Here is a 144,179-nt window from a genome sequence, read left to right on the forward strand (position 1 = left end):
GCAGGACCGTATAATAAAATCTATCAATGAACTAAACATGTATAAGAGCATCAGAAGCACTAGAGAAGCTTATAAGACTATGGTGGAAGATCTGAAAAAAAAGGTCAACCAAAAGTCAACATCTTGGATCAGAAGAAAGGATGCTACTCAGAAGCTGATCAGAATCTCATCAAACTCAGAAGACCCTTTTAGAATTGGAAGACCTCCAGACTCAAAAGATCTTATGGGACCCAGACACCATGTTTGATTTGTCGTCTTCTACAACTGTCTCTATCAAGGATCTGATAGTACAATTTTGTCTTTTTCTAGCCACATGTAGAAATGGACAAAGGACTTCAAAAACAAAGAGAATGAACGGATAATTCCAGTTTTAGCAAAGGAATTTCAAATGATTATTCAACGGAATTATCCATATTAGGCAATGGTCTAACATATATGATTTGAAGCTTCTCAACGACTCTTAATGTGCTGGCACTCTTCTCCAACGTCTCTCAAATCTTTGCCTATATAAGAAGTTGAAGACCTGAAGAAGATTAACAAGACTATTGATGGTCGGATTAGGCAAGTCTACCAAATCGTTTACTAAGTAATAAAGTGATAAGTGAGTATCGTATCCACAGGGATTGTCGTTTCGTCCAAACAACTCACGTTACTTATTTTGACGATAAAATAAAGAGATAAGGTTTAAGAGATTTGCAATTTTTATCTGTTTGCAACAGAGCAAGTTATCTGTTTTTGGTTGCAGAAAAGCAACAACGGTTAGAGGATTCTTAGAATCCCCCCTAATTTTTTATTGGATATTAAATTAGCATACATGTCACATCTAATTAGTCTAAGCGAACTATCTAAGTGATGAGGCCGTGAAACTTTCTAACCTAGTCGGTCGTTAAGTTACACCTGCTGATTGCACGGTAATCCTTACGTACGGGGTCTTACTCTCCTAGTTGATTATAGGTCTATCCCTCCGATGGCTAACTGCACCTGTTGTTCACATGGTGACCATTACGTGTGGGGTCTTGTTAATTCAAAGGTAATTGAAGCATGAACTTAAATTGGCTTTCCAAGATTTCCAAAGGCAATGAAAGTCACACTAAGGTTATACACGAGCTGCGGTATAGGGTTATTGATCCTATATGATTCCACCACCTTCGTAAGGATTATTAGTGTGAGGCCTGGTCAATGTTCTTGTAGGTTAGCTATCCATGAATCTTAGGTATCTCAACGCACACTATCCCTCTTAATAGTTCTACAAATGGTTAGGCCTATCAGTGTCTACCTAAGGAAGGGTTGAGGAGAATGGTTCTATTAGGTTCAACTTATTTCCTTCAAGCAACCACATGTTTCCTTAATCTCTAACTGGTTACCTCCTAGGTTCAGCAGATTTTACTCAATATTAGTAATGTCATCACCTAAGTACTTACTACAAAGGTCAACTCGCTTTCGGTATCTTTCGCTAGTTAATAACTAATTACTTCCTAGACATAAAGTTATTAGTATAAGGACATAAATATCAAGATATAAGCATCCAGATAGTAATAACAGTGTTAGGCCATGTCACAACCTAAATATCTAATCTAGGGTTGTGCCTACTATAAAGATAAACCTGGACTAACAAAACTAAATAGCGAACAGAAAATAACTAAATAAATGACATATATTAAATAATTATCCAGCAAAATAAATAGGAGTTCATCTTTGAACTCTAACCTATAACTACTTAGTTACACATGGTTCTATATTATTAAATATAGAAAACACTACAAAAGTCTCGAAATCATAGGCAATCGTTCTAATACTCCTCCTTTTTGCTGCTAAAACTTACTGAAATTGACTGAAAAACATGCTAAGAATAACGTAAGATGATCTGTCATCAACTATGCTATTTTTACTATGCCATTACTTTGTAAAAAGTATATTTTGGATTATATTGTTTACACCTCTGATTGTATATCAAATGTAAGATCATTTGTTTCTTTGTAAACAAAAGAAGTCTTTTGCCTGCGTGCTTGAACATTAGAAGTCTCTTTCAGTTGTGATTGAGCATTAGAGGTCTCTTTGTGTGCTTGAGCAGTGGAAGTCTCTTTCAATAGTGATAGAACGAAATCTCTGTGGAGACGATAACTTACTACTTAATTACTTTATTACAATTTGGTAAATTTGTTGATTCTTACCGTCACTCTCATATTGATAATATTTTACATTGATTCTTTGATCATGTTCTTGGATTTTCTTGATTTTTTTCTCTCTTTATAAGAACATAGTGCATTCTTCTATTTAAGTGTGGTATTTTGAAAAACTACATTGGTCTTTCTTCAGAATCCTTATTGAAGATTCATCTCAATGGTCACATTTTAATTTTTACGTAGTTTATTTTTTATACTTGTGAGAAAACTATCATTGCACAAAAAGATATTAGATAATAAGGAAAAACAAAGTACAAAGAGTCGTTGGATATATTTTACGACTTATAATTTTTTAATGCCGTCTTCATTTTTTTTAACATGATCTCTTTTAGATGAATGGCATTTTAAAGAAACACTTCATTGTGCTTCATAAGATCTTTAAGTTAATATCATGTATAGATTTCACTTGAGCATCAGTTTAATCCATGCAGGATCATTGCATCTAGATAGTTAAATTTTATTTTCTTTCATTGTAAATCATCATCAAAAGGATTGTTGAGTTCAAATTGTTGATTTTGACTTTATTGAGATTATCTCGTTCAGAGGATTTTTGTATCAGATGATTGATATCTGACTTTCTTGTTTATTCTATCCAGATGATTGCTCTTGTACATAAGATGCTTTAATTGTTAATTTTGCATTGACCAAAGAACATGATTCGCTTTTGATTTAATCAATTTGTATTGTTCTTGAAAGTTATTTGCCTAGACTATGCATTTTGATGTGATTCTTGTGTTCAACTATCTCCACTTGATGATTTCTTGAGACACTTGAATCCTTCACACTTACACACAGTTAGTATATCAATTGTTCCTTTGCTATCTAAACATTAGAACACCATGTGATGATGTTTCTTTGCTTTCTTTTATTTTGTTATCATAAAACCATAAGGTGTGAGTCATTGTGACTAAACCAAATGGATTCTTACAATATTCCCTTTTGTTATCTAGACTTTATCTTTGATGTACATGATGAATGTTTGAGGTTTCAACTGATAATATGTATTGTTGAATTTGATGTCTAAATCATCTATGTTGCTTAAGGATACTCAGAAGATCACATTTGAAAAATGTCAATATGATGGTAACTAAGATTTCATGAAGCTTATGTTTTTCTGTTCAGATGATTAAGGTTTCTCTACACAAGGAAACAAACACATTAGAGTATCAATTGTTCTCAAATATATATTTACATCAAAACCTAAAACTAGAGGCAATGTTCTTCAAAACCATTTTGGTTCAACACGATTTTCCTTTCAACATCATTTTAGAATATGTTAAGGTCTAAGTAGATTACCCTTGTTCTTCAAGTATGTTAAGCCTTTTAGAACAAAGGTGAATGCCATACTCTATATAAATCATATGATATAGACTCATGCAGATGAATGCAAAAAACAAAATGAATGTAGATGATATAAATGAATGCAAATGATGATGTAGATGAACGCAAATAAGTAAACATTTTCTATTCTAAACCAAATCTTAGCTAAATGTATCTACTTTCCTAAACTTACTAGATCTCCCCCTAAATTTACTATCTCTCCCCCTATCTATCTTAACCTATTTTATCTCCCCTGTCTACCCTTCACTAATCTAATCTTATCTTATATACTAATCCTGGACTATTTCTCCCCCTAAATCTCATACTATTTCTCCCTCATTTTCATTATAAAATAGGAAGAATAAAGAATATGAGTCAGATACCAAATTAGAAGCGTATGGTTTCTGTCTGAGTAGAAACAAGACATAGTATATGGAATGTAACTTCAGCGAAAGGAGAAGTAGGTCTACCTTGTAGGTAAAAGTTGGAGATCATATCATACCCCAAGTCAGGGGCGGAGCTACCCTATAACCAGGGTATGCTACTGCACACCCTCAGATTTTTATATTTGCACCAGTAATCATTGTTTTACTAATTTTGCACACCCTCAACTTTTTAATTTGCACCAATTGCATTCTCATTTCTATAGTTGCTGCAACTCTTAAACTGATTGCACACACTATTGTCAAATATGTCAGTTTATATTGGTCTAGTCAAAGTACATGCACCGCAAGCTATTTTGAATTATTAATTTATAAATGAAATTAAAAGCAAAACATTCTACAAAATAACTACTGATAGACGTTTGGCAAGTGCACCAAATACTATCGAAGTAGTAAAAATATCGATCCCACGAGGACTGTTTTTAATTTCAATAATTCAATTGCGTTATAGAAATAGGATGTGTAAAGTTTATTTTGGTTTGCCACTAGGCAGTAGATTTGGTTTGATTTTATGAAATCAAATAAAAGAAAATAGATTTGATTAAGAAAATATGGAGAGAGATGAGATCAGGTCTGTCGAATCCTCTATGTTTCCCCTAATTGGTTACTGCACCTATTATTACTAATGATTCTCTAGTTTCACGATAGTTAACAAATTAGCCCTAATCAATCCCTTGAGTTAGGACCCTCTTCTTAAACTACAGCCCCTAATTCCTTAGGTGGTCTAATAATCCTTGAAGGTTTTATGAACGTTAACCTAATATCACTAACAAACGATTATCCATTCCTAGACTAACCATGTTTATTAGAACAATTCAATTAGGTCTAATTCGAAAGCTATGGTCAGTAGTCATTCGTTCTCACAAAATCATGTTTATATTTGATCAGGATATAAAAAGCATTAAGAACAATTGAATTGAATAAAGACTAGAAATTCATTAATAACTAATAGAGTTTCACAGCAACATATGATCAATTAGGGTTACATAGATTCATCTCTGACCTAATCTCTAAGAGATTTAACTACTCATAATTGAGTTTACAAATAGCATAATCAATGAAAGAATTAAAACATACATAAACTGGGTTAGAGATGATGAAATCCTCTCCGCTGCAGCCTTCTGGGTGTTAAAATCGCACTTTAGCTCTCCAAAATTGTAATCCCCTTTGTTTGAGACTGACTTCAACTTAAATAGGCAAATCTGGATCGCCCAAAATCGTACCACAATGGCACAATCGTACCACGATGGCTTCATTAAACCCTAATTTACTTCAAAGCCCTTCTTGAAATCGTATCACGATTGGATGGATCGTATTGCGATCCAGCTCCTTCAAAAACATGCTCTCTGACTTCAAGAAATCGTATTGCGATGGTGAAAATCTCAATACGATTGGCAGCTTCCAGTTCTTCAAATTTTGTTGCTTTTAACATCTCCTGGATACTTTATATTGCTTAGAACTCTATCAAAATGTCAACATAAGTCCTAAAAATTACGTAATGACAACATGTCATCAACTACCGTGAGAATTAAACATGGTATATAAAACCACAAACATTGATCCTTAGCCACTAAACCAGAGAGTTAGACGTGAAAATAAATGGTACCAAATAACATATATTCCTAATTAGTGAAATATACAAGATATTTTATCATGTTTTCTCTCTATCTTTAAAGACTATGTCTATGATCAATATGTATCTATTATTGATAATATCACTCATTCAAATTTTAAGTGGTAAATATGAATAACTGAAATAATTTGTACCAAAAAAAGAATAAGTTTAATTGGTAGTATTGGCATAAATAAATCATTTATGTAGACGAATGATGACAAAAACGTGTAAACTTTTTTATGAGAATAACAAATCAAAATTTTATAAGACGAAAATGTTTGTACTCCCTGGTCCAGGGTCCTAGATCCGCCACTGCCCCAAGTTACACGGTTTAAATATTTTGAGTCCATGGTACAAAATGACGGAGAAATAGAAGCAGATGTACATCATCATATTCAAGTTGGGTGGTCGAAATGGAGAAGAGTCTCAGGTGTTTTGTGTGATTAGAATGTACCACTTAAGTTGAAAGGAAAGTTATATCGGACATCAGTCAAACCAGCGATGTTGTACGGTACGGAGTGTTGGGTGGTTAAGAATGACACCATTAGGGAGAGAGTGGCGGTAGCACCTATAATAAAAAAGTTGATAGAAAATAGGCTTTGATAGTTTGAACATGTAGAGAGAAGACCCATGGATGAATTGTTATCTTCTCAGTAATTGATAAATAGTTAATGTAAAATTTTTTATGACAAAAAGTTAGTTAATATAATTATTATAGAGATATTTATCCACGATAACATTAAGATATAATTAAATAGTACTTCATTGAGTAATTGACGTACCTTGTCTATAATATAGACCAAATACATCATTTATGCAATGAATCAAAAAAGTCAAATGTTTCTTATAAATAGGACAAGAGGGAATAGATGATTTAACAAAATGAGCATCTCTTGATTATTTTAACAAAATGAGCATCTCTTAATTTCTTCTATCAACCGAAAATAAATATTGTTAACAAATTAAATAAGGGGTGTTGGTGTCTGTGTTTTTTAAAATAGAAAGATGTGCATGTTATTTAAAGAAACCTTGACGGAGATGTGAATTTTTTAGCATAAGACTTGCTCTACCCTGCATTGCTACACCTTCTTCAGCATTTAAATAATATTCAAACTTATATATAGAAACTGCATTGATAGACCTTCTTCAACATTTAAACATTTAAATAATATTCAAACTTATATATCTACTATATAGAAATCATGAAAACGGCACAAATTCGTGTAACATGTTAGCCACTCCAAAGTGGTTAGTGCCTCGCACGTAAAACCGCGTTACGCTCTACCAAACTTCAACTCTTCCTACAAAACTCACATACACACAAATATATAAATACTTTGATCACAAAACTATTAGTGTTACAAAAACATCATTAATTACCTCAAAAACCTTTTTCACAAACACAAATATCATTATCAAAAAAATTCTTAACCATGTCTTCCTTTAAGGCCTATGGTAAAGTCGACGAATCAGCCCAAGCCATGTTCGAAGTTCGAAGGAAATCACGAAAGCGAATAACTATCATAAGCTTGTCCACAATTGTCCTCATTGGTATCGTTTTTGCAGCGGTGTTTGGAACCGTTGCTCACAACAATGCTCGTAATGATGATGACAACAACAACAACAACAACAATAATGATAACGATGATCAATCTCTTTCAAGTTCAATTAAGGCTGTTTGTGATGTTACATTGTACAAGGATTCATGTGAAAGCAGCCTTAGTCCTCTTGTTCAACCGGGTCAGCAAATACGACCCGAGGAGTTGTTCAAATTGTCGATTCAAGTGGCATTAACTGCAGTTTCGAAAGGTGTTCAGTATTTATCTGACCATGGAACTTTTAAGGACTTGAACTTGAATTTGGATAATAGAACAAAGGAAGCTTTGATCAATTGTAAGGATCTTTTGGGTCTTGCTGTTGATCATTTGAATAGCTCTTTGTCTTATGGAGGGAAGTCTTCTTTTCTTGATGTTTTGGAGGACCTTGAAACTTGGTTGAGTGCTTCAGGTTAACTTTATAATTAAGCATTTATATACTTTTTTGTATGCAATATATTCGTCCTCGGCATAAGTTAATTTATACTTCATAACAAGCATTGTTTATTCATCTAACAGGTACTTACCAGCAAACATGCATTGATGGTTTAGAACAAGCAGAAGAAGCATTAAAGTCTAGTATTACAACCAATCTCAAAAACTCTACAGAATTTACGAGCAACAGTCTTGCCATCATCACATGGCTTAACAAGGCTGCATCTTCGGTGAACTTTAGACGCTTATTGAGTTTATCGCATCAAAATGAAGAACCAAACTGGCTTCATCATAAAGACAGAAAGTTACTTCAAAAAGACACCGATTTGAAGAAGAAAGCCGACATTGTTGTCGCGAAAGACGGGAGTGGGAAATACAAAACAATTTCAGCTGCATTGAAACATGTCTCTAATAAAAGTGACAATAGGACCGTGATCTATGTGAAGAAAGGGATTTATTATGAGAATGTTAGGGTGGAAAAGACTAAATGGAATGTTATGATTATTGGTGATGGAATGAATGTTACTATTGTTTCTGGAAGTCTTAATTTTATAGATGGCACACCAACATTTTCAACAGCAACATTTGGTATATCAAACTTTCCTTTAAATTGAAATTAAGTAATTATATACAACATTTTTTCGATTCAGATTTCAATGCTGATTTTTTATAGTTTTTTTGAGAATTAAAACACCGAGCTTAAAATCTAGACCGTGTGGTCGGTCCTGATATGTCAGTCTGCATGTAGTCACAAGGTTGTGAATGCACACAACCCAGATGCACAAAATTTATAGCTATTCTATTTCTTTTTGCGTATCAATTTGAAAACTTCTTATTCTCCAACAAAGAAATAATCATAAAAAATCTTTTAACATGATTTATAAAACTGTCTAACCATATTAATTTATTGTTTCTTTTCTATGGTTTAATATTCAGCTGTGTTTGGGAGAAATTTCATTGCAAGAGACATAGGCTTTAAGAACACAGCTGGTCCACAAAAACACCAAGCAGTAGCACTAATGACAAGTGCAGATCAAGCAGTTTTCTACAAATGTTCGATGGATGCATATCAAGACACACTCTACGCTCACTCAAATCGTCAATTCTACCGTGAATGCAACATCTACGGAACAGTTGATTTCATTTTCGGAAACTCAGCCGTCGTATTACAAAACTGCAACATTTTACCAAGACAACCTATGCCAGGACAGCAGAACACAATAACAGCACAAGGCAAAAATGACCCTAACATGAACACAGGAATTTCAATTCAAAATTGCAATGTTTCGCCTTTTGGAAACTTGAGTTCTGTTGAAACATATTTAGGTAGACCTTGGAAGAATTACTCAACAACAGTGTTTATGCAATCCAACTTGGGAAATTTTATTAGTCCAAATGGATGGTTACCTTGGGTTGGAGATTCTGCACCAGATACTATATTCTATGCTGAATTTCAGAATGTTGGAGGTGGTGCTTCCATGAAGAATAGGGTCAAGTGGAAGGGTTTGAAAACTATTACAAGTAAACAAGCTCATAAGTTTACCGTTAAGGCTTTTCTTAATGGAGATAGATGGATCCCTGCTTCTGGTGCAACATTTAAATCTTCTCTGTAACAACTTTGATACAAATATATAATACTATGCAAACTTTTGTTTGTAATATTTTTAGTTTCTTCTAATACATGATCGCATTAAACTTTTGTTACTGAAATGACATATATATGGATTACTTGAGTTTGAGGCTTCTGTTGAAACTCTATGTTGGAACATTACGCCAAATCTTGAGACTTAGAACTAGGGCCGTGTGAATTGAAAAAAATGTCATAGTCCCACATTGCATAGATAGGGCAAACTAGTAGTGTATATAAAGGTCGAAGTGATCCATTTGCACATTATATATATGATTCCAAAAGGAAAAGATAGAGGAATTTTTATTTTTTTTTTGCAAAAATCCACGTGAGGGTTTTAATTTTTTTTTCTTTTGCAAAAATCCAAAAGGAAAAGATAGATTTATACCAAAAAAAAAAAGGAAAAGATTGATTTTTAATTCATGGGTGTCTTTCTCTTAATGTTAGACCGTGCCCTCCAACCCGTCTCACAATTCTCCCTCACTCCTCTAGGAGGATTTGCAGGTTAGTTTCACTCCCTCAAATTTCACAAATTAGTTTTTTTCTTGTGAGCTTATTCATTTTCTTTAACTTGTCAAAAAAAGCTCATGTGATTTTGTGCTCGAGTACATTGCAAATTTCGTCTATGAATTGAGTGAGGACTACGCTCAATTCACAATATGCACCAAAAAGCTCTAAGTTTTCGAGTTTCTTCTCCCTTTCTTGCCAATGAAATTTTCGACTTTAAATAAATATATATGTCTTTTGTTTTTTACTATAAATTAAATAAATGTATTTGCCTTATGTATTTTGCTTTTTCAAAACTATTTGTCAAAAGTAATTTTTCAGTCGCGGATGATATTACTCGGTTGAGTCGTCTAAATAATTTTTAACTTTAAATGAATATATTTGCCATATGTATGTTTTAATTTAAAATAGCTGAGTATCTCTCGGACACAATTGCAGAGAATAATCTCTCAATTTTCATGGGACTCAAATATGTGACAAGCTTTCTAATTTTTTTTTTTAACGATGTATGTTGCATGTTCAAATTCAAATTCTAACTTGAGACTTTATTTAAAATTTAGGAGATTCGTGACATCATCCAAAGACTCTTAAGTTTTTTCTTGTTTACTTGTACCTTCAGTAAAAAAAAAATGTATTTACTTTTACTAAAATAATTCAGGGATATTTTTTTAAGGGGTTGCACATTGAAGAATTTCAAGAGACTTGGATCGTTGAAAGAAATCAATTGCTCCATATTAGAACTTTTTTTGTATATTGTAATTAGTGTATGAGTCACGTGAATAAGAGGCATGAGATTTGACGAGGTGTGCACTGTTTATAGTAAGGCGTGTTTGTATATTTTTGGGGAGTATACCATTTATTGTAAGGAGTTTTCCGACTTTAAGTATAGATATGACTTTGTTAGGGATGTACTTTTTAGTATATTCAGACGGGCGTGAGTATTAGCGAAGAAGGAGACGTCTGTGAACTTCCTGACTTACACACTAGATAGAATATCAACACTCAAGCCTGCGGATGTTATGGTGTACGGATGATAGGTAGGAGGAAAACATGCATATGTGGACTTGACTAGGGTTTCACCACTTGTGGATTAGGTGTCAGGCCATTTACGTTAGGACAGACAACCCTAAAAGTTGCATCAAGTAAAGTGGCCAAACATGAGAAAGCGTGTTCTGACAATCAACATGCTTTTATACCATTTGTCTTTGACACTTTCGGTTTCCTAGCACCAGAGGCTGTTGACCTTCTACGCAGAGTTCAAAAGGTCATGCATAACAATGTCATGTTTCCTAGGTCTATGAATGTTGTGTTTACGAGGATTGTTTTTGCCATCCAAAAAGGTCTAGCGGCGCAACTTGTTGTCCGCTTGCCTTCTATTCAAGTGTAAACAATGGTTTATATATTTTCATTTCATAATTTGTGTAAAGTTGAAAAGGAAAGTGTTTACCTATTTTAAAATATCTTCGGGGAGATTAGTGTCTACACTAGGGAGGTGTTTTTGTTGTTAAGACCTTCCCTTTTTCTATTATTTTGTTGAAAAAAACATATAAAGAAAAACATTATAAAAATAACTTTTACATTATTAAAAAAAAGAATATTACATGACCCTTGGATCCATGATAACTTTATTTTTTTAATTCAATCAAAACATATTACATGACACTTAAAAATGAAACAGTTATGCCTACCTGTCCCAAAAAAAAAATATTTAAACACTTACATTACATCTAGCAAATAATGAATCAAATTTATTACTTCAATTATCTGAATGTAGTCCTTCAGTGTAAGGTACATCTGTATCAGGAAGCCAAGTATTCCCCAATGTAAAATTAAGCACAGTGTATGAGTCAAAGAAGTTAAGACAGGGCCGTATGAATATATATATATGGATTACTTGAGTTTGAGGCTTTTGTTGAAACTCTATGTTGGAACATTACGCCAAATCTTGAGACTTAGAACTAGGGCCGTGTGAATTGAAAAAAAAGTCAAAGTCCCACATTGCATAGATAGGGCAAACTAGTAGTGTATATAAAGGTGGAAGCGATCCATTTGCACATGATCACATTGTTAGATGGCTTGTACTCCTTTCCATTAGAACTTGAAAGGATTATTCAATTCATCAATCATCCATCCGTGTGGTGCTTTTGTACCGGAAAATGAATTTTTATTTAATGCCTCCAACCGGTTTCTTAATGCCTCCAACCGGTTTCACACTCCTCTAGGATTTGCAGGTTAGTTTCACTCCCTCAAATTTTGCAAATTAGTTTTTTCTTGTGAGCTTATTCATTTTCTTTAACTTGTCAAAAACACTCAAGTGATTTTGTGCTATCAAGTACGTTGCAAATTTCGTCTATGAATTGAAGAGTACGCTAAATTCACAATATGCACCAAAAAGCTGAGTTTTCGAGTTTCTTCTCCCTTTCTTGCCAATGAAATTTTCGACTTTAAATAAATATATCTGTCTTATGTTTTTAACTATAAATAAATGTATTTGCCTTATGTATTTTGCTTTCTGAAAACTATTTGTCAAAAGTAATTTTTCAGTCGCCGATGATATTACTCGGTTGAGTCGGCTAAATAATTTTTAACTTTAAATGAATATATTTGCCATATGTATTTTTTTATTTAAAAAAGTCGAGTATCTTCAAGACATAATTGCAATGAATAATCTCTGAATTTTTAAGGAACTCAAATATGCGACAAACTCTCTAATTTTTTTTTAACGATGTTGCATGATCAAATTCAGATTCCAACTTGAGACTTTATTTAAAATTTAGGAGATTCGTGACATATCATCCAAAGGCTCTTGCGTTTTTTTCTTGTTTACTTGTAACCTTCAGTTAAAAAAATATGTATTTACTTTTACTAAAAAAATTAAGGGATATATTTTTTTAGAGGTGTGATATTTGTACAACCAATTTTATACAACTCTTGGGACAACCATTTTTCTCTTCTTTTTATTGAACAAAAACAATGGAGAGAGAAAGAAGAAGGGAGAGAATAAAAACAAATGTGAGTATAAGAGAGATAATTGCTTCAAAAGTTATCAAAAAGTAGATGTAGAAATATCATTTCTATTTTTTTAAGGGGTGCACATTGAAGAATTTCAAGTGACTTGGATAGTTGAGAAAGAAATCAATGCTCCATTAGAATTTTTTTGTATATTGTAATTAGTGTATGAGTCACATGTGAATAAGAGGTATGAGATTTTGTATGGACCATATTCTTCGATGAAATTAGTCTCAAATATGTTAGTAGATATATGAACTAAAGGAAAACAAAAAACAAAAAGATTTGAAAAGCTTACAATAAAAAAGCAATGGCTTTTAATTTTAACAGATTAATAATTTGTGCAAAGTTGAGAAGGAAGGTGTTTACCAATTTTAAAATATCTTCGGGGAGATTAGTGTCTACACTAGGGAGGTGTTTTTGTTGTTTAAGACCTTCCCTTTTTCTATTATTTTGTTGAAAAAAACATATAAAGGAAAACATTATAAAAATAACTTTTACATTATCAAAAAAAGAATATTACATGACCCTTGGATCCATGATGACTTTATTTTTTTTAATTCAATCAAAACATATTACATGACACTTAAAAATGAAACAGTCATGCCTACCTGTCCCAAAAAAAATTATTCAAACACTTACATTACATCTAGCAAATAATGAATCAAATTTATTGCTTCAATTATCTAAATGTAGTCCTTCAGTGTAAGGTACATCAGTATCAGGAAGCCAAGTATTTCCTAATGTAAAATTAAGCACAGTGAAGTTCCAAGCTTGATTAGGAGTCATTAAATTGTAACCGTGCCATTGTACCCTATTATGAGTTATAGCACCAGGTCCATAATTATCAAACTCACCATAAAAAAGTGTATCTAACCCAACTGTTCCATTCCATTCTAACCATCCAGAAGGTTGAATTAAATCACCAATATATGATTGCAAATAAACAGTCCTTGAATACACTTTCCATGGTCTTCCTAAGTAATTCTTAGTTGAATTCAAATCTTCAGCCAAATCATCTGCAGCTTCAATCCTACAATTTTGTATTGAAATTCCTGTGTTCTGATTTGGATCAGTTCTACCTTGCGCTGTTATAGCATTTTTTTGATTTGCCATTGGTTTTCTTGCAAAAATGTTGCAAGATTGAAGTACTGCGGCCGCGTTGCCGAAAATGAAATCAACTGTGCCATAGATGTCACATTCTCTGTAGAATTGTCTGAGAGAATGGACATAGAGTGTGTCTTGGTATCCTTCGAAACTGCAACGGTAGAATATGGAAAGATCTGCATTGTTTCTTACTGCTACTGCTTGGTGCTTTTGAGGACCTGCTGTGTTTCTGAATGTTATGTCCACTGCTATAAATCTCTCTCCAGAAACAGCTGCATTAAGCAAATAAAGTAAGGTCGGAGACGGATTATTAAAAGAAAAATAACGGATGGTTAGACTACTGACCATGTTATGTAGTACCGACATTTCAGAATAAAGTTTTGTCCGGTGTTCAACATAAGTGTTGGTGTCTAATACTGAGATGGCGAGATGTGAGATGTTATATTTAATATCTTTAATTTTTTTAAATTGTTACGGATGTGTACGTGTTACGTGTCATATGTCTAGTGTTCGTGTATATGCTTCATTAGGTTAAAGTTAACTTTTTATTGAAAAATTTCTAGTATAGTTGAAAAAATTTGACTTACCAAAGGTTGAAGAATTAAAAGTGGTCCAACCATCTACCACACTATGATTTCCTGTGATGCAAGTCTTATTAATACCATCACCAATAAGCAAGATATTCTTCTTATGTTTTGTAATAGTAACATATTCCTCATATACTCCTTCATTGACATAGATAAGAAAATAGCCATCTTCTGCCTTCAAATTGTCAGGTGCAGCATCAATAGCTTCCCCAATAGAAGTGAAGTTTTCTGTTCCATCAAGACTCACAATAACATATTCTTTCAGTAAAATTCCTCTATTTTCGCTTTCTTTAAGAATCCTTTCGTGTCTGACACAGTTTGATGAGTTATTACAACTGTGTTTTGTGTGAAGAAGCTGCAATAGAGTAATGTTACAATTTTAGACTTTCAAATTTCAGAGAAATTCTAACATGGTCACATCACCAAATAAAAAGTATTTGGTCACACACACATAAAGAAATATTTTTTTAATAGTAAAGAGGAAATTGATAAAATAATGATTGAATATTTTAAGGATCATCTTTTTATGTGTATGTCCAAACACTATTTATATAGTTTTGTGACCATGGAAGAATACCTCCAAATTTCAATTAACAATTTTGCCTTTATAATGTACATAATTATCATTACTTTTCTATGATGAGCACCAAATGTCATTACACATAAATTAAATGCATTTAAGGACAAAGTAATTGTTTTTTAATTTTTTGGAACATATTATATACAAGATGACAAGTGGCATATAAGAAGAAGTTGATATAACTGGGGTAGGGTGGTACTTGTGAGTTGCACGTGTTCTTTCCATTATGGCACAAACAAACAAACAAACGATTAACGAACATGAAACCACGTGACTGAGATACTACTCAGAAGTTAGCTAAAACCTAGGTTGGCCAGAATTTAACCTCCTTGGATCTAGCCAGTTAACATATTTTACGTTATTAATCCCACTAAACATTTTTGCTCAAAAAAAAAAAATCCCACTAAACATTTAATTTGCGTATGACTAAGTGCTGATTAGATTTCGATAACACAACAATATTTCTTTTTATGGTAGTGTTAACTTATGCCCTAGGGCACATGTTAAGAAATGCAAAAGAAAAAATATTCTTTACAATTTTATGCATTTAATAGATTAAAAAGTTAAAGATTAAATGCAATGCACACATTCCAATGAATTATTTCCATATTTAAATTATTAACTTGTGCCTTGAGTGCAGGATACAAGTTAATATTTCCCTTCTTTTTATTTGTTTTAGTTACCATCATATTCATATGCATTTTTGATCGCCGTTTAATATTTATTCTTTATAAAAAAATTATCTATTTTAATCCTCACATTTTTTTTTGTGGTGTTACATTGTAACAAAACAAAAGTAACGGAAGAAAAAAAAAACTAAATAACTAGTTTGTGTTAAGAGTCCCACATCAGACAGGAGAAGGCCTGACAATGTGTTTATAAGTGGGGGCAATCCTCACCTCACAAGCCGATTTTGTGGGGTTGAGTTAGGCCCAACCACGATTTCTAAGAGTTTGCCTTTTAGAAGCAGAGACTCTAAACTAGCGGGGGATGATTCCAGTGAGATGAGTGAGCAGGATGGACACCCTCCTTACCCATAAAATGAACACATATATTTTGCTCCTTCATAATGTAACTAAATTAATAATCCCATGATGTAAGACTTTCGAGATTTCAAGGAACACAGGGGCATACACATGCAAACTTTGCATTTGTCACATTGTGAATAAGGTCTACTGCTTCCAAACAACACTCTTGCTGTTAAAGTTTGTAGAGCCAAGCTCATTTTAATCCTCACATTTATAAAGTAATGCTCTTGGGTTATTGATTAAAAATGGATAAAATACTTATAGAAATCAAACACAAAAATATTTGTAAGGGCTAAAAAAACATATTTAATGAAACAAAATAAGGTAGTCAAATATAGATAAAGAAAATAGTTACCTTAATAAGCTTTTTAAGTGGCTGTCTGACCTTGTAAGCCTTAGTAGGAAGACCTTGTTTGCGAGTCTTACGCTTCTTAATATTTCTACTCAAAGCTTGAGTGGCCAACCCAAGTGAAATACTATATAATTGTGTAACATTACTCAATGGCACAGCAAGTGCATTAGCAATGTTACTTTTAGTCACAACCAACCCATCAAAACAAGTATAATGATTAGTAGCCACAGCACTAAGATAAGTTTCAACCTTTTCCACCAACACATCGGTGTTGTTAAAAGATGATGAATCAGCTGATTTGAGTTCATCTCGGACTAACTCTAAGTAATCTACATTGAGCTGGTTTAGTTCACTACAATCATCTAGTGCCGCGATCTCGGCGTGGTTAAGAGAAGTAGAGTGGTGATGTTTTTTGAGAAAGTCTTTGAATACTTTGGATAGTTTCTTGGCTTGTTTTAGGCTTTGTTTTATTGAGAATTTTCCTAAGTGGTAGGGGTCCGTAGGAGAGGAACGGATTGAGGAGAGAATGGAACGACATAGTTTTGGATATAATGTTGATTTGCATGCTTTGGAAGAAGAAGTAGGAGTAGAAGGAGAAGGAGGAGGAGGAGGAGAAGGAATAGGAGAAGGAGAAGGAGTAGGAGAAGAAGAATGAGAAGGAGAAGGAGAAGGAGAAGGAGAAGAAGAATGAGAATGAGAAGGAGAAGGAGAAGAAGAATGAGAAGGAGAAGGAGAAGAAGGAGAAGAAGAAGAAGAAGAAGAAGAAGAAGAGGTTTGTGCTTGGAGGAGGAAGGGTAAAATGAGGAAGAGGGAGAGAGGAAGGAGAAGAATGAAGGAAGTTGATGAGGTTGACATTGTAATTAGGGGAATAAGTTGATTAAAATTAGGGTTGATTTGAGGTTATGGTTTTGAATATGATTTTGTTGGAATGAGAGGGATTTATAGGAAGGAAGAAAGATGAACAAGTTAAGAGAGGAAACGTAAATGGGTTTAGAACGTGACTTGTAGGATAGAGCTGTGGAATTATTTTTAAGGAATAAGAGCACGTATATGAAGCAAGGCTGTCGGTTTATGCATGCAGAAAATGGCGATAAATAATGCATTGTAGACGGTGTGAGAACGTGACTTTGATTGAAGTAATTATTATAGTTATGGAATATTGCTTATACACGTACGGTAAAATTCGAACTTGATCTCATGCACAATCAAATAATGTTTAAAATTATGAAAAACATATTGTAGGAAGGATCCATTTCCTTTCATGTAGAGGAATCTTGAATAGGAACTTTGCATTCAATTCTCCTACAACATTTGTACTATCATCTAAGGAATTACTATATTTTCCTCACCTAACGTTAGATTTTTATTTTGTCTTTTATTGAGATTTATACTGAATGTAGGCACCTATACCTCAAGTAAAGATGGGTTTTTGAATTGCAAAGGAAGTTTATGGATTATTTTTCTATAAAAGGATTAAAGGTTGACTTTTCTCATTTTTTAAGAAGTGCCCTTAACACCATCCCAATCTTTTATCTATCATTTAATCTTTGAGATGTATATCAATGTATAAAACTTAAAGTAGCACATTCTTTTTGAAGGATAAAGTAGCACATTCTTAATTTTTCCCATACATAAATACCACGACCTGAATTAGTCAATATGTAAAGTTGGTCATAGTAAGATGATAATGCCGTTCCAAGCATACTGTGGAGTGTGGACTAAAGAGACAGCCATATTTATCAGTGGTCCCTACAATTTTTTTTAGCATGTAAGCTTCATATATGCAAAACAATGCACGTTTCACATAGGTTTTTGCACGGTCATGGAAGACAATACTCTCAACTTGCTAAAACAACATAGTACAAGTTGGATTTAAAATTTACAGTCAAATAATAGCTGTTTTCTCCCAAGTCAACGTAATTGTAATAGTAATTTGCTTGTTGTGAAGATCTGTTCCCAATGTCAAACCCTTAATTAAAATCATAGTAGTACTAAATGTATGTTATTACATTTTTTTTTCTTCGTATAGATGTAAATGATTTAAATTTAAATATTCATTGACACTTGGATTGAGTTATTACGTGTACAACTCAGATTTCGAATGCCAAATATGGTTGTGGACGGTTCATTATTAGGGAAGCGTTTGAATAAGTCCATTCATGTGAGCTAGCGTGCACCATATGCTTCATTATTAGGAACCCTACGAAAAAACACTTATTTTGGGCTATAATGTTTATTTTTTCATTTAAAAATATAATTAAAACACTTAAAAATATAAAAATCATTCAATAGATGAATAGAGGACTTAGAAAATTGCCATTTTTTTAAAATAAAATATTTTACTGCTATTGTTTTTTAATCAATGAAGTCAAAATTATTAAAATCTTACTCCTCTGTCCCTTATTATAAGCCCCTTTAACAAATTTAACACATATTAAATAAAGTTTGTAGTGTAGTTAATGTGTCTAGTTTGTGTATGAATTTTACTAAATTATCATTTGTTAGTATGTGTATTTAATTTGACTTTTTATATTTGAATGTAAGTTAGTAGTATTAATTAAAGATATGTTTAAAAATAAATAAATATTAAATACACCTATAATTTGTATAAGGGCTTATATTTAGGGACTAGACTTTTTTCAAAATGGGATTATAATTAGGGACGGAGGGTGTTTACCACCGATAATTCCTCATTTTATTTCTTCATATTATAAAAAATTATATCTCTATATTTGTTTCATTACAAATATGGAATAGGATGTGTTTTTTTAGAGAGAGAAATAAACAATGTGCTAAAAGAGAAAAATTTTAATTTTTTTATATACATAATGATTTATAAAATAATTATGTCAAACATTTAATCTTTTGTAATATATTTTATGGTATAATTTAAGGAATAATATATTTTTTATAGATATATGAATATATTCTCATGTAAAATATTTAGTGGTTAGAGTTTGGCTTTGTAACCTTTAAGACACATAATTCAAATCCCACATGTGGCAATTGTAATACGGTCATTAGTGTCATTCTTATTAATTAAATTTTCCTTCCCCAATTTTTATTTAAAATATTCTATTTTGATCTTCAATACTATATTTTTTGGTGGTTAGGGGTCGAAGCTAGACCATTGGTGTATACTACATATAATCAAATGAGGAGTATTAAATGAAATGATAATACATATACTCAAGTATAACAATTTATTTTTAAATTGAGGAGTGTTAGTAACATTTACTCTTTTATTGAGTGAAAAAAATCATATGGATGTCATCATGTCAAAATTGATGACACATAAAATGAGGAGAATCACATGAATTTCATATAATAAGATGGTGGATATTGGGAAGAAAAAAAAAGTGACGGTGAGTGTTGCTAACTAACATGAGCATCTCTTATAAAAGTGAGATGCATATTAATGTGTATTTGGGTCATAAAGTCCTAAATTCATATCATTTAAAGGCATGAGTATATGATCAGACTCTTGTCCAGTTGTCAACTCTTTAAAGTATAAAGTGATTATTATCAACAACTTATTGACAAATCAAAGGTAAATTTTACATGTGCATCATAACAAATCACGAGTGTGTTGAAATTGTTGTGTCACGAGGAGAGCTCAAGGGATCAATCACATTGACGAATAGCAACGACACGAGTTAGACATTAGATCTTAATCAAAAACCTTAAGATATTGAGTTTATGATTCCTCTTACTTATATATTACTCAACACTCAACTTTCCAACTAATGTGAGACTTTTAACACACCTCACACTTGCTACATCAATATCCCTTTCAAGCGCGAGTCATCAATTCATTATGTTCACCCTCAAGTAGAAACTTTTTCATCAACATATACGTGTACCTGAACCTCCATTGCCAAGGAAACTTTTGATAACAAATGGCTAACTTATTCATTATGAGTAGTTTACTGTTATTCTACTTTTCTTACTTTAAAGTTCCGAGGAAGCTGATAAATGAATTGGTGAAAATGCAAAGAAGGCTCATTTGGGAAGGTGGTTTGGATAATATGAAAATTAATATATGGTGAGTTAGGAGAAGGTTTGTCTAGCTAAGGAGGGCTTGGAGTAAAAAATTTGCAATTGTTCAATTGTTCAGATGGCTGCCAGATTATGATGATGATTTTGCAGCTGCAGATAAATGTGTTTGGATCGCAGACGTACCATAAAAAATTAGCGCATTTGGATGTAGTTTATTGCAAGATAGACTTCCAAAAAGAGTAGGATTGTGCATCAACAATGCCATTTCAATAATGTTGAACTCTCTAGCCACTTGTTTGCATCGTGTCCTAAGCCTTCGGAAGTTTGGAACATGATTTTCAAATGGATGGGAGTCATGATTAGAGGGTGGAGTTCTGAAGTGGTGAAGTACTTTCTTATTTATCAACCTGTGCAAAGGAAAGATAGAAAAAGGTGTCTCGTCTCGTGTGGTTCACAATGGATTGGTATATTTGGTTTGAGTAGAATGATGTTCTCTTTAACCGTAAAGTGACTAACTCTGTGGGGGTGGTAGATCAAATTAAGCGTCTTTCTTGGTCTCATGGTTCATATGCAAGGAGGGTAGAAACAAAAATTTAGCTTTTTCGGAATGTTGGTCGAATACACTTGTTTCTCTTCAAAGTATTTCATTGTTGACTCTTTGTAATTGATTTCGAATATCCCTTGTACTCACTTTAAAAAATATTTGCTTATAAAAAATAGAAACTGTGAAAGCTCAAAACTGTAAGAAATTTTACCCAATACTACTCAACTAGTCCGTAGACATCGAGATCTCCCAAAGGAAACTTGCCCACCAAGGTGGATTTAACAGCGAGATTTTGACAAGACCAAAACGCACGACGGAATATGCAGTGTTCTTAAAATTCTCCCTCTTTGACAAAACTAAAATTTCAGCAAAAATAAAGCAGATCCTGATTCGTTTGTTGAACCACTTCCTCGTGTGGCACTTTTCTTAGGCATGCTACTGCTGTTGTTTTTAGGAACTTAGAGATTTTAATTCCCTTTCCTAACTATCAACATAACACATGGGATAAACCCATTCACAAACACAGACATACATACATACTTTTTTTTTTTCTTCTAACTCGGTGGGACTCCCATTGATGAGGGATCCACCCAACAGATTTGAAATCATTTTATACATCCTTGGAAATTTTTCCTGCATGATTAAAATCCAAAACAGACAGCAACACAACATCCAGAAAAAACGAGCAAACCAGAAACCCAGCAAAACAGAAATGGAGTAGCAAAATGAATAGACATGTACACTTTTTATACATCAACAAGTTTTAAAACAATGAACACTGATTTAAAACAATAAGTTTTAAGTTCTCATCAAACTAACTAGTCTGAACCATCCTTCATTTTCAAACACTTCTTCTACACATGTACAACTTGCGGGGCTGAATCAACAAACAGAACAAATCGATTATGAGAATGAATCAATGACACTCCTCCCAACCACCATACATTGAGGTAAATGTTCCACCACCATTAGCATGTGCATAATCAAGGACTGCTTCTCGAGCACAATGTTCCCATGCTCTAGCTACATCCTTAATCAACCATGGTTGCTTCGTGCTTTGCAGTTTAAGTCTCAGCTTTGCTTTTGCTCTCTCAAAGAGAGCTCTCAGATCATCACTGCATGTAATCAAATTATTAAACACAAATTATGGTCAAGGACTATACATTGCAAATATAATCCATCATCAATCAAGTATATCTATATATTTGATAGCTAAAATAAATTCATGTATTAGATGCACACAATTTACCAAATACTATGTCAATTAAATAAAAGAAAATCAATCTAAGCACAACTTCGATGGGAATTGCATAGAAGTTTCTTATCAATAAAAGATTATTTAGCATGTCACATGAGATTTTGGGTTTTATAGATTTAATCAAAGTTCCATGTTTAAGAAACTTTGAAAATGATGCTTCTTAACAATCAAAGCTAGTATTTCAATATATCAACTATTGTAATATCAACTAATGTATGTATAGACCGAAGATCCTAAGCATCTAGATTCTCTCTGCTTCATCTATATTAACAAAAAAAAAAATTGAAACCATACAATTAAAAACAAACTTCCTCATTTATATTATGTATCACTTTCAATGTGCTGCACTAACATGTAACATATCAACCTCTCTTGAAAATTCATTTAGTTGATACAAAATGAATGTTAGTCTTTTTCATTATTATCTATAGTAGGACACAATGGTAGTAAGTGAAAACTTTATAATCATGTTTATAGAGTTTTATGGTTGTCATGTGTCAAGTAGGAAGTAAATAGTCTCAAAGTATACAAGCATAACTTGATAACTAGTCAGAACTAGATGCATAATTGCTTATATCTTGATATCTTGATAATACAATCGTAGTCTCTAACCTGACTTTCAACGGCAATTCGTCCAGAATAACAAGAGAGGAAGACGGATAACTTTCAGGAATAAGCAACCGCAGTGGTTTGATCAATGACTGCAAAACCAATATACATAGTCAATGAGATGAAAATCAAAATGTTCAATAATTCAAAACAGAATATAAAATCATTTACCTTTTTATCAGAAGTGAAGTGAGATACAAGGTTTTGATTGATAGTCACTGCAATGTACATAATTTTCACAAGTAATCCCTCACTTTGTTCGGAAGCTACTCCAACTACACTTTCAACAATTTCCTTTTCAGCGATAACCACCTCACTGTCGAACAATCGATTGTTAATGTCTTTTATTTCTGCTAAAATATTCTGATTTTCCTGCTACAATTAACAATGTGACAGTAAAAATTCTTGTAAGAATTGAGAAAAAAATAATGGTATACTCTTCAATGGTAGAAAAAAAGGAGGAGGAAGATTACCACAGCTGGAGGGCATTTTCCTTTCATTGTGAATGAATCCAGTTCAGGTGCCGCACCGTCAGTGAACTGATTGAAACCTTCACCTATGCTAGCACAAACTCCAGGAGTATCAAAGGTGGTTGCAACAAAGCTGCGAGGCATTTTCCATCCTGTGGGAACAAATCATTGCAAGTCATAATCTTGCTGATTCAAATGCAGTAATATCAAATGTAATTAAAACACTTCAGTGGTGAGACCCCACCTTCCGGACTAATAAAGGTTGGTATTTCATGATTCAAACGGACAACCTTTTCAATGTCACCAACTGCTGCACTTAGTGCTTCAGGCGACATAGATGTTATCTGAAAAAAACATCAGATTCATTGAATTTACTATGTATCAGCACTCAACTTTTATGAGTCAATGAAAAATTAAATAAGGCGCAAGCACAAGTTTATAGGCCTACCACTTTAATCAATCTTTGCATTTCAGGACATAGCTCTTCAGAACCAAGAGTAGGTTTCTGAGAATCTTGATTTTGATTATTGCTTTCTTCTTTCAAGGGTGAAATCCTCTGAGTGTTGGCATGTTTATCAAATGCTTCAGTTTCTGAGATCCTTGGAGCATTGTTGCTTACACCAAATCCTTGGAATGAAATGTTTGTCTGCTGTTCTACAGCATTGCCGGGACCTAAGATTGAAATATATAGCAAATAAATGTTTTCCAGCAACCTCATATAGGTCATTTAAGAATCTACAAAGAAGTGTCAACTAATGGTTACCTTTTACGATCGATGGTGGGTTTATAATACCACGCTGTGAACTGCCAATTGGCATTGCAACTTGGTGATCTTGAAGAAACGTATTGTTCTGCCAAGAAATTTGTTGTTAAATGATGTAACTTGTTATTAAATGATTTTTTTTTTCAAATACTTGCGGTAAATGGCGCTATTTTTGTTTCAAATATTACGGATTGAGAAAATCAAGAATTAAACGGGTCAAAAACCTGTTGCTTGGATTGCACATCAGGTGACTCTTGCTTGTTAGGTTTCATGAAAATCTTTAAAAGTAATTGTACGTAATCATCTGCTTTGCTCGCTTGATCCTTCATATCAGTAGTGATCTGGCTTTTACTCAGTTTAAAGAGTGAAAAAAGGTCTTCTATTGCACTTCTATGATATCTAACATTTTTCAAATCTCCTTTGTTTAAAACTTGAGTTGAAGATTCAGCCTGAAGAAATTTAATATAAACAGGACGATAAGAAAATGTAGCAAAATTAAGAAGGACGATATGAAAATGAGAGTTTTCTAGAATCATAATTTGATTGAAAAATTCACAAACCTGAAGTCCTTTGCAAAGCTTTTGGTGAATTGCATGGACCAGAGGGTAGTATTTTTCCTTCAGAAGTTGAAGCTGCAATAAGAAAGTAACACAACATATTGTTAATTATTGGAGAATCAATGAACATAAACAATCCACACACAAACAAAATAACTAGTATGTTAGTGGTTTACTTTTTTTCTTGGTTAGACAAATGTTAAGTTAGTTGTTATGTTAATTTCCAAGGTTTGAACCTTGGCCCTCCTTAAAACTTGTTTTCTCTTTTCTCAGCAACAGACCAGAGCTTAGTGTGATATGCTTTCAGTCTAGTTCATCGATTCAAAAGCATAATTGAACCAATATACACAGTATGTATGTATCCTTTGTGCCTCACTTTAGTAGAATTTCATTAATCATGTAAACAATATGAAAGCGACTTTAAGAGATTGCATAAAGATAAAATGTGGAGAGAAGGAGGAGTTTATGAAATTTTTGGAACACTTTTAGTAATTACCCTTTTATAAACTTGCTCCTGCCAGTCAATGTTTGCATCAGTTCCTGCTTCAAGAAATTGAGTGATCAAAATAATAGCACATCCTCAAGGATAAAATCAAATGTTGGTCTACCAAGCATTAAAATTATTGAACTATATAGTCTTGTTGTGGAAATTAGAAGCTTCTAAAATTATTAGTAGAAATTAGACATTGCAAATATGTATCTCTGGCACTATTGTAGAATCCTTGTTTAGACTAAAGAGTATCTTATCATTACTAGTGAAACATATCAGGATCAACCGATTAATCTAAACTCATTCTAAACTAAAGCTTGTTATGCTTTCAGTTTGTTAAAAATGAATTATCTGAAAAGGAAAATATGATATTGACTCCATAAAACATGGCTGAAACTGGTAAAGTATCTTAGCAGATATGAAAATTGGCTGCAATGATCATCAGCCTAAAGAGATAGTCAGAATGTTGCATGATCAGAAAAGAACGGACATCATTGCAATAATCAATAGCAGAAATTTGTGGCAAGAACTAAAAAAAAAATCATACTGCAAATAAGGCAGGTAGGCATTAAGAGGCAGGAAAGTCTAAATTCTTGTCTACAAGAGTAACAAGGCTTAGTTTTGAAGGCTACAAAAGTTTCCAGTACCATGGAAGCGTTATAGAAAACATACTTTAACCATTTGAATATGCAGAGAAGAGAATAATTCACCTGTGGCAGAAGTTTTAGTGAACAACTTTTTCGCTTTAGCAACCTCCTCTGCCATCAAACTATGGTACTCAGCCTGTAAACAGATTTAGTATGTTTATAGATTTCATATAAAGCAGAAGCGTGTAACTACAAAAAAAACACTTTAATTTGTATTGACAAAGGTAGTTATTGCGTCAATTTTGTTTTAAAAACTACTCAAAGTAGCTTCTCAATATAATCAGAAATCTAATTCTTTTCAAAAGCTTAAACTAGACACACTTTGAATTCTTTAGAAAGAGATTTTTTGTAAAATAAAAGTCGATTCTTTGAATATGTACTTGCAGGAACAAGCAAAGTCCATGAACTGAAAATCCACATGAAGGATAAAGTATATTTGCAATAAGAAAATATTGCACACATAAAGCTTAAAAGTGATACCTCAGTTTTCGCAGAAGCATTCACTTTCTCCTCAAGTGTTTCTGCTAATCGAGCAAGCTCATATAAACTTGATACATTATTAAGAGCACCGTGCTTGATTAAATTTTCCTTGCTGCATCGATTATATTTTAAAGATAATGTCAGAATATTGAAGAGCTTCCTAAAAGCTATAAACATAAAGAATTAAAAGTTTTTAACAGTAAAAAGAAGTTAGTTATCAGATACTCATTGTCAAGCCAAATCTGTCAGTGCAATCAAAGATAACTTGATACCTAAACAACATGATACTAAGGTTTATGATAAATCAAAAGAAAATGCGTAATTTCGAATCATATTTTATGTTTTCTTACACTTTCTCCACAACGCTTTTTCGGTACTCTATCCTCTTCCTTCTCTCAGTCACATTGTTGGCTACGTTCTTACCAGGTTCCATTTTGTTTGAGAAGTACTCAAAATTTCCCTGAAAAGTCACAAATTTTGTGAGAAAATAAAAATTGGAAGAGCACTTATACAATGAACTCAAGTAACTTCTTCAACAGTTTCAATGCAATGTAGCAATATACCCTCAGCCAACAAAATGTCGCGCACTTTGCATGTTGAATTGAAGAGAAAACAACATTGTAGAGCAAAACAAGGGACTCATACATTCATCAAACATAACAATCAGATACAAAACGAAGTAGTTTAGGTTAGATTAATGAAATGTCAAAAAAAATTAAGAAAGATTAGAAGATGAATTAATGAATGATTGAATTTCATAGCTAGAAAAATAAATTAGTTATTGTAACCGCATGAAAATTTTGATTTTACATGATTACAAAATTGACAAAAACATGCAATGCAAGAAGAACAAGAACATGTATCAAGAATCCATAAAACAGACTTGTTAAGAACGAAGTATACCTTTTGTCACACGTAAAACAGAAGAGAGAGAGAGAGAGAGAGAGAGAGAGAGAGAGAGAGAGAGAGAGAGAGATGAGTGAGGTGAGTGTGTTATTAGAAGTAAAACAGAAGAGAGAGAGAGAGAGAGAGAGAGAGAGAGAGATAGAGAGAGAGAGAGAGAGAGATGAGTGAGGTGAGTGTGTTATTAGAAGTAAAACAGAAGAGAGAGAGAGAGAGAGAGAGAGAGAGAGAGAGAGAGAGAGAGAGAGAGAGAGAGAGAGAGAGAGAGAGAGAGAGAGAGATGAGTGAGGTGAGTGTGTTATTAGAAGAGTGAAGAATGTTTTTCATATATGAGCGCGCCACTGAATTGGAAGTTCAAATATACGCTTACTTGGAAATGTTATGAAAAGGTGATGACTTTTCTTATTACACTTTGCATTTGCGTTTAACTTCTCATTTCATTGCAATTAGGTTAGTTATGACAGGTGTAGTTAGTTATCACTTTTCACAGCTGTCACTGTTAGTTAGTTAGTTTGTTAATTCAAACTAACTTAGCTTATTCTTTTCTTTTCATTTATTTTCTTTCAATACTTTTCCATAGTATGAGAAACTGAACTGAACAGTCCTGTATTCGAACCCAAACAAAGAAGAAAAAACTAACTTAATAATTAATTATTAACATTTGTACATTTAAAAAATATATATAAAGTGAGAAAATGAATATTATGACATCATTATAAGTTTTACAGGGTTTGGGTACCTTTCAATAAAATTAGTCATGTGTATTATATCGAAGGGCTTGGGTAGAGTAATGTTTTTACTTTTGAGCAACATATTCACACATCCATTTTTATTTTATTTTTTACGTTTGTGACACCTTGTTAATCATGTTAGAAATTTGGTTAATTTAATTGATTAAATGATTAATTCAATTTACAGTTAAAATTGTGTTAACTCAACTACATGACTAACAATAACTTTAAACCTAATTTAAATTGCCATGTAACGACACACTTCTACCATATGTTCTAACTGAATATACCTAAGAATTCTTTAACACATTTTTTAACACACTTTTCTTTTTTTGTCAAAAAAAAAAACACACTTTTTTTTTTTTTTTGTTAATTAAAACTCATGAGTCCCACTAAATTTATGAGTTTCACATAAATTTTGTATCATGTACTAGGGAAGAAGATATTTTACAAATGTATGCCTGTAGCCCACCGTTTGTAGCTATAGCCTATAAGTTCATAGCTTTTTTCTCTCAAAATAAAAGCTCATAGCTTTTTACTTACCTACACTTCAATCAAAATAATTTTTTTTAAAGATTGAATCAAAATACATGTATCCATTTCGTGAGTTTAGCTTAATTGGTAGGGACAATGCATAATATATGCAAGATTCGGAGTTCGAATCCCAAACACCACAAAAAAAAAAAAATCATGTCATGCAGATATTTATGCATATATTTTAGGAATTAATTTATAAAAGTGAAATTTATTGTGATTTGATTGAAAACGTGTATAAAATAAATTACACCGCGAGTGCATAAAAATTAATCTTATAAATTATTAAAATAAATTCCTGACATAATCATCATACATCAATAGTGTAAAAGTTTTTACACCTTAGCAAATTACAACCAATCATGTTTGTAATTTTCAAAATAGATATGAATCAAACATAATCAATGATCTATCGATTACGATCAATTACACTGACAATTATAAATTAAATTCATTAAAAGTTTTCGTTTCATTGAAAAAATGAGATTAACTTCTATGCTATAATCTTTTTACACGTGTATTTAATCAAATTGACGCCTCTTGGTCAAGTTAATTTTTAATAGCTCTACGAAAATTGATTTAATATGATATGATTTGGTTTGATACATGTATAAAAATATTTTATTTTGTGGGTATATATAAATTAAATTCAAAATTAATTATTGATTTTTCAATTTAAAAAATTTACCAACTAGAGAATTGCAAAATTATCTAAAGGTTAAAGTAATATACCAGGGTGTAACAAAAGCCAAATAAAAATACTATACTGAGAGTAGATAGTAGTATACTTTTTTGACAGAGTAGAGTACTACAGTAGTTTGGGTAAAGAGATGAATCTAACGGTAAAAAAAGAGAAAGATGAATGTAGTTGGTAAAAGTAAAACTATTCATCTACTTTATCTCAACCGACAACTGCGGCGGAGCCACCGAACAAGAGTGAAATAATGGACGGAGGAGAAGAATGCGATGATCCTTCGATCCCGATTGCAAAGGGTGGACCCATTTACATCTCCAATATGGTTTCCTCCTCCATAACCAGCGTTCCTCTTTTTCAACATCATCTTCTTTATCAAGTCAAGATTCTACAAGCTGAACTATCTCAACATTCTTCTTCTTCTTCTTCTTCTCATCATGATGATGATGATATCTCGTATGTATACTATGGACATTCTTTCTCTTTTCTTTATTTTCAAAACTAGTATATCTAATTTTGCTCATTCCTTTTACAGTGTCGATGACCTTAAACTATTTACACACGATGAGTTAACGGACATGGCTTTCAAACAAGCCTTTCAGGTATGTATCTCTATGTACGCTCTTCTCAATATTTTATTCCGAGTCAATACTCATTTTGTTGTTTAAACGTATTCGCAAGTTTATGTTTTATTATTCATTTTCATCTTTGAACTTGATATGATTACTAACAAAAGGTGACATTTTGAGGATGTGTTTGCAATTTCAATACATTTAAGATTTTTTATATTTACACCCCCAAAATTTTGATAATACTAAAATTGCCCTTGTGTATCTAATTTTTCAAAACCAACATTCATGTATGTGTGACCAATCTGAATGAAATCACTCTTCTTCAATGACGATTCTACGAGTTTTCATGTTTTTTCTTCATTTTCTTTTTGATGCTTTGTATTTGGAAACTATTCTTTGGTTCTCTTCGATATCATTTTTTTCTTCCGGTTTTAGAAGAGTATAGTGTAAACTCAGTGTACATACACTACCATAAACTCAGTTTGCATGACTTATTTCATTTTTAGGGTATTTTAGTCATTTTGGAGTGTAATCAGGTTTATTTGGGATGTCACTAGAAAAATTATACATTTAAAGACTCAGAACAAAATGATTGTTTGTTTTTTTTTTTTTTTTAATTACTTAATTTTTAATTTGGTTTGTATCTTTAATCAAAATGTTATTACATACAGGGTAGAGGGAACAACAAAAACCGTCCACCTAATGCAAGGTTAGTCACTTCCACTCCCTTTAATTCATTTGTATAAATGATTAAAGTAGTGATTGTATGTATGCTTGAACTTTTATTATAAAGTGTTAGACAATTATATAGTATTGTACTTGTTTGAATTCATTAGCTTAAATGCATATACATTAGGCCTAAGTATGTTGTTAATCCTAGATAGTGGCGCATAGAACCAAACCGCAAAAATGCTATAGCGGTATAGTGGATAGCAAGATGACCGCTATTGTGAAGACTAAAGAACAATGTACAGAGTAAAGTAAACATAGATTCCAACAAGATACATCATTAATATTCAAAATAGAAAAATACACAAAATTAAAGGGACGATCATACTTAATAATTATAATCAACTTTGTCATTTCACATAAAATTAGTTCTAACTGTAATCAAAATGACATCACTTCAAAACAACAAAATCAAGTTCTAAAAGTAAACAAAATGACAAGCAATTAAAATCAAGTTCTAAAACTACTCAAGATCATGTTTCCGCATCGGTGTACCTCATCTTCACTTCTAAATTCCACCACGTCAATATTATCTTGTTTATCGCTTGATTCAATTCAAACTCTTGTTCTTCCACTTCCAACTCCTCAACTCCATTAGCCACAACTGAAGTGACACTAGATTACTATAGCAGTAATAGCGGGGTTGCCACATTTCTGGCTGCTATAACCACCCGCTGCTGAAGGCAGCTCATGGGGAGATCACGTCGCGCCGAACCCTATCACTGCTACGCTATTCCACTATAGTGCCGCTATAAGGAACTATTGGCAAGATACTGATAATAATAAAGATACTGTATCCCGTTCACTTTCAACTTCTCTTAAGAAAATATTGTTTCATTTGGCAGCAGGTGTCAGGAGAAGAATCCCAGGAAAAGGAGAAATGGACCAAATAATCCCATTCTTGATGTATGTTAACTCTCTACTCTCTGGAAGCATTTATGGTTCCCTGTAAATATTTGATGCTTATATTTTTTTTCGTCTTGGAATAAGTTAGTTAAACATTATTTACATTTCCACCTGTTAACCATTACTTTAATTGCTGTTGCATATTATTTGACCAAGTTTGCTTTTAAAATAAATTAGTCAGATAATGCTAACTGTTAGAAGCTGCTTCACGCTGGACTTTGAGATGAATGTGTGTCCTGATCTGTTTATTCAGATGCTAACTGTTTCTTATATTTGATTGATTGCCAGAGTAATTGTACAGAAAAGGTGGAGAAGGTTGTGAGAATCAAACAGAAGCAGGAAGAAGACAAGGCAGAAATCAAACTTCATTCACTTGAGTCAGTATTGTGAATATTTATGTGATTATTCCATTTTATGTGCTAAATCTAATTCAGGTGTCTTGTCCTTTTGTCTAGTCTTGTTTGCAGGATCAATGAATCTTCCAACAGACCAGTAAGAACAGAAAGGATGATGTCTCTCCGGTCCACAAGTTCTTCCATGAAGGTTTCCAAAATGTCTTATCTGATTATTGCTTCATATTATTAACGATAATTTCATATTTTCAAACCAGTATCAAAGTTGTATGCATTTCCCCTCTTTTTTCATGTTCATATTGCCTATCATTGTTCTAGTTTAATGTTTGTCAGGTCAACACAGGAGGCCTTCAGGAGTACATACCTTTGCATGATCCAGAAGTTGTTCTTTCTGTGGAGATTTACCATAATGTTCAAAAAGGTGTCAAGGTATTAAATGCCCTGATGATGCAGTGAGAATAAATTCAAGATCTAAATTTGAATATGAATCTTGTATAACTACCACCAAAATTAACATGTAGGGCCTCCCTCCCTGTTCTTTTTTTTTTTCGATAGACCCAAGAGTTGCTAGTTCTTGGTGAGCAGACGTTAACTGGATTGAGAGACAAGATATGTTGCTCAACAGACCAGGTTATGCAGAAAGCTGGACAGCATGATCCTTCTGGTTATTTTCTCATTGAGGTATCTACCTAAGCTACCTCTTGTAATGAGACAATTATTCCTTCATCAAATCTGACTAAAAGCTAGTTCTTTGCAGGATGTATTTTACACTGATTTGAGGGATCCATCTGCTATTGATTTGACCAGACCTATATTTGATTGGCTCCGAAACTCCAAGGAGGAGGCACAGAAGAAATGGGATTATATTATAAATGGGGAACTACAGAAGAAACAAAAGGCAGTCCTTGGGGAAGCATCTGTATCACACTTGCCCCGTTTCACATCTGTTGAGATGCACAAGATACGTTTTTGTGACATAAGCTTTCGACTTGGTGCTGCATACCTTTATTGTCATCAGGTACTTTCTTTTTTCTGTCACTGGCCTTTTGTTTGATTGTTGCCTTATTTCCATTTTTCATTGTTCTTTTACTTTAAATATGACACGGCTCCTGAAACTTGTCTAATGGTTAGGGGTGTGCATAATTCATAAATAAACCAAACTTATGGTTCGGTTATCGATAACTGTTTCACTAAAAACCAGTTGTTTTTTAAATTTGGCTTCAATTCGGTTTGGAACTGGTTCAGAACCTTTATATAATGAGAACCAGTTTAATTTGCTTAAACCGTTTCAAAATTGAATTTTTAGTTTAAACCCATCAATATATGTTTTGTTTTCCTTTTCTCTGCACTGTGGTGCTAAATAATTTGAGAGTCATCAAGAATTAAGGTAACGAAGACACTTGCACAGTATGCATGATCTTGGCCTAGTGTCTTCCAGTAAAATATTTTCTTTTGAACATAAACATTGTTTAGAAAAGATTTAGAAGCATTGGAACTTTAAACTGACATAGTGCTTATTCAATTATCTTGGCCTATGACTTGGAATCCTTTGATGCTTATTCAATTTATTTCTTGGCCTATGACTTGGAATCCTTTGATGCTTATTCAATTTATTTCTTGGCCTATGACTTGGATTGGAATCCTTTAATGCTTATTCAATTTTTTTCACTAAAATTGAAGCTAAAATAGCGGACCTAAATTGCAGCAACAATCTTTAATTCTTTATTAAAAAAATTCATTAAAAGTGAAGCTAAAATCATGGCAGAAATAGATGGCTCAAACATAATTTTGGTACTCTTATGCACGAGATTCCCCAGTACAGATCCAAAACAAGATGATGACGACGTTACCACCGACTTTTGGTTATCCATAAACTGAATTGTTTTCTAACTGGTTTCTTGTATTCCAAACAAAGCGGCTCAGGTTTTTTCCATATGGTTTGGGCTTTTAGAGAACATATCAGTGCAGTTCAAATTGTTTTCTAACTGGTTGTCCATAAACTGAGTTGTTTTCTAACTGGTTTGTTGTATTCCAAACAAAGCGGCTCAGGTTTTTACAACATTATAATATCAAGACCGGTTTTTTTGAACACCCCTACATAGGGTAATTGAAAGGGGAGTTTGGCTGAGTTTTGTTATTTTACAATAGTACAATGTCTCTCAAGTGTAGAGGCAAAACTTCAGCGATGTTTGATGCAAGGATATAATGGAATGAAACAACCTGTTCTGTACTGTTCCTACTTTTATGTTGTTTGGTTCCATCATTTTTTCTGTAACTTAAATGTTCCGCATTTTTTACTTCATGCCATGTTCTATTTAGTTTTTTAATATCCATCAAACATAGTAAAGAATCCATAAGTTTTGTTTTGTGTTGTTTTAACGTATGCTAAACACTACCTTTAAAGAATCCAGATTTCATGCTAGAATGATGTAAGTTCTCTTTAGAATAACATGTTCTTTACGATTTTGTTTCGGAGGGGTTAGGAGAGAAAGCGAGGGAAGGAATTTGAGGATAAGGGGGAAGAAAGGAAAGGAGAAGGGTTGATAGCCCTCCATCTTGCATAGGGCTTTATTTTTCTTCATAGGATTAAAACCCCCTAATTTGGAGGGTTTTGAAGAAGTCTCTAACACCTCTCCATACTTTTATAATACTCCCAAAACAAAGAGAATGCTTGTCATAAGCCTTCTTTTCTCCTCCCCACTAAACACTCCCAATCAATGCGAGGGATTCCCCTCCCAAACAATGCATTCGCTGAGTCCCAACTAAGATGGTCTTTCATGTGGCCAAATTGATCATTGTTTTCTTGGATATTAGAAAGACGTTTAATGCGGTGCGTTCTGTCCACATGCAGGGTGACTGTACACATACCTTTGTGATACGAGATATGAGGTCAATTCATGCTGATGATGTACATAATCGGGCTGTTTATCCAATAGTCACTTTTCAACTGAAGATGCATTTCAAGAAATGTTATGTTTGCAATATATTCAGAGCTACAAAGGTCACAGTGGGTGACAAATGGACACCAAAAAACCCTTGTTATTTTTGTGATGAATGTTTTTCCCTACTTCACCTAGCAGAGGATAGCTCTCCATTGTATACTGACTTCATAGAATATGATTATAACCATGATTAGTTGCTAGCAACCTCAAATAGAGAAAGTTAGGGCATATGTTCTTTAGTAGGCAGTGATGAAGAATCTTGTGCAAAGGGCAGAGGATGAACTCTCTGCTTTATTTATTAGTGGTAACAGATGTATATTGAAAATGATTCTCAAAAGGGACAGTAATTTGCCTGCTAATTTATGTATAATTGTATTTATGGCTATTTCATTATTTGTCATGCTTCATATTTGGTGTGTAGGTTGAGGCTAGTGAAGTAATAATAGTTTTTATTGTTATTTAAAAAAAAATTAAAAGAACAACATGCTACTTTAATTTTTTTTTAAAAATCAATTTGGTTTTATATGAATTTCATAAAAATATAGTATAAAAATCAAACTAATGAAATTAGTCATTTTTAACTGATACAAAAAAAAAAAAAAAATCTCCAAAAATGAAATCAAACCAATTTGTTTACCTTCAATTGATTTTGATACGGAGATGCTCATATATATATGTTCAAATATATTAAAATTAAACTTCAACAACATATCATGCATAAATACTCATCCATCCACATGAGGATTATCTCCACAAGCATGACTATGAACACTGATTTCAAAGTCTCATCAAACTCAATAGTATGAACCATTCTTAACTTTTCACACTCTTCTATTGTACATAATTATACAATCTTCCGGCTGAAACAAACAAGGCAAATGGGAATGAATCAACAGAATTCCCAACCACCGTACAATGAGGTAAATGTTCCACCACCATTAACATGTGCATATTCAAGGATTGCTTCTCTAGCACAACGTTCCCATGCTCTAGCTACATCCTTAATCAACCATGGTTGGCTCATGCTTTCGAGATTAACTCTCAGCTTTCCTTTTGCTCTCTCAAACAAAGCTCTAAAGTCCTCACTGCATGTAATTCAAATTATTAAACACATACTATGGTCAACAACTATATATTGCAAATATCATCTATCAAGTATGTGTACACACACACTGGTAATAAAGTGATTAGTGTTAGATCCACACTATGTATATAATACTATGCCCATCAAATAAAAGAAAATTTATATTTTTTTTGTGTTAACCCTCCGGTTTGCAAAGAAAAGAGACCCTGATAGTCCGGAGTTCGGTCGGAAAGTAAGTAAAGTTTGGTCAAGAATTGTTCCATCCAGGAATCTAAATCCTGTTCTCCTGAACAACTCGTCATTGATGAAACTCATTAATCACTTGAGCCAAATTGCTTCAGTGATCTTAACAATAGAATATTATTTTAGTGTGCTTCATAAGATTCTATGTTCTATAGTCAACTCAAAATTGCATATTTAAGAAATTAGTTTTTTTTTTTTACTAAAAGATATTAGTTTTCTATGCATCTACATTCTCTCTGCATATTCTATATCAACAAAGAATAAATAAAAAATTAAAACCACAAGACCAACCAGAAACTTCCTCATCTGTCATGTTCCACTCTAAATGTGTAGCACTAACATGTATCATCTATTTAATATATACTTCAATAGTCTCAAAGTATACAAACATAACTTGATAACTACTCAAACCTATATGCATAGGAGCTCAAAAGCATAAATGAAAGAGAATACAGTTATAGTCACTAACCTGTCTTGCAACGGTAATTCGTCCAGAAAGATAAGAGAGGAAGACGGATAACTTGCAGGAATAAATAACCGCAGCGGATTGATCAATGACTGCAGAAATAATATTCATAATCAATGAGATAAAAATCAAAATGATCAATGCAAATAATTCAAGGCAGAATATAAAATCATTTACCTTTTTATCAGAAGTGAAGTGAGATACAAGGTCTTGATCGATCGTCACTGCATTGTACATAATTTTAACAAGTAATCCTCCACCTTGTTCTGAAGCTAATCCTACTACACTTCCAACATTTTCCTTCTCAGCGATAACCACCTCACAGTCAAACAATTGATTATTTATGTCTTTTATTTCTGCTAAAACATTCTGAATTTCCTGCTAGAGTTAACAATGTGACAGTAAAATTCGTGCAAGAAGTGAGATAAAAAAAAATAACGGCATACTCTTCTAGTAGATTTCAATGGATGAAAGAAAAAAAAATGAAGATTACCACAGTTTGAGAACATTTTCTTCTCTTAGTCAATAAATTCATGTCTGATGCCGCAGCGTCAGTGAATTGATTGAAACCGTTACACATGCTAGCAGAAACACTAGGAGTATCAAAGGGGGTTGCATCAAAGACGCGACGCATTTTCCATCCTGTGGGAACAAATCATTGCAAGTCAAAATCTTAGCTGATGAAAATGCATCAATATCAAATGTAGTTCAAACACTTTAGTGGCGAGACTCCACCTTCTGAGACTCCACCAACGGGACTAAGAAAGGGTTGTATTTCATCATTCAAACGAACAACCTCTTCTATATTGCCGAATGCTGCACGCAGTGCTTCAGGTGAATTCAAGTCCGATTCCACAGCGTCATTGAATTGATTGAAACCGTTAAACATGCTAGCAGAAACACTAGGAGTATCAAAGGCAGTTGGATCAAAGACGCGACGCGTATTCCATCCTGTGGGAACAAATCATTGCAAGTCATAATCTTAGTTGATGAAAATGCATCAATATCAAATGTAGTTCAAACACTTTAGCGATGAGACTCCACCTTCCGAGACTCCACCAACGGGACTAAAAAAGGGTTGTATTTCATCATTTAAACGAACAACCTCTCCTATATCGCCGAATGCTGCACGCAGTGCTTCAGGTGAATTCAAGTCTGATTCCACAGCGGCATTGAATTGATTGAAACCGTTAAACATGCTAGCAGAAACACTAGGAGTACCAGAGGTGTTTGGATCAAAGACGCGATGCATATTCCATCCTGTGGGAACAAATCATTGCAAGTCATAATCTAGCTGATGAAAATGCATCAATATCAAATGTAGTTCAAACACTTAAGTAGCGAGACTCCACCTTCCGAGACCCCACCAACGGGACTAATAAAGGGTTGTATTTCATCATTCAAACGAACAACCTCTTCTATATCGCGGAATGCTGCACGCAGTGCTTCAGGTGAATTCAAGTCTGATTCCACAGCGTCATTGAATTGATTGAAACCGTTAGACATGCTAGCAGAAACACTAGGAGTATCAAAGGTGGTTGGATCAAAGACGGGACGCATTTTCCATCCTGTGGGAACAAATCATTGCAAGTCATAATCTAGCTGAGGAAAATGCATCAATATCAAATGTAGTTCAAACACTTTAGTGGCGAAACTCCACCTTCGGGACTAATAAAGGTTGGTATTTCATCGTTCATACGAACAACCTTTTCCATATCTCCGACTGCTGCACGCAGTGCCTGAGGTGAAATAGATGTCATCTGAAAAAAAAAAAATATCAGATTCATTGAATTTACTATGTATCAGCACTCAACTTTTACGAGTCAATGACAAAATAAATAAGGGGAAGGCATAAAAGTTTATAGGCCTACCGCTTTAATCAATCTTTGCATTTCAGGACATAGCTCTTCAGAATCAAGAGTAGGTTTCTGAGAATCTTGATTTTGATTATTGCTTTCTTCTTTCAAGGGTGAAATCCTCTGAGTGTTGGCATGTTTACCAAATGCTTCAGTTTCTGAGATCCTTGGAGCGTTGTTGCTTACACCAAATCCTTGGAGTGATATGTTTGTCTGCTGTTCTACAGCATTGCCGGGACCTAAGATTGAAATATATATAGTAAATAAATGTTTTTCAGCAACCTCATATAGGTCATTTAAGAATCTACAAAGACGTGTTAACTAATGGTTACCTTTTACGACCGACAGTTGGTTTATAATACCGTGCTGTGAACTGCCAGTTGGCATTGCAACTCGATGATCTTGAATAAACGTATTGTTCTGCCAAGAAATTTGTTGTTAATTGTTGCAATTATTTATTTAATTATTTTTTATCTAATACTTGTGGTAAATGGCAATATTTTTGTTTCGAATATTACCGATCGAGAAAATCTAGAATTGAACGGGCCAAATACCTGTTGCTTGGATTGCACATCAGGTGACTGTTGCTTGTTGGATTGCATGAAAATCTTCACAAGGTATTGTATGTATTGATCTGCTTTGATCACTCGATCCTTCATATCATTAGTGAACTGGCTTTTACTCAGTTGAAAGAGTGGAAAAAGGTCTTCTATTGCCCTTTTATGAATTCTAAATTTTTCCAATTCTCTTGAGTTTAAAACTCGAGTTGGAGATTCACCCTGAAGAAATTTAACATAAATCGGAAAAATTTGTAGTAAAATTAAGAAGGACGATATGCAAATGAGAGTTTTCTAGAATCATAATTTGATTAAAAATTCACAAACCTGAAGTCCTCTGGAAATCCGTCGATGAATCGCATGGATTAGAGGGTAGTATTTATTTTTCAGAAATTGAAGCTGCAATAAGAAAGTAACACAGACATTATTTCTAACAAATTAGCAATTGTTAATTACTGGAGAACCAATTAACATAACAATCCAGACAAAAAAAAAAAAAGAAATTACTAGGAAGTTAGTGGTCATTTAATTTCATCTAATTCCTAGATAAATAATGTTTTGTAAGTAAGTTGTTATGTTAGTTTCCAAGGTTTTGAACCTAGGGCATCCTTCTTAAACTCATAGTCGTTTAGCTTAGAAAATGAGCTACGGTTACTTACTAAGACCAAAGATACCTAAAATATGCTTAATCCTAGATACTAGATTAACATGGAGCTTAGTCTAATCTGCTTTTAATCTAGTTCTTGGATTCACAAGCTAAATTGAACAAGATACTCGGTATGTGTGTGGTCTTTTATGGTATACTTTGCTAAAATTCCACAAATCATGTAAACAATATGAAAGCGGCTTTAACAAATATAAAATTAAAATAAAGGAGGGAGTGGTAGGAGTTGATGAAATTTTCAGAAGAATTTTAGTAATTACCCTTTGATAAACTTGCTCCCGCACATCTACATTTGCATCTGTTCCTGCTTCAAGAAATAGCAAAGGAAAACATTAACATTCAATGAACTGAAGGCCTGTTAGTCTTCGAGGTCGAGGGGAGTAATTGATGAAGTTTTGGAACAGTTATAAATAAAGTCTTGCATAAAGAGAAAAACAGTTTTTCTTCCCAAAATTCCATTTAGATTGAAAGTAACTAATGTCCACCTAAAAAGTTGAAAATGCGTAGTATAGAGATTGATATTCAACTGTAAAACCAATAAAAAGTAGTTAAATAGATTTGGTATTCAGTCAGAATAATAACATATCCTCCTGGATAAAATCAGATATTGAATTAAGGTCTTGTTTTGCAAATTAGAAGCATCTAAAACTAATAGTGGAATTTTAATCATTTCAAAAATATATCTCCAGCACTATTATAGCAATCCTTGTTTAGATTAAAGAGTATCGCACTATTATAGCAATCCTTGTTTAGATTAAAGAGTATCTTAGCATTACTAGTGAAACATATATCAGTATCAACCGATTAGAAAATCATTTATAATACCGAAAATACTCAATCACTTCCCTTCAAACTAAAGCTTACTAAGCTTTAAATTTGTTACGAATGAATCATTTGAAAAAGGAAAAGAAACTATCGAGGATGTTGACGAGATTGCAGATATTGGAATCTAGTAAATACACGGGGCATAATATTAAAGGTTAGAAAAGTTTCTGTGACCATGGAAGCATTATAGGAAACATGCTTAAACTATTTCAATATGAAGAGAAGAGAATAATTTACCTGAGGCAGAAGGATAAGTGAGCAGACTTTTGGCTTCAGCCAAAGGACTAGTAGAAGGATTTTTGGTTTCAGCAGAAGGACTAGTGAGTAAATTTTTGGCTTCAGCAGAATGATTAGCGACCAGATTTTTTGCTTCAGCAGAAGGATTAGTCAACAGTTTTTTGGCTTCAGCAGCTTTTCGAGCATTTGCACGAATCGAGTTTAGCTTTCCAGTCACCACACTAATGTACTCAGCCTGTAAACATATTTAGTAGAGAAGTTACTATTGTTTTTAAAGGTCATGTTTAGAGATTTTATATAAAGCAGAAGCTAGTATAATTATGAATAACACTTCGTATTGATAAAGGTAGTTATAGCGTCAATTTTGTTTTAAAAACTGCTCAAAGTACCTTCTCAATATAATCAGAAATCTAATTCTTTTCAAAAGCTTAAACAAGACACACTTTGGAATTTTTAGAAAGTGATTTTTTTGCAAGATAAAAGTTGATTCTTTGAACATATGCTTCCACAAACAATCAAAGTCCATGAACTGAAAAATCTACAAGAACGATAAAAAAATTTGCAATACGAAAGTCATAACATTGCACACACAAGCGTAAAAGTAATACCTCAGTTTTGGAAGAAACATTCACTTTCTCCTCAAATGTTTGTACTAATTGAGCAAGCTTAGGGAAACTTGATTTGTCATTAAGATGACCATGCCTGATTAATTCTTCCATGCTGCGTCGATTATATTACATTTAAACAGATGGTAGATCATGTCAGAATATTGAAGAGCTTCACAAAATGTTATAATTCATAAACATAAAAGTCTTCATAAGTAAAAGGAAAGATTTTAACATTTGAACTTATGCTTAACACAATCTGTTACACAACTGGATATTATAAACAACATGATACATAGTTCTTTGATAAGTTAAAAGAGAATGTGCAATTTAAATCATATTTTTGTGTAGGCATGTTTCTTACATTTTCTTCACAATCCTTTTCCGGTTCTCTTGGATTTTCCATCTCTCGGTTGGAACGTTGGCTTCTTGCTTATCGCGTTGCATTTTGTTTGAGAAGTACTCAAAATTGACCTGAAAAAGTCCATAAAATATTGTCATAAAATAATAAAAAAGAAAAAGAAAAAAGGAGAGCATGTTATACTATGAACTCTAGAAACCTATATAACAGTTTCAATGCAATGCAGCAATACCCTCAGCCAAAAAGGAGAGCATGTTATGATATTGAAGAGAAACAACAACATTGATAATTGCTCAAGTAAAACAAGGGACTCATGGCATTCATCAAACATAACAATCACATAATATATTAGAAACAAAAAACAGTTTAGGTTAGATTCATGAATGTACCCTAAGCTATGAAGCACAGACACTCCTCGGATTAGGCATGTCCCGGTGTCAGACACGTACACCGACACGACACCGACACATACAACTACACTGAATTATGTGTATTTCTCAAATTTTTAGCTGTGTCGGCGTGTCAGTGTCCGTGTCGTGTCCGGTGTCCGTGTTCGTATCTGTATCTGTATCTGTATCCGTGCTTCATAAAACCTAAGCCAATTAAACTAATACAAAAGGAAGTGGGTTAGGTTACATCCAGGAAATATCAAACTAGTTTAATATAGCTCCCAGCATCAATTAATCAACGATTCAATTCCAAACCCTAATTTTTTTTTTTATAAATTTTTGTAAGCGCGTCAAAATTTGATTTCATATATCTTTTTTAATGGCAAATGTTACTAGTTAATTGTTGGATTAGTTTTTTCTCACCTCCAACTCCTTATCTTTAACCTCAAACTAGTTGAGTTACGCAAAAATTATTGATTTTATATGAACACAAAATTTCACAAGTCATGCAATGCATCAATTCACATCCTCGATGATAAAAACAGCAGGAACAAGTATCGTAATCAATTCACGTACTCAATGATTTATTTATTTTTGAATAAGCTAAATTAACCTACCTAAATTGGCCTCGGGAGAATCGAATCGAACCCGACACAATCGTATTACTTGCAACGATACAATCGATTAAGAGGAAAAGCATAGAAAAAACGAACGCAACGAAAAACCTACCTAAATTGGCGTCGGGAGAATCGAATCGAACCCGACACAATCGTATTACTTGCAATGATACAATCGATGAAGAGGAAAAGCATAGAAAAAACGAACGCAACGAAAAACCTACCTAAATTGGCGTCGGGAGAATCGAACCCGACACAATCGTATTATTTGCTACGATACAATCGATTAAGAGGAAAAGCATAGAAAAAACGAACGCAACGGAAGAAAATGATAGACTACTATAAACATGCATACAACATAGACAAAAAAGACAAGAGAAGTATACCTACGCGTTTGAAGAAGAAAACCAAAGAGCCAAGATTGAGTGAGGTGCTGTTTTGAGTTATCAGAGGTAGGGTTAGGAGTGTTTTTTTTTTTTTTTGAGAGTTAGGGTTCAGAGTTTTATTTTGATGATAAAGTTAGGGCTAGGAGTTAACACTTAACACTCTCCTATTCAATGAACCATTCCGCGCCATCGTCACTATTTTTACGTCACATGCTTTTGTCTTTTAGGTTACACGTGTCACTATTTTATTAGTTTAAGGAATTTGTATTGTTTTTGTCCTATGAATCGGGTTTCGGGGTGGATTCGGGCCAGAAACTCTCTCCGTCTTAAATTATAAACAAAAAAATCTCATTTTCTTTGTCCTAAACTAAAAGTTAGAAAGATCAACTTTTATCCTTTTATTATGTTTTTTTTCAAACAAATCATCTTTTCAAAAGTAAAATAAAATGCAGATTACATTTAAGTTGTTTTTCTTTTTAATCTCATTTTCTTTGTCCTAAAATATAAATAAGAAAGACCAACTTTTATGCTATTACTATTTTTTTCTTCAAAAAATCATCTTTTCAAAAGTAAAATTAAATGCAAATTGCATTCAAGTTATTTTCCTTTTTATTTTCTCCATAATCATTAACCAATGAGAAATGTTTTTACATCTTTCCATTAAACTTATTCCAAGAAGAATACAAAAAATTATACCCCAAATTACTACTTCATACGTCCCTATATCTAAGCACTCTTTTGACCAAAAATTTGTCTCTAAATATAAACCCTCATTCAAATTATTAGATGCATTTATTATATTTTTCCTAAACATACCCCTAATTAATACTACTAACTTGTCTTGAAATATGAAAAGTCAAATTTAATACACATACAAACAAAGGACAATTTAGTAATATTAACACACAAAATAGACACATTAATTACACTAACAAATTTTCTTAAGAGATGTGAAGGAGTATATTTTAGTCTTCCTAATAAGTGCGAATTGATGTTTTTTTTCTCGTAAATTTGGACGGAGGGAGTAAGAGATTATTTACTCTCATCAATGTGCTCTTATGCTGACGAATTTGTATTGTTGATTCAATATATGAAATATTTATGGATTAAAAAAAATGTGATTTATAGCTTCAACTTCTCCAACCAGCCGACGATGTCCTTAGTTTTCTCTCCATATGTTGTTTCTTCCATTTTCTTCATTGAATCAGTGGTTTTGAGTTAAATTTTTACCGAAAATCACTCTAGTTTCATCTTTTTTTCTTTCTTTCTATATTTCAATCTAAATAAGCTATTTTCACATAGTTCTAGTTTTTTTCTTCATAATTTTGTCGTCTCAATGCAGCGATATTTTATTCATCGTCTTGTGCAGCGTTGTTTGATTTTTTTGTCTTGTTGCGGTGTTCATTTAGTTCATATTGAAATATTGGATATTCGGATCACCTTAATTTTATCATATTTTTAAAGGCATTTTGGCGTTGTATGTTTTTAACTTGGATGATGTGAGTTTGTTCACAAATTCATCCTTTATGTTTTTAGTGATGTTGAATGATGTACTCTATCAATTTGAAATGAATTAATATCATTTTGTTTTGTTAAAAAGAATGTCATACGTATTTACCGATTTTTGTTCTCATAAAAAAATTGATACTTTATCGTCTCTACGAATAAATTTCATGTTGTTTTGGAGTTGGCTTGAGTCCTTGAAGTGTGCTACTCTCAAGTCTAAGGTTTAATTTTCTTCAATGCCAATTTAGAAATAGTGCTAGTTTGACTTCTTAAACAAAAATTTTAAAATTTCCTCCGTATAGATTGAACTCAAAATTTAATTTTTAGTTCAGATTCTCATATTTAATTCATCTAGTATTAAAAATTTATAAATTTTTGTTAATGAACTTTTATAATATTTTAAAGACATTCCGGAATAATCATTTAAAAATTTAAAACTTTAAAGATTGTAGAATTTTTTTGATTCTATGAGGGGCTATATCTGCAACTTCATGCAGTAAAAATGTCAATTGTGAAGTAATGTCTCTTGCGTGCCAAAAAAAAAATTAAGATGGATTGGGGTGGATTTTATTACTCTAAAATATATATATCAGGATCCGTGGTGTCGGTTAAAAAACTTACATCAAATTTCAACCATTCAATCTAATTAATTCAATGGTTTGTAATGTTCTAAAAATTAAAAAGAGATTGACGAACACAGTGAGTTATTTTCTTTTTCCTTTTTACCCTCATCGTCTTTTACCAATCATTTCTGCATATTATCTTGAACATGTCCTATTATTGGAAATTAAACAAAAAGTAATAATATATTTATGAAAATATAACAAAATCTATTAAATTATTAAATAAAATATATGTATAAAAATATGTTAGCACACTCCTCCATGTTTGAACCATTGTTTGTCCTCAACCAATTGCTTAGGTAGAAAGTATTAGGAAAAGCTTACACACACAAAAAAAAAAAAAATCAAAAGACATAGGGACAATATGATTTAGAGTATTACTTTTACCACCCTATATCATTCTCGCGCGCCCTGCATTTTTGATCAAAATGGCCTTGAAGTTTCTGGATTTCATAATCCGAACTGGTGTTTTCCTTTGTTATAGGGTTAAAAAATGAGTTACGGATTTTTCTGGATTTTGTAATCCGGAAACTTCAAAAAATAGGGCGCGTTACATGATTTTTTTGGATTAGATAATCCGAACACCCCCTAAACACCCTTTTTCATGGGAAAAACAGTTCGGATTATATAATCTGAAATGTATCAGCACAAATTCTAAACATGTTTGTAACATGGATAGTCATTTTAGGGACAATATTAATCTTCCTAACTCTCATCCTTGTGTTTTGGGTCATTGATACATGTTCTTAGTTAAAAATTGGATCATTAATCTTTCTATAAGGGACTTCTTACGGGACTCCGCCCCTCAAAATCCAAAATTCCATCGTTTAGACCCATTTTTCATTTTTTTTAAATTTTTCATATTCTTAGAAAAATCCGAAAAAATTTGCATTAGTTTTATTTGATTTGTAGAATTTTTTGGTGGCATTTTTATATTTTTATGATTTTATTTGACAGGTTTTTAGCATTTTTTTTTACTTAGTTTTTTTGTTGTTTTTAAAAGCGAAACTCAAAACTGCTGAAATGTAAGAGGTGCATTCCTTGACACTTCAATACCTTCATCTAATCCAGCCTAACAGGAATTTAATATTTTGAATGAAACAATTGAACTGCTGGGTGAATATTTGAGTCATGGCGTTTAGCCGGCCAATTTGAATCTCCATTTCAGGGTAAGACAATTGACGTAGTTGGAAGGTGCATTCCAACTACAACAATTATCTTACCTTTGAATGAGGTAAATTCAAACTTGCCAAACAACATCTCTCAAGCATTCACCCGGAACTTTTATTGTTTCATTCAAAAGATTAAATTCTTGTTAGGCTTGGTTTAAATGATGGTATTCAAGTGTCAAAAGAATGAGGTACATTCCTTGACACTTTAATAACTTCATTTAAACCAGCCTAACAAGAATTTAATCTTTTGAAATGAACAATAAAACTTTTGGGTGAATGATTGGGAACTGTTGTTTGGCAAGTTTAAATTACCTCATTCAAAGGAAGACAATTGTCATAGTTGGAAGGTGCATTTCCCTACCTAATCACGAATTTCTGGCGGAATCAAACTTATGATGATATCTTCAGTTGATCTCAGCAACGTTACTCGTATATCGATCCACTGGAACATGATGTGCTCCCAAAACATGCTCGTCACGTTTTCGTCGTTCGTTAATTCCACCCAACTGAATGATACTCTCCCCTCGTCGAGCGTTGGACGTTTATACCGAACGTATTCCACCCTTCTTGTGTCTCTGGGGTTGACTCCTTGGTTGAATTCATTCAGTTCATCCTTGAGACTTCTTAACGTTACACCAAGGCACCGAACCTTCAATCTCTGAGGTTCTCCATCGTTGAATTCTGCATGAACGTCGATCCACCCGGCCATTGCTTCAAATCTACACAATGAGAAATTAAAAACAATCAATGAAAAACTCAATCAAACATCTCATCAAACACTTGGAGTGCAAATTATACATAAACCTTAAAACTCATAACTACAACATTAACATGCAAACATCCAAACACCATTAAGTAATATAAGTCATTTACATGTAACGTTGTATCATTTCTTGCAAAAAAATCAAAATTTAAACAAACCCTAAATTCTAAAAAAAAATCTCTGAAACTCAAAACTACAACATAAACATGCAAACATCTAAACATTTAAGCAACACAAGTCATTTACATGTAAACATTGTATGATTTCTTGCCAAAAAAAACCAAAATTTATACAAACTCTACATCTAAAAAAATTCTAATTTAAGAGAAAAAATCTAACATATAAACAGAAAAGTTTAATGGTGTTTGATTATGAAAACTTAATTGTTAATAGAGTGTTGTTTGATTTGGAGTTGAAGGAATTTTGGATTTTGCTGATTTGAGAGAGATTTGAGAAATTTTAGATGGGAATGAGGAAATGAGCTACTGTCTGTGTTTAAAACAACATGCAGCATGAGTTAAGTCACGCTGCACTACTTAACTCACGCAGAGTGAGTTAAATAACGCAGAGTTTAACACTTGCGTTACTTAACTAACGTATGGCATTTTCGGCAAGGCTGCAGGGCGCGAGTGTTTTGTGCTGGGTGAAGAGCAGATTTCATATATATATATATATATATATATATATATATATATATATATATATATATATATATATATATATATATATATATATAGTACATCTCTTATGAATTGGAGATCAACTAACTTTTGGAAATAATGACTTTGTGAGGATCACCCTATTTACTTTGATTAGTTGTATTTTATTTAACGAGCTTTTCATTTTTTCTCATCTTTTATTTTTCTTTCTTTTAACTCAAGATGAAGTTTCCTTTTTCTATGCTTGATTGCCCAATTCATACTCTAAAGACACCCAAATTGATAGATTTCATGTAAAGTATGGGACCAAATAGGTATTTTCTTTTTATGAGTCAAATGGGGTAACTGATTAACTAAAAAAACAAAAAAATCCTAGCGTGCTGCAATTTCATAAAAACATGTTTCACAAGAAAAATTAGTTTCAAAAAGGTTATGATGACAAAATACTAGCAATGATAATATGGTGTCGACAAGTAGTAATATTTATAAAAGTTGGTCTTTCGAGGATTGTGAAATTTCTACTCAATAATATTGATTGTTAATGGGATGTGTAATGGGGGTTGTTTGCACTAGGCACGTGTTTAGTTTGTAGAAAAGAAATAAAAGAATAAGATCAAGGCAAGGGGCATGATTATATTGTTCAATTCACTTTGAATTATTTGGCACCTACAAACTATATATGAATACAATGCTATTAATTTCTTAATTTTAATACCTTTGAACAAAATACTTGGGTAAATGTCTTGCTCACTAATTTTCTTCAACTGTTACTACTCTTTAATATGTCTTAAGTGAGTCATAACCTTTGAAGGTTTAAGTAACAATTATTATTAGTTTACGTCTTAAATTTAAGCAATAATTGAATGGTTAAAATAGGTGAAGCCAACAAAATTATGGTTAATAATCATTGTGACCTAAAATTGATTTATGGAACAAAGTTAGGGTTACATTGCCAACATAAAAAGCATTGAGAACAAGACTAACCAAATAATAATATTGCAATGTAATCCACTGAATATTCATAAGATAATTTAAAATTACATAATCGAACAATTACAGAGAGGATCCTCAACTAAACCTAATCAATGAAAAATTAATGTTGGTCGATATGACAAGGTAATACGTGCTAGAAGGGGGTGAATAGCGTTTAAAAACTTTATAGAGTTTGTAGCGAAAGCGTTTTTAGTAAATGTGAATTACGACTTGTCAGATTATGCAAGGTTCAATGAATATGACAAATATAATAAGACTATGCACAAAGATGAGATTATCTTGAATTGAGAGATTTGAAGTAATCCTAACACAATCTAATATTAATGAATTTCACACAAGTTACAAAACAAGTACAATCTCAAACCAACACTAAGAGCAATTATCAATTATGCCAACAAACACATGTTGTGTATTGACAATGAATTGAAACTAAGTGTGGTGATGACAGTGCATCAACATTAGTTATTTAGTCATATTTAGGTCTTTATTATAGCATTTAGAGAGTCAACTGCAATGAATTCATGGTGAAATCAAGCCAAAACAGGAACAAGAGCTCAAGAGAAGAAACTTCAAGAAACCAAGGAAAAATTGCCAAAGAACTAAGCATCGTGCCACATTTGGTGACTTTCGTGGCACGTTGAATGAAGCGTGGGACAAAGGATTCAGCTCTGAAAATTTCGTGGCACGAAGCAATATGCAACGTGCCACGATGGGTGATTTTGTCTGCTGCCACGTAGGATTAATGAAGCATCGTGCCATGACCAGACCATAACGTGACACGATGATGGGCTTTTTTTGAAACCCTAATTTCTTTCTATAAATATCCAGATGCTAGCAAGGGTTATGGTACTGATTATTATTGCGATTTTGAGCACTAAGGACGGCAGGAGACCAAGGAACAAGCCCTGAATCTCATCCCAACACCCTGTTGGTTAGATTTATGTATGTTTTCTCTTGTTATTTCTTATGATTGTTTAGCTATGAGTAGCTAAACCTTTAGTTTGGTTAAGCCATGATGAAACTATTGTAATATATGATTTTGTAGTTGAACTCTCTCTATGATCAATGCTATTCAGTTTTTATTCAGAATTACTTGTGTTTATTGCTTTTCATGTTATTGTTTTGTATGACTACTAGCCCTAGCTTCTTGCAATCACATGAATTGATATTAGGAATTGAATGACTACTAGCCCTAGCTTTTAATCCTGAAATAGTAATTTTGTTTAACTCAACACTAGAAGCCAAGAGATAGGAAATTGAGGGTTATGATACATGAATTAACCAGAGAGTTATAACTTAGGAAAGGGTTTTGAGTCAAGAGATTGATCAAAACCACTTAGTTAATTTATCGTAAAAACTGAGTAGTAATTGAGAATAAAGAGAGGTAGACTTTTCATATAGAGCAATAGCGGATTCACCGGCTTAACCATTCATCTCAATATAATTTTATTTCGAACTTTCTCTACTTTAATCAAATCTGATTAAAACAAACTTTTATTGCCCAAGGGCACCCAAATACAAACTTTACACATCCTAACGTATAACGTTCTTGCTAGAATTGAAATTAACACTTTCCTTGTGGATCGATATTTTTTACTACTTCGATAGTTTTTGGTACACTTGCCAGATATCTATCAAGTTTTTGGCGCCGTTGCCGGGGACTGTTGATTTATTTCAACAAGGCAATTACGTTATAATTTAGGATTTCTGCAATTTAATTTTCTGTTTTTATTTTAAATTTTCTGTTTCAGTATTCATTTGATTACTTTGTATTGTGCAGTGCTACTAAGGTATTTTGCTGTTTATGCGAGGTAAAGTGAGCTCCGACGATCTCGAATTCAATCCAGAAATAGAAAGGACTGCTAGAGCACTCCGGAAAGCTGTCCGGTTGCAAAGGTTGTCTCATTCCGTTCCACCGGGTATTCGAGAACAAATACTGGAGCAAATCTCTCCTGAATCTGAAACATCAGCTTCTCCTAAATCTGCTATCATGGGAGAACAAGTACCACCGAGACCTAAGTTAGGAGACTATGGGTTAGCCACTCATCGCGGTCAACTGACCCACACTTTTCAACCAGCTAACCCAGTTGCTTTCGACATCAAGACCACCGTTCTCAATGGGTTGAGAGACAAGCAATTCGATGGGACTGAAGCCATGAGTCCACATGAACACTTGAGCCGCTTTGCTGAAACTTATGAGTTTTGTGTGCAACCAGCCACCGTGTCTGATGCACAAAAGAAACTCAGGCTATTTCCTTTCACCTTAACGGGAAGAGCAAATGATTGGTTGCTAACAATACCGAACGGCACTGTCCAAACATGGGAAGAGTTAGAGCTGAAGTTCCTAGAGAAGTATTTCCCGATGTCTAAGTATTGGGATAAGAAGATGGAGATTTCAAACTTCAAACAAGGGGATAATGAGTCACTATATGATGCTTGGGAAAGATTTAATTTGCTTTTGAAGAGATGTCCTAATCATGAGTTCACTGAAAAGCAGTACCTCCAAATCTTTACTGAGGAGGTGACACCTAACACTAGGATGTTCTTAGATGCTTCCGCGGGAGGTAGTCTCAAGAGTAAAACTGATCATGAAACTTTAATTGAAAACATGGCTAGCAATGAGTATCGTGCTGAAGCGAAAAAGAAAGAAAGAAAGAGGAGTGTTTGGGGTGAGTGATCAAACTGCAATCTTAGCCAACCAAGCCGCCATGAACAAACAAATAGAGACTCTAACTAAGGAGTTTCAGAATTTCACCTTGGCACACAAGTCACAACAAGTGGCTGCAATCAGGTGTGATTTATGTGGTGAAGGACATGCTAACGGAGAATGTGTACCTGAAGGAACTAGTGAGGACGCCAACTACATGGGAAGCTATCAAAGGCAGAATCAATATTACACTCCACAGCAACAATAGAGAAAGCCTTCAGCTCTTGAAGAGACTATGATTAACTTTATGAAGATGACTCAAGGCAACTTTGAAGAGATGAAGAAGAGTCAAGAGGCTGAAAGAAAGAACAATGAAGCCTCTAGAAAGATGCTTGAAACTCAGCTGGGGCAATTAGCTAAGCAGTTGGCTAAACAAAACAAAGGGGGATTTTCAGGTAACACGCACGAGAACCCTAAAAATGATTCTTGCAAGGCTATTGAATTGAGAAGCAAAAAGGTTCTTGAACCTTTAGTTCCCAAGGCTCCCAAGAGAATGGTAGAGGAGGATGGTGAAATGGAAAAAGAAATTGAACATGGTGTAGTTGAAAAAGAGAATGATCAAGGAGTAGTTGAAAATGAAAGGAAAAAAACAGAGGGAGAAAAAAGTGAGAGATTGATAGATGAAGACTCAATATTAAGGAAGTCTAAGAGCCAATTATTGAAGGATGGAGATCAGCCACAAGTTGTTCCATCATATGTAAAGTTTCCCTACCCTCACTTGGCCAAGAAGAAGAAGAAGGAGGAAGGTCAATTCAAGAAGTTCATGCAACTTTTCTCACAACTTCAGGTGAACATTCCTTTCGGTGAAGCTCTTGATCAAATCCCTATGTATGCTAAATTCATGAAAGACTTGTTGACTAAAAGAAGAAAGCCAAAGGATGATGAGAACATTGCGCTTTCAGAAAATTGTAGTGCAATTCTTCAAAAGAAACTTCCACCCAAGCTAAAAGATCTTGGTGCTTTCACTATTCCTTGTTCTATTGGACCGGTAGACATTGGTCGAGCCTTGTGTGATTTAGGGGCAAGTATCAACTTGATGCCCCTTTCTATGATGAAAAAGCTGGGATGTGGTGAGCCTAAACCAACAAGAATGACCCTCACTCTAGCTGACAGGTCGATATCTTACCCTTTTGGTGTGCTTGAAGATGTGCTAGTTAAAATCAATGAGCTAGTATTTCCTACTGATTTTGTAATTTTAGATATGGCTGAAGATGAAGACATGCCACTCATTTTGGGAAGACCCTTCCTAGCAACATGTCGTGCTTTGATTGATGTTGAGATGGGCCAGCTCGTGTTGAGATTCCACAACGAGCATGTGGTATTTAACATTTTTGAAGCCATGAAACACCAAGCTGAAAATCCTAAGTGTTACCGGATCGATGTTATTGATGAAATAGTTGAAGATGCTTCTCGAAAACCTCAACCAACACAACCTATGGAAAAGACACTTGTTAATTCTATAGAAAATGATGAAGATGTTGAAGAGGTTGAGGTGAAAGATTGTGTTAAGCAACTTGAGGCAAGCAAAGAACAAATTCAGCAACCACCACTTGAAGACATTCTTGGTGAAAAATATGGGGGTTCGGAAACTTTGAACAATGAAAAAGAAAAAAATCCTGAATTAAAAGAACTCCTTTCCCATTTGAAATATGTTTTCCTTAGCGAGGATTTTTCCAAACCAGCAATCATCAGTAATACACTGACACCTCTAGAGGAAGAGAAGCTAATGAGAGTGTTAAGAAGTAATCAAGGAGCACTAGGGTGGAGCATCTCTGATCTTAAGGGTATTAGTCCAGCGTATTGCATGCATAAAATACACATGGAGGCTGAATACAAACCTGTTGTTCAACCTCAAAGAATACTAAATCCGACAATGAAGGAAGTAGTCAAGAATGAAGTACTGAAGTTGCTCGATGCAGGTATGATTTACCCTATTTCCGATAGCTCTTGGGTGAGTCCTGTTCATGTGGTACCTAAAAAGGGAGGAATGACGGTGGTGACTAATGAAAAAAATGAGTTGATACCTACACGCACCGTCACCGGTTGGAAAATGTGCATAGACTATCGGAGATTGAATTCTGCAACAAGGTAAGACCATTTTCCCTTACCATTCATGGATCAAATGTTAGAAAGGTTGGCTGGCCAAGCCTTTTACTGTTTCTTGGATGGGTATTCGGGGTATAATCAGATTGCGGTGGCTCCGGAAGATCAAGAAAAGACAGCATTCACTTGTCCTTTTGGTATATTTGCTTATAGGAGAATGCCCTTATGGGTTGTGTAATGCGCCGGCGACCTTTCAAAGGTGTATGCTCTCCATCTTCTCTGACATAATAGAGAAGAACATTGAGGTATTTATGGACGATTTTTCAGTGTTTGGTGAGTCTTTTGATCAATGCTTGTTTCACTTAAATGTTGTACTTAAAAGATGCACCGAAACTAACCTTGTTTTGAATTGGGAAAAATGTCATTTTATGGTTACCGAAGGTATAGTTTTGGGGCATAAAATAAGTGCTAACGGCATAGAGGTGGATCAAGCCAAGATAGAGGTTATAGAGAAACTTCCTCCTCCTCTCAATGTTAAAGGAGTTAGGAGTTTCTTGGGGCATGCCGGTTTCTATCGGCGTTTTATAAAAGATTTTTCAAAAATTTCCAAACCCCTTTGTAACCTCTTGGTCAAAGAAAATGATTTTGATTTTGATTCTGAATGTTTAAATGCTTTTTCTTTGATTAAAAACAAGTTGGTGACTGCACCAATAATCATTGCACCCGATTGGGAATTACCTTTTGAACTTATGTGTGATGCAAGTGATTATGTTGTTGGTGCAGTCCTAGGCCAACGAAAGAACAAATTTTTCCACGCAATTTACTATGCAAGCAAGGTTTTAAACGAAAATCAAGTGAAATATTCCACTACTGAAAAGGAATTGCTTGCAGTAATCTTTGCATTGGAAAAATTTCGTTCTTATCTAATAGGCTCCAAAGTTATTGTTTTTACAGATCATGCAGCTTTAAAATATCTCTTAACAAAAGGGGATTCGAAGCCTCGGCTGTTGAGGTGGATCCTTTTGTTGCAAGAATTTGACCTGGAGATTCGTGACAAGAAAGGAGTGGAGAATGTGGTAGCTGATCACCTCTCAAGGTTGGAAAATGAAGAAGTCACAAAGAAAGAGAGGGCCATCACGGTCGAATTCCTAGATGAAAAGATGATGGCTATTGAAGAAAGGCCTTGGTTTGCCGACATGGCGAATTTTAAGGCTGGTAACATAATTCCAGATGACATGGATCAGAACTAAAGGAAAAAGTTTTTCAAGGATTCAAACCACTATTTGTGGGATGATCCTTATTTGTTTAAGGTAAGTGCTGATGGTTTGATCAGACGTTGTGTTGCAGGTACGGAAGCCAATAGTATCATGTGGCACTGCCATAGCTCAGCTTATGGGGGCCACCATAGTGGAGAAAAAACAGCTGCAAAAATCTTGCAAAGTGGCTTCTGGTGGCCCACTCTCTTTAAGGATTGCCAAGAGTTTGTAAAGCGCTGTGTTGTTACCAAAGATATCCAAGTAGTATGAGCTTAACTTCATTGTTTTATAACTCTACTTCCCAAATTATATCCACCTTTCACCTTAGCCCCGTTATAACCCTAAAAGACCTTAAAAGTGTATACTTAACTCTGGCTTTGATTGACAGTTTAGAAATTTTTCAAGCTTATGGTAATACAGCAGACCTGCATGATGATTGTGTGACCCTATTCAAACAATTGCGTGGAGTTGTGGATTTGGAGGTAAGAGCTAGGCATCCGGTACATCATTACACCGGAAAGGAGTGAACTTTTTAAGCATATCATTGGTTGGTAAGTTGTTATCTCACTGCGATTTTTCCATTTGCAAATTGGATTCCTTGAGGACAAGGAATGGTTTAAGTTTGGGGTTGTGATGTCAGTGCATCAACATTAGTTATTTAGTCATATTTAGGTCTTTATTATAGCATTTAGAGAGTCAACTGTAATGAATTCATGGTGAAATCAAGCCAAAACAAGAACAAGAGCTCAAGAGAAGAAACTTCAAGAAACCAAGGAAAAATTGCCTAAGAACTAAGCATCGTGCCACGTTTGGTGACTTTCGTGGCACGTTGAATGAAGCGTGGGACAAGGGATTCAGCTCGGGAAATTTCGTGGCACGAAGCAATATGCAACGTGCCACAATGGGTGATTTTGTCTGCTGCCACGTAGGATTAATGAAGCATCGTGCCACGACCTGACCGTAACGTGGCACGATGATGGGCTTTTTCTGACACCCTAATTTCTTTCTATAAATATCCAGATGCTAGCAAGGGTTATGGTACTGATTATTATTGCGATTTTGAGCACTAAGGACGGCAGGAGACCAAGGAACAAGCCCTGAATCTCATACCAACACCCTGTTGGTTAGATTTATGTATGTTTTCTCTTGTTATTTCTTATGATTGTTTAGCTATGAGTAGCTAAACCTTTAGTTTGGTTAAGCCATGGTGAAACTATTGTAATATATGATTTGTAGTTGAACTCTCTCTATGATCAATGCTATTCAGTTTTTATTCAGAATTACTTGTGTTTATTGTTTTTCATGTTATTGTTTTGTATGACTACTAGCCCTAGCTTCTTGCAATCACATGAATTGATATTAGGAATTGAATGACTACTAGCCCTAGCTTTTAATCCTGAAATAGTAATTTTGTTCAACTCAACACTAGGAGCCTAGAGATAGGAAATTGAGGGTTATGATACATGAATTAACGTTCCAATATTACTTCCGCGGTTATTCAATCAAGTTAAGAGATTAATAGGGTTATAACTTAGGAAAGGGTTTTGAGTCAAGAGATTGATCAAAACCACTTAGTTAATTTATCGTAAAAACTGAGTAGTAATTGAGAATAAAGAGAGGTAGACTTTTCATATAGAGCAATAGCGGATTCACCGGCTTAACCATTCATCTCAATATAATTTTCTTTCGAACTTTCTCTATTTTAATCAAATCTGATTAAAACAAACTTTTATTGCCCAAGGGCACCCAAATACAAACTTTACACATTCTAACGTATAACGCTCTTGCTAGAATTGAAATTAACACAGTCCTTGTGGATCGATATTTTTTACTACTTCGATAGTTTTTGGTACACTTGCCAGATACTATCATGTGGTCTTATAGTAATGTGAGACAAATCAAATCAACGAACAATATCAAGTTTAAAGGTTTAAACCTAGATCACACCTAATTTCTACACTAGCAATTTATCAACATTCAAATACACAATTAATCAAAATTAAAAGGATAGAGAAGAGAGAAGACACTGAGATTTATAGTAGTTCGCTCTTTCGTCCTCGCTTCGAGCTACCTCCACTCTTCTTGATGGAAAATGTCTCCACCAAGGACTTCCAATAGAATATTGAATGTTTGATTACAATGTGATTACAAGAATTCCTTGAAACTACCCTTGTTCTTCCATTCCTATGCAATCATTTCCCCAATCTTCAAATAACCTTTGAAATTGGTGCTTCTTGATGTCTTTGAATCTTCAATCATCCGTGCAACCCTTGAAGTTCTTCACTCGACCTTTTCAATGTTTCGTATGGAAATTAAATCCCCTTGAACACCAGAACTTAAGAAAGAACCCCCAAGACCTTTGGAGGTGGAATGAGACTATTCACTTCACTTTAGAACCTTCATTTACCCAATCAATTTCCTTGAATGAACCAACTTACAATCCTTATAGAACTTTAGCAATATATGACTCAAAGAACAAAGTGATTATAAGAAATAATGTTTAATCTTGAAGAATGTATGAACAATGAGGTTTGGAGACTCTAGAAAGAATAAATGCAAATGATTCAAGCGTTTGAGTGTTATGAGGAAGTGACTATATATAGAAAAGGGTGGCAAGTGCAAAATTTTGGCCAAAAACAACATGGTGAATCGATTCACTAAATGTATGAATTAATTCAGACAGCTAAAAGACAAGCCTGAAGGCTATGAAGATGCTATGAAGATTGATACGCATCAGACCAAAAATGAATCGATTCAAGAGGCCCAGGATGAAGATTGAAAATTAATTTGAATCGATTTCACTCACAACTCAGAGAGTTTCCTTGATACGATTCAAACAAATTTGAATCGATTCAGAGGTGAAAAGATTCAAAAATTCATGAAACGATTCACCCCAAGTCAAAGACTTCTGGTGATATGATTCAAGTTTGTGAGAATAGATTCAATGGCTTTGAAAGAAGGTTTTTCATGCAAAAGTGGTATGCAAGACATAAGGAACACATGAGACACAATGAGAAATAAATTGTTGAGTGCTTTAACATGACTTTATGCTATATTGCTAAGAACAAAACAACCATCAAATAAAATTACTAATAAACAACATCAAGGAACTATAAACTAACATCATCAAAACATGAACCTAAAGCAATGCAAGTTTCAATTATAATTAGCTAACCATATAGAGAAGAATAATTTACATAACCATGATAGTGTTTCTTTGATTCTTCCTCCTTTCCTTGTCGCATCTGCCTCCTCTTGGGGTTTCTCCAAAACCCTAATTTTTGTTTCTTCTATTCTTTTCTCATTGATGCATTCTTGTGTTGCTTGCCTCTTGTATTTATAGGCATGTCTTGACTTAATTTCAAAGCAATCTAATATTCTATTTGGGTTATTTGGGTAAGCCAAATAAGGGCCAATAACCCAAATAAGTGAAAACATTTCTATTTGCACTCCCTTCAATAACAGACTATCGTGATGCATGTCTTTTGGCATGCGACACAAGTTGGGGCGAGACTAAACACTTCTGAATTTTTCTATATATCGTGACGCAAACCTTGCAGCCCTTGACACGATTTGACACAAGAATGAACTTGAAAATTTCTCTTTAAACTTACGGCACGCATCTCATAGCACGCGTCACAAGTGATGACGAGGCAGATCCTTTTGCTTTTCTTTATTCCTTATCACATTTCTTATCACCGAAACGTATGTAATGACTATACCCTAATAATTAACATGATAAAAATTGTAATAAGTATAGTATGATCACGAGGTTGTCTGGTTTGGGTGACTTTGGCATGTTCCAAAGTCTTTTTTTTCGTTGTTGCTCTTTCATGACGTTTTGAATTATTACTTTACAAAATCCCGACTATAACATATATAAACTAACTACTTTTACTCTAAAATGATGACAAGACGACACTAAAAACCTTATATAATTTCTTGTCATCAAGTTAAAAGTCAAGTTTTATAGGAATTTTTTTTTTCGAGATTTTGTCACTTAAAGGGCAAAAAGAAATTATGTTTTGTGCAAGCCATTGTATTGGCCTAAAATCTATTACTTTAGAAAGGTTAAATTCAATGAGAACAAATGACTAGAATTATGCTAACTTCTTAACCTTATGATTGGTTCACCACAAATAAATTTTATTGGCCACTATTCACACATGCACAACAATTAAAGTTCTAAACTCTTAGTTGTCAAAATAAAATTGTTCAAGCAGGAGTAATTAATTTGATTGTTTTATTCAAAGCAAGAAAAAAACATAGATCAAAGAAGAACAATATGATGTACCCAGCCCCTAAAAAAAATATCATGTACCAAAATACATAATTGATGTAAAAAAATTATATTGTCAATGAATTATAACTGAGTATCATGAAAGATATTTAACTTTAATTAATATTATATTTAAAATCACACATATTAATATTAATGATCGTAATTTGTAGATAGATTGAACTTTTTTACATCGACAATATTTTTTTTATTTTTTAAGAAATACATCGACAATATGTTAAAAATATACTTTTTTTTTTCAAATGTTAACAATATACTTGAATAATATATATCCTGCATATTGAATTACACCCACCCATGTGTTCTATTCGACAACTGTTAGAAACTTAGAAGCGTAGTGTTATTTGAACATTAATTTATGTGACAACCAAATGGACAACCACATTTTTACAAAGAAAAGTGTGTATTGGCACAGAAATCAAAGTAATAGAGAGAGAAAGTAAAATTATAATGTAAGTATGAGAGAGAAAGTTGTCACAAAAGTTGTTAAAAAGTGGTTGTACAAATATTATTTCTCAACTTAGAATCGATAACAAAGTAGTATACTATTTTCATATCACACCAAATCACTAGCCACTATATATTTTAATTTTTGATCGCAGTCTTTTTAAACCAAAGTCATTTGCATTACATTGGTTTGATCAACAATGATCAGTTGAAAGCAATTGTAAATCTCTGAAATAGTAGCATCCAAAGCTCCAACCAACCGACTGTAAATAAATCACGTTCCACATCACGTGATGCCCACAGAAAAAATAAAATCAATGTAAACCTAATCATGTGCTGATTTCGCTTTGGGACTTGTAAGCTGAATTAGTCAAAGATTTGGCACATGATCATACCTGCAATGCATCCTCAGTTGAATTTTCACATTTTTAGTCCAAACTATAGGACAAAACCCTAGTATATTTTTATCGAGGGTCATGTTAACCAGTGCCCCGGAGCACTATTTAAGAAAACCATAAAGAGAAAGTTTTAAATTATAAAAGACACTTTATTGACTTTTAAGGGATTGACAACACAATTTTCAATGCAATATATACTATATTTGGTTATTAACGAGTGCCCCAGGACATTGGTTAACATTACCCTTTTATTAATAACATGTAATAAAAGTATATAACTCATTCATGAGATTCTAACTAATCTCCACAACTTTAATCTATAATTCGACTATAAAATTAAGAGATTGGTTTCTCTTCTTTTTTAAAAAGTATAACGGCAAAGTTCATACACACTTTTTTTTATAGAAGTTCATACACACTTGAAAATTGAAAATTTGAGGGTTTTAATTCACACTAACATATTCATATGTAGTTTTTTACAATTTGAGTTGTATTTATGAGACGAGTGATTGATTTTTATGCATGCAATTTTCTTTTACATATATAGTCAATCAAATCATGCTATAATGTCATTTTGCTAACTATATATGTTTGTTTCTAAAAAAATTAAAATATCTATATAGTGATATGCAATTAGATAGTGGAAGTCTTGACGAAATAGTAAAAGTTGTTGTCACGTGACTGAAAGATCACAAGTTCAATTTTAGAAAACAACCTTTTATGTAAAAAAAAAAAAAAAAAAAAAAAAAAAAAAAAACGGGTTAAGACTTTGTACAATATACCAATTGGTGAGACTTTCGTATGAAGGAGTTTTAATGCACCATATTATTTTATTTTTTTAATTGATAGTATAACACAGTTAATTTAATCGTTCTGTTGACAACACAAAAGCTCAGCTTGTTTTACATATGAATAAAAGATGATCAACTAGATACTTATATATTTTATACATTCATATAAAAAAACAATACACACACATTCCGTCTAAAAAAACATGACACACACATATGAAAGAGTTAATAATATATATGCCCATAACTCATCATTACAAACATAGATCAAGCAAGTGAAAAAACATCCCTCTCCAAGTCAACAAAACCGCAACATGAAACCCTTGTATACCTTAATCATTGTTGTGATCTTTGCCCTAACATTGATCCTTTCCCTTGAGGTAAATGTTGCAAAAGCTAGAACTTACCCATCTTCATCCAATGTTTCAAAAATGCTTTCATCTTTCCAATCTCTCTCACATAAAAAAGGGTCATCAAAATCAAATCAAGAAGTATCTGCAAGCCTTAAAAGAATACCACCTAGCAGACCAAATCCTACTCAAAACAAGTAATTAACATGTTCCTCTTTCTTCATGCGTCTCTAATCATTGTTCTTTCCATTATATCTACAAGTTAATAACAAAGGGTGTGTCATGTGTGTGTACCAGGTTAAAGCCTAGGATAAAGGATTGAGCTGAGAAAATGGTGGTGGTGGTACATGGAGCTATGTAGATTCAGACTTGTAGCATCAACTATGTTTTGATCTAGCTTTGTTTTTTATTTTTTTTTATTTTACTGTTTCTTACCTTTATATTCTTAGATTTTGTTAGTCATAGTGATATATAGTTGAGTTTAGATTTCAATGTATGTTCTTTTATTAATACCTTGTTTTAGATTTATAGATAGTATAGGAGCTAATGAATGTAAAGGAGAAAAATAGTAGCTATCATAATATCAAACTCAAAATTGTTGAGTTTTTGCAAGAGATTGAAATTTATTTGTTTTATTTCTTTCTTGATTGAGTGCATTAACAATTCCATGCAGTTTCTCTCACACAGGTTCTTTTGCAAAAATAAAATTGGCAAAATTACTTCTGTAACCATTTAAATTTGATACTTTTCGGTTTGGTTCTTAAGTTTTTAGTTTTTATCTCAATTTTTTTGTTTTTTGTTTTCATTATATATTATGTTTGCAATGATAATCTTTTTAACAAGTTGCCTTAAAAATCAAAAACTAATGGGAATTTTTAGTATTTGAAATCACTCGTATAGACATGTCACATGCATCCCTTTCGTTTCTCTCCAATTGTTCTTCTTTAAATTTATTTATATTCCCAACTCCAAAAATCTTAGAATATATTATAGTACTTATTTTACTTTTTACTTATAAAAAAACAGTACATAATTATTTGCGTAAATGTCTTCATTCATGAACCAAAACAATGAGGAGTTCCTTTTTCATTTAGTGTGATCGAGTTGTTAAACAAAACCCATATCCCCGGTTATCCGCCTGAACCAAACCCAATTTGACGGATTTTCCCCGTTTTGACTGAGTTTGGTTATGGGTGTGGGTTTTCCCCAATTTCAAAATACGGGTTTGGGACAGATAATGGGTATATAGGTACCCACCCCAAACCCATACCCAAACTCGTCCCAAATGTAAAAAATTATTTTATCTTGATATGTCATGTTATTTTGTTTGATGATTGTCATGTTAATAAAAACTACCATTGATATTTAAAGGATCAACTAAATCATTCTGTCTAACAAATGTTAAAGTGAGCGTATTGTTGGATAATGTATTACAACGTTGCTCTTAGGGATGCAAAAAAACTTCTATTTTTTATTAATAAAAATTATTCAATGCGGGGACGGGGATGGGGCGGGGATACCCGAACCCGTCGGGGACAGGGATGACATTCAATTTCTCATACCCGTTGGATATGGGTAGGGTAACGGGTAAGTACGTATATGAGAATCGGGTATGGGGACGGTAAAACTCGTCCCCACCCCGCCCCATTGCCATTTCTATTCATATAGTTATAAAATTGTAACATAGACTACCCTTGCAAAGAGTGGGGTGGTTACAAGCAAAAACACTATAACACAACACTTAAGTTAGTGAGGTTTCAATGAACTTTAAGGGTTTTTATCTTAATCAGTGTGTATCTTTTTATTTTATTTTTTTGGAGTGGGTGGCTCCTTTTATAGGTTATTTAGAGTGAATTTTGAAAATAATCTAACATTTGAGGTAGGGTCCCCCGGCCCCCTTTTAGAAAATAGTGTGTCCAATTTATCGGATCTGAACAAGGTATGCCTTTTCAATGGCGGATATAGACATTTGTTATCCAGGTGAAATTTTAGCTAGAAAGAGGATGAAATGTCAATTTGATTCCATCTATGAGGTTCCTAGGAGTTGTGTCTAATGATTGTTGTTGTTAGTTGCAACCATTAAGTTACTACTATGTGTGGTACGTGGGACTGGGAGCAATTGTTTGGGTGCATTAAATATCGAGGAAGCGTTTGAATGACTTGCCCATGTTGTTTTGAAGTAAAAGTGGGCTGTTGGATGCAATTTTGGATTATAAACCATTGGATGAGGGAAAATGATTTTCGTAGTTTGTGTCTTTCCCTTTTTGTGTGTAGGTTCTCACTCCCCTTATCAGCTTTTTCTTTCTTCTTCTTCTTCAAAAGTTTTAAGCATTCCCTTGTTCATGAGTTTATGTCTACTTATTTTAATTTTCCTTAGCTACATTATGTCCCTCTTGTGGAATCTTATTAGAGTGTGTTAGGTTCCTTTGATCATCGTCGTTCAAAGCTTTGTCTCTTCTTATCACTAATGCACATTTCTTTTCTTTTCTTTCATCTTTCTCTATAAAAAGTGAGGAATCTTTTATATACAATAAAGAGATTGTTTATATCCTTGTTGATTTTAATTTGGCCTCCTTATAGTTTAGGAGGTGGGCCTTTTGACCCTTATTCCCCCCCAACATTGGTTATACGAACTGCTCTTTTATGAGTCGGGTTCGCCTTTCCTTTCCTAGAATTTGAGCTGGGTTTGACGAATCTCTTGTGTTTGGAACTATCTTACCACCCACCTAATGGGGTTTAATTCTTTAATATCAAGTATTGTCAAACTTTTTGGGTAAATATCTAGTCATTCCCTTGCTTTGTCATCTTTTTCATCCGCAAACTAAGCATAGTGCGTGAAAGAAATTGGTTTATTTCTCCCATCACTACACGAAAGTGTTTGATCCTTATGTAGACTCATTAATATAGGCATCATTAAGTTAGAGGCATTGGTTCTTTGTCTAAGAGGGAAGTTTGCATTCTCAAGGGTAAAGTGAATGATTTCAAGGAAGTGTTGCTTGGACTTAATGGGTATCCTATTGAATCTTTGATGGAAAAGTTCCCTATTTACAGAATGAACAAACATTTTACGACCAACGGATGAATCCTATTGAATCCTATTGAATCTTTGATGAAATTGAGAAGACTGTCGAGCGTGCGAACTTAAAGACTACTTGAAAAGAGGAAGTCCTCTTCACCGAAAATGAAATGGTGAACTCCTTAATAGCCATTATAAAGGATGCCATTTCCAAGCATGAGTTGGAGACAGTGGAAGCTATCGCTCGACATGAGGCTAAGATGAAGGATGTTGCTGCCCAACTTGAGGCGAAGGTGAAATAGATGAACGAGTATAGATTTAATGATATTTTATTTTAATTGCTATTAATTTTAATTAAAATTAGTTTAGATTTTGTTTTATTTTATTTTATTTTATTTGAGGATTACATTATATTTGATTTAAATTTTAAATTAGGATTAGTTCAAAATTAAAATTAAATTAAATTATTTAATTTGACAAAACAAATAAAATTCTAAATAAAAAATATTTTCTCTAATAAAAATACACTATGTCCCTGATCTCTCACTCTCTCTTCTATTTCTTCCTTTGTTCCACTGTCCCTTTTGTTTTCCTAGTCATTTCTTCCTCACCCTCTCATTTTTTTGATGTAGATGTTATAACTATTCTGTAATGCACACATAAATTTGGAAGGAAAAAAAATAGAAGTAGTTGTAAAAAAAGCAAAAAAAAACTACTTACCTTTTTTAAAATAAGCCAAATGTATCCTTCTCGTGCAATTGCAAATAATTATCTTTCAAGATAACTCATATTTATCGAAGAGGTCGACTTCTTCCAACAATTTTTTTTCCACATACATCTACCATGAGTCAAACCTTATACCAAATTGTTAAGGTATCCAAGTTTCTACCATTTAAAAAAAAAAAAAAAAACCACTTACATATACAATGAATTGATATTAGAAAATATAAAATGTGTTTTAAAAAATAAATATCATACTTTGGGTAGTTTGAGTATTATTGTGAAATATTTTATATCTGTGGAGTATAAGCCGGAAAACAGGGGTGTATTTAGAAACAAAAAACCCGTAACATAAATCGTTAGCGAAACAGTAGAACCTTGCGTTGTGTCCCGAAATCTGTTTCTGGCGAATCAGTAAGCAAAGTTGTGGTATTGAAAGGACAAGGTTCCGAGGTACTTTTTCTTTTCTATCATTTCATTTCATTGATTTTGAATTGGGTAATCTATATGCATGAATTTCTGTTCTTGTTTTGATATTTATTTGTTTATAAGTGAAATCAGAAGCTTATATATGCTAATTATCCTAAGTAAGCATTGTTAATTAAATGATTTTGGAGAAATTGATCAAGACATGTTTGTATACATTAATGAAATAAATAATCTAATTTGTAATTAGTAAAGATGAGGAAGTCAGTAAATATGCTCAGAGTCAGAGACCTCTGTAACACGGACACTTCTGGTGAAAGACGTGTCTGGTGTCAGACACGCGTGATTACATTATGTCAATTCGTTGATTTAAATTATTATTGGTGTTGACGTGTCATTGTCGTGTTTGATGTTTGTGTCGGTGCTTCATAGACTTAGTAGAGGTGTTAGATAGATGACCTTGTAATTGTGTACTGGTCTTAGAGGAAGTCATTTGAGTAGTTTGTGCAATGTTGGTTGTTTGAGGAGAGAAACTGTATTGAGGGAAACATATACTGATGGTGTTATCACTAGTTTGTGGCAAGAATCACAGATAGGAAGGGACTGCTAGATCAACCCTGTGTTGTCAAAAAGCTGCTATAGCAGCGTTATAGAACTATAACGTATCATAAATTGAATAAACCGCTCTTGTTCTGCAATACGCTATTTTGTATGACGTGTTGTTTAATAGTAGCTATAACGCCACTGGAACTTGGTGGAGTTTGAACAAATCTCTTTGTCGTGATCCTCAATTGACAACACTAGGTCCACCACGGTCACCACTATGAAAATAGAGCATAATGTTCAACAGGCGGAGAGGGTTGTCAATATAGTGATAACAGTCATGTTTATTTTGTAGAGTTGATAGCAAAGCTACTGAAGGCCAGGGGAAACAAGCTTAGAGAACAGGTTCTAGAGCCTTGTTGACACATCCATTTTTCCTCTGTCTTATTAACTTGAGCCCGCTTCCCTCATTTATTTTTTCACTGCCTACAGTTTTTCACGGTTATCAACTTGTCACCACTTAACCCATGTCATTCCACTGCAACCTATTCACCCATATATATTCTTAGTTTGGAATTATTTTGAACTTCAATAACATGGTCATTATATTTTAGGACATTTTATTTTATCATATAAATAAATATATCATGTATCTTCGTATCCAATACTCATGTCGAATCTGTGCTGTGCTTTGTAGATGTTTGTTGGTTGAGTCTTAGAAGAGATAGGCATAAAATCAGTCGAGCCCGCATTGGCTTTCTCAAATATTATGTCGATATTGTTTCTATGGTGGAAACCCGCGTCAAAATGGAAGCTAGGAAATGTAGCTTCTTAAAAATAGGGTCAAATGTGCATTGGAAAGCAATTTTGGTCTTGCAAAAGATAAATCAAACATAGGCTATGTAACAGTTTATTTCTGTTTGTTAAAAGTAGGGTTTTCTGCAATATGCATTGTAGCATGGTTGTATTATTATAGAAGTGGTGGTTGCTTGAAGGAGACGTGTGGGTCCTGAAAGGGAAAAGTGATCCATTTAGTGTCAACTATTGGTTGTTAATGCCCTATATTCTGTCTTCAAGGTTGGGTGAGATAGTGTTTTGTTTCTTAGATTGCCATGAAACTACAGATGGGGTGGGACAAGAAAAATGCAAAATTCAGGGATGGATTGGCAGCCATCCTAAATATAGTCTCTGAATGCTTTAGCTGGAACTCATAGCTTTGCTCGTAAACTATTATGTTTGATTTTTCAACTTGTTTGATTTGAGTTGATGGAATACTTACTCAATAGTTCAACAAATTGTGGTTAGTTCTCTTTGGCTAAACTTGTTGTTAGGATATAGAATATGAATGAAGGATTATTAGTGTTTAAGAGGTGTCAGGGAAGTTAGTTAGGGGGTTGTTAAGTTCTGTAGTTATTATGGTTATTCTAAGAAATTTTTTAAATAGCCCTCAATTGGTAGAGGAGAAGGGATAGCTTTGAATAATTGAGGTTTATGACTGATTAATCCAATGTGAAAGGAGAGTTCTCCTTTGAGAATATTCTTTTTTTTCCTATTGCTGTAAAATAAAGAATTCTAGTCTCTCTTTTGCAGTCTTCATTCTTCTGATTACTCAATATTAAAGAATTACTTGATATTGTTATGTTCTGAGAATTCTTTCTTACTCAAATAAAGGATCCTAACACTTGTTGTATATAAACTTTCACATCTTACCGTTCATTTCAGATTAAAGTTGCTGGCCTTTACTGCATGCCATGGGAACCAGAGGAGTAATTACGGACAAGTGGTCTATGAGAGTTCTTTGGGCTTGTGCTATTGGAAGTGCTGTTAGTAAGCATTCTAGACCCTTTATTAATGGAACCTTCTTTCCTGAAGCCTTGTTAACAAACTTAAATGTAACTTTGTTATGTTATGTCTCTTCACTTTTTGTATAAAACATTGTTCATATGATCATATTTTTCTCATTATGAATCACTACTATACCGATGTTGTTAGATAGCTGTTATAGCGTAGTGGAACTCAAACAAATTGCTGTTGTTTTACGATACGTTATTTAGGGTAAACTATTTTCAAATAGCGGCTATAACAATACTATAGCACTTTTTCGTAGTGGAATTTCAACAACTGATATTTTCTGACGACACTGTACTATACCTGTCTAGGTCTGTATATGGTTGCTGTAGAAAGACAAAAGCAGAATAGGCAGAGGATGTTGGCCGAAGGCTTGAAAGGAATGGATTTGGAGGAAGGCAATGGTGAAAATGTTTGAGCTGCGTCACACTCTTATGAATACTTCGTAGTATCATTTAGCAGATTTTCATATGAAAATAACAGATACAAATGCATAGCATTTGTTTATGCCATTAAAACATCAAATCTGTTGACATAAGAGTCTTTCTAAAAGGGTTTACTGAAAGGTTTCTGTGTTCATGCCATTTGTAAGATCCTTGCCGAGGGATTTCCCAATTTAATTTCTTCTTCTCAACTTTATTTTGATAATTCTCAGTGATTGCTACCTCCTTTGTAGGAGTTGAATGAGTAGCTTCTTTAACATGTTAAAATTGTATACTTTCAGGTCTTTGTTTTTTCTCCTCTTTTTGAAACGGTTATGCTAACATTGTTATTTTTTTAGGGTCATGTTAACTTGTGCCCTTAAGGCACAATTTCTTAACTTGTGCCCTCAAGGGCACAAGTTAACATCTATTTTTTTTATTACTATTTTTTAATGCTGGGAGTGTGGGGATCAAGTCCTTAACCTTCTTATCACTTCTCTTCTTAACTCAAACACCAAGTCATCTTGATATCCCCTAATACTTAAAGGTTTCTTATGAAAACAATTTCATTCTTGTATTTATAGACCAATTTAATTTTGATAAATTGCCAATGTAAATTTTGTTACACAATTAACAAACTACAACCATTGATAGTTGTGCCTCTAAATATATTTATGATTAAAGTCAAACAATTTTAATGATCAAACAATTACTCTCTATGTCCCTTACTCCCTCCCTCCCTACATGTAAGCACCCTTTTATTAGAGGCAAAGGGTGCTTACATATAGGGACGGAGGGAGTAATATAGAGGTAGTTTACAAAATTCACATGTTTTAAGAAAAGATGTCGGAGTAATAAATTTGTCGATAAGTATTTAACTATTATTAAATTGACCTTTATGCATAAATGTATTTAGTGTTGATCTTTTATATTCCAAGATGATTGATAGTATTAATAAGGGGTATAATTGAAAGAAAAAAAAAAGAGTAATGAATGCATTTAAAAATTTGTAGATGATCTTATATTTTTAGGAAAATGTTTATTTTTAAATGGTCTTATAGTTAGAGATGGAGGGTGTATGATGAATTTGTGAAAGCTTATTTATGTTCTGTAAATATCTTCGTTGTCAAAACACATTTAAATTACACGAAATTTGAAGTTTTAGTTTTCTGGAACTATTTTATTTCGACAAAGTTAAATTTAACTTTGTTGTGACCTGTTTTCATTCCAACAAAGTCAAATGTTGAGTTTGCTAAAAGTAATCCAAAATGATTGCTCAAAATGACTTTTTATTTACAAGGGTGAAGGATAATTTAGGTATTATTATTTGTGGAGGTAGGAAGTAAAGTGTTTGAAGTTCCAACACAGTGCATAAATGTTGTAACAACTAACATATCAACAATACTAAGAGTTAAATTCTATGAATTCAAACTTCAAAGAAAAAGGTCATGTCATCATCTCTAAATTCAATATCACCTTTATCATTTCAGGTGATGTGTTTGGAATTTTAAAAAAATTGTATAGGTCAAAAAAATACTTGCATCACTAGGAAGATGATTCCTCATCTCTCACTGTTCAAATATGTCAAAATTCATTGTGGGAAGCTAACTTCCAATAAACTGCCACATATTAAGGGGTTTGAGTGAGCAATCACCCGCTAAAAAAAGGACAATCAAAATTGTTTCCTTCACCTCAATGACTCCAACTTGTGTAGGTCCTCAACCTCTTCAATAAGTCGAACTAAAGTTACACTCTGATCCAAAAAATAATGATCAAGATGTAACCTTCAATATATTTTGTATGATTGAGAATTATAATATGATAAATACAAGGGGTGTTTTAGAAATGTGAGCGGCCTACAAATAAAACTTCATTTTTTTTTCATGGTTTGAGGTCTAAGCTTGAGAATAAGGATGACAAAATGGACAATTTTTTGGGTCAGTGATATCATTTGATTTTATGTTTCGTTTGTATTGTCATTAAATCACAAATGAAATCCTTTACATAAATAAGTAAACAAAAAGGTTTGAAATAGCTTACTCACCTCAAAAAGGTTTGAATTGAAATAAAATTGTTTAACATAGTCACACACATCAAGAAAGTTGAAATTGGTTAAAAAGTACAAACAAGATAAAGATAACAACACATCCTCAAACTAAAAATCACAATGTTCTTCAATTATTTTATTCCACCTTCGTTTATTTTGTTTGAAAATCCATCCATCATCTCTCCTTCGCTTACAATCTTTGGCTAAGGCCCATTAGTTGGGCTTGTTCACAGAATCTAAGCTCGACTCGGGTTCTGCAATGTCTTCACAACCACAACTATAAGTATCATCCTCAGTAATGCATTCACTAGGGTAGGGATCGTCCTCAATAATGCTTTCATTGCAGGAATTGATAAGCTAACACAACATCAAATGACCAACATTAATTAAAGGAAAGTGGATAACCATATAAAAGTTACTCAAATGAAAAACATCTAAATATTTTATACCAAAATCAAAATAGAATTAAAACATGAAATCTTTGATATGCATAATAAAACAAATAATCCAATTAGCAATCCCCAGTCCAAGGTTCAAGTAGTCATTTATTTAACATGTTGCAAGACTATTTTATTAATCACACACATTCCCATATATTTGGGTGAAAATAACATAATCACATTAATTACCACTAGTATTGTAACTTTTACCTTATTTCTAATACTGAGAAATATAATAATAATGATTTTTTTCTTCTTTCAAAGAGTCTAGCGGCGAAAATCTTACACACTAGGTGAAGAAAAGAGGGTATTCTGGATTCAAGCCCATGTCCCAACACGTCAAATATTCCCACACCTTTTTACTATAAAATATGCACTTACGAGACAATTATAGACTTTTTTGAGATTACATTCATGAACATCAGTTTACATGAATGATAAATGCCATGTAAGAAGGAAGGAAGTGTAACTTATTTCTTCAACTAACTAAAACAAGGCTTGGAGGTTTTCAATTGACAGGTAGGGGAAAAATGTAAGAAAGAAAATAGTAAGAAATTCATTAGATAAAATATTAGATTGAGAGAAAAAAAAGTCTAATCTTACTAATTTTGTTTTTATGCAAAATGTACAGTGGACATACAAAAACAATGACATCATGAAAGAGCATGAAACAAGAAAAATGATATGAGAGAGGTGATAGGAAGAGAGAAATAAAGTGTTGAATGTGTTAATTGTAGTTTGAGATTTCCAAATATAAGAGGTCTTTTTTAATGCATGATAAGAAATGTGTGCGCTTGTGTGAGTGTGTGTGATATATATATATATATATATATATATATATATATATATATATAACTTAATGAAACAATATTTCTAGAGCATGAAAGAATGAAATGAACCTGGATTACTTGCAATCCCTAAAATCTTATATTCACATAGTCAATACATCAACAACCATTGAATTTTGATAAGACGATGTTATTTCTGGGTTGCAATTTTAGTTTTTTTTTTTAAAAAATAAAAATATGTTTAAAAGTTACACCGTCTAATCTCAATCCAACAGGGCATAAATGTGGTGAATGTTGGATTTTGGTGAGTGCATTGAATCCTATTTACTAACAACAATAATGTATGACAGAAATGAGTAAACTCTCTTTCAATCAAACCCAATGCGGAATATTATCGTGAATATATCATTATTGCACACAGTTATGAAATAGAATATAACAAAATCATGCATCACATCAATTAATAACTCAATGTTGTTTCCATCTTAAAATGCCCATCATGTAGAAATTGAAAGAACTAAATCAACCATACATACAACCTCATAAATTTTATAATTCAAAAATAATTATAATCAGTTAAGCCGCATTCCAAATGTATTGTTCATTAATTTACCTCTTCCATAGAAGGATAAAAGTTTGGATTACGATTGGCTTCCCTGGGAAGCTCGATAGTCATAAAATTACCATTTAAGCAATCTTCATGTGTAAGCATTAATTCAACAGCAATCTACACAATGTACAGAAAAATGTAAGAGCTAGTGAACAATATGGGTTTTTCTTACAGGGAGTCAGGGCAGTAAGTGTGGAAAAATCCCCCGACCATCCCCGTTGTCATACCTACATATATGTATTTAAAACTATCCACTAGTCACCTAATATACAAAGCACAAATTATAGTATACTAATTCTTAAATTCTTATTAGAAAAGACATTGGAAACAAGATTTTAAAAAATATTTGCGATCACAATTTGGACCACGTTTGACATCAATGCAACCACAACATTTGCGATTTCAAGTCGTCTAAAATTAATATTGCATTAAATGCATTTAATCATGATTCTCTGCAATGCAAATATGATTACTCAATATTCACTTTAATTCTTGATTATAAGAGTTCATGATCCAGAATTGCGACTATAATTTATGTTGCATCTGATGCACTTTATCATGATTCTCTGAAATGTCAAAAACCTGATTCAATATTTATTTAAATCCTCTATTAGAAGATATGATGAAAAAATAATTACAAAAGCAATAAATCAAGGCCACAAATAAAGGTTTGAAATGAAAACGACATACATGTTCATCGCTGCCATCTCTAATCAGAAGATTGAAATCAACTAACAACCTTTCATTGATGAACCCTTTCAAGTCATCAATATGCAATGGATCTGTGAAGGGACAATGAATACGATAAGAATAACATAAATTTCAAGTTCAAACGGAATCAAGTGATTTTTACCATTGGATTGAGTGAACCAAGAACGGACATCATCGATGAGTTGTTTAGCTTTGATGTGAGAGTTATCGCCACCCCGACGGTAATAAACAGAGTTTTGAAGAGCATCCCAATGATTGAAAACATAATCAATCCCTTCATTGAATGCTTTCAATGATTCTCCTTGCAAAACTCTACGATTCACCATCTCTGCAACAAACTTAGTAGAGCTAAGGGTGATTGAGAGAGGGTGAGAATTTAGGGCTTATCCTAGCTTGTATTTAGTTCATTTATATGCCTTTGTAGGAAGCCTACAATAAGACCCCTCTCTTTGAGTCTCAAATATAATTAACACCTTTTGCCCTTATAATATCATGCGCTTAGCACATGCGACCCCCACAATTCTATTTTACATTCGAACTCCCAAACATTATAATATTTTTCAAATATTATTTATTTTAAATAGAAAAAAAAAAATCATATGATTTTACTAAAGGTAGATGAAGTCCTAGAAAAACTATATGATCTAAAGATTGATGAGTTGAATCCCAATATGATTTAACTTAGAACATGATAACACGATTTGATCTATCTAGCTAGTCAATCCCATTTAGTGAAATAAAGCTTAGTCGTTGTTGCCATGGATGAAAAAAAAATCAAAATTGAGCTAATTAATTCACTCCCCAACCTCGTCAGTCTCAGGTTACATATTGACGTGCACATTATTCACATAATCTACTTGACCATATTTTTTTATTGATATATGAAGACAAATGTTTGCATATAAGATGCTGTTCAATTTGTCTTAATGAATATTTTCAAATTATCAACTTTTTGTAATTTTTGGTGATATATAATTAAAATATATTAATTGTGAAAATTGTGCATTGACATGTCTGAAAAGTCCAATAACGCCACTTAAAAAGGAACGAAGAGATGATTAATCATGTTGAATCGTTAAGGTGATAATGAAAATTAGATGTTATGAGTGTCCTATGTTATACAATGTACTTCCTATGTTTCAAAATGATTTTCATCATGCCAACCAATATATATATATATATATATTAAAATAAAAAAGGGAAAAAACAATATGGGGGGGGGGGGGGGGGGGGGGGGATAGGACGTTACCCCAAAAATTAAAAGCAAAAGATAAAAAATAGCAAAAACCGAAATTCGGAAGATTACAACGATCCTTGTAAAAGTCCTCAAAAGATCTTGTGGGAGGGTATCCCACCAAGTAAAATTAGAATAGTCATGGCCCAAGCCCGAATTTTTTAGGTAACTTAACTGTTAGAGTTGCTAATACCTGATTGTTCTAAAAAAGAAACTACAATGGGAACTTGATGAAATAGGACTCCTAGAACAGGTGTTATGTGTCCAAGATGCACGAGCTAATTTTACTTACGTTTTCTTACCTTTATTTGTTGTAAAGGAATAAACTCGTCCTCATTATCATTAGAAGTTGAATTATCCCCTGCCGCCCAAGCCTTTTTAATTTTCTCAATATCATCTTTCATAACCTTCTTCAAAATAGGGCACGAAGAATGCATTGGAGGAACTTATGTTGATGACACCATTTTTGAATCTGTGCTATTTGAAGAATCATGATCATCTTGGTGATCGTGAGCCTTCAAATATTCAAAATCATCACTTGCATCAGGGACCATGGCATTAAACAAAATTCTTGATTTCAAATTATTATCTTTCATAACCTTCGTCTTGGCTATTTTTTTACACTAGTGTTATTATTATTATCATTACTAGTTCTCTAACGGGCACTCCATGCCTGTCTGTTCACTCTTTCTATAACACTAATACGTGTAAATTATGAATAATATTTTTTTTTGTAAAATTAGTTAGATTTTGATTAAAATTATACATATAGATGTTTGTGATTTCAAATTGTAATAACATGCTTAGCTTTTTAAACTACACTGACAATATAATAAATATAATATAAAATTTATCTCTTTCAATAACATCAACGATATAACATTATTATAGAAAAATTTACTTAAAGGTATAATTGGAATAATAAATAATCTAACCCAAAATCTCATATTTTCTTTCTATATTGTTAAAGATGATATTTTTCCTATTGCAGTGAGGTTGTTACTATCGGGAGTGAGTAATCAACATTTGAATTTTATCATTCACAAGATAAATGGTTTGTGGATATAGAAGGTAAATTTTTGGAAGTTCCAATAATGACCAAACGAACACAATGCATCATCAAACATTCAACAATTCAATGCATGCAATAAGTTATAACTAAAAAAAACAATGAAATTAACACAGTTAAAATCTAGACTATTACTTTTCCCACCCTATTCCATTCTCATGCGCCCTGCGTTTTTTTTTTCTTTCAATTTTACCCTTGGTTCGGATTTTATAATCCGAACTTGTTTTAGATTATAAAATCCGAAAACATCCAAAACCTGAAGGCCATCATGTTTTGGATGACAAAAGGAGGGTGTATGATCTTCCGGAATATATAATCTGAAATATTTTAACGTGTTTCGGAATATATATTCCGAAAAACCTGCATCTAAAGAAAAGCGGGAAAGTTGCGGAAGTTTTTAAATTGTATCATCCAAAAAACTTTGATTATATATAGGAAACCCATAACCTAGTTGAAGTTCACCACCTTTATCACCAAACACTCCTTACACCTCTAGACACACATCATTTTGGGCGAAAATATGATTTGGAGTAGCAATCTGGTCATTAAGATGAGTTAACTTCATCATTTTTGTCTGAATGCAAAGGTAATGTGTACATAAACCCTCCCTCATTCGATTTCTATGTTCTTTTCTTTTGATAACATCAACAAATCTGTACTGGAGCATTTCAGATTATAAAATCTGAAATTCAACAACGTGGTTCGGATTGTATAATCCGAACAGCACCAATACAGAAACTGGTTGCATTTTCTAACCCTCCTTTCGTATTGTTTCAGTAACGAAGGTTCTTGTTGATGTCCCCAATGAATTGCCACCTGATATTGAACCTTCTACTGTGTTGTTGGTTCTTTCACTCGACGTTGTAAATGATCTCGAAAATGCCAAAGCCAAGGATCCCCCCCCCCCAACACACACACACACACCCCACCGAAACTTGATATTTCCTTAGGCGATGCAAAATTAGAGGATGCTCCTCCTCATATTCCTCCTGCAGTACATCCAAATGTTGTTGTTTGTATTGATCATGGAGAACATTTTTCCACCAAATAAAGGTTTGCTACACTGAACGATTTGTTGGGGTGGGTTCGAGAGGAAGCAAGGAAACTTGGATTTGAAACCGTTATTAGGAAATCCGACAAAGGTGGAAATTGATGAAGTGCATTTGTTACTGTGACATTTGATAGAGGGGGGGGGGGGGGGGGTTCATACACTGAGTACAAGAAGTTGACTCGACGCAAAATTTCTAGTTCGGCTAAAAGTGAGTGTCCATTTCGGCTGAGAGGTTATTTGTTGATTGCTAGTGATTGGAGCCTCGAAGTTGATGATGGTAGACACAACCATGACATGACAAATGTGTTGAAAGGTCATAAAACCTTCAGACGTCTAAACCCAAAAGAACGTATACACCTTCAATAGATGGCAGAGTCAAACGTTCCTCCGAGACAAATTCTTACCAACTTAAGGAAGAGGAACAATAACACTTCAACTATTATCAATCATGTTTATAATGCTTGTCACGTGTATAGGCATTCCATTAGGGGTACGAGAACGGACATGCAACATCTCTTGAAATCGTTGGTTGAAAATGAGTACGTGTATCATTGTAGGAATTATCATGTTCTGATGATGTCAGTGATATATTATGGGCGTATCCAAATGGTGTCAAGTTGTTAACACGTTCTATACGGTGCTTGTGTTGGATTCCACTTATAAGACCAACAAGTACCGTCTTCTGTTGCTTGAGTTTGTTGGTAACACTTCTACCTAGCTAACGTTCTCTATTCGATTTTCTTACATGATGTATGAGAAAGGATATAACGTTAGTTGGACACTTGAGAGGTGTCGTGAACTGTTGCATTCCAAAGATATTTACCCTAATGCTTTGATGAATGTTATGGATACCTTTTTCCCTTAGGCTACTGCTCTGTTGTGTGAGTATCACATTGAAAGAAATGTAAGAGCAAAGTGTAAGACAAATTGCAAAGTTAAGGATCTCAAAGGCAAGGATGGGAAAGAGACAAAGCCAAGTTCAATGGTGAAGATGGTCATGCTTGCATGGGAGGATATCGTGAACTTCGATACGGAAGAAGCATATGTTGATAATTGCAACTGGTTCAAAGTTGTGTGCGAAAAATTTCCCAAGTTTTCGGAATATGTTGAAAGTACAATTTTGGGTCCGCTGAAGGAGAAGGTTGTGCAGTTTTGGGTCAATAAAATCATGCATATGGGGAATATTACAACAAACAGAGCTGAATCTGCACACATCCGGTTGAAAAATTATTTGACTAGTAGTACAGGTGATTTAAGTACAAACTAGAAATTCATTCACAACATGCTAGAGTCACAACATACTCAGATACATGCTTTCTTCCATACGAGCATTATCATGCTTGAACATAGATTCAAAGGAAAGTTGTTATGGTTTAGGTTGATTCGAAACATATCAAGGAACAATTTTCATTATCTTGCAGATGAGGTTGATCGAACATTTGGTGTCGGTATGGATAAATCCAGAGGTGGTTGTTTGAGTTTGATCACTTTTGGATTGCCATGTGCGTGTGCGATTGCACTGAAGATTAAGAACAACACCCACATCTGTTTGGATGAAATCCACACTCACTGAAAGAGGTTGAGGTTTGAGTGTGAGGGTGATATGAAGGATCGAAAGACAGATATCACTCTGTTACCAGAATGGGATTTGCTTCAGGTATTTTCTATAAAAATTGTGTTAGGTTCTGCGCAAAGTTTTACTCTCTGCATCTGTACTGAGTAGATTCAGATTATATAATCCGAACCAATATTAAATGGGTTTCAGATTATATAATCCGAAAAGTTAGCATTTACGCCCCATAAACGCAAACTAGTACATGTCGATGGGGTGTATCAGAATGTTTCAGATTATATAATCCGAAAGGTCGCAGGACAGATCAGAATGCATTTTTATTCACTAGTTTTTCAACAACATTCCGCCTGGCAGATTTTTTAACACATTGTAGGCACGGTTCAAGGTCGCTGATTATAACATGAATGTGCATATTAAAGAACAATTTTGATAGTTTGTTTTCCTGGAGACTACCTCTATGCGTCCATCGCCAAAAAAGGTCACCACTAAAGGAGCTCCAAAGAAAAATAAACATTTCATTCGGTCGACAAAGCGATCGCCTTCGCTCTGGGAGATTGTTGATTCGCAAGAACAACAGACACATGCTTTATAGACAAATTCAGCATGAACAAGTAGAAAGAGTGCACAGAAAAGCAACATGTCTCCTAATCTTCCTAAGCCAATTTCGAAAAATCCTAAGCTAATTCCAGTTAAAGTCCACATACCACACAAAGACCAAATCCCACATTAGATGCATCAATTTATTGAAAAGGTGGTGGATGTAACTGGTGATGGTCATTGTGGGCTCCGTGCACGGGTCTACGTAACTTGAGTGTTGATGATCACCTGATGATCCGTTATCAGCTTAACAATGAGCCTATTGGTGAAGAAAATGTGTGTTATAGACGGATGATTGGAGAGGGTAGGCGATATAAAGAGGTCTCAGGCGCTCTAACATTTTGTGGTATTGGTCATGCACCACCAGATAAATGGATGATCATGTCGGATATGGGTTTACTCATTGCACAGAGATACAAACACGTCGTTGTTCTACTGTCCATTGAGAAAGGGCGATCGGAAACCTTTTTCCTTATATGCGGTGAACCATTACATACAGAGCGATTGATGTGTATGGCACATGTGAATGACAATCATTTTATGATAATATATTTGAGGAATGGTTGTCATATTCCTCCCACTTGCCCACTATGGAGACAACACTGTCGAGATGATGCAAAAAGCTGTCCTGGTAGATATATTAGTCGAATAGCTAACTATAATGAACTATGTCGGGCGGCGGGTTATAATGTGATAGGAGATGACGAAGATTTGTACATTATTGAAAATCTTGATCTAGAAGAAAAGGTTGTTGCTGAGAAGAAGGTTGAAGATGATGTGAAGATTGAAAAGGAAGATAGCTTTAATCTTGACGATGTTGACATAAATCTTGGGGTGAATTAGATTAAATGTATATCTTTAGTTGAAATGTATATCATTAGGTAAAATGTGCAATGATATAAATTCAATTTTTTTGGTATATATATATATATATATATACATAATGAATTTTTGGTATAATTTTATCCTAGTTGTCCTTTACATAATTTTATATCTTCAAAAAACTGATGAATCAACAAAGACATGCAGTTTTGTCCAGTCATGTTGTCTGCAATGAGTGTTTTAGGATTTTATAATCCAAACTAGGTTTCGGATTATAAAATTTGAATGGCATTTTAGGAATAAAATAGGGCGCGTGAGAAACACATAAGGTGAAAAAAGTAATAGTCTAAAATCTATGAATACAAAGAAAAGGGCCCAATGATCATATCTACAAATCCCATGTCACCCTTATCATTTCAAGGGTTGTGTTTGGAATGAAAAAAACTGCAAAGGCCAAAAAGAACTTGCATCATTGGGAAGATGATTGCCCATCTCTCTCCTTATATGTTTATATTTGTCAAAATTCACTATGAGAAGATAGCTTATGATAAAATGCCACATTTTAAGAAGATTAGATGAGGAATTACCCACTAGAAAAGGATAATCAAAACAATTTCCTTCACCTGAATGACTCCAACTTATTAATGGTTTCAGGCCTAAGTTTGAGAGTACGGATGGCAAAATGGAAAACCCGCCCATTTTTCGAGTCCGTGATATCATTTGATTATCTTGTTTCTTCTAAATAGACCTCGATGAATTAATTTCTTTAAATAAATAAGTAAACAGGAAGATTTGAAATAGTTTACTCACCACAAGAAAGTTTGAAATAAAGTTGAGTAACATAGTCATACACCTCAAGAAAATTGAAATAACTTAAAAAATACATGATAAAGGGAACACAACATATCCTCAAAGTAAAAGTATATATGTTTTTATTTATTTTCTTCTACCCTTATTTTTCCCTGTTTGAAAACCCATTCATCATTTGCTTCATCTGCAACTTCTAGATGAGCCCCGTTAGCCGGAGTTGTTCCTAGAATCTGGGTTTGACTCAGAATCCGAGTTAGAAAACTCATCCATGTTTGCAGAACTATCATCCTCATCAGTGCTTTCATAATCGACAATGTCTTCAGGACCGTAATCGACAATCTAACACAAAATAAAATGTCCAACATTAATTAAATGAAAGTGGATGACCATATAGTTGTCATTAACCAAATATTCTAACATAAAATATTAATAAATTCACAATTACCATCATTTACTGTTGAGAAATTAACATAAAAAATGTTGAATTGAAAAGCCTCTAAATGTTAGCAATGAATCAGTCTCTATAGACCTAAGTACCCTATATAATGCTAAATAATCTAATAAAATTACACAACACAATAAAATCCATAAAATGAATTAAATAAATAAAACCTAATAAAACAAATATTGTGATCAACGACCTTCGATCCAAGGATCACAAGTAGTACCTAGTGATTTACTTTTAATTCGGTGATAAGAGAATCACATTAATTACCAATCACACGAATTTTTGTGATTCATTGAGGACCACCTTTTCTTGGAGGTCTATGATAGCAAACTTGAAATCCTCATTAGAGAACTTGAAGATGAAGTGTTATATATCTCAAGTTATGTTTGTGGTATTCATGGAGATGTGTAGTGTGCAATACTTCGTAGTACAATAGGCATCGAGAGAAAAGTGGAGGAGTCACGTGAAGAGGAAGAAGATAGGAGTGGAAACTATGGGAATAGCATGGGAAACACAGAAGACAAAGAGGCGGCTGAGACAAACATTGTGTGAGACAAGTGCGTTAATTGTGCAACAGTCATCAAGCTAGATGGATTTACATATATGGAGAGCTGATGGAGAAGAGTAGTCATGTGGCCTTTGTTTTAGTCTATGGGCCAAATGATAGAGAGGGTCCTAGAGCACTCTAGACATATTTGCATGGAGTGAGGGGAGAATTTTTGTGGAGCCTAGGGTTTGAACCCTGAACCTTGCATATATTATGCATTGTTCATATCAACTGAGTTAAGTTCACGAGGACAGTGAGGGGAGAATATGACTGCCCATTAAAGGTGTTAAAGGATTTTTAATGGGATTTAAAACCGGAGTAACGAAAAGGGAACAAAAACAGGCGTGACTCTAATAGCTAAAGTGGAATGAGCAGATGATCTAAATGATTTTCAACCAATTGGAAATGCAAAAAGAAGATTGTGTTGCTCAAACTAAGACTTTCATAAAGCTTATGATACTATTGACTGGGGTTTTCGAGACCACGTGTTAGATGTCATGGGATTTAGATTTTAATGGTTAAGGTGAGCTAAGGCATGCCTTTCGACTGCATCGATCTCAGTCTTACTAAACAATACACCGACTATGACTTTCAGGATGGAGCTAAGGTTAGGACAAGAAGATCCCATGTCCCCATTGCTCTTTGTCTTGGCGGTTGAATTATTGAATATACTATTGAGATGAGCAATTGAAGTACTTCTCCGGGATGAAATATAAGCAAAATGGGTGGTTGAAAAGTTGATGTATATGGATTAAATATTTAACTACATACATCAACTTTTCAACTATCCTTTTTGTTTATATTTCAATTTGGATGAAGAAGAGGATTTGAAAGGTTTGCAAGTTGGTAATGATGCAATCAATGTTATACAATTAGAGAAATTTTTTTTTTTCAATACAAGATTAGAAGTTTGTGTGTGAGACAAAGAGAGAGGAATAAATAAAAGAGCATAGGACATACATGTACAGAAAAGTCATCAAATCTACTGGCTTTCCTGAGATGCTCAATATTTCTGAAATCACCATCTAAGCAATCTTCATGAATAACCATCAATTCTACAGCAATCTACATAATGTACAAGAAAAAAAAGGTAAGAACTAGTGAACAATGCGGATTTTGTATGAGGGTCCAGGGTGGGGTAAACAAAATATGCCCCGACCTGCCCCATTGCCATACCTAAATACATTTATTTTCAACAAGTCAATAGCCACATAATATACAAAGCACAAATTATATTTTACTAATTCTCAAATGCTTATTAGAAAAGACATTGGGACTTGCACAAAAAAAAAGACATTGGGAGCAAGATTAAAAAAAACGCTTGCGATCACAAATTTGACCACGTTTGATATCAAAGCAACCATAACAATAGTGAATATATTAATGTTGCATCACATGCATTTAATTGTGATTCTATGCAATATCAAATATTGCGACTCGATATCGATTTAAATCTTTGATTATAAGAGTTAACGAACATATAATTAATAAATCAATAATGTGAGGCCACAAATAAGTGTTTAAAATGAAAACAACATACATCTCCATCGCTTTCATCACAAATCTTTAGATCGAAAGCAGCAAGCATGCCTTCATAGATTAGTTTTTTCAAGTCATCAATATGAAGTGACTCTGCGAAGGAACGATGAATAGAATCAGAATAAAACAAAATTCGAGTTATAAACGAGAATTAAGTGATTTTTACCATTGGATTGAGTGAACCATGAACAGACGTCATCAATGAGTTTTTCAGCTTTGAGGTGAGAGTTTTCGCCACCTTGTTGGTAATCAACAGCGCTTCGAAGAGCTGGCCAACGATTCAAAATATAACCAACCCCTTCATTGAATGCTTCCAATGATTCTCCTTGCAAAACTCTAGAACCCACCATCTCTAAAATGAACTTAGCAGACCAAAGGTCGATAGAGAAAGGACGAGACTTTAGGGTTAATCCTAATGTGTATTCAATTCATTTATATGCCTTTGTAGGAAGCCTGCAAGAGCTCTCTTTTGGAACCTCGAATTTAGTTAACACTTTTTGCCCACATAATATCATGTGCTTAGCACATGCATCACTCGCAATTCTTTTTTTTTTTTTACATTCAAAGTCCCAAACATAATATCTTTTCAAAGATTTTGAAAATATTTTTTTGGAATTATTTTTTTACATTCAAAGTCCCAAACATAATATCTTTTCAAAGATTTTGAAAATATTTTTTTGGAATTATTTGACTAAAATAAAATTTTGTGAAAAAATTGTATTTCAAAAAGGGAAAAAAAAAGTATTTTGATATCCGAGGGTTGAAAAAATCAATTGAGAAGATGAATTAAAATTGGCTAGTTATTTTTTTTCTGGTTATAAATCTAGAGCGGGAGAACATGAAGAAAAAAAATAAGAGAAAAACTAAACTATACAGAACCGAGTTCCTATAGAATGTGCGAAGAGGGGATCTGAGATGCTGGTTGGAGGGTAGAGATGGACCATGAGATCAGTGCTGGAAGAAGCTCATAACTTAGTTAGAGAGTCTGCACAACTATTTCCTTCTCATAAGGATGTGTGATGCAAACATGTTGTCGGCTAGTTCTTACAACTTCAAAATTGTTTCACCAAATTAATTGAGTAGTAAATATTTATGTAAGCACTCTTTGAGCTTAGAAGTTTACTTGGTCAATCAAACTCGCCTAAATGTATATAATTCTAATCTACCTTTTATAATAAAATCATACTCGTAGATGGAATAAGTAAAGACACTTATCTCTAACTAATTGAATGAGATCTATACAAAGACTGAAAAGAGAACCTTCGGAAATTAAAAAATCATACAAAAAAGTTTTTTTTTATAAAAGGGGCCCTAACCCTCGAATATCAAAAATTAAAAAAAGACAAGTTAGAGCCCCTTTTACGTTCAAAATGTATATAATTCTAATCTACCTTTTATAATTTTTTGAAATGAAGTTGTTAAATTTTTTTGTTAAATTTGTCGCACATTTATAATTACTCCCTCCGTTTCAAAATACATGTCCATTTTTTGCAATGTGCACTATTCACTTGACTTACTTTGACCATATTTTTTAACTAATCTATAAATACAAATATTAGCATGTAAGATGTTGTTTGATTTGTCTCGACAAATATTTTCAAAATATTAAATTTTTATAATTTTTTACTTTAGATAATTAAAGATATTAACAGTCAAAATTGTGCATTGGCATGTGTGAAGTGGTTGACTTGGACATGTATTTTGAAACGGAGGGAGTAACATTTTGAAGAAAGTTTCATAGAAAATGTGTGTAGTTTAGGATGTTGGTCCAAGCAAAAATCAGAATCAATTTTTAGGTGATCGAGAGTTAAAATTGATATACTTTGCAGAATGAGTGGAAGTATGTTATTGGAATGAGTGAAAAGTATGCATTGTTAGTTGGATTTGGATTTTCCTGCTCGTACAACATAAATATAACATATTTACACCGTCCAATCTTAAACGTGTGGCTGAGATTGTTTAGAATGATTTTGTAACTGCATTAATCTATACCGTTCGATCTTCAATTAATGGTCGAGATCCTGTACAGCGTGAAAACTGTGAGCTTAATTACAGCACGGACTCCCGATCCATTGTGAGTTAGAGGTTTTCTATGTTATACAATGCAATCTAATAAGGAAAAAGTGATGTAACATTTTCAGAAATCATTTGCTCGGGTTATTCGTTTCAGTATAGACCTTATAGGATGGATGTATCCTTTAAATAAATAAACAAAAAGTCCGCATATAACCCAATTACACAACTCAAGGTTTGAAATAGTTTAAACAACAAAACAGGGGACTACACATCCTTAAAAATTAATAATATAATGATTTCATCTAATTCTTTCTGCCCTTATTTTTCCTCCTTGAGACAACAGACCATCCATCATCTCCTTCACATGGATTATCCTCACCTGGATTATCCTGCTGAGACCCATTAACTGCCTTGTTCATGTTGTTCATGGAATTTGGAATGTCCACATCCATGTTTGCTGAATTATCGTCCTCGGTGTTATCATCAGAATCATCATCTTCGTCTTCATTGCCATTCACAATCTAGCACAACATAAAATGTTGAAAAATTATACAACGAAAGTATCTAATTGCACTCATGACATGTGTAATCAAGGAAAAATGTGTATCCATAAACCAAACATGCTAAATTAACATAAATAACAAATTTACAATTACTGTCATTTAGTCCCATGTCAGGAAATTAACTATAATAAGTGTTCACAAGAAAATCAACAATCAAGTCTTTTCCTACAAGTTGGGCTTGGCTACATAGAACAATCAAAGTTACAATTACACAATGTTATTGTATTAGGTTCACAAAAAGAACATTTTGATCTAATTTTGATCTAAGCTGGTTTTATGGAGGGGAGGAAGGGGGTGATGGCCAGGAATTAAAAAGAAATAATGGCCTAAAAACTGGGGAGAATGTAGGAAGGAGAGCTACAATATGCAGGCAAGGAAGCCTGAGTATGGGAGCACGAATTCTGAGTGCTTCTCTTGACAGGATATTCTCCTAACCCGGCCTAATAAAACCTGATATATTCCTTTAAGCAAGGGTGCACCGGAAACTCAAACTCAAATACTTCGTGAGTCATCAAAAGCCTCTAAATTTTTGATGTCAAGATGTCTCTCTATATAGACCTAAATATCCAAAAAGCCAAACAACATAATAAAATCATACTCGTAGATGGAATAAGTAATTCAATCAACAGCGTTCAATCCCGGTATCAGGCAGTCCCTGAAGTTGATCATTTCTTTTTAACACGGGGCAAGAGCAGTTTATATCATATCACAGATATCATGAAGAAAAGATTATAACTTTCATCAGATTCTTCAATACCACTTTCAATAACCACAGTGGAACAAATTCCGCCAAAAATAAAAAGTAAAACCATAATGGAGCAAGTATCAACAGCTAATGTAGATATTTGGCCTAAGCCTGAGTTTGGGAAAGTGTACGTGAGAGATGCTAGAGGTGTTTGGCCAAAGGGTGGGAGAGAAACATGGGGGGATTTAGAAGCATGTCAGTTAGACGCATAAGATAGGAGAGGTGATTGAGGTGAGAAGGAATATCAGAGGGAAAGCTGGTAGGAAATGGTACAGAGAAAAAAATTGTTTAAAATTAAGTTGACAAAGGAGTGCCTCTCTGAAAGTTAGGCTTGCGTCTTCCAAACAATTTCTCATCTTTAGAGGATTTACCGTACTATCAAACTCAAATAATAATACACACGTTCACATCTCTTCACTGTTTTTGTCAGTGAAAGCAAGGAAGCATATTAATTACTACTCACAAAAAGCATGGTAACTTTTACCTAATTTCTAATGCAGAGAAATATAATAACTCTCAACTTATTTATGAATACATTTCAGCGCTCCAATAAATTTGTGTGTGTGTGTGTGTGTGTGTGTGTGTGTGTGTGTGTGTGAGAGAGAGAGAGAGAGAGTAGGACATATCTAGCGTTCTCCAACAAAGGATGCCAATAAGACTAGAGTTTGTGTCTATCTACATATAGCATAAAAGCAATATCTCTAGAGCACTAAAAGATGCTAATGAGACTAATGTATCATAGAGAACTAATTAAAGAGTGCGCTTTCTGTGCACTATTTTAATCAAACTCAATATCACATAATAATGTGAGGCAGCATCCCATTATTTCATAGTCGTGTAGCATGCAAAGTTATAGAATAGAACACAACCAAAACACACAACACATCAAGTAATAATTCAATATTCTTTCCTCCTAAAATACCCCATCATGTAGAAATTGAAATCCTAAATCAATCAAACACATACCCTATAAATTTGATATTGCAAATGTAATAATAAAACAGTTAATTTCCATTCCAAATGCATTGTGCCTTAATTTACCTTTTGAACACCAGAATAAGCAGCTGGATTACGACTAGCTTCCCTGAGACGCTCAACAGAGCTAAAATTACCTTCTAAACATTCTCCGTACATAATCATTAGTTCTTCAGCTACCTGTATTATCACAAACATGCACATAAAAAGTAAGAACACGCAAACAATGCAGACACAACATACATGCATGTATCTTCAACAAGTAACTAGTCAGCAGAACATGCAAAGCACAAATTCTATTTGACTAAGGGCAAATCACTGTTTTAGTCCCTATAAGTATAACTTGCTGTCATATTGTCCCTGAATGAATCGAAATGGCAAAAAAAAAAAAACAAAAAACATCTTCACATGTCTTTTGTATTAGTCATTTTGATCATCAAATCTGTTTTTAAGTAGCCAATTTAGTCCTCGAATGTGTTTTTCCTCAGCCAATTTAGTCCCCTAAAATTACTAGCAAAAGAGGCACTAGGGACATGTTTGCAATTTTGATATGTTTAGGGACTAGAGTGACAGCGCCTCACACATTCAAAGACTAAAATGTTGTTTGCCCATTTGACTAATTTCGAAATAGTTATTAAACGAGACACAGGCATAAAGGTTTAAGAAAAGGGTCAACGACCAGAATTTAGGCCACAACATCAATGTTTTTGTTAATGAGTCCCTATGTAAGGTTGAGTTAGGCCCAACCGAAATGCTAATATGGTATCAGAGCCTATTCAAGATCTGTTGGGCCACTTGCTGTTAGGTCATGCTCCAGATATCTAGTCCTAGATGTGAGGGGAATATATTAAGAGTCCCGCATTTGAAGTGATATGGCTTGAACAATTGTTTATAAGTGGCCCAGTGGAAGACAGTCCTCACCTTACATGCCGGTTTTATAAGGTTGAATTAGGCCTAACCCAACCCAAATTCTAATAGTTTTATATCACTATGACTCCAATCGAGGTCACATTTGTGGATTCACAGTGAGTTTGACATAATCACGATGAGCCACGTGATTTTGTAAAAGCAACACTTTGGAGCTTCTACAAGATCACAATGACACTGTGATTAGCAGAGTTACAGAACAATTAACTAGTAAAGTAATATTCCAAAAACAAATACATAATTTGAAGAGAAAAAAAAAATGAAAATGAAGACCTGTTCATCGCTACCATCTTCAATGACTATATTAACAGAAAGCCCTCCTTGATATAGTAAGTTTTCAAGGTCATCAATATAAAGCGTTTCTGTGAAGAAGAAAGAAAAAAAACAATAAATAAAAAATCAGAATGATCACAAAATTCAAGCTTAAACAAAAAAAAAAAACGGGGGGGATTAAGCGATTAATTATAATACCTTTGGATTGAGTGAACCAAGCAAGGATATTGGCGGCGAGTGTTTGAGCTTTGAGGTGAGTTTCACGGCCAGCCCACTCATTTTCAACGGCGGTTCGGAGCGCCGACCAACGGCTCAAAACCAAACCAATTCCTTCGGTGAATGCTTGAAGTGATTGTCCTTGTAGCTTGTTAGGATTCGTCATCTTTCTCGATATAGTTGCGCGACTGAAAGAGGGTCAGAATTAGGGTTTATGTATTTCGAGAAGACAGAGACACTGATCTTTTTAATTTTGTACTCAATTTTTTTATTTTTACTTTTCTTTCTTTTCTTTGGAAAGAATTTTTTTAATTAAATAATTTAGGGTTTATTTTTATTTATTTTTTTGTAAGAAGTGTTTATTTTTACTCTTTGGGAGGGTATAAAAAATTTGGCATATTGATTATATTTAATCATTTTTATTACTGATAATTAAAATAAGCTCTGAAATAAGTTAAGTTGTCATTTTATATCTACTAACAAAAGTCGCAATTTACTGATAATTAAAATACGCCTTGTATTGGTAAGTCAACGGTGGAGAATCTTTGGGCTATGAAGTCTCTTCTTAGAGGTTTTGAAATGGTTTCGGATTTAAAGATTAATTTTTTCAAAAGCTCTTTGATTGGGGTTAACGTTGATAATGACTTCATGGATATGGTGTGCAATTTTTTGAATTGTAGTAAAGGGAGTGTCCCATTCAAATATTCGGGCCTTCCGGTGGATGCAAAAGCGAAGAGTACGTCTACATGGGAGTCGTTGGTGGAGAACCTAGGTGGGAAATTGAATATGTGGGGGGCGTAAGTACATTAGTTTTGGAGGTAGAATTGTGCTTTTAAATTCGGTCATTAATGTGATTCCCATTTTTTTCTTGTCCTTTTTTAAACTCTCGGTGCAAGGTTGGAAGATGTTGGTTCGTATCCCAAGAGAATTCCATTGGGGAAGTGTGGGAGGGGGGGGGGGGGTAAGAGAATTAGTTGGGTAAAGTGGGAGTCGGTGTGTCAACATAAAAGCAATGGAGATTTGGGGATTAAGGATATACGGGTTATGAATGTTAACCTTTTGGCTAAATGGAGATGAAGGTTTCTATATGGGAATGGTGCTCTTTGGAAAGATGTTTTGATAGCAAGGTATGATGTTAGTGCGGGAAGCTTGTTGGAGGAGGGTTCTAGTGGGAGGCCGAGATTCGCTTCTTCTTGGTGGAAGGATATCGTTAAGATAGGGGATTTTGTAGGGCTTAATTGGTTTAATTCGGAAGGTATATGCCTGCGTCTTTCGTAGGTATATGTCGGCCTCTAGTTTCTTAACCTATGTATTTTTGGGTTTTTTAGGGGTGTATTTTGGTGTCCTGAATATATGTGATACCCTCCTTGTATTTTTTTCCTTTTTACCGCGAGTATTTAGTGCTTCTTGCACTTTCTCGTCGAGAATAAAATTTAGCTATTAAAAAAAAAAACTAACAAAAATACAAATGTGTTTGTGTATCTGCATTTTTTATCATATAAAATATTTTTTTATGGAAATATGTTTATTGCATTTTATTGATAATAATAGAGTTAATACATTCGAGTACATCAAAATAAATTTTAGGAATAGCTAACAACATGGCCTATCTAGCATGAAGGTAAGTTGCTACATTTGCTTGTCGTCGACAAAACTCCACCATTGAGTTTGTAAATGTAGAGGAAAATATGTTGTGATGACATGACCAAACTCCATATGTAATATCGTTTCAAGAAGAGTTAAAAGCACCAACTGTTGCTTTTGAGTCTGTCACAAAATCCATGTTATCGAACTGCGTATCTGCCAATAATTGTAGTGCATCGAACAACCCCAAATCTTCACCCACATCAATGGAAAACTGTGTTAGAAAACTTATAGTTTTTGCAAGTACATAAGTATCATCTTCATCCGGAAAACAAAATTCAACACCCATGCTATTCCATAGAAAAGAGAAAGTAGTGTCGATATTACATTTGAATCTACCCGACTGCGGCTTCTGACATTTAATTGTACTAGTTGTTGCGTGAGACCCTTATTGGCTTGAAACCGAACCTCGAGGTTCTAGGGGATTGCTCGAAGAGGTATGTGCTGCCACCCAACCCTCCGTGAGGTGTTATGCTAGATCAACGACGTACATTAATAATAGATAGAACCACTCCTTCAAAAAAAAAAAATAGATAGAACCACAAAAGTTTGAGACAACAAATGCTCAAAGTAAGTAAGTAAGTAAAGATAAATCTCCAGAAGAAGAAAAAATCATGCCTAGGTTATTTATTTGCATGATAGAAATAACATATTAGAGTAAAATAGCACAATCTTATCAATTTTCCATTTTGTCATAAATGATTAATAGTTTATTTCATGTTGATCCACTACTAGCTTGAATTATAGACTGTTGTGTAACCAAAAAAGAATTATAGACTGTTGAGGGTAATTGTTTGAATATGTGTGCTCACTGCTCAGTCTGCCCCTTCTTTAATTGCAGATATGTTACTACTTACTCAATATTATTAGATTATATATCAAAATTTACGTTTTGACAAAAAAATATTAATTTTTTAAAACACCTTAAAATAATATTAAATTTTATTACTATTCTTGTATATCTTTATTTATTAATTTTGTTAAGTCTTCAGCGACTTAACCTAATTTTTTCCCGCTCATTTGCAAATTAGGTTTGCAATTATTTAACCTAACAAATTCCATCTAAAAAATGCATCGCACCAATTTCATTCTTATCCTCTTGCCTTTTTTTTTAGAAGCAAATATTTTCTACACGTTTAGGTTTGCAATTATTTAACCTAACAAATCCTTATTTATTAATTTTGTTAAGTCTGCAGCAACTTAACCTGTATTTTCTCATGGACAGTTGTCGTATGTTGTTGTTTCAATAGTTACATCCAAAGAAGGACTAAAGATATTGATCACTGATGAAGATGGTGAAGATATCAATGTAACGTCTAATGTCGTATATGAGGAAGTATTTAGCAATGTGTGATGAAACTACATGCCAATTAATGTACTAAAAATTTCATAATTCTTTTACCGAATTATTGATAGGATTACCGAATTTTCTTTTATAATATTTTCAGATTTCATACATTTTATGAAGTGTTTTATTTTGTCTACTATATATTATCACGTATTATTTTTTTCACCGTTACCAATTATATATTGCATTTTATTATCCGTATGTCAATTTCTTTATAGTAAACCCGAGCGGTGCACGGGTCAAAAATCTAATTTTTCTATATTATCATTATTATATTTTTTGACACGTAAACTATCATTATTACATTATTAATATTATTATTTCAATCATTTCGTGATTTGGTTCATTGTTTCTTATCTTAACAAAATTAATTTACGTGTGATTGAGAATTATTATTATCATTTATAAAAAGAAAAATCTTCATTCTTTGTTGAGCTTCAAGTTCTCTCCTCCAAAACTCTCCTTACATTTAATTATAATGGATTCTACAAACAAATGGTGAAGTCAATGGTTCAATTTTTGTCCAAAAAAAAAGTCAATGGTTCAATTTCTCCCGGAGAAATTCACCAAACATTCAAGCTAAATCCACATGCAAATGAGTGGGTAAAAGAACCACCAAAGAAGTCTAACCCCAAATGTACAAGAATGAAATAAAGTAAGGTAGAAGGATAGGTGTCTTTTCCTAACATTTTTCAAAATATAATCCATCAATCAGAGCAAAAGACTTAACTATGTATTTTAATAAGGATAAATCCAATTGTTCCTTCTTTAATAAGAAAAGAACATACTTGCATAGTTTTCAGACTCGGCTCGGACCGGCCGATCGGACCGGTCGGACCGTGAACCGGTGGGTAAGCCGGTTCGAGCCAACATTTGGATCGGCCATGCAGTTAACTCGGCCATGCAGCCAACATTTACTATATATAGTTCACCAACTTATGTACAATTCTTTTTTAAATTTAAAATATGGTGTAATATAATAAAAATGATATAATATTTATGTTAAAATATCTTTAAAACGCGGTTTAAATTATGTTTCATAGATAAAAGATTATTGGTCACTCGAATTAACTAATAAAAAATATATAAATTTACACATTAAACCTCCCTCAACAAAAAAAATTTACACATTAAACTTGGCCCACCCCCAAATTTATTTCTAGCTCCGCCACTGTACTTAGGTCAAAGGTTTTAAAGTGTTCAGCATTGACAATTCACATTTGATGTGTTTTCGGTGTCCGACACATTTTGATATTTGACATCTAAATGACCTCGACACATTTTTTTTTTTGAATAAGACCCTGACACATTTAGTTACATTTATTATATTTTTCTCAAATTATTGTAGATGTCAACATGTCAGTGTCGTGTCTAGTGTCCATATTTGTGTCAGTGGACCACGAATGAAACTAATATGATATTTTTGTTGTCTTTACATATTCTAGTGGTGAAGAATATTGGTGAGAATATGTCTATGAGCATTGTTATAGTTAATAAAGTTATAGTTAGCTATTTGATCAATAACAGAACAACCAATTTTAAGTTTTTCTCTATTTTCTATCTAGATGCAATAGAATAAATCATTTAAAACTAAGATAAGGAAGGATTTTCGCTAGCAACCTTTGCATATATGGATCCTTCTCCCTCAGTTCTCATCTCACTCATGGCCATACACACGTGTGTGTGTTGAGACCACAAATGGATTTTCTAGTACTATAGACGATATTGACCACATCCATGATCATAGGTTGAGATCATTTATAAGAAATTAGATCATCTGCAATCACACTTTTACGCACTCGTATAATCAGCAGCTCGGAGTTGTTAGATGAAGATTGGACGACTTCAAAATTTGTTTTTAAAATGGATTCACATAGCTTAAAATAAGATTCGTCGAATATTTGATCAAATGAATGAATAATATTAAACTTAATTATCCAAGATAAAAATAAAATATCGGACGAATCTTGCTTATTGTATAAGTTTAATATTATTCATTCATTCACCATAAAATATGGGTGGAGGTGTGTATAAAGTGTATTGCACCATTTGGCATTTGTGCATAGTAAGCATAATTATAATAAAAGAGAAAGGAAACAACATAAAAAATAACCCACAATATTTCTTGGTTAACTGTGTTTTCAGCACCATGAGGAAAAAAAAATCACATTTCATGTAATATAACCACCAATTTAACCTTTAGCCGAATCTATTTATTTCCCCTCCCTCAAGTTAGAAAGTTGTATTAATTTCAATGTAGGCGAAAATAAATAATTGAAAGCACCAACAAATTGTTTCTTTGTGCATGGTGATAGTAGACTTTTTTAGTTAAATGAAATGACAAAATCATTAAAAACTCACATACACATAAGTGGAAGAACCAGGAGTCGAATACCGATCACGCCGTTTGGTTTAATAATTTTGACATTTTTGTTGATTGAGTTAGGATTTGTGGACAGACTGTAATTATTATTTTTTCTTAGTTTATTCACCGTTCTAATCACATTTTCTATTACAATTTCCTGGCTTCATAAATTCTGAATGCTATAATTTGTTCTTTGGAAGTTCCCAAAACCTTCTAACTCTTCTTCACTTCGAACGGAAAAATTGCAATATCTATTCACTCTTGCAATCATTGTGGTTAGTACATCAATACCTGTTCACAAGTTCAAAGACCAATTAAATATTCTCTTATTAATTAATATAAAGTTCGTCAAAATAATTAATCTAAATATGCATTAGAAAAAGGCCACAAGCTACAGAAATTATGTCCTAATGCTATCATATGATAGAATAAAACTTACTTCAAGTTGATTATATAAAATTATTCGTGTTAATTTGTCCTAGTATATAAATCACTATCATATTTGGCAACAAAAAATCACTATCCAATGTCTTAAAATTCAGAAATTAAAATCATTTTTTTTTTTAAATTTTGCAATACCTTAAATAATGTTAGGATTGGTGGTTCAAGAATAAAATGAAGTTCTTGTAGGTACAAGATCATGAATTTGAAAGTTGAAAGAGGAAACTTTCTTCTTTTGTCCCCTAAACATGACTTCCACTTCTACCAAAAATGTTGCACAAACAGGTCGATGGTCAGAAAATTTGAATTCTTTACGCACGTATGAAAGTTGTTGTATTCCCCTTCCATGCCATAAGATTCTATCACACCTGCAATTTTTTATCATTTAGATTCTTTTTTTTCTTATATAAAAATAATTAACTTAAATAATCAAATCACAAACTAGATCCTCTCAAAAATAAAAAATAAAATAAACACAAACTAAATATAATCGGATCCGAATTGCATGCAGTCAGGAGAGATTTACGTCCGATCAAGATCGGACGGTCAGACTGTATGTAATCCAAATCCGATATAATCTTAAAATATGAACGAACCGTTACTAAGATTTTTTTAGTAGATTAAATGCATAATTAGACTCTAGAATAATTTATTGAGTAAGAGTTTGATTATTGTTTGTCCAAACATGAACTAAGTACACAATTTGGTCACAAAAAATGTTACTTGTGTACATGAACCGCGTTTTAAAGATATTTTAACATAAATATTATATCATTTTTATTATATTACACCATATTTTAAATTTAAAAAAGAATTGTACATAAGTTGGTGAACTTATGTACAATTCTTTTTTAAATTTAAAATATGGTGTAATATAATAAAAATGATATAATATTTATGTTAAAATATCTTTAAAACGCGGTTTAAATTATGTTTCATAGATAAAAGATTATTGGTCACTCGAATTAACTAATAAAAAATATATAAATTTACACATTAAACCTCCCTCAACAAAAAAAATTTACACATTAAACTTGGCCCACCCCCAAATTTATTTCTAGCTCCGCCACTGTACTTAGGTCAAAGGTTTTAAAGTGTTCAGCATTGACAATTCACATTTGATGTGTTTTCGGTGTCCGACACATTTTGATATTTGACATCTAAATTACCTCGACACATTTTTTTTTTTGAATAAGACCCTGACACATTTAGTTACATTTATTATATTTTTCTCAAATTATTGTAGATGTCAACATGTCAGTGTCGTGTCTAGTGTCCATATTTGTGTCAGTGGACCACGAATGAAACTAATATGATATTTTTGTTGTCTTTACATATTCTAGTGGTGAAGAATATTGGTGAGAATATGTCTATGAGCATTGTTATAGTTAATAAAGTTATAGTTAGCTATTTGATCAATAACAGAACAACCAATTTTAAGTTTTTCTCTATTTTCTATCTAGATGCAATAGAATAAATCATTTAAAACTAAGATAAGGAAGGATTTTCGCTAGCAACCTTTGCATATATGGATCCTTCTCCCTCAGTTCTCATCTCACTCATGGCCATACACACGTGTGTGTGTTGAGACCACAAATGGATTTTCTAGTACTATAGACGATATTGACCACATCCATGATCATAGGTTGAGATCATTTATAAGAAATTAGATCATCTGCAATCACACTTTTACGCACTCGTATAATCAGCAGCTCGGAGTTGTTAGATGAAGATTGGACGACTTCAAAATTTGTTTTTAAAATGGATTCACATAGCTTAAAATAAGATTCGTCGAATATTTGATCAAATGAATGAATAATATTAAACTTAATTATCCAAGATAAAAATAAAATATCGGACGAATCTTGCTTATTGTATAAGTTTAATATTATTCATTCATTCACCATAAAATATGGGTGGAGGTGTGTATAAAGTGTATTGCACCATTTGGCATTTGTGCATAGTAAGCATAATTATAATAAAAGAGAAAGGAAACAACATAAAAAATAACCCACAATATTTCTTGGTTAACTGTGTTTTCAGCACCATGAGGAAAAAAAAATCACATTTCATGTAATATAACCACCAATTTAACCTTTAGCCGAATCTATTTATTTCCCCTCCCTCAAGTTAGAAAGTTGTATTAATTTCAATGTAGGCGAAAATAAATAATTGAAAGCACCAACAAATTGTTTCTTTGTGCATGGTGATAGTAGACTTTTTTAGTTAAATGAAATGACAAAATCATTAAAAACTCACATACACATAAGTGGAAGAACCAGGAGTCGAATACCGATCACGCCGTTTGGTTTAATAATTTTGACATTTTTGTTGATTGAGTTAGGATTTGTGGACAGACTGTAATTATTATTTTTTCTTAGTTTATTCACCGTTCTAATCACATTTTCTATTACAATTTCCTGGCTTCATAAATTCTGAATGCTATAATTTGTTCTTTGGAAGTTCCCAAAACCTTCTAACTCTTCTTCACTTCGAACGGAAAAATTGCAATATCTATTCACTCTTGCAATCATTGTGGTTAGTACATCAATACCTGTTCACAAGTTCAAAGACCAATTAAATATTCTCTTATTAATTAATATAAAGTTCGTCAAAATAATTAATCTAAATATGCATTAGAAAAAGGCCACAAGCTACAGAAATTATGTCCTAATGCTATCATATGATAGAATAAAACTTACTTCAAGTTGATTATATAAAATTATTCGTGTTAATTTGTCCTAGTATATAAATCACTATCATATTTGGCAACAAAAAATCACTATCCAATGTCTTAAAATTCAGAAATTAAAATCATTTTTTTTTTTTAAATTTTGCAATACCTTAAATAATGTTAGGATTGGTGGTTCAAGAATAAAATGAAGTTCTTGTAGGTACAAGATCATGAATTTGAAAGTTGAAAGAGGAAACTTTCTTCTTTTGTCCCCTAAACATGACTTCCACTTCTACCAAAAATGTTGCACAAACAGGTCGATGGTCAGAAAATTTGAATTCTTTACGCACGTATGAAAGTTGTTGTATTCCCCTTCCATGCCATAAGATTCTATCACACCTGCAATTTTTTATCATTTAGATTCTTTTTTTTCTTATATAAAAATAATTAACTTAAATAATCAAATCACAAACTAGATCCTCTCAAAAATAAAAAATAAAATAAACACAAACTAAATATAATCGGATCCGAATTGCATGCAGTCAGGAGAGATTTACGTCCGATCAAGATCGGACGGTCAGACTGTATGTAATCCAAATCCGATATAATCTTAAAATATGAACGAACCGTTACTAAGATTTTTTTAGTAGATTAAATGCATAATTAGACTCTAGAATAATTTATTGAGTAAGAGTTTGATTATTGTTTGTCCAAACATGAACTAAGTACACAATTTGGTCACAAAAAATGTTACTTGTGTTACTTTAGTCAATTTTTCATCTGTACAAAATGGTCCATCAAGGATAATGAATGAACAATTTGTACAGAAAACTTTCAGGGATCAAAACAACACATAATGTACATTATTTTTAATGTTTAACCAAAGAAATTATCTTGTCTTAAATTCTTCGAACTGCTGCGTTTTAAGAATTGGACTGGACCAAACCAGCCTGACTAGTTTGCGATCAGGTCTCAGTCTCTTAGAACGTAATCAAATCGACTTGGCTCAACTGGTTTGTTTTATTCCATTTTGTTTAAGAAAAATACTTTTGTAATAATTATATTACTCATCCGGTTAAACCGTGTTTGAACCAATTGAACTATGACCAAAAGGTCTCATTGGTTCGATCTCCGGACCGTTACTAAAAATATTGCTTCAAACTTTTTTTTTGAAGGAATATTGCTTCAAACTGATACATACCAAGCTGGAGTTCTCCTTTTGTTCTTTGAAACCTTTACACCTTCAGCATAATAAGTATCTGAGTTGAATGCATATTTATAAGTAGGTGCAAAGTAGATCTTCCCCTCTTTCCACCCCTTAAATACACGACCAGCTTCCCTTTCCATTTTAAGCTGTGAAAAATAAGTAGTATATATACAAAATGTATAATCAGAAAAGTAACAGAAAGGCACTAAAAAAACATCATGATTCATGAAAAACATCAATATGAATGTCTTCCATTTCAATGCTAATAATTTTTTTTTTTTTTAACTGAAAACTTTAATTTGCGGTCGCATTTTTCAGTTACATCGCAATCCTTGATATTGTGAAAAATTATGAAAAAATGCAGCTGATGCAACAAAAACTGCGGCCACACTGCGGTTGTAGACAGTTAGTCAAAACCCTGAGTCTAAGATACTTAGGAACATCGACAGATTCTTGAAATCACAACATGGAAACATGTATCATACAACATACCAACATTCTTTGGCAAGGGAGAAAAAAGTACCTGATCCTTGTTAAATAGTGCAGGCCAATCCTTCATTTCCACAAGCCTTTTAGCATCATCGCGACTCAAAGAAATTCTGTAATTCAAGTCCCCGAACCATATGATTCGGCTGGAGATTTTTTTTTACCATATGATCAGAAATTTTGATACTATAAACATGAAAAATAACTAACAGTTATAATAAAATCGAAAAGTCTCTGCATTATAACTTGTAAAACTAGTTTCGAATGACACTTACTCGTGATCTAAAATTTTGTCAGGCATCCTACTGTACTGATTCTTGCAAATCTTAGGAAACTGAGTGTTCTTTAGTATCTCTATGACATCAAGATTTCGGCGTAGCTCATCGCCCTCTTTCTCTCCCGACGCCAGATGACTGCAGATAAAGCAAAAACTTGTCTGATAAAATGACATGCTCACAGATATACACCCCTGCAGCACCATAAAAAAAATTGGTAACACTTGTGTTAAAGTATTGTTTTTCATTGATACTTTATAGTTCATAAACACTTGCATTAGAAGAGAAACAGAAAAGAAAAGAAAAATTTGTTTTAACTACCTTGTTTCCGAGGCATCCCATGATACCGCGACTAGTGCAACATATTCTTAAATGTCCTACATATTGAATAAGTTCCTTCTTCATCCATACACTAACAAAAATTCCAACCATTTGCTTACAAGTAACAAGACTATATTTCATCTGATTAGTAGCCAAAGCAACGGAAATCGGATAACTGTCATCTTCCTCTTCTGTCGAAGAATCGTCTAAATATACATTTGATTCTTGGCAACGAAAACAGAAATCCTTAGCAGCCTTCCTTTCCATTTCAAGTACGCAGTTACAACTTTTTAGCCTCTTTCCGTTTAATTTCTTGAAAGTTTTCTTGATCTTCTTTAGAGAAGGCTTTTGGAAGTACAATGACCCGCCGAATAATGCAGTAGGTTTTAGCCCTTTATTAGAAGAGAAATCTGAAGGACCATTGAGTGATTGATTGATTAAGGCAAGCCATTTTGCAGCAGGTTCATTGTCCTCTAATACAAGCACATTTCCAGCATTCAAAGGGACAATCTCCTGAAAGCTACAAGTTTGAAAAACAAAAACCATACTAAGAATGCATTAGAGCAGAAATCATCAACTATACTGTTTTAGTTCATAACTGTGTTACAAATTACGGATCGCAAAAAATAACAGTTTGTTCAAATTTTGCTTCGCAACAGTGTATAACGGAACAATAGCGATTTGCTAAAATTCCATTATGCTATAGTACCATCGCACATCATAGCTGCTATTTGACAACACTGATGCCTTACAAATCATATCTTGTGCTAAGCATGTTCTCTTGAACTGCTTTAACAAGACTGCTCGATCTTCGGATCAACCGAAACTAAGGATCCCTGATCAAATGATTAATTGTCTTTTCTTTTATAAATCGATTCCAATAGTCGATTGACATCGTTGAGAAAAAAATTAAAATACTTGACTGAAAACTTTTTCATGAATTAAAATCAGAAATCATGACACACATACACGCGAGCGTGCAGGGATAGAGAGAGCATACCCCAAAACATACATATCCGGTTCATTTCGAACCTGAAGAAAATCACTCAGATCAAGGTTCCCACTGGGGCATTGACCTCCAACGTTCCATGTTGCAGCAAAAACACTATGATTTAAAGCACAGGCAAATAACTATTATTTTTAATATAGTCACAAATATTGTGTAACAACATGAAGTTATAAATAAAATATTTTAATTACTTGAAATTCTGAACTGCTTCACAAGAAGACATGGAAGGTACTGAGCCTTGATTTTGAATGGATGAATCAGAAATTTCTTCTGCAACAAAGAAAATGAGAGAGGAACTATTTTATAATGAAAAAAGTGGCTGAAAAACGTGTAGTATGAGGTTTATTCTATTCTTGAACATCCTCCACCAGTAACAAATGAACTTTCATACAGTAAAAGTAAAGGGTATATTGTGGATAATGAAGAAGAACAAAGAAAGATAAGAAATTGTATTTTCATCTTAAAAGTCTAAATATTATTATATTCTGCAATTTGGATCAAATCACTAGATGTTCCACCTTATCTTATAACTCTACATGTAAATCAAACCATGCTATCATAACAATAATTTTTCTTTTGACAATTTTCCAAATATTCTTCCTAAAAGAATAAAACTAGAATGAATAATTCTCTCAACCACAGGTTATAGATATGGAATTATGGATAAAATATCACTAATGGTATATTCTTTTTCTCAATAATCTGAAGAAATTTTTTATGCCAAGGTAAAAATGAGATATTGTGGTAATTAACAAAACAAAATACATGCACCATTTTTTCTTCATTTTATTACACTATCTAAAATCAAACCAAGAATATATTCTTATAAATTACAAAAAATAAAAATAGCATTGGTAGTTACATTCCATATAGTCAATGTGAATTTTCTGTTATTTGTTAGGCCAGCTCATATCATCATCTTTACAGATAGGATATGTATTTTAAAAAACATCATGCTTATACATAAGATAGAAGTGCATAAAGCTTCCATACTTTAATCTAAAAGAAACAAAGAAGTGATAAATATTCTCCAAACAGAAAAGCAATGATTCAAAATTGCATTCTCTTCATGTTAAAAAGTAGTGACTCCACCTTTTCAGGAAAGCAAATTGAAGTATTGAATTGGATGATATGTCCAAAATAAAATATAAAAAAAATCAAGAAAAGATTAACATTGTCTATGTTTGTCACCCATTAAAATTAAAAAAGATTATTCTAACTTTATATATTGTGAGAATATTGTCTGCCTCTAATTTAGATGAACTAGAATGAATTTGAAAATAGAACTCACCATGTGAATCAATTGAACTTCTTTCTATTGTCCTTCCATTTCTCTCTCTCATAGTCAACACCTTCCAGATAAACGACTGAAATCACATTCGAAAGAATAATTACGAAATAATCAAGCATCATATTCGTGTTTCTGCAACAAGCCTTACACAAGCAAAGTACATCATCAGTCACATGACATGAAACCATTAAAAAAATCCATGACAGAGTGTCTGAGACTCGAATACGCATGAAATTGCGCGTAACAATATATGAATAAGTAGAAATTAACCTGTTTTTTCCTCTGTTGATTGCTTGGCATCATATCAGAAGCTGCTTGACCATCCTCAAATTCATTGTCCATCTAAATTTTCAACAAAAGGGTGTGTAAATAGTAAATTAATGGATTCAAAACATTAGATTTCAAAACTAATCAATGCAGAAAATACATTTTTTTCAGTAATCATTCTAAACCAAAAAACAAATCACATGAAGGACTTCATGCACAGATTTATGAACCTGAACATAAAGAATGAAACATTGAGAGCAAAACAATGCAATATATATAAATTCTTCTTCATGAATCAAGAACTTCAAAAACACAAAATGGCATTCATAAAGAACCAAATCTGAGACATTTTGTAATCATTGGTACCATTAAAAATGTGTTAAGATCCTATATATAATTCTTATATCAAATCAACCTCTTATGTAAATGCCTTTCCAGCATCAATTATCAAACAGAATAGATATTTTCATGACAAAATCAAAAAGGGGGAAAAGGGAAAGGAACCTGAAGAAGAATCCTTGTTATAGAACTGAAAAGTTTGATAGTGTAGTGTGTAACCAAAAGGGATCATGAAACATACATATATATACCAACAACACAAGTGTTTGATGATTTCAAAAAGGATACAAGAGGAGACAGAGAAAATAGGTATAGGTAGAAATAGAGATGAGTAGGGTGTTTCTTATTCAAAAAATTGGAAAGAAAAAAAGATTGAGGAAAATAAAAATACAAAAGGAAATAGTCAAACAAAAAGGGAAGAATTGAATAGAATCTTATATGTCCTTTCATTCACATTTATTATTCATTATTACTATTATTATTATTATTATTATTATTATTTGATACAACATTTGATTGTCTCTCAAAAAAGCAACATTTGGTTGGTCCTAGTAGTAAGAGATTTGACCGCGCTTTCTCTTATGGAGTATGGCGTTTTTTCTTTCGTCTTAATCCTCTGATTCTGAGGATAATCAGAATTTAAGTAAAGTTTAGTTAAAAATTATTTCTGACCTATCATGGTTGGCTCAAAGATAAGGTCATCAACACAATCATTTTAAAATAAGTTTGGGAGGACCGAGGCCTCTAGCCCCCTTCTAACTTCGTACATGGTTTCAATCAAAATTTAAACTAAATTTCTACATTGTGATTCTTACATAGTGAGATCAACTACTTGAATGGATTCAAGGCTTTAAACAAGCAATTACAAACTAGATTATCAGTTGTGACAATAAAACTCACCTTGAATCTGCAACATGTGCTCAAACGAAGATTAATCATAGTTAAACGACGATGAATTCTTCAAAAAACCTATAACATAACATGGTTATCAAAAAATAAAAATAAAATATTACTATTATTTGAGAGGGTGTGACAACAAAGGTTATAATTCGTCCGTTTGTTCTTTGTTTTATTTGGAGTATTAGGGGAAAAAACAACAAAAGTGGTTCTTTTTAAAGAGCAAAAACCAAAAAAGAGTGCGTTGTTTGAGGCTTATTAAATGGTGAGAATTGTCTTTGAAGTTTGAACCTAGTCCTTTGTGTACTAGTTTGACTGCTATTAAGGGTAGAAAAGAAATGAAGTTACTTTTACTTTCTGTGTGATCTAAGTCTAGAGAGAGAGAGTAACTAACCCCACGTGTGAGTGTGCTTGCCTGCAAATAAAATCACAACAGTAAAGTAGAGGACGGTTTGTAATGTCTCCTGTGTGCGTGACACCAAAAGGGTTGCTTCCACTTTGTGTTATGAAAAATGAGTGAATCATCAACTTCGTCCTTGAATTTTCACGGGTCGGCCAAATTCATCTCTCAATTATGCGAAATATCAACTTAGTCCTTGAATTTGTTAAATGTCAATCAAGTTAGTCCTTCTGTCCAAACGGAGCGTTAACGGAGCTGACGTGGCCGTTAACCTCTCACATGTCAAGCGCCACGTAAATAGGGACTAATTTGGCCGATAATAACAAACATTTCAAAGGACTAAATTGATTGATTTGCAGAAAATGTTTTGGTTTTCTTCTCAACCGGCTCTTTCTTCCCCAATTGTATAAAATTGGAACCCTAATTACACAATCTGCAATCTACACTCTAAAATCACCAAAATTTTCTCATATAATAAGTGGTCCAGTTCTTCTCCAATTCAAAAAACTTCAAACCCTAATTTTTCCGTATTGAATCTGAAAACCAAAATCCTCAAAATTTATTGAAGCAAAACTATTGAAATTGAATCTGAAATGATGGGGGGTGGAAATATGGGAAAAAACAGTTATGAAAGTCGAGCTTCATCTTCAAGCTCCAAGTTTAATGGTGATGTGAGAGTGCTTGAATGTTGGTGTCCTATAATTTGTGTTGTTAGAAAATCCAATACTTCAAAAAACCCAGGAAGGCCATTCTATGCTTGCCCTCTGCCAAAGTTCTATGCTTACCCAGGAATTTGTGTTCTAGGAGTGTGTAAAGTTCTAATGAAAAGAGGTTGAAGATGATTAAGAAATATAACCTTTCTGTAATAATATTTCTATCAAATTAGTCCCTGAATTATTTCTCTATCTATCAAATAGATCTATACGTTATATTAAAAACCCATCAAATAAGTCTCTGAATTGTTTAATCAGATATCAAATTGATCGTTGAAGAATATATGTACAAAATTAAGTAAAAAAGCCAGAACACACAAATTGAAACTGAAATATTAACATAGGCAAAAGTCATAGGTCATAAGTCATGAGTTTGAGAAATTACATAGGCAAAAGCAACCCAACTATGAGGCATTAACAAGTCATAAGTCTTAAATACGTGAGAATCACCGGAGATGATGACGATTTTGGAGAGGTGGGAATGGAGAAAGTTTTAGCAGAAAGGAGAAGGGTCAAGGACGTTTTTGATGTTTCTGAGTGAAATGTGAGGAAGGAGGTATGGGTAATACAGGGGCAAAATTTGAATAACATAAAAAAATAAAAGTGAAAAGGAAAAACTGGAATTTTTCCACTATCCATCAAATTAGTCCTTGAACACGTGGCTTTCTTTTTGCCATGTGTACAAGACAACACAGCATTCAGGGCGACATATCAGCATAGCTAATGGAGCACTTGGACGGAGGGACCTTTTTGATGGACGTCTGACAAATTCAGGGACTAAGTTGATATTTCGCATAATTGAGGGATGAATTTGGCCGACTCGTGAAAATTCAAGGACGAATTTGATGGTTCACTCTATGAAAAATAGAATGTCATAGGCCTTCAAATTTTTAGGGTTTGTCTAACATACACCCTCCGGTCACTATTATAAGCAAAAAATCAACATTTTAGATTCATTCAATTAATGATGTATATAGTCTTTATTGTAGACCACATACATCATTTAATGAATGAATGTAAAATGTTGATTTTTGCTTATAATAGTGACCGAAGGGTGTATAAAATATTGCTAGAACTGTTAATTTATATTGACGGGCACGACAAGTCTGATTAATTGTAGGGTTTGAGCTTTAACTATTTAGCCCAAATTTGTATATGCTTTTTAATTTGAGAGGGTTAGGTCTCGTGCAAAAAAGACAGTTTTGAATCTGAGAGGTCCTGGATTTGAGCCTGGCTAGTATTATTGAAGGAATGTAATAAATGTAAATATTTTTATAAATGTTCTTTGAATATGAAAATCTTCTCAACCTTAGATTGGACTTCATCCACTCATCCTAAATTTATATTAGAAAATAAAAAAGATAAATGTAACAACATTTTTTTTCTAATTTAGTTCTTGGCCTGAAGGAACACGGCAGCGTCAGTGCACCGTACCACATTAGAACATGCCTCCATGCATCAATTACAGACATGTGTCCTCTAACTGCTCCCTAATCACACGCCGCATATCCCGGAGGCGATTATTCTCACACACGCTTATATAAGGGTGACTTAGCTTCACCCTCAAAGTATGATTCACTTTTCCTACACTTTTTACACACTTTTTCTCGGGTGGCACTTTGGTGACATAATGTCACCGTGACATTAAATCTGGGCCACACAACACACACCTTTGTGTGGCCCAGATTTAATATCACCCATACAACACATCTGGGCCACACAACACAAACCTTTGTGTGGCCCAGATTTAATGTCACCGTGACATTATGTCACTGAAGTATTATCCCTTTTTCTCGGTTTCAATATTGACTTGAGCGTTGGAGTGATAACGTGCATGCAGGCACATTTCGTTGCACCGCGAAGACTCATCACCACCGTACCAAAGCACTTTACGTCACCGTTGCATCCCATCCATCCTTACCACACATATCAATAACCATTAATAATATCTAACCATTATAAATCCCCGAAAAAAATCTAACTGTTATAAGTAATTGATAGTTACAGATATACTACCCCTAAAAAAGGGTATAAATATACTATTGAATCCAAAAACTATATCTTTCAACAAAAAAAAAAATTAAAAAAACTAATGGCACGTATTTTATGTTCTTGGTGACTCTAAACCCAGAGATTTATAGTTTTCTCACATTGGATCGATGCCTACGGTTGCATATTTGGTTTTACCTGTCACAAGATATTTTTGTTTGTCCTCCTTATCATTTTGAAAGTTACTCATACTAATAATATATAAATTGTAAAATAGCCCTACATAAAAATACCATTTTTGGACCTACTTATTTGCTTCTCTTCTTTTAGTTAATTTCATTTCATGTAAGAATTACGTGATAAAATGAACAAGTTTGTATAGTTGTTAGATTTTACCAAAACTATGTCATTCGAACCATTTTGTTATGGTCTTGAACCATTCTTTTAAGGAAAATGCTTAAGAAAACCAATCAAAGAAGTTTTATGTTGAAAAGAAACTTTTTAGGTTTTGAGTAATTGAATTTATAACTTTTAATATAATATTTAATTTTTTAACAAGTATTGTTAAGTGTCTTTATCACACTTGTTAGCATAACACTTTCTTTTTTTTAATTTTTAACAAGTATTGTTAAGTGTCTTTATCACACTTGTTAGCATAACACTTTCTTTTTTTTAAGGAAGATATGCATTATTTTTGGGTGCAATCATGATTTCTATGAAAATAATCAATAGGACCATCATACACGGAAATTGATCACGTTCATCATCGTAGTACCTGGAAAAAGTTTGTTTTGGATATATTCTAGGGATATGGCAAGCGTGCATTATCAATTTCAAATATATTATGAACTTGAATATTGTGATTTACTACTTTTTATGTAAATTTTTGTATTAAAGAATTAATTATGTAAATTTTTGTATTAAAGAATTAAGATTCCAAATTCAAGTAAAATAATTTTAACTGGTTATAACACTGTTACTTCATTATGAATTAACATATGTACTTTGGATTAGAAGAGTTGAATGAAAAATTCTTAAATAGTCACATAACTATGGTCACAATTCTTCAAAAAAATAAATAAATGTATAATTAACTTTTTGATTATTTTTTGTATATAATTTAAAAGAAAAAAATGTAGACTTAATATATTGTGAATGTGCCTATGAGATTTATATTTTGCTCTTGTGACCATATAATTGTCTAAAGTTATAAACGAAGTGGGTCCTTTATCAAATCAAATTGTTTTTTTTTAAGAGAATCAAATCAAATTGTTAAAAAGCTCAAAACCATATTTATTATAAAAAAATAAATAAATTAAAAAAAAGAATGAGAGAAGTTATGAATTATGGGAGTCTAATACTTCATTTTAAAGGGCTCTAATTCTTTATCTTCATTTTGACATAAACTATGTATGGATTAATAATAGAGTTGAAAAGTGGTCCTTATAACTATAGTCTAAAGTTATGAATTATGGGAGTCTTTTATCAAATTCTTAAAAAACTTAAAATCATAGGCCTACAAAATTAGAAACTCTTCCAAATGGCTGAATGGACAGTCAAAGTCAAGTCCCCGGTCATGAGATGAGAATGGGCCAATCTCAAAAGACAAGTAACTGAATAAATCTAGGCGATTCTCAACCATGATATTGATTGAATCAAAAAGAAGAAAAAACAAATACAGAAAATTGAAGCTAGTTATAAAGTTGCACCTAAAATATATAGTATGGTCCCAAAGATGATTTTAGGTCATAAATTATTGACTTGGACGTATTTTCATTCCCTATTTTTGCTCATTCATAATTTCAATCTCCTATCTTTAAATCCAAATATAGAGTCATCAATTTTTAAAATTTCTGAAATCTTATAAACCACTAAATTTAGATTTATTTTTGTTGAAGTGTTGAACAATGAATTGAAAAGTCGTCGAATGATATAACAATGTATATATTATTTTGGGAATGGCCATGTGAACTAGAACTAGTATTTTTGGATCATTGGTTAAAGAAACAACAAAAAAGTAAATTTTGTATTGGAAAAAGTATTATTTAACTTGATACATCAACAAAAATAAAACGTAAAATTTGTATTAAGATGACTAAAATCGTATATGCATTTAAACCTAAAATATTGATTCATATGTTTAAGGTGAGACTTAAATTATGAGTAAATAGGCAATTATCCCCCTAAAATTGTAAGTTTTGTCAATTACCCTCCTGAAATTAACAAAACTTCAATTACCCCCTGAAATTGCACAACGTTAATCAATTTACTCCATCCGTCAAATTTTTCTGTTAGTGAACATGACGTTTTGCAAATAACCCCCTGAAGTTTTGCACTTATGTGCAAAATGCCCCCCGAACTTGAAAATTTATATATTTTTTTCTTATCCTTGACTCAAAAGATATTAAAGGCAAACAATTAACAATTAACTTTAATATTTTAAACTCTACAAACTCCTAAACATTAATTCATGATCACATGCCTCATCATTCTCCTCATTGTTACATCTTGATCACTAATAACTTCTTCATTCAAATCAAAGAATATTGAGCACCTATGTGAAGATCCCATTGAAGTGTCCTCAACATGTTCTTCACTATTCCCAGTATTCTCATTCTCTTGTTTCTCATATCCATCCAACATATTCATTAACAACTACTTGTTAAATATTTGTTGTTTGCAAATTATGTTTTCATGCCTGAAACAGATAGTAAAATGTACAAAAAGTTTTTAAAATGAACAAGAATTAAAAGGGATGAGAACATGTTGTAAGATGTCTACAACATGTACAATTACTTAGCTTTAAAACTTTTAAAATATAGGTACTGAAATGCTAGAATGGCATGGTAATAAAGGAACAATGTGTGATTATGAATTAACATTTAGGGGGTTTGTAGAGATTAAAGTATTAAAGTGAACTGTTAATTATTTATCTTTAATATCTTTTGAGTCAAGAATTAAAAAAAATATAAATTTTCAAGTTCGGGGGGCATTTTGCACATAAGTGCAAAACTTCAGGGGGGGTATTTGCAAAACGTCATGTTCACTAACAGAAAAATTTGACGGAGGGAGGTAAATTGATTAACGTTGTGCAATTTCAGGGGGGGTAATTGAAGTTTTGTTAATTTCATGGGGTAATTGACGAAACTTACAATTTCAAGGGGGTAATTGCCTATTTACTCCTTAAATTATCTTTGAAGAATTATCGATAATTAATCTAACACTCAATGAAAATTAGTCATATAAATAATTTTGCAAGTGATACTCAGAACCTAATTTTTACTCTACTTACAAATTTACTCATATGAATAACTTTTATTGATTGTTGGATAAATTACTCGTAATTTTTTAAATATAACCAAGAATAAGAACTTCATTTAAACTCATCATCTTACTTAATTAAACAAAAGAAAAAAAATCATTTTCCTTTACCAAGTCTCTAACGTTTGTGGTACAACGCCACCCGCAAAGGGACGAAAGCCAGCCTAGAATAACACCAAAATGGAGGCAGTTTTTTCATTGATAAAAGCACATATATCATTCTCCCCAAAATAAAGGGTTACCATTTTTGCTTTTTAAGTGGCAAAGTGGGCCTAATTCACTCCCACTTCACAGACACATTCCTTGATGTTCCTCCTTTCATGCATGGTAACCTAAAACCAAATATCTCTAACCCAAATTTCAAGTTATCATCACCATTTTTCAAGCTATCTCTTCTTCTAAGGAGTAGAACAATCAATTCTTTCAATGACCCTTTGTCCCATTCTTTTAACGTAACTGAAATCATTTGTTCCTTTTTTTGTTGTTGTTCTAGTTAAAAAATGATACAATTCAACAACAAAAATATTAACTAAGAGAAAAAATGTTAAAAAGAGAAAAAAAATTTGTAGAATGACAAAAGAAAAGAAGAAAAGAAAGAAAAACCCTAAAAATAGGGTTCAGTCTAGGACATCAAGCCTCAACACTAACATCAACTCTGACGGAGGTGTCTGCCAAAAAGTCACACCTAATCTTAAAGAGTGTCCGAGCTTGGCCAAGACATCTGCGCAATGGTTACCCTCTCGAATGACATGTTGGAAAGAAATATTTAAAAAAAAAAAAAAACCCAAAAAATGTAGCTAGATAATATAGTTATTTTTAAACATTTGGGTTGATGATGACCCATTTAAAGACAAGTGGTGTCTTTTCCCCCATTCCTTCCGGATCATGTTATGGAATTTAGTTGAAACCTAGAACAGTAATGTGGCATATGTTTCAGCATGCATGACATCAATTTATCATATTATATGCTCTGGATATTTTGTAAGCTAATGCGTGGTTACAGTGTGACACACTAATGTCACTATTATAAACTCAGAATTTTGAACATTTGCAACTTGCAATTACTGTTTATTGATTATTTATATACAATAAAAAAATTAGACAATGAAAGAAAAGTTTATGCAACTCACTTTAATTAGATACATATGTCAGCAGCAGCATCTGATTATTAAAATTTGAAACAGTGATTTGTAAATGGAATATAAAGGTGTCATTTGTCAAAATATGGTGTAGCCCCCAGTTATAAGTTGAATGCTATAAAATGATTAATCTATTCTATTAACTATATAAGAAAACAAATGCCTACCAAAATTTCATAACTGTCCCTGTTTCAAATTTTTAACTACACTTTTTTTCAAGGGTAAGATGGTAACAAATTTTCAAATGGGAGACTCCTATGCTTTTTACCATTACCGGACTTATAATACCCTTCTCCTAAACTCAATTATAACTATAACACAAAGGTTACACTTGATATTTTGCAACTAAACTCAACTTTCCCACTTTTATCAAAATTTCAAATTTCAAATTTCAAATTTCAAATTTCAAATTTCATTCATTCACTTGAAATTTGAAATTTCATTCATTCACTTTATATTCCCTCTCTTACATTCTTTCTACAAAAACATACTTCATTTCTCTCATGTCTCCTTCTCATTTTATCTAAAACTCTTTCTCAATGTTATATCTATCTATTTCTTCTTCTTCTTCTTCACATTTTATTGTTTTCTATTCTTATAATTTACCTTCTATTTCTTCAGATTTCAAACTTCACTGATTGTTTTTATATCCATCATTTACCTTCTATTTCTAAAAATGTGTATCTTCATTTCTCTCTTCTATCCTTCTCATCTTCTATATTACTACTACTTTCTCTAATTTTCAATTCATTTCTGTCATCTCTCATCTTCTACAACTAATCTTCTCATTTGATTGTTGTTATTGCTGCAGGTATGAGAGAAAAGAAATTACTCGTCTTCATCAGGTGAAGAAAGATGTACAAACCGAAAATGAGATGATTTTAACTGTTAATTTTGTTTCCTTAAACTGTCGCCTGAAATTGCAAAAACTGAAGAGTGTGTGGGAGAGAAGGTACAAACTGACTCTGTCTTTCATGTGCTCTGTCTCTTTTCTCAACCTTAAAAAAATGTTTGAATTTCTTTTCAATTAGACCAACCACTGTCTCTCTGCTCTATAAATGTTGTTGCAGGATAATGTAATGGAGTTTTTGTCCCTTCATTGATCTACAAACAAAGAAAAGAGACACAAATGAGGTGATAGTTTGCAGCAAAGTCATTGTTATGAAGAAATAAATATGAGGTGATGATTCTTCATTTATATATGAAAATTATATATCTATTATAACAAACAAATATCTAACAAACCTGCTTTTTTAAATCTACAGATTAATATATTTAGAGAAGAAAAAAAAAAACTTGACAAGACTTTTAAACAAACTTTTTCGAGATAAAAAATACAAATAGAATAATAAATAACAAATTTTAAAATGAATTACTTATTTTTTCATAAATGTATTTTGAGAAGAAAAAAATAGTTAAAATCTGATTTTTAAGTCACTTTCAAATATTTATATGATAAAAAATATTTGGAGATGTATAGTTTAAATAAGAAATTCAAATAGCTTATTTCAGATCTATAACAAAGTTTAACACTATACTCGATATTGTTACACAAGAATTTTTGTACAAAACTTTGAATTTGCATTTTGACTTAATATCTGAAAATATTTTCAAGAATAACAAATTACCCTTATCTCATTTATCTTATTTGAAAGATTGAAAGGAAGATTGAAAGATGAAGAATACAAACAATTGCAGAAAGGAAGAGAGAAAGAGATGAAGATGTACATAGAAGAAACTTTTGAGTAATTTACGGTGAAGAACATAGAACCAAAACACGTTTTACAGCAATGAAGTTTGAGTAATTTAAAGAAGGCATCTTTTTGGAACATAGAACATGATGTTTTGAGTAATTTAATTAATGTATGTGACTTTTGGAGAATGGTGTTTTTGTTTTGTTGCTTGCCACTAAGTTGTATTGATTGCCTCAATTATCACGTGAAGGTTGCTTTTCTTCTTCTTGGTTTTTGCATTGCCCACCATCATGCCTTTTGTTTAATTTATCTTAAAAACACTATATATTAATGCTAAATATATTTTTTGTAACAAAAAACAATTACTAACTATATTTTTCATTTATATTAATACTCAATATTTAATATTAATACTAAAATTCAATTAGATATTTTGTAAAAATAAAAGTAAACTTATTATTTGTAAAAAAAACCAATCAATTATCTTTAACCTTTCATTTCTTTTTTGAATATTATTAATATTAAATATATATTTTTCATACTTTCTTACTCCTTATATAAAAAAATTCCGTGAAACTATCACAATACACGATTATTTTTTTTACCGATTTATAATCTATAAACATTAAGTGTCTTCGTAACTATTAATACTAATGTTTTAAGATATATCTATACAAACTGTTCAAATTTGAATACATAAAATAAGAGTGCAGCCAGGCAAATCAATAAAAATTCATAACTTTGCAAAATAATATTCTACTATGTTTATCAATTTTTCAGATCGATTTAATATTAAACCGTTTATAAAAAGGTAAACATTGATATTTCTAATCTCAAACAAAATTGTACAAATTATAACATAGATACTTCTGAAAACAAAGTTTTTTTTTTCTTTGTTATGTTTGTATCAACAATAATAAATTCAAAAAATCATTAAGAAAATGGAAGTGTGAGTGATCTTCATACAAAATATTTTTCATTAGAAAATTCAAAAATAAACACAAACATATCCTACACTAAACAATAAAATAAAAGCTTACATGATCAATCTTGCAGATCTGGTACTAATCTTTATGCGAGTCAAATCTAGATTACAGGGAAGAAGTTTTATTTTTTTCTGGTGGAGAAATATGAGAAGATTATAATGACCCTTTTTTCAAAGTGACTCCTTAAAAAAATTTGTTTTAACAGAAATATAGAGGAAGATTAAAGGATAAAAAATATTATTTTTATTTGCAAAAAAGGTGATCGGAAATGGACATAGGTGGCCGGTTTGTGGCTGGAGGCTTGAGTTTTGGGAGAGATTGAAGAAGAAGGAAAGTGATAGAATGAAAAGTAATAATGGAATGGAATGGGTGAGAGATTCCCGAAACATAAATGGGGAATAAGACAAAATTTAATGTCACTTGTGTGAGTTGAAAAGTCAAAGATGGAAAGAAATCATAAAAAATTGATAAAGTTTCTATTTGAGAGCAAATTGATTTGTTTGTGGGACAAAATTAGTTTTTTTTTTGAGAGATTGTGGGACAAAATTAGCGTTCTTGCTGCTCTGTTTTTTGTTAAAAAAAATTTAGGTGGGTTTTGTATAAAAGAACAACAATATCATAATCTATTATGATTAATTAAACTTCAATTTGTTTTGTTGTTTTTAAAAAATATATCACTAAAAAATTCGTTGGAGTGTCAAATTGTAAGATGAGATCCATTTTAAGGACTACAACGAATGATCAATTTTAATTAGTATTTTTTTTATATCTCTAATTAAACACCGCGATTGTCTAAATTTTATTAATATATTAATAAAATATATGTCGATGTATCAACTATTATTTGATCACTTCACTAAATCGCGGCAAAACACTTCACGACCCTAATGATCTGACACCATCAACAATTCTATTCATGACAGATTTAAACAAATTCAGCAGATGGGAATTTCGGAGTGCTTCCCAATTCAGTCAAAGTTCCCCAGTATTCACAAAATCAAGATATTATGTCTAAAACCACCTTCATCACTCTTGCTCAGATTAATAAAATCAAAAAATAAAAGTTATATCAAAACTATATATATCAAAACTATATATATATATATATATATATATATATATATATATATACTAATTAATATATTCATAAAATAGTCTATGAAATGTATTTTACGATAACAATATTATATAATACATTAATAATAATAATAATAATAATAATAATAATAATAATAATAATAATAATAATAATAATAATAATAATAATAATAATAATCGATAAAAAATACATATGGGACACAATTTATGGGACACAATTTGATCATTGGTCTGATGTATACAAAAATACATATGTAACTTAACGATTGTCAACCCATATTAGTAAATACAACAAGTAATCAGTTTTAATTATTACCTTTTTTAATATATTTAATTAAACATCATGATTGCCTAAGTTTTGAATATATTAAAAAAAATATGTCAGTGAATTGACTATATATTAATATATATGACTATATGTTTGTTTTATGGGAATATATATTGATAGAATACAAATGATTACTTAAACTATATATTAACAAAAATATATCTCACTATATTTTTTTTATGGAAATATTTTAGTATATTTTTATTTATGAAATGTATTTTACGATAACAATAAAATATAATACATTAATTATGATTTTTCACGGGATGTTTATTAATATTTTTCACACTAAAACAGATTAGTAAATAAAAACTATGATTATTTTTATTTATTAGGTTTTTAATATCGTCAATACTAAAATTTAATATATATTTTTTCATATTCAAATTTAATTATTTTATAATTTTTTATTATTACTAATCAATATATACATTATTAATTGACATACTTTACATATTTTCACTATGGACAACAAAAATACTATACGAAGCACAGCCGAGACACGACACGCGGCGGAGCCGCGGCCATACAGCGCGGCGAAGCCGCGCTACCCGTGCTTAGCACGGGTATCTCGACTAGTAGAATAAGAAAATACATCTACTATATATATATAAAAAGAATCTACTACCAAAATTATTTAACTGTCCTTGCTTCCAACAAAATTACATCATTGTTTTCACTTTTTACAAAGGGTAATATTGGATATTCAAGTTCCAATATGAAATGTGAGATTTTTTACCAAAATCGGACTACCCTACCCCTTAACCAATACCTTTCCAACTTCTATACTAAAGGCCATATTCATAATTTTATATATGTTACAAACTTTTCTACTTTTCTATTTTTTAAATTTACAACTTTTCAAAATTTGAATTTGAATTTCAAATTCAAATCTCATTCACTTAATTTCCCTCTTATCTTTTTCATTATAATCATCATATTCCTATATATGTTTCATTTACTCATTTTCTTACTTTTCATCTTTCCTCTTTCTCATCTACTCCTAACATGTTACAAAATAAATACAATCATCATGATTTACTTTCTTTAAACAATTGTAATATTGTTAACATTCTTTCTTTCTTCATTTACGAATTACTACATTTCATATAATTTTCATGTGTTGCAGTTGTTGAAAGAAGTCTACTATATATATCTACTATATATATATAAAAAGAATCTACTACCAAAATTATTTAACTGTCCTTGCTTCCAACAAAATTACATCATTGTTTTCACTTTTTACAAAGGGTAATATTGGATATTCAAGTTCCAATATGAAATGTGAGATTTTTTACCAAAATCGGACTACCCTACCCCTTAACCAATACCTTTCCAACTTCTATACTAAAGGCCATATTCATAATTTTATATATGTTACAAACTTTTCTACTTTTCTATTTTTTAAATTTACAACTTTTCAAAATTTGAATTTGAATTTCAAATTCAAATCTCATTCACTTAATTTCCCTCTTATCTTTTTCATTATAATCATCATATTCCTATATATGTTTCATTTACTCATTTTCTTACTTTTCATCTTTCCTCTTTCTCATCTACTCCTAACATGTTACAAAATAAATACAATCATCATGATTTACTTTCTTTAAACAATTGTAATATTGTTAACATTCTTTCTTTCTTCATTTACGAATTACTACATTTCATATAATTTTCATGTGTTGCAGTTGTTGAAAGAAGTCTACTATATATATATAAAAAGAATCTACTACCAAAATTATTTAACTGTCCTTGCTTCCAACAAAATTACATCATTGTTTTCACTTTTTACAAAGGGTAATATTGGATATTCAAGTTCCAATATGAAATGTGAGATTTTTTACCAAAATCGGACTACCCTACCCCTTAACCAATACCTTTCCAACTTCTATACTAAAGGCCATATTCATAATTTTATATATGTTACAAACTTTTCTACTTTTCTATTTTTTAAATTTACAACTTTTCAAAATTTGAATTTGAATTTCAAATTCAAATCTCATTCACTTAATTTCCCTCTTATCTTTTTCATTATAATCATCATATTCCTATATATGTTTCATTTACTCATTTTCTTACTTTTCATCTTTCCTCTTTCTCATCTACTCCTAACATGTTACAAAATAAATACAATCATCATGATTTACTTTCTTTAAACAATTGTAATATTGTTAACATTCTTTCTTTCTTCATTTACGAATTACTACATTTCATATAATTTTCATGTGTTGCAGTTGTTGAAAGAAGATAAGTGATGCAGATGAATCTACTATATATATATAAAAAGAATCTACTACCAAAATTATTTAACTGTCCTTGCTTCCAACAAAATTACATCATTGTTTTCACTTTTTACAAAGGGTAATATTGGATATTCAAGTTCCAATATGAAATGTGAGATTTTTTACCAAAATCGGACTACCCTACCCCTTAACCAATACCTTTCCAACTTCTATACTAAAGGCCATATTCATAATTTTATATATGTTACAAACTTTTCTACTTTTCTATTTTTTAAATTTACAACTTTTCAAAATTTGAATTTGAATTTCAAATTCAAATCTCATTCACTTAATTTCCCTCTTATCTTTTTCATTATAATCATCATATTCCTATATATGTTTCATTTACTCATTTTCTTACTTTTCATCTTTCCTCTTTCTCATCTACTCCTAACATGTTACAAAATAAATACAATCATCATGATTTACTTTCTTTAAACAATTGTAATATTGTTAACATTCTTTCTTTCTTCATTTACGAATTACTACATTTCATATAATTTTCATGTGTTGCAGTTGTTGAAAGAAGATAAGTGATGCAGATGAATCTACTATATATATATAAAAAGAATCTACTACCAAAATTATTTAACTGTCCTTGCTTCCAACAAAATTACATCATTGTTTTCACTTTTTACAAAGGGTAATATTGGATATTCAAGTTCCAATATGAAATGTGAGATTTTTTACCAAAATCGGACTACCCTACCCCTTAACCAATACCTTTCCAACTTCTATACTAAAGGCCATATTCATAATTTTATATATGTTACAAACTTTTCTACTTTTCTATTTTTTAAATTTACAACTTTTCAAAATTTGAATTTGAATTTCAAATTCAAATCTCATTCACTTAATTTCCCTCTTATCTTTTTCATTATAATCATCATATTCCTATATATGTTTCATTTACTCATTTTCTTACTTTTCATCTTTCCTCTTTCTCATCTACTCCTAACATGTTACAAAATAAATACAATCATCATGATTTACTTTCTTTAAACAATTGTAATATTGTTAACATTCTTTCTTTCTTCATTTACGAATTACTACATTTCATATAATTTTCATGTGTTGCAGTTGTTGAAAGAAGTCTACTATATATATATAAAAAGAATCTACTACCAAAATTATTTAACTGTCCTTGCTTCCAACAAAATTACATCATTGTTTTCACTTTTTACAAAGGGTAATATTGGATATTCAAGTTCCAATATGAAATGTGAGATTTTTTACCAAAATCGGACTACCCTACCCCTTAACCAATACCTTTCCAACTTCTATACTAAAGGCCATATTCATAATTTTATATATGTTACAAACTTTTCTACTTTTCTATTTTTTAAATTTACAACTTTTCAAAATTTGAATTTGAATTTCAAATTCAAATCTCATTCACTTAATTTCCCTCTCTTTTTCATTATAATCATCATATTCCTATATATGTTTCATTTACTCATTTTCTTACTTTTCATCTTTCCTCTTTCTCATCTACTCCTAACATGTTACAAAATAAATACAATCATCATGATTTACTTTCTTTAAACAATTGTAATATTGTTAACATTCTTTCTTTCTTCATTTACGAATTACTACATTTCATATAATTTTCATGTGTTGCAGTTGTTGAAAGAAGATAAGTGATGCAGATGAAGAAAAAAGAAAACAGGTTTGTTCAACTTTATCATTCTAAGTTCAACTATGTTCAAAGAAATAATTTTTTTGCTTCAAACTCATTCCAGAAACCTCAGAACTTATGGTACATGTAAGAGAGCAATGGAATTATTTCAACTAATGTTTGTAATAATGTAAATCTCCCCTTTTTTTGTTATTTTTCATCTCTAATCTTCTACTCTTCCTTCTGGTTCTTTTTCCACAACAAAAATCCCCAATGACAAAATTTTCAAACCTAGATCTAAAAAATAGAACTTACTACCTTCTCTATGACTTTCTCTTATGGTTTGCGATGTATGGGTTGTTGGGGTATTGGATTAATGGTGTTTGACTGTGTTTGTGTGTTATAGCGCGTGTGTGTATGATTGTGTTGGGTTTTTTGGGTTTATGTGATTTTGATGGATTTTTGGTTTCGGACAGTGTCGTTGTCGCGATTGAAAGCTGCTTTTGGTTGATGATTTTTGTTTGTTAGATTGAGGTAGTTTTGATTGGTGAAAATGTGTGAAATTTGTGTTGTGAGTGTATGACAGCGTGTGTGTGTATTGTGATGGTGGAGCAGTGGTGGTTATAGTTTTCTCATAAATGTCACTATTTTTTTAACTTAAAAAATAACATAATCTCCTTGCATTTGTCAAAATTTATTTTACTGTCTCTAATCAAGTAAATCTTAATCAAATATATGTAAGAGAATACTACCAATATAAACCAAAAAAACGACATTAAAAAAAACGACATTAAAATATAAACCAATATAATTCTCATTTGTCGTTAAAATAAAAAAAAAAATTCAAAAGAAAATAAATACAAACATAAATAAATAACGACATTAAAAAAAATCAAAAATAAATAACACTAAATTTATCATTTTTACCTTATAAAAAATAAATAAAAAAAACATAAAAAATTCTAAAAACAATGCTCCAGATCTGTTTTTTTAATTTTTTCAATTGTTGTTGTTACAGTGCACAAAGTGATCTGAAATACTACACTAGATTTTGATTGTTGCCGTTACATCTAAGACATAATTTATTTTGAGGAAGAAATAACACTCCAGATAGTGACAACTAACTTACCAAATAGAAGAAGATACAATAAGAACGAAATCAGGCCAACATATGCAATTTTGTTTTTGCATGTATAAAGTTGAGAAGAAATTGCACAGATCTGATACGTATGTCTCTTACGTTGTTTTTGCTGTTCTTCAATGTATAAAGCTTGCGAAAAAGTATTCTCTACTACAGAGATTGAGAAGGTATATGAATTTCCAGCATGATGGTTTCCACCAAGCAGATTCAACGGCAAGAGAAGGAAGATTGAAAGATGAAGAAGACAAACAATGGCAGAAAGGAAGAGAGAATGAGATGAAGAAGAACATAGAAGTATTTTTTGAGTAATTTACATAGAAGAAACTTTTGAGTAAACTTTTGAGTAATTTCAAGGCTTTTCTTTGCTGATATCTGATTCAATAGGACGACAGAGGAGAAGAGAAGGATGAAAGGGGGCAGTGAGTAGCTGAAAGAGTGGCGGCGGCAGGGTTTTTGTATGAGGGAAGGAGGAGACTTTTGGGTTCCTCCTGATTGAGATAGTGAAATGAAAATAAAATGTATTCAGTAAAGGACACTGTCTACCATGTACAAGATAAACTAAAATAAGGGTATAGAAATGATTAATTTTATTTTTTAATGATACAATTATAAAAATATTATACACGGGACAGTGCTATAATTATTTTTAATGTCCATCTATGATTAATCCTTTACTTTAATCTTCACCAAAAAAAAATCCTTTACTTTAATGCATGTGCACACTACTATCAATAAAGCCTGCTTCCTTATATTCCTGCCACAGATATAGGCGTGGCTTGGCTGTATGCAGAAGAAAAAGATAAAAAAAGGAATCTCAACAAGTCCCTCACGTGACAAATGAAAGAAAAAGAAATGTGTGTGGCTCCTAAATTAAGTTTTAATTTTAAAATTAATAAGTGATATTCACAATAATCTTTTATGCTAAAATAATTCATCAATACTTACATTTACTTTTTTTATATGATGATTGAAATAATAATAAATAAGTAGTATAAAGGTTGATATGACAATAAATAAATATATTAAATGATTAATATAAAATTATTAACAAAGTATTGATATGTCAATGTCTATTTTGACTAACAAATTACACAACTATTTTTAAATTTGAAACATCCACGACCAACAACATACTAATTTGTTTTTTTTATTGTTTTTCATACATACCAAGACAGTCCACGACCAACAACATACTAATTTTGAAATTTAATGTTACAGATCCAACACTAAATCAATCGAGACTAAAGCTTACAAGAGATCATCAGCACTGTTGGTTGCTTCAAAGCCATTTGGGTAGAAGATGTGAATGACCCATTTTTCAAACTAACTCCTTTAATAAATCAGTTTGGGTAGAAATGTAGAGGAAGATGAGAGGATGAAAAATATGATTGGTTCAGCCTAATTAAATGGGACCAATTACTAAAGTTAAAGTAGCTATAGTTGCACAAGTTGCACAAATTTAGAAAAGAGTTGCACAAGTTGTATAGTTGATTTGATAAATGCGTACAATTGTACTTTTTTTAGTAACTATAAAGAATAATCAGTTTTAATTAGTATTTTTTTATATATTTAATTATAATATACTATGATTAATCATACTTCAATTTTAGTAATTTTTTTTAATATACTATAATTAATTATACTTCAATTTTTTTTAATTATAATATACTATGATTAATCATACTTCAATTTTAGTAAATTTTTTTTTTAATATACTATGATTAATCATACTTCAATTTTTTTTAATTATAATATACTATGATTAATCATATTTCAATTTTTTTCTTTTTTTTAAATGTATCAATACAAAACCCGTTGGAGTGTACAATTGTAACACGGGACTCATTTTAGTAACTATAACGAGTTATCAGTTTTAATTTGTCTTTTTTTGATATATCTAATTAAACACTACCATTGCCTAACTTTTCTAACTTTTCTAAGGGAATATGTTAGTATATATTTATTTATGAAATATATTTTACGATAACAATATTATATAATACATTAATTATGATTTTTCACGGTGTACTTATTAATATTTTTCACACTAAAACATATTAGTAAATAAAACTATGATTATTTTTATTTATTAGGTTTTTAATATCGTCAATACTAAATTTCAATTATTTTATAATTTTTTATTACCACCGATCAATATATACATTATTAATTGACATAATTTACATATTTTCACTATTGAAAAAAAAAACTATACCAAACACAGCCGAGACACGACACGCGGCGGAGCCGCGGCCACATATTGATAAATATATGCGAGTGTATGAACTATATATTAATAAAAATATACCTCATTATATGTTTTTATATGGGAATATGTTAGTACATGTTTATTTCTGAAATGTATTTTCATTTTTTTTAATATCGTCAATACTAAAACAAACACAAAAATTATAATATACTTTGATTAATCATACTTCAATTTTTTCCATTTTTTTAAATGTATCAATAAAAAACCCGTTCGAGTGTACAATTGTAACACGTGACCCATTTTAGTAACTATAACGATTTATCAGTTTTAATTTGTATTTTTAATCTTTAAAAAAAAAAATATTTTTTCAATATCTCTATTTAAACATCGCGACTGCCTAAGTTTTAATTTTTTTTGAAAGAACTGCCTAAGTTTTATGAATATATTAATAAAGTATATGTTGGTGTGTGGACTATATATTAATAAAAATATATATGATTATATGTTTGTTTTACGAGAATATATTAGTATATTCTTATTTATGAAATCTAATGAGAACTATATATATTGATAAAATATAGATGAGTGTATTGACTATATATTAACAAAAATATATCTCACTGTATTTTTTTTACGGGAATATGTTACCATATGCTTATTTATGAAATATATTTTACGATAACAATATTATATAATACATTAGTTATGATTTTTTACAGGATGCTTATTAGTATTTTTCACACTAAAACATATTAGTAAATAAAAATTATGATTATTTTTATTTATTAGTTTTTTTAATATCGCCAATACTAAAATTTAATATATATTTGTTCATATTAAAATTTAATTATTATACAATTTTTCATTACTACCGATCAATATATACATTATTATGCTTTAAATATTTTACATATTTTCACTAAGGACAAAAAAAATACTATACCAAGCACAGCCGATATGCGACACGCGGCGGAGCCGCGGCCATACAGCGCGGCGAAGCCGCGCTACCCGTGCTATAGCACGGGTATCTCGACTAGTTGCTTATACAGAATGTTTCGAAAGTAATATAATCGTTACTTTAGGAGAAGTAATATAATATGGTTGTAAAATGTTCAATTCCAATTATTTTTCTCCCTCGACCTATTTGGCTTTAATCTCCATGGTTTTAAAACAAAAATCTTTCAAGCCAATTGAATAAATTCTCAGCTGATTATTAATATTATTATTTTTAAGAATAGAAAAAATATACAATAAAAAAAATACTAAACTCAATAGTAAGAGTTTAACCTTAATATATACTAATAATTTCTCCTTCACATTATTTTTTTAAAGTACATATACAAGTTATGAAGCACCACTCCTACCTACCAAGTGGGCAAGAGAAAATCTGGATACCCACACACTAAAGATCTAGCTTCTATGGAAACAATCAAAGGGTGTACAAAGTTGAAACCATTCATAAAATAGGTAAGAGAAGCCTTTGATCTATCCAAGAGCCATTTCTAAGAGATAGCCTAAATCCTACCAATAATAAGTTGAGAAATTGTTTTCATTCTTCACTTCCCAAATTAATCAAACAATTCAGTCAAAATAAAAAAAAAATCAAACAACTGAATGTCAAATCAAAGTTAACTTCTTTGATAGTTACTCTTCAGGTCTTTCAAAAATGCACAATCGATTCGGGAGATAACTTCTTAACAGTATTTTTTTTTTTTTTTATAGTTTTGGGAGATAACTCTCAAATGTTGTTTTTCATAATGCACAATCGATTCGGGAGATAACTTCTTAACAGTATTTTTTTTTTTTTTTATAGTTTTGGGAGATAACTCTCGAATGTTGTTTTTCATAATAGAGAGCAAATAGGAGGGTCAAAAGAGTAACCACTTCTTTGACCTCTAAACCCAACAACAACCGGATAAAATACATAATAAATGTAAATGAAATGTTACTCTTTTGACCTTGCAAGGTAGTACCCAGACACACTTATACAACCAACCTTCCAAAAACTTGAACACTTATTATTTGTGAGTCAAAGAAAACAATTCATTACAAATATTCTCCATGAGGTGTCAAATCAACGATAAAGACGACATATGGCATGGTAACCTTACGTAACGGTGAAAATAAGTCAAATATGTAAGATGACATATGGCACAGTAACCTTACGTAACGGTGAAAATAAGTCAAATATGTTGATAAAGACTTACGACCAAAATTACGTCATGCGTAGGTTAAACCAATTTTTTTATTTAAATAAAGATATGAGACTGCTTTTCTTGCTGGCCTCTGTTGGACTTGGAGACATCGTAACCTTATGTGTCTTGGTAACGAAACCTTGGTCAGTAGCCCGTCTCGACATGAATATTATTAATTTCGTGGTTGATATAAGTTCCTTCCAGCAACCTGTCAGTAGCGCTAATCCCCGTCCAAGGTTAGTTCGGTGGAATAACAACAGTCATGTCTGTACCATTCTGATTGTTGACGTTAGTTGTATCGAAGATCCAAGTTTTGGTGGAATTCTTCGCAATCATTCAGGCACTTATCTGTCAAGTTTTTCATAATTTATCAATAACTCCAAAGACATTTTGTTTGCAGAGCTGAAAGCAATTTATCAGGGTCTCGGTTTGGCTATAAGAATTAGGTGTTGAAGAATTGGCGTGCTATTCTTATTCACTCCTCACAGTAAACCTCATCAACAGTGACACATCTCAGTATCATATTTTTGCAGTTCTCATTCAAAATATCAAAGATATATTTGGGATCAAGAAATTTCTCTCTTCAACACTCACTTAGAGAAGGTAATCAGTGTGCGGATTTCATGGCTAAGTTAAGAGTTTCGACTGATGTTGAATTGACAATCCATTCTTCCCCTCCAGAGAGTCTGCTTCCCCTGCTAAGGACAGATGAATTAGGAGCTAGCTTTTTCTTTTTCTTTGTTCCTGTTTTTCTTTTCCTTTGTTTAGCTTTGTAACCGGAAAAAAAAATTCAATAATTTCTATATGCATTTTTTTAAAACCGGGTATCCTCCATGTGCAACTTGTGGAGACTAATCCCTCGAGTCTTGTGAGACCCAAATGGGCGGCAAACTCTCCCTAAAAGCTTTAACTCTACTACATGCCCAAGGCTGGATTTGAACCCATGACCTTAGTTAAGCTAGAAGAGACCCGTACAATAAATTTTTATATACATTTAAGTTGAACAATAAATTTTAAAACCCTTGAATCCTAGTTTTAATCAAAATCTATTTGGGACGTTAAAATCAATTTTACCTAATAATGGGCCTTTTTGTTTCAGAATTTTTTCAAAAAAAAAAACTATTTTTTCCTTTTAAAAAATCACTTTTTTCATTTTTAAGTGTTTGTTTAGGATTTTTAGAAAAATCATTTTATCAAAAAAATCTATTTTGACCCTAAAATGAAAAGCTATTAGGATTGGTTTTTCTCAAAATCTATTTTTTTTCAAAAACAAGGAGGCAACACATGTACAAGTCAAAACTCATATTTTCAAAAAAATGGATTTTTATGGGTAGTAAGCAAACAAAAATAACTTCAGATTTTTTTAAAATCTCTAAAAAAAAATCTCTAATTCTTTTAACACAAAATCTATTTTTTTTTTAAAGTTAAAACAAACGCACCCAATATCTAAACTATCAAAATCATTTTTTTTTTTGGTACACTATCAAAATCAATTTTATGCTTTTAAAATCATGTTTTCATCCAACTAATGTGAAACCAAACAAGCAATTAAATTCCAAAATTGAGACGGCCTGTGGTTGTCAATGTCGATAATCGAATTGAGCAAGCAATAAAGAGCATGAGACTAGGGTTTAAGGAGTAGAGCAAAGTCAAGTACTTAAAGTTTGAATCTGACTTGTGGAAAAAAAATAGGTTGTCCAAGTGTAACACATTTAGTAATGAGAGTTTCACAAACTTGAATTTGACTTGTTAAAAAAGAGTGAAGTTTGGGAGTAATAAAATCACTTGGTCATTTGGGGAGAGGCATAAAAGTCGAGAATGATAAAAATGTTATGAATTTGACTTCACCCACTCATAACGACTAATACTTCACCCACTTATAAACAAGTGATCTATGATTTTATTACTCCCAAACTTCACCCACTTATAACAACAAAAGACAATTTAGTAATATTAACACATAAATTAGACACATTAATTACACTAACAACTTTTCTTAAGAAATGTGAAAAAAAACAAAAGGGCTTTACTTATAGGAACGGAGGGAGTATTTATGAAGTTTTTATCGATCACAATCTATAGTATAAATGAATGAACTATTTACGAGCCTCATGTGTGAAGCCTGCAAAGCTTGCACTTCACTTCTCGAGTTTCTTTAATTTAATTAAACAAACAAACTTGGTCAAACATTTAACAAATCATATTTGAATGGTCAATAAATACTTCATCTTATTCTCACCCAAACTTTCAGATCTCAAAGTAGGAAGGGCATCCATGAAAATGTGTAGGTACAACTAAAAGTATTGAGTCAGTTACTATACAAAATATTGAATTTTTCATGTAACAAATAGTTGTTGTGTGGTAATTTGTACTGTCAAAAAAAGAGGTGGTAATTTGTATTTTTCCTCCAGAAAAGTCTCTAGAAATGCTGGTCTGGATGAATGTGTTTTAAAGAAAATATACTAAACGTTTACAAATATATTTTGATTTTAATAACTATCATTTTTTTTTTGGCACTTCTTAGTATTTCATCATTCTTTAATTTACATCATAATAAAATGTGTTTATTTCGAAACAATTATTAGTATTGTTAGTTTTTATATCAAGAGTGGACATATAACCGTTCACATCCTTGTCACTCTATTTTTTTTTTTTTTTTGTGGTAGCTGGGGTTTGAACGGTCATTCTATTTTTAACTCTCTTAATTCAACCAACAAACCACCTTTATAATTTCTTAAAAGGTTGTATATTGCATTAATACAGTAAAACATTTCAAAAGAAAAAAGAAAACAGTAAAATATATGACACAAATGGTTGGTGGTTTCGTCCCAACTATATTAATTTATTTACAAGAGTTAGAAGTTAGAACTGGAAATCTTAGATCACTTGTTTAAGAGGGTTTGAGCTCTTACCATTAGGACCAAACTAAGTTGGTGATAACTACTGCACATTTACTATTTCTTTTTTTGGTAGAGACACATTTACTATTTTTAGCACTTTTTCTATAAAACATATTTATAATCTTGTTCCACTAATTTATTGGACCCAGTTTTTTAATTTATCAATTTCCTTTTTGTCGAAAATTTTATCATTTTCTAAGATGTATTCAAATGAGAGTTGCTCTTTTATCCACAAATGCGCAAACCGTTCAAAATATAACTTTTGAATGACATTTTATATGTATTTAAAAATTTTAGGATGTAACTCTCGATGTTGTTTTTCTAGAGAAAGAGTAAATTGGTGTGCCAAAAGAGTGATTCAAATGGATGTTAGTTGCACACCTAGTCCATTTACATTTTTTATCACAAATTTTTGGTAAAATCATCACAGACCTTAGATTCTCATTGATCATCGATGGAAGAATATATACTCAATGCTTGACATAGTGACTTCTAACTGAAGAAATGATTGATCAATTAGTTGTTAATTGAAAAGAAACATATTAGTACTAGTGATTTATTAAATTTTGGTGACGATGAATATTCAGTCTTATCTTTTTTAATAACTATGACATTGGTATCCACCGATATTTTTTCTAATGATTAATTTCTATCGGAATATCTGGCTAGTCATAAAGTCTTACCTTATGTTGGTTTCTTACAAGCTTCTTATGTTGCATAGAAGGGATATTGCTTGTGACACATTTCATAATTGCTTTAAAATGATGCCTCAGTAATCAATTTTAATCAAATCGTAGTACTCGTATGAAAAATGAGATCTATACTCTAAAAACTGTAGTGCTTACTTTGACCATGTAAATGATTATATTATTAAACGAGCACACCCATTCCAATACTCAATAGATATATGATTTTTACTCAGAATAATAGTAAATAAATTAGTATTGTGTATTGATTGAAATAAACAAAACGAGTTACGCAATTGAAGTCTCAATAACTTGATGATATACAGGGTGCTGTATGCTCACCTAATTAATTAATGGAACCCATGTACTGATCATGTGACATGTTCATGTAATCATAGCTAATTAGCTGGCTTAGCCAAGAATCACCACAAAAAGGAACTCAAGTACAAAATATGTGGCATAATAATGGTTTTGAATGATTGGTCACCAGAAAAATGGTTTTAGATGATAATTTTCCAAGTATCATTCATTCTACTAATCATTAAATATATTTTTAATCCAATAAAAAACTTATGAAAAGTCCCCATTTGGTACAAATTTGTATGTATGTCAAGATTCCTAAAGTCACAAAATGAAATATTAACCATATATAAAATATTTAATAAGGACTATAAACACACTTAATCTTAAAAATCAATCAATAGAGAGAATAGAAATTGGTAAAACTTCGTGCTACCCAAAAATGTGAAATCTATCTCATCTTCCTAATTCAGAACTCATACACTAAATACATAACCCATTTGAAACAGCAATAAGAAGTTAAATACACCAACAAAGATCATTACTGACTGCATCTAGTATATTTAGTCCACAAACTCCTACCTACATCTAAACAAATAATACTGAACAATTACACAGACATGGATAAATTTCAAGCAAACAAATGATACATTATGAGTCGATGGCCATCACAGAAACCGAGTCAGATTCGTAACCGTGAACTCTCAAGCGATATATACAGGTGTGTGAGGGACTTCCGTGATTAGACGTAAAATCGAACCTTATTGTGTCGATAACACCATAACCTGCTGAATTCAACACGTTGAAAGTTTGAGCATTGCTCTTCTCAAGGTCATATGTAAACTCTGTCAGGAGAAACATCTTCTCAGTATCAATTACAGAATTAGGATTGCTCCCCTGCAGCCAACCGGAGATCCTACAGTCCTTGGGAGCGCTAGATCGATCATATGCAACACTCTGTTGAAAGAAAAAGTATCAGTACACAAACTAACAATATTCAAAGAAATGGTGAATGAATGATTAAACAGAAAAGCAAAAATACTCTAGCTATAAAAAACATGAACATAACAGAACTATTAACAAAGACAAATCAGTTCCAACTTAGCTTACAAAGAATATAATTGCTAAAAGCCTATGTAGCAAATATTAGGACAACTGAAGCACAAGTTCAGCAGACAAAAAAATTCTGTGTGAATTACCAAGGAAATCAATTGAGTTCAGGCAGAAGATTGCTAAAACTTGACTAAAAGCACAGGATTTCACCAGAAAAACAGTTAAAGATATAGTTTACATGTATGATCTATCTAACCAATTTTAAATGGTATACTCAACTATTCATTGTTATTATATTCCCTTTTGGTCCAAAGAATAACATCTAGCTCAATCTAATAGCAGTAATGTGTGAAAAAAGAAGGTAATCGGAATCATTTTGATTCATATCATGAGGATTCAACAAAGATTTAGGTTAGTCATATACACAAAATATGTCATTTTATCAACTTGTCACACAGAACAATTAACAGAAGACAACAAAGTACTTCAATCATACATCAACACAAGCACAAAGAGAACTGGTAACAATACATGAAGGCAAATGTGATATGAAACTGTTATATCAACTACAACAATATAAGGAAAAAATAAATGTAGAGAAAAATATTATATAAGCAAAGGTCTTCAGAACCATAAATAAGAGTCCAGGGAACTTTTGACTCCTGCCAAAACCAACCCCAGCTAGAGAAGGCCAGAAAATGTTATAATATAAACTACAAGACATTATCCCTGCAACAGTAACAAGAACCCCAACCTACCAATATATTATAATCCCCAAACTTCTTCCAAAGTTTTGGGGCTACCCAAGAAAGTTTATGAATTAATCATATTTACTTTAGACCTCTGATATACAATACTCTGGAGAATGCAACAATACAACAACAAAAAACCTTTAATTCTAAGGTCCGCAGTCCGCTACATAAGTCAAACAACATAGTGCCCTAATATTGCATGATACTCTAGGGGAGTGTTACTTTCGAAATTTTTATGATATAAACAAGGTATGCTACTATTATTAAATAAATAATTTGATATATATCCATACACAAAAAAGTACAGTGTAATCATGACTAACACCATAGACAGGATATGCGTTGGTTGTGTGATGAGACTAGATGGGACAGAATTAGAAATGACAACATTAGAGAGAGTTGGAGTAGCATCCATAGTAGAAAAGATGGTGGAGATTAGGCTTAAGTGGTTTGGGCATATGTAGAGAGAAGACCTGTAGATTTTGTGGAAAGGAGAGTAGATAAGATGGAGGGTAGTCAGATCACTAGATACAAAGGAAGACCTAAAAAAAACTATAAGAGAAACTATTAAGGAAAATCTAGAGATTAATGCGTTGGATCGACATATGGGATAGGATGGAACCTTATGGCATAATTGATTCATGTAGCCGACCTCACTTAATGGGATAAGGCTTGGTTGTTTTTGTTGGTGTATAATCATGACTAAAGTCCCATTGTATTTACTATAACAGTAAGTTACATCTCCAATATTTATTTCCCACCTCCTCACCTTTGTAGCAGATTAAAAGAAGAAAATATACACTAAACTGGATTTGCCCAGAGTACGGAACAGTTCTTTTCAAAGAAATTTGCAAACTCAAGATCCTAGCAGTGGAACAATTGGGAGCAAGAACAAAAATGCAGATTGGATGGAAAATATGCCAAAAGTACACAAGCAACCCACCAAATATGAAAACATATACAAAAAAATCTGCAGGCAACCCAATCATGCAAATGACAGTAACAGACACATAGTTCATAAACACCAGCCATCTCAGCAATAGGTATTTCATTGCATCAAAAAGTACAATTTAATACATGGACAGAATGTAAAATATGTACATTATGATAGCATACACCGCATACCAAGTTTTCTTAACTGAGAAAGTATTAATTTTAACAGTGGCTTCTTTGTTGATTCAATATTTGTTTTCTTAGTCAAAGTATGTCAAAAGTTCAAGCACTAAACCAACAAGCCACGTTCTTTTGATGTAAAACACAGTCCTTCAAATTATTTTATTTCTAGTGGCAATATGAATAGATCCAATGGGCTTTAATCTCTGTTGTCAGTATTGTGAACGATAACAAATGTCTCATTAAATGAGGAATGTGCCTTGACTCTAAAATAACCAAGAAAACAGACATGTGTACGTGCATTAGACTATCAAATCATGGTTAAATCAAGTCAATTATAGGTTGATAAATATTTAGAAACGCTTTCATATAATTCATGTGAATAAGATTTCAATTAAACTCCATTCCAAAATGTTCTCAAATAATGTAAAATGCAACAACAGACACATAAAATTAGAGCTCTCTCCGTATGAGAAAAGTCGATACTCTTTTTGAGTAACACATGGATCTATTCAAACTTGAAGATAGCACAACATCAGATACAGTGCTTGACTACGATATATAAGACTTTAGAATCAAGAAAAGTCTCAGACTCAACCACATATGGTGGGTGATTCAATCTCGTTAACACAACAAAGTATATCAAGAAAAGACCAAGCAATCATTGCATTAGACTTATAAAAACACAAACTACAGAAACATAAGTATCACCCTCTTCCCCTTATGAATGCAGTAAGCTTCATACATTCCCATATCAAAAGCGACCTAGATGTTTCTCCTATCATATGTAAGCTTGATTTAAAAAGCCAATTTGTGGACATCCACAACTCAACCGCTAATAATTAGTTAATAGCATTAATTTTACTTTTAATTCATCACATTTAGTAGCCTAAGTACAAGAAAAACGAATTGCATCTTCTACAAACTATACGGATCATAAGTCATAACTCACCCAAATGCATGCACTTATAAAAAAACTAGTCGCAGCCAGTTGATATGATCCTAGATAACATAAACTTATTTTTCATCTCATTTAGTAGCCCAATTACAAGGAAAAAAGAAAACAAATTGCCACTTCTAAAAACTACACCCTACATAACTCACCCAAAGGCATGGATAAGTCAGTCACATCTAGTCTAATTGATATACCATGATCCTACATAACATAAACTTAATTCATGGGCACATCATGCAGATTATTCTCAAACCAAGTATGCATCATCAAATTTCCTATAACAAACATCTCAATTCTCAACTACTAAAAATTTTCATATATTCAAGGAAGTACACAAAACATTAACAGCAAGTCAAAGATTATATTACTAACTGATTCATCATGACAAGACAAGATAACAGTAACTGTATATAGTTAAAAAAGAATATGCATGGCATCACCTTTGCTACATGTTCCAAAGTAACAGCCTCAGGAACGATTTCAGCACGCAGCCTAATTTGAACAAACCCGCTGCTACCCTTCAACGGAAAACACTGTCCAGGCTCCCCAAAACTCGGTTTCAACATCTTATCAGCATTGTGATGAACACCATTTCTAGCATTCAACAAGAACCAATTCCCCCTCCCCACATCATAAGCCTCTGAATGTCTCACAACCCAGGCTCCACCGTTTGCAAGAGCATAATCCACCCTCCCAAGCCCATCAGCAGCATGCTTCTCAATCTCGCTCTCAACCACCCCTCTAGCAAACTCCCTTATCTCATCCAAACCACCACCCTCATATCCATTCCCCTTCACATTCTTCAAACCCTCGACGAATTTCTCAAACTCCTCCTTTGTTAACAAATCCCCCACCTTTAATTCATCCAAATATCTCTCCAATTTATCCCCCTTATTCACCAATTTCTTTATCTCATTCTCCAAGAACGCGCCTTTTTGCTCAATTTTCGCATCCATTTCTTTCTTTAACCCACCAACCTCATTCTCAATCTTCTTATCCACCACATCAACCTGCACCTGCATCATCTTCGCCGTCTTCTTCAACAAACCCTCCATCTCCGAAATCCTGTCCTCATACTCCGAAAACCCACCAAACCCTCCTCCAACAACAACACCTTCCCCTGATTTCACCGCAAACCATCTAATCAACTGAACCAACCCAACAACCATCACCAAAAGCCCAAAATTCTTGGCGAAAATCCTCGCTACAGTAACCCATTTCTGCTTCTCAGACTTCCCACCAATCTTCCTCACCCGCCGCGTAGAATCCCCACCAGCGACCCTCTTTGTTGCCGGTGCTAAATCTTTCGAAAGAACAGCATCGCTTCGGATCGAGTGATGACCGTTACCTGCGGTGGAAGGGTTCTTGCCGTCGCCGGCGGTGTTTGGAGAAGCGGCGACGTCGTTGGCGAGAAGTTCGAGATTGCTAGCGGTTTTCTTGTCGGCGGAGATGACAGGTCTCCGACGAGTGCCTGGGTTCGCCGCCGTGATTGACACGGTGGATGCCGACATCGGAATCGACGGTAACGGGTTTCAATTCAAAAAATTCAAATTATAGAAAGAAAGAAGAAAAAGAATGAATGAAATATTGGAAAGAGAGTGTTTGTTTTATTTTATTTTTCGTCAGTGTTATTATGTATAGATCTGAAGAAGAAGGAGGATTTGAAATATTTGTGTTGGTTTTTTTTTTTTTTGTATGATCAATTTATATGATTTGATTTTTGGGAGCGTAGTGTGAGATTTTTGATTTAGAAGTGTGGGAGAAATTTTAAGTGGGAGAGACGCGACTGGTCAGCGCGTGGGTATTGAGGAAAATTTCTATTTTCACTTAAAAAAAAATACTCCCTAAACTTTGAAAATACCAAAATGTCATCGACGGCGGTTAAATGTTATTCAACCATTGCAAAGCGTGAAACAAACTCAACGCTTCCCCAATATCTACGAGGTATACAGGTGAAAAGCTGGTAGTTTTCACCACAACAAATGCTCCATCATCATTGAGTTGTGCTCCATCATCATAACAAACTCAAATGCACCATCATCATCGTAGTTTTCACGCAAACACATATTGATATTACACTTAAACATACAGCATTGTGGTCTCTGCCATCGACTTGGCGATGTTATATTAGAACAAGAAGATGGCAACAATGTTTCCTCTATATGGTGAACACTAGTTGTATTGTCTTGTGTCTCTTTTTGTTGGTTGTTCGTGCTTCGAGGGTGATTTGTGGTCTGCCAATCATTTGTTAAATGGTGTCCTCTGTCAATAACATTAGCGTACATCTCATTTCACCCTTCCCTAGCTTTTGAGGTTTCGGTGTTTCCATAAACTCCAAATTATGACAGCTATTCGTTGGGCATGTCCATGTGTCAAAGTTTGCAGTAAAGAAAATATGACATAACAGTTGAATCAATGGTAAAAACGACATGGTCAACATCATCCGACATACCTGCTGTTTGTCACACTTGGACATAAAAAAGAACAACAAACACAACATGCAGAAGATCTTCATGATTAGAATTACAACTTACATAGTTCATAAGACAATGCACCCCTTTAACTTGTAGACAAACTCAGGTTGGAAAACATCCACGACACATTCGGCAAACAAGATTTTTGTACCTTCGATGGCACTTTCAGGCTTCAAATACCCGTCCAAAATCCAAACGTAGTAGATGATAAGCATCTACTAAATCTTCGACACATAGCTTGTACATACTACTATCATAATATAAACATTTTTCTCCTCTTTCCAACCAATCGATTAGCCACCTGATCAGCCAACGAAGTATTAATATGACAGAAGTTATATCCTCACTAAAAATTTATCAAACCAATGCATTGTTCCATCTATTGGAAGAGTCGTCAATTACACTATGCACAGTAAAATCATGAACAAAAAGCGCCTCTAGAATGTTACCATCTATGCAACCAACATTCAACAACCAAGGTTCATCAATAATAAGAATAGAGATACTTGATCTTGTTGCACCACCACGCACCACCTTTAACAATAAAATAGACACATAAAATTTTCCTTCAAACATAGCTCAGATTGTGACCCATGTTGGTCGTGGGATAACTCCTATAGGGGAAATATTGAGCTTTAAAAATATGAGATACCAGAGAGTGCGAGTTAGTTTGAAATTTCCACCCTTGTTTACCTAACAGTGCCAAGTTGAAAGCTGATAAATCCTTGAAACACATACCACAATCGACTTTGTGCATTGATAACTTCTCTCATGACATTCAATGAATACGACGGTTATTGAAACTGTCGTGGCCCCACCAAAATGGGTTCATCTTTTTCTCAATTGTAGTAATGATTAAGGTAGGTAACTGGAATATGCTCATTGGATAGGACGTGATAGCTTGTAAGACAAATTTATTCATCACCTTAAGATCTGCTATAAACATTTACTACTTCAAGAATTTATTATTTTCCAAACGTGATCCTTACAAGAAATTCAATGTTCTATCGCGACCTATCATATATGAAAAACCCAAATATTTCCTGATACTAAGCGCAAATTAAGCAACCAGGATATTGATGATGGACGCCTTCCTGGTATCAGAAACATCCCTACTACAATATATCCATGATCCAGGTAAGTTAATAACTTGACTATAAGCTGCCTCATACATTGCTCAATATTTTATTCATTTTTTTTATGGCAAAAGGAGGAGAAGAATATTAAGAGATTAGGAGGGTGTTATATCTTGAAATAATATATATATTTTGACATATTATCATTTTGACTTCAAAGTTCATTAATTGTTTTTGATCTTGACATATCATAAAATGAGGACCATTGTTACGATTCTTTGTAAAACAAGATGAGATTAAGGAGAATGTCAATGATGTCACATGGTATTTGTTTTGGATCGAGCAATCGCTCCCAAGCCTATTTTCATAGGCCCAATCCAAAATGATCCAAATCTAACATTTGGGCTATTTACTCGCAACACATTCCTCTTCGTGATGAGGGTGCTTGCAGCAAGTCAGAGACCCATTCAAACTTAATTGGTAACGTCTCCCCCATGCTGCCGCGAAACTCGCTCGACGGTTACGACACCCCCTCTGCGGTTCCAGCCAAAGCAACTGTTCACAACCACCATCTAACACCACATCAGCAGTCACCTTCTGGTCAGGTACGATCAATATTTATCATAAACATTCTGGCATAAATCTAAGGGGAGTCTCTAAATATTTGTCTCTCTTTAAAAAACGAAAAATTGTTTAGCATAATATTTGTTTTTGCCATCATAAAATAGAGGAATATTGTGGATCTGTTTGGTAAAAATAGCGGATAGCTTATAAGCTAGCTTATAGTTTATGACTGATAGCTGATAAGTTAATTGAAGTGTTTGGTAAAATTAGTGGTTCAACTAGGTGTTAGATGTAAAATGACAAAAAATGACATTTTTAATTCATACTATAATTCATATCACTTAATATTTAAGTATTTAGAAGTTAGTAATTTAAATTTATTAATTTAATATATCATTTATATTATATTTTTAAATTAATTTTTATTCACTACAATTTAATTTTAAATTTATTTCATTTGAGTGTTTATACTTTATAAAAAAATTAAACTGTAAATGTTAGTAGTTAGTATCTCGAAAAAAATGTTAGTAGTTAGTATCTCGAAAAAAATTTAACTCTTTATCCCTCAACTCAAACCAATTAAGCTACCTAAACCTCAACTTTATAAAACAATTAAATGTAGCAATGACATCTTTTTTTTTTTTTTGTGGTGTTCGGGGTTTGAACCCCAGACCTTGCATATATTATGCATTGTCCTTACCAACTGAGCTAAGCTCGGAGACAAATGTAGCAATGACATTTAATCGAAGGTATTATTATTATTATTATTATTATTATTATTATTATTATTATTATTATTATTATTATTATTATTATTATTATTATTATTATTATTATTATTATTATATGTATTATTAACAATTTAACAACAATGCATAGTTACATAATAATATCTTGAATAATTTTATTATAGGCTTAATAGGTCATTTGGTCCCTTAATTAATTTCAAGTTTTCATTTTGGTCCTATAAATAATAAAACTCATGTTTTGGTCCCTCAAATTTGCCTCCGTCGGTCAAATAAATCCCTACAGGTTAAGTTTAACCCCAAATGTCTACGGTGGACCAACATTGTAGGTGGTTCATTATAGACCCTATTAATTTTTTAAATTTAAACCATTCGATTTATTCTGTAAAAGGAGGATCGTTGGATCATGAAGGTCCATTCTATGTTACAGTATACCATCAATAACTAATATTTTCCAATTTCTTCATCTTCTTCCTTCATCAACATACCATCTTCATCATCAATCTTCATGAAAAATCCAACCAGAAAAGAAGCCCAGATTTTTTTTTGTTCATTCTAATAACAGAGTGTATCTTCACTCCCAATCTCATATCATAACATCGCTCCCTACATCTCCTCAAATCGCGCTTCTCCTCCACCCACTCTACTGTTCCGTTCTTCTCCACCCACTCTCTCACTGTATTTCCTCTCTCTCTCTCTCTCTCTCTCTCTCTCTCTCTCTCTCACCGTGTTCTCTCACTATTCCAGCGTCCTCCTCCACCCTTTATCTCACTGTGTTTCCTCCCTCTTACCGTCTTCTCTCACTGCTCCGACGGAGGCGGCGTTCCATCTCTTCCTCTTCCACCGATACCCTAACCGTTGAAACCTTCATCGCCTTCACACAACTGCGAACCACCTTCCACCACCGCCTCCGAAGTCATGTTTCAACAACATAGTTCTCACTTTTCCAGTTTCAATTTTACACAGTTCCAGTCTCAAATTCTGCAATTTTTTACACTGTTCACAGTAATAGTCAACAAAGAATGTTGATGAAAATCAAAATGAAAGCAGCAGACAATCTGGGGTGATTTTGGTTCGATTTTGAGTGAAGAATTGTTGTTGTTGTTGTTACTGATTCTCTATGTTTATAATCTGGGATGATTTTAGGTGAAAAGTTGTTGTTGTTGACACCAATTTTGGATTTTATTGGTTAATCTTCTTTAATGTGGTGCTGCTGTAGGAGTTTGATACATTTTATGCTAGTTTTTGGTCCTTCTATTCAGACTTGCATTGTCATGTTTTGTGATGATTTTGGTTCAATTACATTTTTTGCTTTTTCTGAATTTTTTATGAATGTTGGTGATGAAGATGAAAATGAGTGACTGATGAAGATGATGTTGAATATATGAAGAAGAAGAAGGAAGAAGATGAAGAAAGGGAAATATAATCCAATGGTAGCCTTTTCTTTAATCCAACGGTGGTTGTTGTTGGATCATTGTAAGATAAAGTAATCCTTCACAATCCAATGGTAGCCTTTTTTCATAAGATCAAACGGTTAAAATTTAAAAAATTAATGAAGTCTATGGTGGACCACTCTTAAAGTTGGTCCACCATAGACATTTGGAGTTAAACTTAATGGTCAGGGATTTATTTGACCGACGGAGGCAAACTTGAGGGACCAAAACATGAGTTTTATTAATTATGGGACCAAAATGAAAACTGGTAATCAATTAGGGGACCAAATGACCTATTAAGCCTTTTATTATACTAAATTGATATAGTCACGTAATAGGACTTGTTAACATTCTCATAGGAAAAAAAATTGGAACGTACTCTAAAAAAAACTATGGAAGGCATTCTCTCTCAAAAGAAAAAAAAACGGTAGCACAACTGATAATTATTACATAACTATTTTAGTTTGAGTTCAAATGATAAAAGTGGATTTTAAATAAAAATATAAGGGTAAAATTGGAAGAAAAGATGATAAGCTATAAGCCATAAGATCAAACGCTACTTGAAATAGCGTCTGAAAAATAGCTTATATACTCGTGAAATAAGTTATAAGCTCGTGGTGAAAGACCATTACCAAATAGAGTTTTTTTTGTTAGACGAACTTATAAGCTATCCACCGTAAGATATAAGCTCATTCAGTGGTCTTACCAAACACACCCTGTATTGTGTTAACCATTTAAAAACTTTTTTTTTTATTACGATTGATCAATCCTTTGTTTGAAACAAACTTTATGTATACAATAATTTTGAAATTAATTAAAGTAAATATTGAAATTGAGATGAAAGAAAAATGTGAGTGCAAAAGTATTAATGTACTAGTTCACATCATCATCACGCTCCTACATCTTGTTCTCACTTAGAGAGAGATTTGAAATGGTCAACACAATTAAAACCACCTCCTCCTCCTTAGAATTTTTTTTGTTCTATTTTTTTAATACTTAGTTTAGTGATGTTTGTGGTGATGGTAGCCAATGAAGAATAGAGAAAGAAGGTGTGTTATGAGTTGTTGATATTTGTGCGATGGTGTGAATTCTGTTGATGGAAAAATCCTTTAAGAGGAGGATGTTTGCTGGCTGGAGTAAAGATGTTACGTGGCCTAGAAGGATGACCGATTGATGGATGGAGGGGAAAAGAGGAGGGGAAGATGGAAGAAGATGTTCTCATTCTCATTGTTTCCGTTTTGTTAGGTTTATTCTCATTCTAAAAAAAAATATGATTTATTTATCGAAAACGTTAACGAATTCATGCATGCTTTTTAAGACTTTTTAAAGGTATTTTACATGAAAATTTGTGCATCAATATATTTGAAATTAAAATATTTAACTTTTTTTTAAGAACAAAATATTTAACTTTTTATAAAATAATTTTTTTCATCCGTTCTTAAAAAAAATTATTTTGGAATCCTTACAGACTATCTTAGACTATTTGTTGTTTTAAAAAAAATAATAGGCTATTCGTTAACCAAATTCTTTATTTATTCTAATCTTTTATTCATAAATAATATGAAATTTAGTTTATCCAACTCACGTGTGCCACATCACTATTAGATAATTAATGATCATACATATCTTAAAAAAAATAATTTTTTTTTTACAAAACACATCATCAAAAAATACTTGTGGATCAAGAAAAAACTTCAATTTTTTTTGCAAAAAAAAAAAAAAAGACCAAAATCATGTTTTAAAAATGTGCGATTAAAAATTAATCTCAATTATAAAAAACTCACAAGGGTTTTTAACTTAAGAGGAAAAGAAAAAAGTCTAAGTAGGGTTTTAGTTTATACATGTTGACGGTTATAGTTCTCAGTAACGAAATGTAATTCACCGTCACCAAAACGACAACACTCTACACGTCGTTTCCATCACCACCAAAAATTCCTTCATTGCAGCGCAAATTCGACAAAACCATACAATCACAAAAGGGTATGTTCTTCATTTTTCACTCATGATCTTGTATTTATTTTGTGTTTTTTCCACAATTTTTGGATTGAATTACTTAACTTCTGTTGTTAAAAACTCATAAAACTTATCAAAATCAAATTTTTAACTATTTATCTCAAAAGGGTCATTTCTAAATGTTATTTTTTATTTCAGGGTGTTACTGTTCAATGCTTCTGAAATTTGAAAAAGTTTTGTTTTTGGTTGAACTTTTATGGAGATGACTATAGTTGAATCAGTAAGGAATATTCCTTTGCAAGACCCATCTGAGGAAGAGTTTTCTGCTGCTGACTTAACTTGGACTAAGTTTGGGAATTCTGAACATTATGATGAGGTTGCCCTTATTCCTTATGATAGAGTTGATGCTTTTATAATTGGGGAGTGTTCAAATGTGTTGTGTCCGACTCGGTTTCATATCGAGAGAGGAAGGAAACGGACTATTGGTACCTTGAAGGAGTATAAGGATGATGAATATCTTGAGTACAGGCAGTGAGTTTCTGCATTCATTCTTATTTCTTACCCTTTACTCTAAGTTATTATGATCAAGTTTTACTTTTTTGGTTATGTGATCAGAAGATTGTGACATTTTAAAACTATATTTTCTAGTATTTTTTTGCGTGTTTAGTTTGTATATGGTAGAACATTAGAATTTGGTGTGAAATGATTTCATGTTTTGCTTGTAGAAATTTTGATCCTTGTTACTTACCCTTGTAGAAATTTTGATTCTTGTTAACTCGGCTTAGGTTGTTTGGGTATATAGAGAGAAGACATGTAGGTTCTTTAGTAAGTAGATTAGATCAGATGGGGAGTAGTCAAATCACTAGTGGCAGAGGAAGGCCTAGAAAATTTATAAGAGAAACCATCAAGAAGGATCAAGAGATTAATGGGTTTGATAGGGATATGATATATGATAGAACATTATGGCAGCGTTTGATCCATGTAGCCGACCCTCTTAGTGGGATAAGGCTTGATTGTTGCTGCTGCTGCTGTTGTTGGTAAGTTCCCTAATGTTTTTCATGTTGGTAAGTTCAAACCATTTTCCTTTTGCTGTCTGAAGTTTCAATTCGAATCAATAGTAGAGTAAAAAACTAATAACTTGAAGCTTAAGTGGTCATGTGCACAATCAGGATTCCAATGCTTGTCTTATCATGTTGAACTTTGTTCTGTGAAATGATGTCATGTTTTCCGTTTAGAAAATTATATCCTTGTTAAAATTTTTGTCTTATGGTTACAAATTTTCATAAGTTTGAACCATTTTTCTTTTGTTATCCTGAATTTAGAATCCATAGCATACTAGTGAATTAGTAATACGCACACGATCGGGATTCCAATAGTTATGTTGTCATTGTTAAGAATAGTAATAGTTAGCAGAGTAAAATTCTGTTAGTAGTCAGAAATCTGTTAGGAGTTGGTGCTATTGAGTTCGATAAATAAGATAATTATGTAAACAATTTACTAGCTATTAGTAATCAAAATGACTCCTAATGAGCTTTTACCTCATGAATACAATCATGTTCTCTATCTCTCTCATGAGTATCATTTTGGCCCTATCATCCCAGATTTCTAGTCATGTTGAATTTTGTTCTCTGTCTGAAGGTACTGGTGCTCATTTGGCCCAGAAAATTATGGGGAGGGTGGAGAGATACTACCTAGTCGGAGATATCGACTCAATACTCGAAATCGTGCTGCTAGACCTCAATCAATGCGGGGTTGTACCTGTCATTTTGTTGTCAAACGTCTTTATGCTCGTCCATCACTTGCACTTATTATATACAATGAGAGGCGTCATGTTAATACGTCTGGTTTTATCTGCCATGGACCACTTGATAGAGATGCTATTGGCCCAGGTGCCAAAAAGATTCCATATATATGTAATGAAATTCAGCAGCAAACAATGTCCATGATATATCTCGGCATTCCAGAAGAGAATATCTTGGAGAAACATATCGAAGGGATTGAGCGATATTGTGGTCCAAATGCACAAGTCAATAGCCTTGCTTCTCAGTATGTTCACAAGCTGGGCATGATTATCAAAAGGTCTACTCATGAGCTGGATTTGGATGATCAAGCTAGCATCCGCATGTGGGTTGAACGAAATAGAAAATCTGTATTTTTTCATCAGGATACTTCAGAGTCAGACCCTTTCATCTTAGGGATCCAAACAGAATGGCAGCTGCAACAAATGGTTCGTTTTGGTCATCGTAGTGTTGTTGCTGCAGACTCATCGTTTGGTGTGAAGAGACTTAAAGTAATTATTTTTCATTCACGACTTTTAAGTTATGCTAGACCTAAGAGAATCATAGTTATCTGATTCACATTGAAATGTATTTTCAATCAACCCGACTTGGTTATCTTTTCATGTTGGCAGTATCCCTTGTTCACTCTACTTGTTTTTGATTCAAGACAACATGCACTTCCTGTCGCATGGATCATTACACGAAGCTTTGCAAAGCCTGATGTGTCTAAATGGCTTAAAGCTTTAATTGACCGAGCTCGTAGTGTTGAGCCTGGATGGAAAGTCAGTGGATTTTTAATTGACGATGCTGCAGCTGATATTAATCTTTTGAGGCAAGATTTTTATTTCTTTAAAATGCGTTTGGTTTAAAGTTCTATAGTTGATTTTAATTGCCTTTCGTTGTTTGCTTTTACAGTGATATATTTGATTGTCCTGTCCTATTTTCACTATGGCGTATTCGTAGATCATGGCTAAGGAATATTGTGAGGAAATGCAATAATATTGAGGTTCAGCGCGAGATTTTTAAGCGTCTAGGGACAATTGTGTACAGCATTTGGGGAGGCACAAATACGTCACTTGCCTTGGAACAACTTATGCTGGATTTTGTTGACCAAACTGATTTCTTGGAATATTTCAGAGTGTCCTGGGTGCCCAAGATTGGTTAGATCTTTCTCCTCTTTTCTCTTGCATGCACATAAAACATACATGTTTGGATTAAGGCATATTATGCAGAGCCCGGATACAGAAAATAGGTGAATTATCAGACTATCAATATCGGATATAGATACTTCTAGGATATGCTTGGATACATATCCTAGAAATATCAGAACTATTTTTTATTGAAAACACAAAAACTATCGGATAAGAATGAGATACATCACTGATACAATAAAATACTGAGATACATCACTGATACAACAAAATACTGAGATACATCACTGATACAGCACAATACTGCGAGATACGACTTCAATGGGTCTCATAATAGGTCGTATTCTTCTACCTTTTAGCGATATGCACGGGATGCAGACGAGTACACTTCATGTTTTTAAAAGTTAAAAAGACATCGTTTACATAAAAAATTAGTTAGATTAAAAATAAGGGACAATTACATTGACCTCCCCTGAGGTTTATTCAAAGGTATCACACTGTTAACATGGAATAAAAAAATTTAAATTAAAAATTAAACCAAGAGCAAAACCGTCATCAAGACCCATTCAAATCCATAACCCATCCAGAGCATTCTGTGAGAACAGCCAATAGTCACTGTATGTGAAAGCTAGGATATGAGAGCTGCTGCGTTGGAAATCACGCAAAGCTTCTGTGAACAGGTCTTTCTTCCAGTTAAACCTCTGCCATTTCCCACAAACCTACAAACGGTTGTGAGATAGCTCAACATAACTTGCCTTCTTTTGTATTCATCCTTTGGTATTCAGCCATTTTTTCTCCAGATGTAAAATTGTTGCAATTTCTTCCCAATATTTTAGATTGTGGGCTCCAACTTTTTAAGTAAGAAAGGAGACAATGTTTCAATTCTGTTAACGTAATAGTATTAGGCGGAGCAAAAAGTGAAAGCGGTGGTTAGACTTTTGATTTTTAACGGTTTCATGAAAAAAATAATAAATGTCTAGGGGGAGGTTAGTGCTTTTTAACAAATAGAGGGGGTGTGATACATTTGAACAGACCTCAGGGAAGGTCAAAGTAATTTCCCCTTAAAATAATAATATATCTTTTAAACTAGTTTTGATTACAAGTAATTTTTATAGTAATATATTAATGAGGAATGATCATTTTTATAATAATGGTGGATTATAGGGTGAGGGCTCAATTAAGTCCCTCACCGGTGGAGCAGGGGAAAATAAACCATTAGATTTAATCAATGTTTCAGATTCATTAAAAATAAAAGCAAGATCACCTACACATTCTCACGCACAATCTAGTCCTTTCTCATTCACAATCTAATCCTTGAGACAAAATCCTCTGAGATGTTTTTGATTCACAGACCCTAATCAATTCTTCATTACTTGTTCGATAATTTTTCATGATAGAGAGAGCAATTCACAAGAAGATTAAATCAAATTCAGATAGTGGTTATTCATCCTTTAGAACATGAGACATTTAAAAATAACAATAGTGTTAATATTAATAATAAAGGTGAAGGTTATTGCTCTCATTTTATGGAAAATAAAATTTATGCGTCCCATTTGTTTTGGAGAATTTTCATGGGGGTAGCATTTGGTAAACATACAAGAACAAAATAATATTGAATCAACAAAAAAAAAAAATGCTGACGGTTATATCTATGGATCTAAAAATATGTGAAGTTCGAAATTTTGTGAAGTTTGGATCTAAAAATCTTCCAACTCCTCTATGGAT

General features: G+C 32.6%; 12 protein-coding genes and 4 long non-coding RNA genes across 22 annotated transcripts in view; 6 read left to right on the forward strand and 10 right to left on the reverse strand.

The window, feature by feature from the left end:
* The first annotated feature begins 6,918 nt into the window (after nucleotides 1–6,918).
* Nucleotides 6,919–9,369, forward strand: LOC146898553 (putative pectinesterase/pectinesterase inhibitor 24). The gene is made up of 3 exons (XM_085736282.1): nucleotides 6,919–7,568; nucleotides 7,676–8,179; nucleotides 8,528–9,369. Exons 1-3 carry the CDS (start codon nucleotides 6,995–6,997, stop codon nucleotides 9,202–9,204), a joined length of 1,755 nt encoding a protein of 584 aa, XP_085592408.1. The 5' UTR covers nucleotides 6,919–6,994; the 3' UTR covers nucleotides 9,205–9,369.
* Nucleotides 9,370–13,253: 3,884 nt separating this feature from the next.
* On the reverse strand, nucleotides 13,254–17,413 carry LOC146898554 (putative pectinesterase/pectinesterase inhibitor 25). Its single transcript, XM_085734910.1, has 3 exons — nucleotides 16,392–17,413; nucleotides 14,429–14,783; nucleotides 13,254–14,113 (listed from the first exon to the last, which is right to left on the reverse strand). Exons 1-3 carry the CDS (start codon nucleotides 17,241–17,243, stop codon nucleotides 13,413–13,415), a joined length of 1,908 nt encoding a protein of 635 aa, XP_085591036.1. The 5' UTR covers nucleotides 17,244–17,413; the 3' UTR covers nucleotides 13,254–13,412.
* A 4,333-nt stretch (nucleotides 17,414–21,746) lies between these two features.
* On the reverse strand, nucleotides 21,747–25,142 carry LOC146898555 (mediator of RNA polymerase II transcription subunit 15a-like). The gene is made up of 10 exons (XM_085735121.1): nucleotides 25,085–25,142; nucleotides 24,592–24,663; nucleotides 24,256–24,480; nucleotides 24,032–24,119; nucleotides 23,717–23,940; nucleotides 23,513–23,612; nucleotides 23,272–23,420; nucleotides 22,970–23,173; nucleotides 22,802–22,890; nucleotides 21,747–22,046 (listed from the first exon to the last, which is right to left on the reverse strand). Exons 3-10 carry the CDS (start codon nucleotides 24,358–24,360, stop codon nucleotides 21,848–21,850), a joined length of 1,158 nt encoding a protein of 385 aa, XP_085591247.1. The 5' UTR covers nucleotides 24,361–24,480; nucleotides 24,592–24,663; nucleotides 25,085–25,142; the 3' UTR covers nucleotides 21,747–21,847.
* A 4,067-nt stretch (nucleotides 25,143–29,209) lies between these two features.
* Nucleotides 29,210–34,954, forward strand: LOC146898556 (snRNA-activating protein complex subunit-like). 6 transcript variants are annotated; one of them, XM_085735858.1, is made up of 10 exons: nucleotides 29,210–29,523; nucleotides 29,603–29,669; nucleotides 30,311–30,348; nucleotides 31,214–31,274; nucleotides 31,563–31,651; nucleotides 31,730–31,817; nucleotides 31,946–32,056; nucleotides 32,183–32,308; nucleotides 32,385–32,645; nucleotides 34,479–34,954. In XM_085735858.1, the coding sequence occupies exons 1-10, from the start codon at nucleotides 29,318–29,320 to the stop codon at nucleotides 34,761–34,763; spliced, it is 1,332 nt and encodes a 443-aa protein (XP_085591984.1). In that variant the 5' UTR covers nucleotides 29,210–29,317; the 3' UTR covers nucleotides 34,764–34,954. The 6 variants fall into 6 exon arrangements, with proteins under 6 accessions (XP_085591984.1, XP_085591986.1, XP_085591987.1 ...); XM_085735860.1 differs by having other exon boundaries at nucleotides 31,742–31,817; XM_085735861.1 differs by having other exon boundaries at nucleotides 29,211–29,523; nucleotides 31,961–32,056.
* A 231-nt stretch (nucleotides 34,955–35,185) lies between these two features.
* On the reverse strand, nucleotides 35,186–43,000 carry LOC146898557 (uncharacterized). The gene is made up of 17 exons (XM_085733682.1): nucleotides 42,860–43,000; nucleotides 41,471–41,580; nucleotides 41,110–41,221; nucleotides 40,502–40,736; nucleotides 39,700–39,743; nucleotides 39,103–39,174; nucleotides 38,773–38,997; nucleotides 38,551–38,638; nucleotides 38,234–38,457; nucleotides 38,023–38,122; nucleotides 37,715–37,930; nucleotides 37,407–37,622; nucleotides 37,098–37,313; nucleotides 36,856–37,004; nucleotides 36,540–36,740; nucleotides 36,366–36,454; nucleotides 35,186–35,654 (listed from the first exon to the last, which is right to left on the reverse strand). The coding sequence occupies exons 2-17, from the start codon at nucleotides 41,551–41,553 to the stop codon at nucleotides 35,459–35,461; spliced, it is 2,466 nt and encodes an 821-aa protein (XP_085589808.1). The 5' UTR covers nucleotides 41,554–41,580; nucleotides 42,860–43,000; the 3' UTR covers nucleotides 35,186–35,458.
* A 17,482-nt stretch (nucleotides 43,001–60,482) lies between these two features.
* Nucleotides 60,483–61,481, forward strand: LOC146898558 (uncharacterized). Its single transcript, XR_015022587.1, has 2 exons — nucleotides 60,483–61,064; nucleotides 61,165–61,481. It is a non-coding gene; the product is annotated as an uncharacterized LOC146898558 (long non-coding RNA).
* Nucleotides 61,482–64,914: 3,433 nt separating this feature from the next.
* On the forward strand, nucleotides 64,915–68,137 carry LOC146898559 (HrpN-interacting protein from malus protein). The gene is made up of 3 exons (XM_085733634.1): nucleotides 64,915–65,056; nucleotides 67,295–67,399; nucleotides 67,732–68,137. The coding sequence occupies exons 2-3, from the start codon at nucleotides 67,324–67,326 to the stop codon at nucleotides 67,836–67,838; spliced, it is 183 nt and encodes a 60-aa protein (XP_085589760.1). The 5' UTR covers nucleotides 64,915–65,056; nucleotides 67,295–67,323; the 3' UTR covers nucleotides 67,839–68,137.
* A 1,764-nt stretch (nucleotides 68,138–69,901) lies between these two features.
* LOC146898560 (uncharacterized) lies at nucleotides 69,902–72,835 on the reverse strand. The gene is made up of 4 exons (XM_085738007.1): nucleotides 72,581–72,835; nucleotides 72,418–72,509; nucleotides 71,731–71,844; nucleotides 69,902–70,246 (listed from the first exon to the last, which is right to left on the reverse strand). Exons 1-4 carry the CDS (start codon nucleotides 72,762–72,764, stop codon nucleotides 70,103–70,105), a joined length of 534 nt encoding a protein of 177 aa, XP_085594133.1. The 5' UTR covers nucleotides 72,765–72,835; the 3' UTR covers nucleotides 69,902–70,102.
* A 6,750-nt stretch (nucleotides 72,836–79,585) lies between these two features.
* On the reverse strand, nucleotides 79,586–82,679 carry LOC146898561 (uncharacterized). 2 transcript variants are annotated; one of them, XM_085734882.1, is made up of 4 exons: nucleotides 82,295–82,679; nucleotides 82,130–82,221; nucleotides 81,550–81,654; nucleotides 79,586–79,933 (listed from the first exon to the last, which is right to left on the reverse strand). In XM_085734882.1, the coding sequence occupies exons 1-4, from the start codon at nucleotides 82,476–82,478 to the stop codon at nucleotides 79,802–79,804; spliced, it is 513 nt and encodes a 170-aa protein (XP_085591008.1). In that variant the 5' UTR covers nucleotides 82,479–82,679; the 3' UTR covers nucleotides 79,586–79,801. The 2 variants fall into 2 exon arrangements, 1 of the variants encoding a protein (XP_085591008.1); XR_015022453.1 differs by lacking the exons at nucleotides 81,550–81,654; nucleotides 82,130–82,221; nucleotides 82,295–82,679 and adding an exon at nucleotides 80,263–81,322 and having other exon boundaries at nucleotides 79,829–79,933.
* A 1,561-nt stretch (nucleotides 82,680–84,240) lies between these two features.
* Nucleotides 84,241–88,104, reverse strand: LOC146898562 (uncharacterized). Its single transcript, XM_085733422.1, has 4 exons — nucleotides 87,826–88,104; nucleotides 87,628–87,716; nucleotides 86,494–86,607; nucleotides 84,241–84,665 (listed from the first exon to the last, which is right to left on the reverse strand). The coding sequence occupies exons 1-4, from the start codon at nucleotides 88,007–88,009 to the stop codon at nucleotides 84,447–84,449; spliced, it is 606 nt and encodes a 201-aa protein (XP_085589548.1). The 5' UTR covers nucleotides 88,010–88,104; the 3' UTR covers nucleotides 84,241–84,446.
* A 5,103-nt stretch (nucleotides 88,105–93,207) lies between these two features.
* Nucleotides 93,208–94,008, reverse strand: LOC146898563 (uncharacterized). The gene is made up of 2 exons (XR_015021304.1): nucleotides 93,780–94,008; nucleotides 93,208–93,491 (listed from the first exon to the last, which is right to left on the reverse strand). It is a non-coding gene; the product is annotated as an uncharacterized LOC146898563 (long non-coding RNA).
* Nucleotides 94,009–95,810: 1,802 nt separating this feature from the next.
* On the reverse strand, nucleotides 95,811–101,919 carry LOC146898564 (DNAse I-like superfamily protein). Its single transcript, XM_085732005.1, has 11 exons — nucleotides 101,676–101,919; nucleotides 101,175–101,246; nucleotides 100,905–100,980; nucleotides 99,805–99,883; nucleotides 99,605–99,709; nucleotides 98,605–99,124; nucleotides 98,284–98,477; nucleotides 98,046–98,154; nucleotides 97,517–97,668; nucleotides 96,485–96,714; nucleotides 95,811–96,195 (listed from the first exon to the last, which is right to left on the reverse strand). Exons 2-10 carry the CDS (start codon nucleotides 101,244–101,246, stop codon nucleotides 96,510–96,512), a joined length of 1,512 nt encoding a protein of 503 aa, XP_085588131.1. The 5' UTR covers nucleotides 101,676–101,919; the 3' UTR covers nucleotides 95,811–96,195; nucleotides 96,485–96,509.
* Nucleotides 101,920–110,117: 8,198 nt separating this feature from the next.
* On the reverse strand, nucleotides 110,118–113,673 carry LOC146898565 (uncharacterized). Its single transcript, XR_015021656.1, has 2 exons — nucleotides 112,704–113,673; nucleotides 110,118–111,073 (listed from the first exon to the last, which is right to left on the reverse strand). It is a non-coding gene; the product is annotated as an uncharacterized LOC146898565 (long non-coding RNA).
* LOC146898566 (uncharacterized) lies at nucleotides 111,010–111,928 on the forward strand. Its single transcript, XR_015021655.1, has 2 exons — nucleotides 111,010–111,149; nucleotides 111,625–111,928. It is a non-coding gene; the product is annotated as an uncharacterized LOC146898566 (long non-coding RNA).
* A 14,119-nt stretch (nucleotides 113,674–127,792) lies between the features above and the next one.
* LOC146898567 (SUN domain-containing protein 1-like) lies at nucleotides 127,793–132,956 on the reverse strand. Its single transcript, XM_085733004.1, has 2 exons — nucleotides 131,720–132,956; nucleotides 127,793–128,363 (listed from the first exon to the last, which is right to left on the reverse strand). The coding sequence occupies exons 1-2, from the start codon at nucleotides 132,788–132,790 to the stop codon at nucleotides 128,058–128,060; spliced, it is 1,377 nt and encodes a 458-aa protein (XP_085589130.1). The 5' UTR covers nucleotides 132,791–132,956; the 3' UTR covers nucleotides 127,793–128,057.
* A 6,481-nt stretch (nucleotides 132,957–139,437) lies between these two features.
* The window catches only part of LOC146898568 (uncharacterized), a 6,335-nt gene continuing 1,593 nt past the window's right edge, over nucleotides 139,438–144,179 (forward strand). Inside the window, exons 1-5 of the mRNA XM_085732301.1 lie at nucleotides 139,438–139,552; nucleotides 139,724–140,056; nucleotides 141,164–141,815; nucleotides 141,936–142,135; nucleotides 142,219–142,463. Coding sequence (XP_085588427.1) covers nucleotides 139,782–140,056; nucleotides 141,164–141,815; nucleotides 141,936–142,135; nucleotides 142,219–142,463 — 1,372 coding nt within the window. The 5' untranslated portion in view covers nucleotides 139,438–139,552; nucleotides 139,724–139,781. The remainder of the gene's footprint in view (nucleotides 139,553–139,723; nucleotides 140,057–141,163; nucleotides 141,816–141,935; nucleotides 142,136–142,218; nucleotides 142,464–144,179) is intronic.

The sequence above is a fragment of the Medicago sativa genome, chromosome 8 (genome assembly GCF_051527215.1).
Source record: "Medicago sativa cultivar Bolivia chromosome 8, Bolivia_mono, whole genome shotgun sequence".
Lineage (NCBI taxonomy): Eukaryota > Viridiplantae > Streptophyta > Magnoliopsida > Fabales > Fabaceae > Medicago > Medicago sativa.

Coding starts and splice junctions, on each gene's coding strand:
- LOC146898564 (XM_085732005.1), bottom strand. CDS start 101,246: ATGGACAATGAATTTGAGGATGGTCAAGCAGCTTCTGATATGATGCCA. Junction 99,710..99,804: donor GAAGCAGTTCAGAATTTCAA/GTAATTAAAATA, acceptor TTTAAATCATAG/TGTTTTTGCTGCAACATGGA. Junction 99,125..99,604: donor CCGGATATGTATGTTTTGGG/GTATGCTCTCTC, acceptor TCAAACTTGTAG/CTTTCAGGAGATTGTCCCTT.
- LOC146898561 (XM_085734882.1), bottom strand. CDS start 82,478: ATGGTGGGTTCTAGAGTTTTGCAAGGAGAATCATTGGAAGCATTCAAT. Junction 81,655..82,129: donor GTGATGAAAGCGATGGAGAT/GTATGTTGTTTT, acceptor TACATTATGTAG/ATTGCTGTAGAATTGATGGT. Junction 79,934..81,549: donor TTGATGACTTTTCTGTACAT/GTATGTCCTATG, acceptor ATTTTGTGTTAG/ATTGTCGATTACGGTCCTGA.
- LOC146898567 (XM_085733004.1), bottom strand. CDS start 132,790: ATGTCGGCATCCACCGTGTCAATCACGGCGGCGAACCCAGGCACTCGT. Junction 128,364..131,719: donor CTTTGGAACATGTAGCAAAG/GTGATGCCATGC, acceptor TTCTTTCAACAG/AGTGTTGCATATGATCGATC.
- LOC146898555 (XM_085735121.1), bottom strand. CDS start 24,360: ATGAAGGATCAAGCGAGCAAAGCAGATGATTACGTACAATTACTTTTA. Junction 23,941..24,031: donor CCCACCATCGATCGTAAAAG/GTAACCATTAGT, acceptor TTTCAATCTTAG/GTCCCGGCAATGCTGTAGAA. Junction 22,047..22,801: donor GAATTGCCGTTGAAAGTCAG/GTTAGAGACTAC, acceptor GATTACATGCAG/TGATGATCTGAGAGCTCTCT.
- LOC146898553 (XM_085736282.1), top strand. CDS start 6,995: ATGTCTTCCTTTAAGGCCTATGGTAAAGTCGACGAATCAGCCCAAGCC. Junction 7,569..7,675: donor AACTTGGTTGAGTGCTTCAG/GTTAACTTTATA, acceptor TTCATCTAACAG/GTACTTACCAGCAAACATGC. Junction 8,180..8,527: donor ATTTTCAACAGCAACATTTG/GTATATCAAACT, acceptor TTTAATATTCAG/CTGTGTTTGGGAGAAATTTC.
- LOC146898560 (XM_085738007.1), bottom strand. CDS start 72,764: ATGGTGAATCGTAGAGTTTTGCAAGGAGAATCATTGAAAGCATTCAAT. Junction 71,845..72,417: donor GAGATGGCAGCGATGAACAT/GTATGTCGTTTT, acceptor TACATTGTGTAG/ATTGCTGTTGAATTAATGCT. Junction 70,247..71,730: donor TTTATCCTTCTATGGAAGAG/GTAAATTAATGA, acceptor ATGTTGTGTTAG/CTTATCAATTCCTGCAATGA.
- LOC146898554 (XM_085734910.1), bottom strand. CDS start 17,243: ATGTCAACCTCATCAACTTCCTTCATTCTTCTCCTTCCTCTCTCCCTC. Junction 14,784..16,391: donor CACTTAAAAAGCTTATTAAG/GTAACTATTTTC, acceptor ACTCTATTGCAG/CTTCTTCACACAAAACACAG. Junction 14,114..14,428: donor TTTTAATTCTTCAACCTTTG/GTAAGTCAAATT, acceptor TGCTTAATGCAG/CTGTTTCTGGAGAGAGATTT.
- LOC146898557 (XM_085733682.1), bottom strand. CDS start 41,553: ATGCAACGCGATAAGCAAGAAGCCAACGTTCCAACCGAGAGATGGAAA. Junction 38,123..38,233: donor TGCAAAGATTGATTAAAGCG/GTAGGCCTATAA, acceptor TTTTTTTTTCAG/ATGACATCTATTTCACCTCA. Junction 37,623..37,714: donor CGTTGGTGGGGTCTCGGAAG/GTGGAGTCTCGC, acceptor TTGTTCCCACAG/GATGGAATATGCATCGCGTC.
- LOC146898556 (XM_085735858.1), top strand. CDS start 29,318: ATGGACGGAGGAGAAGAATGCGATGATCCTTCGATCCCGATTGCAAAG. Junction 29,524..29,602: donor CATGATGATGATGATATCTC/GTATGTATACTA, acceptor TTCCTTTTACAG/TGTCGATGACCTTAAACTAT. Junction 31,818..31,945: donor CCACAAGTTCTTCCATGAAG/GTTTCCAAAATG, acceptor TCATTGTTCTAG/TTTAATGTTTGTCAGGTCAA.
- LOC146898562 (XM_085733422.1), bottom strand. CDS start 88,009: ATGACGAATCCTAACAAGCTACAAGGACAATCACTTCAAGCATTCACC. Junction 87,717..87,825: donor TTGGTTCACTCAATCCAAAG/GTATTATAATTA, acceptor TCTTCTTCACAG/AAACGCTTTATATTGATGAC. Junction 86,608..87,627: donor AAGATGGTAGCGATGAACAG/GTCTTCATTTTC, acceptor GTGATAATACAG/GTAGCTGAAGAACTAATGAT.
- LOC146898559 (XM_085733634.1), top strand. CDS start 67,324: ATGGGAACCAGAGGAGTAATTACGGACAAGTGGTCTATGAGAGTTCTT. Junction 67,400..67,731: donor TGCTATTGGAAGTGCTGTTA/GTAAGCATTCTA, acceptor ATACCTGTCTAG/GTCTGTATATGGTTGCTGTA.